We start from the raw sequence: 118,301 nt of genomic DNA, 5'->3' as shown, positions 1-118,301 counted from the left end.
CCCAGTTTTTTAGATATAAATGTATTAAATCTTGCATAAATACCAGATCTTTTACATAATTCGAGTGCAAATTTTTAAGATACTCCGTTAATCTTGAAACTGAATTTTGGATTGGTTTTACGATTCAAGAATATTTAAACATTAGTTTAGATCTTTGGTTTCGGCTGGAGGATCATACATCGACATAGTTTGCTTACTATATATTTCATCATATTGTAAGCAGTCCAGTGTAGTAAACGAGCCGTTCAAGTTTTAGTTGCTCTACCCTTGCTGGGATTAATTAAATTAGAGCCCTGTCGCGCAGCTTTTCCCCCTCTGCACCGATTGCCCAGCCATCGATGTATCGCTCAGATTTTCTTAACTCGCTTTTCCACCGATAGACGGCAATCGACAGACCTGAAAGGCTTCCCGTTTGGCCGACGCGTTGCGTGGCCAGCTAATAAATTAAGGCTAATTATGTTTTCAATTAGGCAACAATGGCCAATTTAATATTTTACCCGGCCGCCGTTCATCGTCGCCGTCATTGTTCCGCTTTCCCCTGATTGATGTGCGTCGCAATTTTTCGCGCGATTTGCAATTGCAAAAACACAATTGGTGGATCGGCAGTGGGGGGCTGCATCCCTTCTAATGGCAAATGCCTGTAAAGCTACCCTATTTCCACATCCCCTCTGTTCTCGTCTTTTTTTTTTGATATGCCGGCGGGCCTACAGGCTATAACCTATGGGCGGTATATCGGTCTTTGCTAGCCGACCTTTTGGGAGGCAAATTTAATGGAAATTCTCGACATTGCCGGGGCATCAAATCAATATGTCATGAGAAGGGCAGCCCTCATGCCGCCGATGCTGCGGCAACGGAAACAGTATCATGTTGATGTGTTGACGGTGTTGCCGCTTTATGAATGTGTGTGTGTGCGCTCGTGTGAGTGAATAACGCGTTATTGCGTATACGCAACGTTGTGCTTCCGACAAATGAGCAATCGCTTAGGTCTGCGATGGCGCTTTAATGAGCTTCCCTAAGGTAAATTGTATTATTTCATTGTTTTAGTATCGATTAAAAATAAATGTCCTTTGTAAATTAATGAACTTAAAGGTTACGGTTTGAAGTATGAGAATGGTTGATTTACATTTTATTAGAAAATAAATATTATTATAACAATTATGGCTAGCACTAAAACGGATAATTTAATAAATGACTGGCTTTATAACACTATATATTATATATATATTTTATGCTGTTTTGGCAGATTTTTAATTTGCTCACAAGGTTTTAAGGACCAAGTGGCAACAAAGCTTAAAATGCACTAAATAGATTTATTATTTGGCCCTGGGAACTTATTGCAGGGCATTGCCAACTGCAATAGCCCCAATTGTAGAGGCCAAAAATGTCAAATGGCGAGCAGGGAGATGGAGGACAAAAAAATGGTTAAAAAATTTGCCTCAGTCGCTGCATGTGTGCCTAAATCGTTGATTTACGATTCACGCCACACTGAGGAGCCGCTGGATGAGGACACCGACAATACAAGGGTGTGCGTGTGTGTGTGTGTGTAAGGATATGTAGGGATATGTGTGTGTGTCTGTGGTGAGGACACGCATGACAGACGCGCAGGCAGCCGTGCAAACCACTTTGGCGGCAATGCGTTGGCTTGTCCCCTGCCAACTTGCCCGCATTTTTGCTGCAGCGCATAATAAAAAATTTTAAAATTTATTACATGTCTCCAGCCAATATTTCACTTTGACATGCAGTGTCGCGAAATGAAGCTGTCCGATGCGGCTTGTCCCGGCTCGTCCTTTTTTGTCCTGGCACTCGGACCCATCCGCCTGGAGTAAATTTGCTTGCAATGAAGTGCGGAACTTGCTGCTTGGGCTGCCAATTAAAATTACCAGCCGTAGCGGTGCACTGGGGCTCCCATATTGAGCCATGCTCCACCGACCAATCAATATTTCCGGTCGCTTCTTTTAATTAATTCCATGCGTTTGACATGGAAAATGTAGCACTCCTTGGCTTCCATCGACAGGCGGGGCTATCTCGTATTAGCCCGTCTGGGCCGAAAGGCATCAGTCTTCGAGTGCGGGTTCACTGGAATTTTATGCGTGCGCAAATGAAAAGGAAATGTTATCATTTAATTTTATTTTCGCCATTGGCGCCATTGCATAATAACTGCGAGCGAGTGCAGAGCAGGAGGAACTGCTGCACTCACACAAAATGTATTTGATTTTTCCCATAAGATGATGAATTTTTCCATAAATCATGCCTGTGCTAAAATTTTGTGGAACTCATTTTCAAATGTAAAATGGCTTTTAAGGGAACAGGGCCTTTGCTATCCATTTCCTTGTGAAATTAGATTTTTATTTACCAACGTTGCCAGTTTTAGGAAATAAGCCTTAGCTTCTGTTCCTCAAAAAGATTTTTAACTTAGCAGTTCTGAAAATTCGTAAACCCTTGAAAGGTTCTGCGTAAGTAGAAAACTTTTGTATGGTCTTTTATACCATTTCTTTTGCTGAGTGTGGGAACAGGGGCGTACAGAGTGGCTCCGAATGAGGACAGAACAACGCTCCACTCCGCTTGGCTGCTTGGCAGGCTCACAGGACGAACATAAGTAGGTCCTGGGCAGCGCAAAAATGGCATCGCGTCCAAACATAATTAAAGACAAACAACTGCACGCAGCATCAGCAAGCCGCTCCCCCTTCCCATCCCCACCCCTGCCCCTTCCCCATCCCCCTGTCATGTTGTTGTTGCTGCTGACGGAGCCACGATAAACGCATGAAGGCAAATAAAGGCAATGGACGGATCGGAACACATAACTCACGCACACACATTTAGCCCAGGATACGTACATGGGCCTTTTATGCCGCACACTCGCACACACGCACACCGCACTCTTGACACTGCAACGCCAACATCCTTGGAAGCCTGCCACATGCGGCACACCCAACCCATCTCTCCTGCTCCAACATCCCATCCTGCACCTCCTGGCCATTCTCCACACACCTCCGAAAAATATGGCGAAATAAAAGCCAAAAACGAAAAATTCCGGGCCCAAAGTGTTGCGGCATATTTTTATGTAATTAATTTGCAGGAGGACGTGGGATGTGGGAAGAAGGAGCAGTTACCAGATTTAATTGGGAGTGACCGTAGTTCGTTGCGCAATGATTTCCCCATTAGTCCTGCAGGTGGGTCAGTTACCTGTAGCTACAGAAAAACCACGGGGAAATTTTAAAGCAGAGATTTTACTTTTTTTAATTTTTAAAAATATGGCAAAGGCTTTGTTTTACATTAAATGACTTTTACTTCATAAACTTTTCTTAAAATTTTTTAATAATTGACCCACAAAACATACGTTATAGATTTCGTACTTTAGTCATATTTAATTGTTATTTTTTTAAAAATTGCTTAATCAAAAAAATGTATATAATTTAAGAAGATAGCCTTTGAAGCAGCGACCTCGGCACCCCCTTTTTCCAGCTAACCCCTTCCCTCACCCCTTTTAATGGCATTGCGAATGTGTGACGATGTGGCCCGACTTTCCCCCTTCCCTCGCCCAAAGTGCATTCTTTTTCCTCATTGGACCAGCAGGGGCAACAATTTTGTACATCATTTTACTTTCATTATGGCTTAACCTTGCAGTTTGATAGCCGCCCCCCTTTGCGCCACCCATGTATAGAGCTTGAGTGTGTGCGGCGAAAGGAAAACACTGCGTGGAAAACTGGGCTGGGGCACAGGCATAGCCACTGTGGACTTCCGCTCGCTCGGGCAGCAAAACGAGCAGAAGTTGTTGTTCAATTTTCCATTTTTAGTTGCCAGCCGTTGCCGAAGGATGGGGGCTGGATGAAAGTCCTGGCGGAAAGGGGGTGGGGGTGGCATCGTAACGGTGGGCAAAAAAGAAGTGCTGAGGACCCAGCGCCGTGTAAGATAATGGCAAACATGAGGAGAATGAGCTGCGTGTGTGTGTGTGTGCTGAAAGCCATGCAAAAACTGTAAACAAACAGAATGCGGCTAAACACAAACACCTTTGAGAGACGCACACACACTCACTCACGCAGGCACAGACTTGGTGCAAGGGTGCACCGGCGAGTGTGTGGGTGAGTGTATTTATAAAAGTCAGGCACAGGTATAGGTGCACTGAAAAAAAAGATAACATAAAATATAAGGGATCCTACAAAAATATCTATAGGTTTGCAAGCAACATCCATATATTTAGAGTCTAGACGAATGACAGGATACTGGCATTTTATCCATTCAATCTAAGTTTTATTTACGAACTTCTGTTTTTCTTTTAAGATTTCTATGTCAAACAGTTTTTCTGACGTTTTTCGCCCGTTTAACATAGATTTCTTTTATAGTAATAATAGACTTGAAAACTATAGTACCTTATAAAGGATATCATATGTGTAAATCTAATATGAAACCTTTAAAATAAGATTTAAATCGCTTTATAAATTTTAAATATTTATGCATTTTTGGAGGTCAATATGAGCAGGTGTTTTTCACAGAAATAAGATAATGTGTTATATTTTCCTCTGTGTACTGGACCTCACACCCTTGGTTAGTAGAAAAACACTTTGCGCGCCCCCAATACACAACCCGAACTAGTTTTTGTTGTTCAACATCTGCCACGCCCCAAACGTTGAAAGTAAAAAATATCCTACCCTTTGCCTTCGTCCTGCTCGGCCGCACCCCCTCCCCCCAAACACTTTCCCCCCGCCCAAGCCATCAACTTGTGGAACTGTGCCAGAAAAACATAATTAATATGCAATTTTTTGTGTTTTTTTCCTGCTTTTACATTTCTTTTGCAAACATTTTGCTCCTGTTCTGTTTTATAGTTGGAAATTCCAAAGGATCGCCCGCCCCACTGGATTTTCTTTGATGCGTTTGTGTATTTGTGCTAGTGGCAGTGTGTGGGTGGAGTGTATTTCTGTTTGTGTTTATATTTATGGTACAATGCATTCAGCATAACTCAAACATGCTGAAAGGTTGGAGGGTTTTGGTTTGATTTTCAATCAATCCCTCCTGACATAAGTTGAGCTTGCACAATATGAACAAAAAATCAGAAAACTGAAGAAGAGTGGCGGAGAGTGAGTTTCCTGGCCAACAGGAATTCCATTTGAGATGTAATGAATTTTATTTTAATAACTATAGTGCTATGGCTGCCCCTTGAATGTCTATCTGCATATGGTTTTTATATTAAATTCCCCAAGAAAAGGATTGATTTATATAAAAATTGTCATACTTGGAGTGTGAAATATAATACTTTTTAGCTTTGAGTTAATAATCCATAATACAGACAGATAAAAATTGTTCGTTGCAGCTTTTCTATGGATACAGTTCATCTAATATTGATATTATTGATATCTTTCTATCTAGGTATATATGTATTGCCAATATGTTTTTAACAAAGGTTTTATTCTTTCAAGTACGATGCTTTAATCAATAATTTTTAAGCCATTGCGAACTCTTTGTGCCCCTCGGCATTGTTCGCGGCAAACATAAAAATCGCTGCATTCGCCAAGGCGCCGAACGCAAATTAAAGGCAAACATGAAGCGCTTTGTATGGACGCTGCTCCTGCTGTTGTTGTTCCTGTTGGAAAGGCAGGCTGCATAAGCGCTGCAAACACACGGAAAACCGAGTCAACAAGCGGCTGATGCTGCCGCTGCAGCTGCAGCAGGAAGTCCAACAGCAGCAGCAACAGCAACAGCACAACAGCAACATGAACAAACATTGGCGGTTGCACGTGCGGTCATGGAAGGATCCCAATACCAATACCAATACCAATGCCCACACGAATACCATTGCCAATGGCAGGACATCACGGAGAAGAACAAGATGCGCAAATAAAGCTGCAACAACAATTGCCGACTGACCTTTGCACGATGGGCGATTTCCAATACACAGCAGCAACAGCAACACCAACAGCCACATCAGTTGCACTTGCAGTTGAGGAGCAACTATAACCATAATTTATATTTTTTATTGATAAAGCCATAAATAGAGGACCGAAAATGCAAGTTCGAAATGCCATATGCACAGAATTCAACTCGTAGTTGCGTCTGTCGTACATAATCAAAAGATTAGAAACTGCTTTTGGCTGCTGACTGTGAAGTGACCAACTTGCTGGCCATAAAATGCGAACTAGCACCAGCAGCAGCAGCAGGGAAAGTGGAGCACTTGGACAGGCATCAAGAAAAATGCCAGAGGATGTGCCCAGGATCCCTTTGAGCTGGTGCGTCTGCCACAAACTGATGCAGCAATAAAATTTGAAACAATAAAGGACGCAGCCAAGGAGACGATGCCCGAAAGTTGCCAGAGCAGCAAGTGGAAATTGCCGAGTGAGGACGCCAATGGCAGCGCAGCTGAAGATGAAGATGAGCCAAGCTGCTGGGTTGCGACAGCAACTAAAGAACCAACAGCAGGGTGCCCAAAAGCAGCAGATCCTGCTTGTCTCCTTGCCACAGAAAATGCATACTCACTACAAAAAATAGCACCGGATTTTATACGACAGATTCTCTTTAAAATATAAATAATAACATTTTATCAGATGAAAATTAAAAAAAAATAATGAAGACTTTACAGGTATTATTTACCACAATAATATTAATTTATCATAATATTTTAGGTATCATTATAAAATATTTGACGAATGTTGCAATGAATATAAACATTGAGATATATACTATAGCTTAAAGCAATTAAATAATTTTTTCACAGCATTTTTAACTCTTAAAAATTAAAAAAAAAAGTTTTTTGTCGTGCTTTTGGATATGATACCAATACACGTGCAACGGCGCCACTTTTCCGTTTGCCATGAAATGCATTGCCAAATGTTGCATTTATTTTGTGAGTTTCCGCCTGCTGGCTGGACTCCTTCTGCTTCAGCTTTCCATTCTTACAATGAAAAAGACATCGCTAACATGCCTGTAGAAGCCAAGTGGCATTGGTTAAAGTTGCTCATGAGGGGGGCGACAATCCAAAGAGGCAACTAGACTTGATAAGCAGAACTCGAGAAAATGTTTCTGAAATCAAACAAATGAATAGTTATGTACTAGAGAGAAGAAGGCTACTTTGTACTGCCAAAAACCGAGCGAAATGCAATGAAAATTCCTGAGTTGACAATGCAGAAAGAAAATCAACAAATTGAAAGCGAACTGCGGAAAATTTATAGCGCCTGTTGAGAAAAGAGCGAAAACTCAACTAGCCTTCGCAGTTGTCCGTTTGTTCCAATCGCCAAAGACAATTGCTGGCCACGTGTACGACTGGCTAAGTAAATGTCTAGCAGGATTTTTGGCCAAGTTCAGCTGCGAAACTTGCGCAACATATTGTGCCAAAGTTATGGCGATAGAACCCAGCCACCATCCTCGAACTGAACCACCCATCCCGCCAAGGACTCTTCCCACAAGTTCATCAAACGCTGCGCCTTGACCCTGACGTTACAACTGCGACACTTGCAATCTGCCTTTGGATTGCTCACTCTATTTTACACAATGAAAAAATTTGGATATTCGATTCTAGATACCAAAGAAATCATGGTAATAATATAAAATCGAAATAAATTAAATTTACTACTTGTGAAGTATAATCAAGGTAGTGTCATAACATTGCTCGCTCAATTTTTCACAAAGAATAAATACAGATATTCACTATTTACGTCAAAGAAAATTTTTATAAAATCATGGAAGTTTTATTTTATTGTAATGAACATTATTTATTATTTTATATATGTCATTATTTGACTTACTTTATTTTCATGATGATACAATGTTTACAAAACATAAGTCTAAGAAGGAATCTTATAGTACAATCATACATTAGTACTTGTAACTATTGGTAGTTAAACTTTAAAATATAGTCTTATGAAATTTTATGTTTGGAAAGGCATTCTATATTTAATGATCTTATTGATTTTGTTTCCCAGTGCACTTTGAGTCGTGTAATCGCTTTCTGCACTTAATTTGCGTCGCCTTAGTTTCCCGCTGGGGCAGAGACAATTATAGTAAGTGGACGAAGTGCGTGTGGTTGGGTGGATAGCCGAGTCTAGCGACACCACCACCCACTCGTCCTTAAGTAGCCCACTTTGCCGAAATTCCAGGCGCTTGCTTAACCCTTCGCAGTCCACTGGGCCATCCTAAACCACATGTGCTTCGCCCAGCCAGCTTGGAAAACTTCTTGCCCCGGAAAAGCGGCTGTGTTGCTTGTCGTTGGGGAAAATAGGGGAAAATCAAACGGGCAGGAGGGTCGGAGTCTGGAGCTCTCACTAACTTAACTGGCAGCATCTGGACCAAATGACTTTGTTAAGAGTTTTCGTTGCGCAATTCTCCTTACCCTGCCTGCCTGCCAAACCCCCACCCCAAAAAGGACAATGGCAGCAGGATGACGAATAAAAGTGTCACTTTCTATGGCAATTTCATAATTGCATAAGTGTGGAAGTGGTCAAGTGTCTGGGCAATAGTTGTGCCCACCTCTGCCCACTGCCTTTTCCCTTTCCATCGGCCATAAATTTTTATTTAGTAGCGCACTTGCTAGACTTTGCCCAAAAGTTACTTACAAAGTGAAGTTTCAGCTGCAGCAGCACTGTGGCACTCACATGTGGGGACTCGACTCACTAACACATTCTGTGGTCAATGCCATAAATTTGCTGTCCTGCCTGTGTCAAGTGGAACCCCGCCCATTCCCCTGAACATCCTGCAGGATATATCCGCAAGTTTGGCCTCATCTTTCAAGCCGGCAAAGTGCTCGAAAGTTTGCATGCGAGGTGAGTTCCCAGATCCTTTCGCCTTCTCTTGTTTGGAAAAGTGGTCCACACTTATTATGGTTCTTCCTGGCATGGCTTTCAATTAACCCCAGGTATTTTTCTTTCATTTCGAAGGCCCACAATTAGGCAAATGGCAAACTGCAATCTCGGTATATCCACCAAATTCGATGTCAAACAGTTTGCCGCTCTTGCGTGGCGGTTGACATTAATTGATCCTTTTGGTCAGCGCTTATGAAATATTTCTGCTGCAGACGCAGGACCAAAATCCATTTCGGAATGCAAACACTGTTCAAAGTGTCCACCAAACACGAATAGCAAGGCAAATTGCAATTAACACTGCTTCTTCCCCGCACTTTTTTTTTGGATGGCCCAACTCCAAAAGTGTCTACTCATCGTCAAAGGACTTTGAGTCCTCGCGCTCGAGCGCCCGTCAACGCTGAAAGCGATAAGGCAATTAGAAAATACATCGCAACGCTGGTGCACCGAAAAAAACCAGAATAACCCCGTTCCGATCTAGCCCCTTAAAGCCCCCTCTTAACCCTCTGATGTCCTCAGATCAGACAGCGATGTTGGTGTCAATTATTTTGAATTTTTTCGGTCAATACAGGCAGACCTTTTGGGACGGTGAGGCGGCCGCTTAATGGGCCACTTCCACTGGCTGGAGATGGCTTGCTGCCACGCCCCCCAGACCGCCTGGCTGAGCGCCCACGCACAAGACACTTATAAAAATAATTTAGTTATTAAAAACTTCGGAGTCTCATCAAAAAATTTAACAAATATATTTTATAATTCTTTTTTTTATTATTTTTTATTCCAAAAAATAGTTTTGCTAAAATTAAGTAGATGTGTTTACAATTTTTTTACCAGTCTAACACCTTTTAATACATTTTCACATTTTTCAAGTCTGATTGTTGTCTATTACCTTAACTTAAATACCAATTATAAGACATCATTCCGACTTAGGTAATCTCTTTTTTTCGAGTGCACCTCACTGGTCATGGCCATGTTGGCCATTAAACTTTGCTCTTTCCTGCTGCTGCGGCTGCCGCTTTCTTCTTTCAAATGTTTATTTTATTTTTTTATGCCATTTGCCGTTTGTCTTTTCCCGGCTGGAAGTTGGTGTTTTGTTTTTGAGATGAATATGCAAATATTTTTCGGTGAAAGAAAAACAAAGGGGGGTGGCCATTTTGTGGCCAGGATGTGATGCCGCAGGATGCGCATCATTTCCGCTTAAAATGCAGCACACTTTGCCGTAAAAAGGTTTTTCCACGACACTCGCAGAGCGAAACAAAAAAAAAAGGAAAATAAGGAAAACGGAAAACCCCTCACATAATGACAACGAAGAGTGGGCAGAGAAGTGGGTGGAGTGGAGTTGCAGTTGGGGAGCCTGGAAGCTGCTTTTCGTAATGCCCTGCACTTGCTGCATTGACCATTTAAAATGCAGTGCATCATTAAGCGAAAAATCAATAGGATTGCAAAATATTTCAATTTAAATCGACATCTTCGAGCACTCGGCTCCACTCACGACCTGCGAGTGGTGCGCTTTTATGACCCCTACGGAATTGAAGTGCTGACCAAGCGGCACCTTCTGCCCAACTTTTTTGGCCCGGCCAAGAGCGGGGCTTCTGTTGTTCTTGTTGTTATGGCCGTTGGCGGGGCGAATTAAATGGACGCTTTGAATTTTTTACGATGCGCACTAAAAATCCAATTTAATGAACATTTAAGAGACACACTCGCTCTCCTTCGCAAGACATCGTAGTCGTCGTCGTCGTCGTCGTCCTCCAGCAGCATCGGCGGCACGTAAGCGGGCATTGCGATTACGTATACGTAATGTGAGCAGCCAGCCAGCCAGCGAGCCAGCAAAAAAAGGGCTGCCACAAGCATATCCTTTTTAATGTAATTGCTTTTTTAAGAAGTGCGGCGGTGGCTGCCGCTGCTCCTGATGATGATGCTGCCATCTAAGACATTCGCAGATACCCACAAAATCCCCCACACACAAGGTCGCGTAAATCACACCCACATGTCAGGGGGAAGTCGGAAAACAAATGAGGGGATTCCAACTGGGGAACCGACTGCAAAGTACCTGTCAAGATTTTTCACAGGGATTAAAAGTAAAGAAACATACAAGACTCATGTTGCTTTTATTCTCTGCTTCAATTGGCAAATCATTTTCTTCGAAATTATTAATAAAAAAAAAATGTATATAGATTGTATACAATTTTAAAGAATAACTGTCGAAAGCTACTGTGAAAAATTACTGATTGAAACTACTACTCAAACAAATGCTTATTTGGAAGCAAGTACCCGCTTCCACGCGAAAGAGGTACACAATCCCATCGCATGCTGGAGAGAAAAGCGGAAAAGTTTTGATAATGATAATGGAAATGAATTGCCGACCGGCGGGGTCACGGGGTGGGAAACGGCGATGCAATTGCCAGCAGTTAGCAGCTGTTGCCAGGGGAAATTTCTTGAAAACTCTCCCAGGGCGAATGGCCATCAAATGCCAACGCATGAGGATTTGAGGCAATGCTCTTGATGTGGCGCCCAATAATTATGAGCGGCAATCGGGCTCAATTATCAGCGCTTGCCACTCGCAATTAGTTGACACTGTGGCAGCTTGAGTTGCACCAGCTGCACGTGTGCAGCATTTGCCATTTGGCATTTAAAAAGTTGTGCACTTTAAGTGCGGTCAAATTATGTAGGCTAGGGCAAACTGCAAACCGCAAATGGTATTTACCCAGTTGCAGGTGACAAAGGGGGTGACTGGTGACAGAGGGGGTGGCGTGGGGCAACCTTCGAAAGTCAAAGGTCTCGACATAGGCCAGTCAATTAGCAGTTGCCTGGCTGCTATTTGCTGTCACTACCGTAACTAGAAGTCAGCTTCCCAAATGAGATAAAATAAAACCCGAAATTGCAATTTTCTCCGAGAATTGCAATGCCAAATGTGTGTGCATGTGCATCTCTAAATGTGAGGGCTTCACGTATTTACATGCAAATATGCAAAGCCTGCACTTAAAAAAACATAATGAAAGACTACCTACAAAATTAAGAGACCTATAAAAATAAATTTACTCTGATCTACAGCTACTTCGAAAGTTTTAATAGTTTTAAGAATATTTGTAATGGTTTTAAGGGTGAGTTTCTCGCAGTTCTAATTTTATTTCTTTCACTGTAGAGACATCTAACAGTTGTGTACCATTTACGGTTGTCAATGTGCTTGCTTAGCTGAAATTAAAGCTTAAGCCGATGCCCAGCTGACCCACTGTGGACTGAGGCCGAGTGAAAAGGTCGATCCCGTTTGTGGTCCTGTGTTTTTGGCCCTCGAGCTGATAACATCCCGTAATGACAGAGTAACAAGAAATATTGAAATGGGATTTCATTGGATATTTTTGCCTAATATTGATTGGCACCCCCAGTCAGTTCTGGAGACGCCTGCTTTAATGGAAAACCTCATGGCACATCTATACCCAGATAAGCAACTTTTCCGTTCCATTTTAATAGAAATTACAATTCCACTCCACTTAACCATTATCCATTGCACCCGACTCGCGTACCGCTTTATAATTTGCACAAAAGGCTCACACACACACGCTTACGCAAATCGATGGCTGTGAATATCCTGCCCCTTACCCTCTTTCCCTTTTGGCCACCCCTCATCACTCTGCAACAATGGCGAAATTAGCATGAGTTACTTTGTATATCCTTTGCGCAAATTTTGACACGTGCAGCCACCAATCCCGGAGTTGCCATTGATACAATACCCCACAGGACTCACTCCCCATTTGTTCGCCATGCCACCCATTTCATTCCATTACCAAGTCGGTTTGTATGTACACAGCTGCACTGAGAGAAATGAGAGCTAGCTTTCAACATTAAACCCTCTTCTTGGGACTAAATGTAGCATGTTAATACTAGGCACAACACTATACACTTCAAAAACATTGTATAAGACCTTATTAATATTTTAAAACTTAGAATTGATACTGAAATGGAATAGTTGAATCTTAAAACTTTTTATAGAATTGATATCGAAACAGAATAGACAATTAAAAAAACTATAAAATCATTCTAAAATATTTTCCGAATTCTTTTCTCTTAAATAAAAAAAATGCCTAGTTTCTTATATAAGTATTTCTTAGTAACAAATTTATTGTATTTAATTCTCTGCGAGTGCTCTTGGTGAGAAGACGTTAAGCAGTTGGTGAAGGAGCCAGGACTGACGCGCACAGACCACCGCATATCCTTGCGGTTCCCTCACCACTTCCCCCCCTTCATCCTCTACCACCCCCCTTATCCTTTCTCCCTCTGTGCCATCCATGTTTGTATGTACATTTTTGTGTAATTTAAAACTTCGTAATGTACACTTTTGCCTGAGGCATTTTACTTACAATACACATGTAAATATCGCACTCGCACGCACACACACATGGAAAGACCTATTTGGTGGCAGGTGGATAGGCTCTGCCACTTTCACCCCCTTACTGCCACTTTCTCCACCCATTCCAAGCCCACACTCTCTGTATGCAAAGTGTCAGCTAACCGTTAAGCTTTGCTTACCGAAAAATGAGAGACAGCCACGGCCAAAAGTAAACTGTACAGATTTCACCTCTTTATCAGGCAGCGCTTGTCAGTAAAAGCACTGACAGAAATGCGGGGTTAAGTAAAAGAGATTATTAAATGTAATATTTTAATTTTCGAATATTTTTTAAATAAATGGTTTTGCATGTTTACTTCTTATTCTCCTTCTTCTTATTGAATACGTTTTATCGATATACAATTAAATTATTTCCTTGTTGGCCTTCTTTTGAAAACAAACAAGGAAGAACGCTATAGTCGAGTACCTCGACTATCAGATACCCGTTACTCAGCTAAAGGGACCAAAGGGAAATGGAGATATGCAAGCAGCAAAGCGAGATTTAAATGCGCCACCTACCGGCGGAAGACAGATTTAAGCATTGTGGGCGTTAGGGTAGGCGTGGCAATTTTTTTTTTGGATCAATCGATAGGCATTGACGAGACCAATACATTTCAGTTAAAATTTTTAATCTAGCATAAAAATTGTGGGCGCCACAGGCTTGGGCGGTTTGTGGGCGTTAGAGTGGGCGTGGCATATTCGCATAACAAACTTGCGCTGCGTACAAGGCTACGGAATCTAAATCTGAAATCCCAATACTCTATCTTTGATAGTTTCCGAGATATCCGCGTTCATATTTACGATTTTTTGAAGTTTGTAGGCGGTTTGTGGGCGTTAAAGTGGGCGTGGCAAACTTTTTTTTGGGTCAATCGATAGGTATTGATGAGAACAATTCATTTCAGTTTAAATTTTTACTCTAGCATCAAATCTGTAGAAGCCACAGTTTTGGGCGGTTTGTGGGCGTTAGAGTGGGCGTGGCACTCTACTGAAACAAACTTGCGCTGCGTAAGAAGCTCAGGAATCTGCTCGCCAAATCTCAATAGCCTAGCTCTCATAGTTTCCAAGATCTCAGCGTTCATCCGGACAGACGGACAGACGGACAGACGGACAGACGGACAGACGGACAGACGGACAGACGGACAGACGGACAGACGGACATGGCTAGATCGACTCGGCTAGTGATCCTGATCAAGAATATATATACTTTATGGGGTCGGAAACGCTTCCTTCTGCCTGTTACATACTTTCCGACGAATCTAGTATACCCTTTTACTCTACGAGTAACGGGTATAAAAATTTCCGATAATTTAGTTTGTAAAAGTATATATTTAAATTTGCAAATTTAATATTTTCCCTTAATTTCTCACTGTTTATAGGCCGGCAGCTCCACCCATGGCGAAAAGCTTCTTCGCCACTTGCATGCTGGAAAAGTGTCAATTTCATCGACTGCGCCTCCGTGGCGCTTAGTCAAACACTGGCGGCGACATCGACACCAAGCAACACGACCCAAGGCAGACTCACACTGGTGGAGCAGACACAGATACTCACACAGATACACTCACTGTCAGGCTGACACCTACACTGTCTCAAACGCTGGCCCCACTGAAAGCTAAGTGACGGCAAATATTCAAATATGTTTTTGATGTGATTTGTTGCCTTTCCCACTCAATTTGCAGCGACACTTTTAGGCTGCTTTGTCCTCTCGCGTTCCAGTTGTTGTTCCCATTGTTGTTGTCAGCGGCAACACTCCAACCACCGCCCCACCCCGAACCACTCTGCCCCACCCCGAGCCACTCCGATCCACACCGCACCACCATTAGCGGCTGCTGCAACCACAGTGCGAGCAGCACTTTGAAATCGAAGACATTTGGCTGGCCTGCGGCTGTGCACTGCGAAAAATAATATTAAGAACTGTGTAACTTATAAAAGATTTCAGATTTTTGAAGAGAATATAACTTTTTATGATAGATTATAAATACAAATTATATTAATAAATAAATTATGTATATTTTAACATATCTAGTCCTTTGTATGGTCTTTTATTATATTTCTGATATTTAAGAAATGTAAAAAATATTTTTAAAAAAAATCCAGTCCCTTATTATTGTCTACTTACCGAAAATTAGCTATTAATGGATTGTTTTGACATTTTAAACCAAACTTTAAAATGTAATACTTACTTAACCTCAGTGTTTTTGCTGGCTTGTTGAATTTCACTTGCGCCAACCGTAAATTGCCGACAGGATATTTCGCGGTTTGCCCGTTTTTTATTATTATACGTACTCCTATTTTTATTCGCCCTCCATCGATGGTTCGGGATCTGGTTAGAGAGCCCTACCCCTCCTGTAACTGTTTATTTGGCCCCCTGCTCAAACACTTTTCCCATCTCCCCCGGCTGTCATTGGCTCGGCAGCCTTTTTATTTTGTGGTTTTTCCCCGATTTTTCGCCCGGTTTTGTTTTTCTGTTCTGTTCTGGTTTCAAAGTGTTTGTTTTCCTCAACTTTTTCGCAGAACAAGCTTTTGCCTGCTGGCTTTTAATTTGCACGCCACAATTGCCATGGCCACCCTGAAATGCAGCGGCCGCAATTAATTACAGCGCTGATATCATGGCACTGCCTTCGCCACTGCCGCAGCTGCGATAAAACTTTAGCAAATGTAATTTTAACAAAACCGCATCGCCGCCTGCTCAAGACAAGACAAGCAGCGCAAGGAGTGTAAGGATCACAAGGAGCACGGGGAGGGCCAAGACGGCCAGCCAGCGGATCCGGCGAAACCGCCGACCTCAGTGGAACATCTTGGCTAAATCAGCGCTAGTTAGTTTTAATTATAGCAATCGGGCTCATGCAATTTCCGGCCAAATGCAATTCGATGCGAGTCGATTCAAATGGGTATGGGAATGAGAATGGGATTGGATTGGGACTGCGGTTGGAATGGCGGCTCAAGCGATAAATGACTGGACGGAAGGATGGATGGACGGACTGATGGATTAATGCATGGCTGAATGGCTTAGTGGATGTCTACTCATGGAAAATCGCAGCCTGGCTATTGTTCGGGATGTGCAGCCCCCGAAATTTCATCAGCAATAATTCCTGATAAAGCCATTTATTGCCAATCTTATTGAGGGGATAAAATCTATTTGGCTTCTGAAGGCATTTTCTTTAAATTCAAATTTTAAAACTGTTATTTTTAAATATCTTGCCAGTCTTGCTGAAATAAATAAAAATATTATGGAACTAAAATGAATAATAGATCCCGTTAGTTCAGTGAGAATTTGTGTTGAAAAATATTTTTCAAATGGGGTACATTTACTAAATAAAAGAAATATCTTACAAAATTGTATCAAAAATCGCCATTAACCCCAAATTTCTAGAATTCAGGGCGAATACCTATTTAAGTGGATATGCTTTATTGACGATCCTCTGATCAGCTGGAAGTAATCACAGGTTTAAAATGCCACCATTCATATCAATTCACGTTTGACAGGCAGTATGAATTCCTTTGACACCTCAAGCTCTGATATTCCCGTGTGCGTGGTCAAATCACTCGGGTGAGTTGGCTTAAAGCACTACCGGCTAATGCACCTTTACAATGCTTTACGACCCGACTTAGGGATCTCCCAGGATCCAACGGCTAATGGCAGTCGCTTGTTGTTCGGCACTTGCAGTTTATGTATTTATTACCGGCATCTCACAGCTCGGCCAGCAAATCCTGTGCTAAAACAGGGGGGGCTGGGATCATATTTCCAGAGAAAGAGAGAGCTGGGCAATCCGTAATAATCGTAATACAGAAAGCACTTTCAGCTTTTAACTTATTATTAGCTTTATTTTACAGTTGTCAGCCGGAGCAACGCCCCCCAGGTATTTGCAAGGACTTGTTGTGTGTGTCCTAGTTAACCCCCCATCTAATACAGATACCTTTCGCTGAAGGTGTGTTTTGTGTTCTGGGTTTTGTGCGGGGTCACGCCCACTTTTTACTGCATTTAATTCTCCAGTGAAGTATTTAATTTTATGACACGAGATCCTTAGAGCAGGACGGAGAGACGGAGAGTGTGCGGCCCTTGGAGGACAACAAATATGAAATGACTGTCATTTCTTGCATTTAGGGGCACTTTGGGGAGTACTTGGCAGCATGTAACACCCAATACTAACACCCACACGCACACCTGGCCCGCACCTTTGTTGCCTGATGGCTGAGTTGCCTGTTGGCTGTTTTGCCCCGGCATCATTAGCGTTAACGTTGTGTAGCGTTATGTTATGTTATGCCATATTCCGTGGGATACGAGAGGGGGGTACTCAGTCTTACCCACTCGCAGCAGGGTTATCGCATAATTATGCAGCATATTAATGTATTCCTTCCCCGAAGTCACCCCTTTTTATTATCATTCATATGCAAAGTTTCACAACAATGTGGCAACCGCTTCAGCCTCCAACTCCTTTGCTTCCCCTTTCTTTCCAGTCCCTCATTAGCCGAACTTTCCACTCTACTCTGAGGTCCTGGATTGTTCCATTTCCTTGCCATAATTCGTTTCAGGCTCGTAAATTTATTTCAATAATTGCCGGCTGCTCGCGAGTTTCATTTCATGGAGGTGCAAATAATGTTACTTACTACCAGACACTCGCTTTCCCTTTTACCATTTAGCATTTACCATTTAGCCCCTCTACCCGAACAAAAATGTGTGAAAATATTAAAATAATAGTTGTAATTTATAACCAAATTGCCGGGAACATTAAAATGTTCAGCTACTGTTACTGCTACTGCTGGTGCCATTAAAAATGTTTGCTAATTAAGTTTTCGCTCTTTCAGCAGTTGGGGCACTAATGCGAACAAGCTCTTAAATAGTTTAGCATATATATCCCTCGAATATCTTGAGTCTGAGTCTGCAGAAAAAATGCTACACCCCTCTAATTTGCACTTAATTAAAACTCTGAAGAACAAGAGAGAAATATCCACTTTTCAAGGGGCACAAATAGAATTTCATTGCACTTGGCCGGCATCCAATCTCCTGGCAAGAGGAATGCCACGCCCCCTGGCTCGTCATAAAAATATATGTGGCACTCCTGCCAAAAGTAGCAAAGGCAGGACACTCCGATCGGATCGCATCCTGCTGAAAAACCAGGCAGGAAACGTAAATGAAACTAAAATCAATTTGGTGGCTGATGATAGCCATCACTTGGATTGAGATTAAAGAAACGTTCTCGGCACGGGCCAAAAACAATGAAATTTCATAAGCCAAATATTTGCCAAGAATGAAAAAAAAATGGAATAAAGTACACAAAAAAAGCCAACCCAAATCCCAATCCGCCGAAATCTATCTTTATTTGGCGGCGTGAAAACGAAAACCTGCAAAAACAAAACAACAAAAATTGCCATATTTACCCCGCAGCCGTCGAGATAATGCATAAAATTATGTAAATATTCCGAAATTATCATTTAATTTCTAAAATTGTTTATGTTTATGCACGGTAATAAGCAACCTACGAGACCGGCAGCCGGTTTGGTCCACCCCAAAAATACCACCCCGCCGACGCACTTTTGGCGCACTTCAACTTAATTAAAAATTACTTTACAGACGCCAAATACTTTTAATTATTTTGGGTTCAGCGGTCGAATGGAAAGCGAGCCACCAGCCACCGGCCACCCAGTGCCACCCCCCCTCCGGGGAAATGTTTTCCATCCATTTTACCACCCACCGCCCGTTTATGGCATCACCATTGTTGATTTTGCATAAAGTACCCGGAGCTGATGCGATGATGCCCCATGCAGCCCAATTAAAAGCGTTCGGAAAACGTTTCGAAATAAAAATAATAATTCGAGGGCTGCATTTCGGGTATCCTGTATCCTGTATTCTGTATCCTTTTGGCCCGCCGGCGAAACGGAATTTATGCAAACCGCGGGTGACGCGGCCCCAAAAACACACCCCTTCCTCCGCGGAACGCAATTGATGGCTGGCTTCATTGATTTTCCATTTGATTTTACTCATTCGTTTTTATGATTTGCCTGCGAATCGAAATGTTCTCGTGCCCAACTCGAATCGCGTTCGGTAATGGTTGATTGTGCGATAGGATCCCTGCTCTTTGCACTCTTTGTACTCGAAAAACCCCCGAAAGCCCCGAAAAAACACACTCCCCACTGTTTTTTGTGCGTTGGGTCACAGTGAGCCACGTGATTCGCATTATTTGCAATTTTGGGTTTTTACGCGGCCCTCATAAAGTGTGTGTTCGGTTGGATTGGTCTGGTATGGTATGGGGATGGTTCTGCTGTGTTTGCCATTCGATATTGTTTTTATTTAAACCACAGAATAGGAGGGCGCAGATCTGCAGATGGAATGAAGAATGAAAGGTTTTCATTTGCCTCTAATGTCCTCAGCACTCAAAAATCCTGTCTTATTGCATTTTCAGTTTGTGATATCTGGCTCTGCAATTTATATACTTGAAAGTGTATGAAATGCCAAGGGACTTTTGGGAAAATCTTGAGCAAGGTCTTGCCATTTAATTACACCTGAGAAAAAGATTAAAATCTATATTTTATTTGTGGCATCAGAAATCTCAAAAATATATGTCTTATCAAATAAATATTATTATAATCTAAGATATTATTTATGTTTATGTCAAAAATGGTTGTTTAGTTCGATAAGATTATGCCATTTCTTATATAAAACCTTCAAAGAATCTAGCCGAGTTTCTCAACTTACATTTCAGTTTCAATTATATTTCAAGTGTTCACGTGTCTTTTGTGCTAAATATAAGTACTATAAATATTTTTTCGAGTGAAAATTTGTGCAATTTCTAGATGAGATAGGGCACACACACGGCACATCCTCCAGCTGGTTTATCCGCTAAACTCCTGATTTATCTGCTATCCGCTGGCTCCACGCTCCACTTGTAATTGCGCTGAAAAAGGACGAGGGCTTTGTTCTATTTCTTTGCCAGTGCTTGACCATTTTCCTTGATTGCAATTGAATTGCATGCAATTTCCGTTGCTGCTCTCAGATATAATACAATTGATAAATACGTTGTCCCAGTGGCTGAGTGTTGAGCGTCTTTATGACTTGGCAGCTGTCTAACAATGAGTGCTGGGCCAGCTTAACCCCTTGCCGACCCAATGTCCAGTGTCCGATGTCCACTGGCCGTTGTCCCAAATGGAAAACACTTCACACCTAGCTGCCAAAGGAGAGTGAGAGAGGAAAAGCCTTTTCACCGAGCGACAGGGACTGAAAGCCTGGCACTCAACTGGCTGGCTGGCCAAAAATGTTGTGCGCTTTTAATTAAAAGTAATGTCATACAATTCCATTACACTCGGCCCGAAATGTGTGCGCTACACATTTACATATCCCGGCTAGCAAGGAGCCTTCTTCGTCCGTCCCTCTCTTTCACACCCTCGGACACCTTTGGCCGGGTGTCCTGCTCCATCTTTCAGGATATTCCGGGATATTCGAGGACTGCAGGACTCCGTCTCGGCTTTGTCATTTGTATTTGTTTTATTTCCCTGCCGGCAGCGCACTTCGAATGTGGAGCACTGGCAAAGTGACAACAAAAGTAAATTAATGTGCGTACATCTGGGCCCCGAACCCCTCTATATATCGTATACCGTATATCCTGTATATCCCTTTTCCCCAACTGCGTGCGTGTGTGTGGTTTTTACCTTTGCCTCTAGAGGTAATTTATTGCATTCAAACATAATGGAAAATATTTTTGCTACCCTTCCATTAGACCCGAGTCGAGTCCCCGACGATGACGAGGACAAGGCATTAGCATTAAGTTTATATCCACACATCAACTGTCCTGATGATAGAGCCTGATCACCTGGCATCCAGCTGGCATATTGGGTATATTAGTGGGGCCTCCCCAAATATAGACAAATTGCCCGGCCCATACGTTTTCATTTCGTTTGATGCGTTCCGTTGTTAGCCATTTGGAGAAGGCCAAGAGAGGGGGTGGGGGGTTTGTCCTGCTATCGATATCTTACTTAAAAACGAATTGACATTAATTGAAGGCATGCCAACGGCAAACAAAACTAAATAAATAACAACGACTGGCCAAGGAATGTGCGGCCAGGCATGTGGAATGCTGCATGTCCTGGCTGGTGTTCCTGCTTCGGATCGAGTGCACTGAAAAAATGTGATATAATTATTGAATAGTTTAAAAAAATAAAATAATAATTGCTTGATAGAATTAACCTATTTAAACATTATTAAAACCCAGGTACGAAATTAATAAATCAAGTGACTTACATTTTATAAACTATTATACTATTTATATTTTATAGATTACTTTCTAAATTATTAATAGGGTCACTCGGAGCATTGTTGGTTATTAGAACAAGCTTACGCTTCACTAAGAATATGTCGTTAAGACTTAAAAGCTCTAGCTTTACTGACTTCAGCCCTGAATAGACTTCTTTAATTTAAGAGATACTTATATATATATAGTTTTTTTTAACATTTCATGGGCGAAAGTACTCTTATTTCTTTGAAGCATCTCCACAATTTTTTCGAGTGCACCTGCACTGTGAGAGCGAGGGACCTCGTTGGCTTCGAGTAGATATTGTGGCGGCGGCCGACCAAGTTTTCAACATGGCAAATTCAATTGTCGTTTGATGCGGCGACAGCCCAGCCGCAGCAAACCGAAGTCAGCCACATCAAGGGGCTCCAGGGGCGTCGTGGAAGGGGGGATCCATGGGGGCATCCAGGGGCTCAGTGGAGCAGCATATTTGCGCCATGCCTCGGCATTCACCTGATGAATTTATCACAGCTGGGAATGAGGACTCTGCCGGGTAGCCGGAGCAGCAGCCAACACAACCACAACAGTTGTCGTTGTCTGCTAAATTGGTTTTCTTTTTGTCAATTGGGGATTTCGATTGTTGCAAGAGGCCAAAGCGACGACATTGCCGGGGGGAAGAATAAGAAAAAAGATGCCGGCATAAGTAGTAAGTAAAATAAAGAAGGAAGAGGAACGGCGCGGCGTCGCAAGATTCCGGAAGATTCCGTCACGACAGAGGCCCGCTGAGACAAACTGCCGGCAAGAAGTTAAGCGCACAAACATCAATGGGGTCAGCTAATGCTCCATCCCGTCCGATTTCCGATCCCTGCCGATGCCATCCCCATCTCAATTGAGTATTGATAAAGTCGAGGAAGGCCAGAGCTCGTTTTCACCCCCGGTTTTTCCAGCTTTTCCAGCTTTTCCAGCTTCTCCCCTTGTGGCCCCCTGGGCAATGAGTAAACAATGACATAATGACAAGTGGCGGAGAGTTTAAGTGATAAATAATTAATTGATTTTTGTTGCAACAAAAGCAAAGATAGCCAGGATGGCTCAGAGTCCAGTCTGGGCCAAAAGGAAAAGAAGTTCAAACCCAGGCAACGAGATAAGTTAAAAGGTAGATTAAGATAAATGGCGACTCCTTCTTCGGCTGTCGCAGCTGCCACGCCCCCTGCCGACCAGGCCGCCCATGCTGCCCCCTGTGTAGTTGTTGCTGTTATTTTTTAAACACGAATTTGCCGGCATTCCTCTTGTTTGTTCCTTCGCTTGTTTCGCATAATAAAACAACAGTGGGTTGGCCAAGAAGTAGGGGGAGGATAAGGAGGACATCCAGCCTCCTGGGGGCGTTTGGCCAGTTGTGTCCTTTTTATTGGCCCATCAGCGGCACTCGGGCCGGAAGTTGTGCTGTCTATTTCCGCCAGCGTTTGATTTCCGAATTGTTATTTTTATGAGCCAGCCCACTGTAACTCTACCTTTTCAAACGAAAGCTCGAACGGATTTAAGTGCTCTGCTGGTGGCAATAGCTTAACCATAGAAAATTCAACTGGGCCAGCGAAAAAAGCCATATCCGAATATCGATTTTAGCCACGCTGCTGAAATTGCTTTCAATCTACAGTTATCCTAATGTTAAATTATATACCGAATTGCCCATTAACCCACTTGTGCAGCTTGATTATAACCTTATAACTAATCTTTTGCACGTGTTTAATTTGGCATTGCATTTACCTATTTTCGGATTTCGGGTTCATGGTTAATTGATATTTAATGTTCTAATTAATAAGTGGATTAAATGGGCTTTGGGCTTCATTGAAAATATTAGGATAGGCTGCCCTCTTTTCTGTGTGTCAATTCTTTCAATGCATGTTTGCTTGACCTCTGGTATATTTATATTTTCATACCAGTCGATATATTGATTGTGGCGTAATCAGCGGATCTGGCGGGGAATATCGCTCGGCTACGCACTCAACGAGGTCCTTTCATACACTTACACTCGATGGCCACTCTGCGTATGCATAATGCCCGGTCCTAATGCCACTAAAAAGTCACTGATTGTTATCACAATGTCACCGGGCGTCCAAAAAACAAAAAGCAAAATCGAATATACAAAAAGCAAACACAAATAGGCAGCGTCGCTGGTGGCTTTTCATTAATTTTGGGCACGCAGGAGCGGCGGATAAGGGGGAGGGGGTTAGACCGGAAGGGGGCGGGAGGCGTGAGTACATATTCCTATTACAGCTCGAAAGTCCTCCCAAGCCAATGTTCTCATGTAATCCTGGCCAAAACCCACGCGTCTCCTGTGCCCCTGGGTGTGTGAGTACGCGACAGCCAGTGTGTGTGTGTGTGTTGGCCAAAGTCGGCTGAAGTGTGCTCCCAAGTGAATAATTTGTTATCAGCGCATAATCAACGAGACAGCCGCAATACACACTCACACACACTCAGACTCACACCCACAAAAAGGAAGGTCGACGGGGGGCAGTGGGTCACCGAAGGAAAGGTGAGGTCCTGACCATTTTACTTAACGCTGCCATATATTCGGGCCACTATATAACCACAGTTGCGGTGGGATTTCTAGGGATGTGACACCAATTTAAATTTAAACAAGGATTATTCCAAAATTATATGTTATATATTACAAAATATCAGCCTCCTTTAGCCTTCAGCTTGTAAATTAAAGTAAAGGGTATGTAGATAATTAGATAAATATTCCCAAATCAATTCTTATAGAGACTGTAAACAATATTTTATAATATCACATTTAAAAGTCAGATCAATAATATTAAGTGTCAAATACAATGTATTTACTAGAATTTAATTTATAAAATTGTTTATATAAAATAAAGTAATGTAATATAGAAGGATATTAAATTATTTAGAATTTCCGGTGGACCCACAATTGTGCACGAATGTTTGTGTGTGGAAAGGTTGCCGCCATCAAAATAATTACGATACAGGGCCCGACATGCATGTTGTTGCCGGACTGAGTGCGTTTGTGTGTAGCAATGCGTGTGCACAACAACAAAAAGTCATTTAGTTAAAAACCTGACTTTTTATTTGCGCCGCGGGTTGTCCCCCCAGAAAGCCAGAACCAGAACCCCTTAACCCCGGCCGGTCTCCCGCAGAACCCCTTAACCCACTGGGTCCCGTGGAGCCAGCCAGGCGTTGAACACTTCATCAACTCATCAGAGCGCGCCCTTTTTGCATGTCCTTAACCGTTTAACGGCGCCCGGCTCACCCACACCATCGCATCGTTTATAGCTGCGGTTGCTCCTCGTACACATGTATGTGTTTTTGTTTGTTTGTCTTGGCCCGACTCTCAACACACACACAAACAACACACATCAAACATAAAATACACAAAATTACTCTTATGAAAATTAATAAGTTAACTTTTTTTCTCTACGCTCGACTCATCCCCAGCACACTTTTTATTACGCTCATGTGTAAAAGTAATGCTGGTTGTACCTATAATATTCCGGGGAATATTTATATTTTCACTTTTTGTATTTTGTTGCTTTCCTTGCCTGTTTTGCTTCATTTGAACGCATTTGGCTGGCGTAATGAAAGTAATTGAAATTAAAAGTAAAGAAACGTGTTGCACGTAATACATGTAAATATCTGCGCGAGTGTGAGGTTGTGTTTCGCTGTATGTGTGTGCACTTTGCTGGCTGCTCCAAATTAATCCCTAAAGTAATTAGAAAAAAAATTCCAAATGAGTTCGAGTAGCACGAATGTTCGAGTGAGTTGGGATCGCAGAAAGGTTCGTGCCGAGTGCATATTTTGCGGGAGGTTTCACAATTTTAGCACCACGACAACCGCGAGATAATGCGGCAAATGGAGGAGCGCCCCGCAAAAGTGTGATTCTTAAAATATGTGTGTCACTCCAGGACGACTGGAATATCAAAGCAAGAACTTAATACTCCTTCAAGCTGTCAAAAAAAAATGTCAATTAAACATAATTAAATACATTCCCTTTGATTGAGGGTAAGGGTTTTGAAAAGGGATGATTCGGTTACATTTGAAAGGGTTAGTAAGTCATTAGTCAGGTTTCTTGTACAAAAAAAACGAAAAGGTGAATGTGTCTAACTTGAACTTTTATAAGACAAACTTTCTTTTATTTAAATGAAATGGGGCTGCAACACAGTTAAGCAATTAAAAGGTATTACATTTGGGGTAAATAGCTTGAACTTTTTCATTAGGGCTTTGAATTCAATTAGGAAAGTGTCTAAAAGTATGGTACGCATTTTTTTCACTGCCTACTTTTAGACACCATCATATTAAGATACTTAAAAGGGTTTAAAAATCAATTATCAAAATGCCACAATGTATTTTAAGCCAAATTCCGAGCATTTTAGACACCTTTATAAAAATATACTGTTTCTGACCTTGTCCTTGTTATTTAGTGTCTTAACATTTCATTTTTAGTAGTTAAAATAAATGCCTTGCAATGGTAAAAAGCGATGCAGTTCAAAGGGTCAGTGTGACCGCATGTTTCCGGCTTGTTTGTCCTGGCTGCAGGATGTTGGCTGCTGGCTCAACTGCCAGCGAAAGTTGCATTACGCCTGTCGCGAAATTTCTGTTTTGGCCAGTCTCCGAAATGTCAACGCTTCTGCGTGGCAGCTAAACTTTTTCTAGTCCCGTTAAAAAAAGTGGTATATGTGTGTATAAACACAGAGTTGCTGTTGAGACTGCCAGCGGAAGCGGAAACGTTTTGGCAGCGTGTGAAAAGCGGCCCAAAACAAAGTTACGACTGGGTTCTATGTCCATGCCCCATGCCAGGCTCATTACGATTCAATTTCGGGGCTGCAGGCGCGTCTTTAACCTCCCACCCACACTCAGGTCCACATGGGCACACCCGCTGTGACAAATAACCGAAGATTTTCATGGCATTTGGCAGTGTTTATCTGCTGCATTAGCACACGCACAATGCCAGTGGTCGAGATGGCAAAAGCCTGGCCCATGGATTCTGCTGCAACGCCGGCGAAATTCCGTTGCCATTCGGCGATGGCTCGCATATTCGCGCATCGACGTTGTTTAGCCTCTTGGCCCTGGTGGGTCAAGGCGGGGGCTAAAAGGGGAGGTTCCACGGGTTCCAGGGCTTCGAGGCTGTCTGTTGGTTTGTCGGCCGCTGGCTTCCGCACAACATTTATCAAATTCGAGGATGCCTGCTGCAACGTTACGCGCCAGTTCAAAGTCCAACATTAAGTTCCAGGTATTTGCAACTTTTCGACAAAGGATTTTTGGCTGCAATCGCGGCCATAAATTACGGTTATCCCCCCATTTACCCCCTTTTTGCCCAAACAGCAAAATGCTGTGTGTTACGGTGTGTCTACTTAGCGCATAATTAGCTGCATGAAGTTTGACGGAGGGGCGACGACGACGAAGCCGAGGTGGCCAAATTAGTGTTCGAGAGAAAAATGTCTGGGATGATAAATGTGGAAATAATGTTCCTGCTGGGGAATTAGCATTCTTGAGGACGAACCCCCATCACACCTCCCTTCAGCCAACCCACACTTTTCAGCTTGCCAAACCGAAGGAAACGAATAAATAAATCAAAAATCGTTAAGCAAATAAATAAAAGATCATTTAAGCAAATACAAATCAGAGAGGGCGAATTTGGTGAAAGGCAAGCGGAATAAAAAAAGGAAAATGTTGCGACCTTTTGTTGTTGTCATCTGTGTGTGTAAGAATAAGTGTGTGTGTGTGTTTTTGGGGGTATCTGTGTGCTTTCATCGCTCGCTTGTTTGCACTCGAAGGCATTAAAAAGTTTTTCTTGTGAATAAACGTGAATGAAGTCGTGTGAAATCAATTGTAAACAGGGTATCAATGCCAATCCAAACACACACATGTATGTTGGTGGCAAACAGTGGCGGGATAAAGAGGCGATAATCATAATCAGGTTGCCATCGAGGTGTGTGTGTTTTTTTGGCCAACTGGTACACCTGCCATTGGGTATTTACAGAATTTTCGCAGGGGCTCGAAATCTCCTCCGTGGAATGCAATTGCAAAGGGAATACCAATCCGAATACGAACCCGACAAACGAATAAATAATATGCATGCAACCATAATTTAAAAGACAAAGGCCATGGCCATTCGAAGGGGCAGTAGTGGCAGCGGTGGAAAAGATTCACTGCGACATACTAATATTGTAATCATAAATTTTCATAAACAATTTCGCTTGGCCTGCAGTCCGGACTCTTGCTTCCTCCTCGGGCTCTACGAATTCCGGCTTGTGTTTCCCGGAGACCACGACATTTATAATAATTAATTGTGCGCAAATATATGCCCGCAAATGGTCAGCGGAGGCAGACAGAAAGTCAGTTTCAGCTCCACTTCCAGTTCCGTCTAATGAAAGGTCCCTGCTCGGGCGCCACTAGCGCAGCCAGTGCAAACTGTGAGTTATTTGTGTCGCCCCAAAACGCACACACACACGTATATACATAAGGGAGGGGGGCAATAGAATTTACAGCCCTCGTTTTGGGGTCGCAACCCCGACGACCCGCGGTCAGCAAAGGTGCGACACATAAACTCAGACGGATGGGCAAGCCGAATAAAAAACGTAGCATACTGCTGTGCGTACGGGTGCTGCGGTGGGGGGAGGGGAGGGGGGCTTCGAGTGCGAGTGGGCTATCTACTGGTGGCCATCTTCATTCGGGTCCGCCGCACCAAGCAAAAGCCAACAAATTGCAACATTTATTCTGCAAGATGAATGGTCGCTTGACAATTTATATGTGTGGCCATAATTTTGGCCTGCCTTCCTGGGACTGGGGACTGAAAACCCATACCCCCTACCCCCACCCCCAAATGGAAGGGTGGGGGCTTTCCTTACGGCCGTCCGCTCATAATGGCCAAAAATTAAAAACCACCACAAGACGAAGCGACCGCTAGGGAAATGGCGATGTGTGAAATAAATTGCTAAATAAAATAAACGAGCAAACACACGGCGACAAATGAGCAAACCGCAAAGCGGGAGGAAGTTAAAAGGAAAATGGAAAATGGAAAATAGACAATGCCCAAGGAGCGACAGCCGAAAATAAATGCAATTAAAAGCGATAAAAATAAGCGAAAGTGACTTTAATGGTGCTGGGCATTTAGTAGACTGGCTATTAAGATAAACCTTGAAAAATGCTTTAAGGGATTCAGAATTCTTTAAAGATATATCATAAATTATGTAAGAAAGGCATGTATACGACTGACAATTTGGTCATTATACCCGTTACTCGTAGAGTAAAAGGGTATACTAGATTCGTCGGAAAGTATGTAACAGGCAGAAGGAAGCGTTTCCGACCCCATAAAGTATATATATTCTTGATCAGGATCACTAGCCGAGTCGATCTAGCCATGTCCGTCTGTCCGTCTGTCCGTCTGTCTGTCCGTCCGGATGAACGCTGAGATCTTGGAAACTATGAGAGCTAGGATATTGAGATTTGGCGTGCAGATTCCTGAGCTTCTTACGCAGCGCAAGTTTGTTTCAGTAGAGTGCCACGCCCACTCTAACGCCCACAAACCGCCCAAAACTGTGGCACTTACAGTTTTGATGCTAGAATAAAAATTTTAACTGAAATGTATTGTTCTCATCAATACCTATCGATTGACTCAAAAAAAAGTTTGCCACGCCCACTTTAACGCCCACAAACCGCCCACAAACTTCAAAAAATCGTAAGTATGAACGTGGATATCTCGGAAACTATCAAAGATAGAGAATCGGGATCTCAGATTTAGATTCTGTAGCTTTATACGCAGCGCAATTTTGTCACGCGAATATGCCACGCCCACTATAACGCCCACAAACCGCCCAAACCTGTGGCGTCCACAATTGTTATGCTAGATGAAAAATTTTAACTGAAATGTATTGATCTCGTCAATACCTATCGATTGATCCAAAAACAAATTTGCCACGCCCACTCTAACGCCCAGAACGCTTAAATCTGTCTACCGCCGGTAGGTGGCGTATTTAAATCTCGCTTTGCTGCTTGCATATTTCCATTTCCCTTTGGTCCCTTAAGCTGAGTAACGGGTATCTGATAGTCTAGGTACTCGACTATAGCGTTCTTCCTTGTTTAGTGTTTATTTTATTAAAACTAGGACGTCAAAAAAATCCATGGAGTCAATAAAATGATTTGTGTTTATTTTACTGCATACTTGTAGATACCTTTATAGGTGTTTTCAGAACCCTAGTGTCTTCCATTCAATACATTATTATTATTTTTCGTTGAATAATATTTTCTAGAGGGTGAAATCGAAAACGACTTTTAAACATTTACATTGGCTTGAGTTGATTTGTGACACACTTTTATATGCAAACTCTTTTACATATTTTTATCCGAAGGTAGTTTTCAAAGTCTGCATTCCTTTACTACAGAACACCGGCCTATCGATAATTATTAACAAACTCATTGCGAAATATTCCTTGGGGACTCTGCGTGGCAAAGTCGCACTTCCGCTGGCTCGCTTTTCCTTGCGGCTTTTTGGCCTTATTTATGCGTTTCCCGCTCCGTTTCATTATGCGCTGCTTTTCCAGCGCCGCGCCACTTGGACAGTTAATTTTGAATTGTCACCGAACACGTTAGCCTTAGGATCGCTGAGGAGTTCAGGAGGTCGAGGAGGTTGAGGAGGTTGAGGAGGTGGAAAAGTAGCTGGAGGAGTTCATTGTTATCGCCGTGTTATGCACATTCCCCGACAATTAACACGCGAGCCACTTGAGCAAACAGCGACGATGACGATGATGGCGACGACCAAGTGGCTGCATAAGCGATAAAACGTTCGATACACAATGTCCTGCCGCCGGTCGAGTCCTGGCTACTTACTCACCCAGAATTCTGGGGAATTATACGGGCGGCTTGGGGAGTGCGTGTGCGCCTGTCTGCCTCCGGTTTGATTTATTTGATTTTCGTTTTTTCCTTCTCGTATTTTTTCTTGTACGTTTAGGTTTTTATTTTTGTTTTTCCTGCTTTTGTTGGCCAAGCCAACCCTGTAAACCTGAACACCTGTTGTTGTCCTTAGCAGCTCCTTTGCGACATCATCCTGCGTGGCCCGGAATTTAATTGCCCTTTGTTGTCGCTTTCGTCGTTGTCGTTTGTACGGCTCATTTATTTACATTTTGTTAACATAAACAATGCGTAAAAGTTCGATGGCTTTGGTGGGCAGAGGGGGCGTGGTCAGGGGGCAGGCGCCTGGATAATTTTGATTGCCTGCGCTTTTTGGCCGCTTCGAATGTGCGTGCGTGTTGGCCTGTTAATAAGCTGGCCAACTATAGTATATACTGATGGCCTGGGCCGCGGGTCAGTCGGCAGCTCGCCTCGGAAATTGGCCATTGTGGTGCCTAATGCGTGTGCCTAAATGTGTAGATAATTTATGCGTGGCATGTAAATATTGACATGGCCCAGAGCCAGCTGACCCCATCTACCACCCTCCCCAATCTACCGCTCAGCGAAAGTCAATTAAAATTAATTTTCATTGAATGCCAAACGAGGCGGAGGTGGGACGCACTGAGGCGTGAATCCTGCAGCCCGTGGACTGCAAGACAAAAGAGCCGAAAAAGGAGATGCAAAAAGGAAAATTCGGAAAAATTTCTGGGTGAAAACATCTAGAAAATTGCGCAATTTCCTGCGCCTGCAGATACGAGTAGCACGAATTTATGCACAATACTCTCGTTCTCTCTCGCTCTCTCACGCTCGTCCTGGCACATTCATTAAAAGTCGAGTCCTGGCCAGTCCAGGACATTGGGGAATCGCAACCAAATTAGTTGCACAGCCAGTTATTATTACTGCAGAAGTGCCGAGCCGCTCAGACCGACTAAACCAAAAACGGAAACGAATCTGATTCTAATTCTGATTCCGAAACCGAGTTGAACATGGCCAGAGTTCGCTTTTTGGCCCTGGCCAATTTAAAGTTATTTGTAAATGCAACTAATTTGGCGTAGACAAAGGGGACTTCTTCTTCAGGCCTTAATTATCAGCTCGGTTCTGTTCCAGAGTCTGTGTCAACCCTTTGTTGTTGCTTTTCCCTCCGGTCCTCACCGGAAAAATGTACTTAATTAACATGCAACTGGATCATGGAGACTCAGTTTTGAGTTTCGTTTGAAAGGCGAGCGGCCAGCTGCCTCGCTTCCACTTTTGTTCCCGGTTCAGTTGGATCTGACAAGTATCGATGGAATTTTCATCTTGGCTGCGTGTCCAGTTGCCCTTTGTGCAAATGATAGCATTATGCTAACTAATAAGCTTCTGCCGTTTGCTCACCAATGGGATTGTAATTATAGCTCCGTTGGGCTTGATGAGCGCGACAATTTGACAGAGATGGTTGAATAAAGCTTAGAGTGTTCTTCATAACCCGTTGTCCTTATTATTCTTTATCCAAAGAGCCATTAAAATCACTGGAGTTTGGGAACTGTATTGTAAAGGTGACCAAAAGTATGCAAAAAAATATGTTCCGTGGTATGTCCTAAGGTCTTATTCCTAAACTCGACTTTTTGCTTTTAGACACCTGTGTAAATTATTGTAAAACTTAGGAGGATTAAATATACATTTTTAAGCACACAGTGAAAATATAATATATATATAAAAAAAAATTTTTCATACTTTTTTAGGGGCAGGAGAATTTTTTATGGCATACTTTTAGACACTTTTAAAAGTGTTTTTATTAAAAATTGTACCACCTTAAATATTTTAAGGCCCACAGTCCGAACCTTTTGAATACAAAGAAGCAACGATTTGGGATATTTTTAGGTGTGGATGTCAGAGGTTTCCCACACTTAAGCAGGGTGTGAGCTTGGACTTTGATTTGACGTGATTGGGGAGAATCGAATCTAATGTTGCCATAGTATCTGGGGATAGGACATGGCGCAAGCGTCGCTGTGACGCCGGCAGCGGTAACCACAACAAGCGGAGCAGGCGACGTCCTCGTTCCGTTTTGGTCCTTGCTGTCGTCGTCAATAAGTCAAAAGTTGGAATTTCATTATGCCAGCCCCGAAAGTAGGCAACGCATTTTGGCACACAAACAGCGAACGGAGGGTATCTGAAACTAAAACCAACTGCCGCGCCATTGGCTGATGTCCCGATGTCCTTACCCTCCACGGCCTACGCCCCTGATCCTTTGGCTCCCCTCCCTTTGCCATCGCAGCCCCTTGTGAGAGACAACATGCGCTGCAAATTTGTCATTTTGCCAAACGTCTAGCGATGTGAGTTAGTAACCGACGACATCGACGAGGACGAGTTTTAGGAGCCGCCCGACTCGGGTCGCAAAAAAAATGGGAAAAAAGCGGGGAACCGAGACCAACTACTAGAACGGGAGGCAAATAAAAATTGAATAGCGAGCGGAACAGCCTGACATTGGCGGGGGGCTTGTGGGTTCAGGGGTTGAGTTTGGGGTTTTGGGTTTCGGGAGGCTTTCATGTTGCTAGCGCAAGTAGAAAATTAAATTCTTGTTTCGCACGTCATTTAAATTCGACATTGTCAGTGTATCGCGGTACAGTGGTGGCACTGAAAGTTAGGGCCCATGATATAGTATGTCCTTAAATATAGCAAGAATAGTAAGAAATATTTTTAAATTATTTTCAATCTATTATAAAGATTTACTGTACGAAACTGTGTGATTCTCGTACTATTGCATACTCTTAGACACCTTAACAAATGTTCTAACAAGATCTACCGAAATTTGTATAATATGGGAATGCGTTCATAAAGAAAAAGGTTCTTTTTCGAATTTCGTTTCTTAGATTTTATTCATGGCTTCACTGTACTTGTGTATCTATGCCTGCCTCCGTATTGTGGCCGCGGATAAGACATCGACAGCTGCGGCGGTGGCAATGCGTTTAATTTCATTTGCGGCACTCGCTGCCTGGCAACCGCAGCTTCAGCCAGCGGTGGAGAAGAAGTCGAAGCAGCCGCCAATCGAGTCCGCTTGATTTGACTCGACTGGGGCCGAGATAGCCCCCTCCATTTGCAGTTGTTATTGAGACGGCGACAAGGCCGAGCTTCTTCGAGCCATCAGAACAAATGCAATCAGGCATAAGCTCGGCACAAACAAGTTGTGTGTCCTAGGCAGGGGGTATAATGATCTACAGTTGCCACCTAATGCCGACTGAAATGGCGTTAAGGGTTTAAGTGGGGACGACACGCCAACCTTGAGGACACCGCCCGTGGCGCAGAAAAGTATGCGACACTTTCAGCGGGAATCGAATGATGCCACGTTTTTCGCAGTTGGCAGTCGCAGTCGTCGTCGTCGTCGTTGGCCAAAGACAACAATTATCCGGTGGAGAAGTCGGGGCGGGTTTTCCAAGGGGTTGTGGTTCGCTTGGTCACTGGCAATGAAGTCGCAAAGTCGTAAAAATTATTTTGTGACAAATCGTCCGCGTACGTGAGCCTCATTTAAATGCGTGAGTCCCAAAATGTTATTAACAATTCAACGGGCCATCGCCATCCCAACCCCCGCATGGCAAAGAAATGGCTCTGGGCGGGGTTCAAAGGCCAAGCCCAATTCGAAACCGCTGAAAAGTGCGCATCAACTATTTCAACTATTTTGCCACGCACATGTCCTCGAAGCTAGCCCCTATCCAAAGTTTTACACGGGTATAAATAATTATATACAACAAATTGTTTATTTAAATACATAAATTACTTTAAATATTGTAGTGGTGCCACAAGAATCATAAACATTTTTATCTTATTTATAAAAGTGTGTAAAAGTATGCAGCAATATATATTGAACCCTTAATTTCGATTCCGAAAGGTGACCATATTATTTTCATTGCATATTTTTTGACACCTTGATACGTGGTTTCAATGAACAATGGCTAAAAATATATTGTTGCATATTTTTAGACACATTTAACATGATTTAAAAATCGTTGCGGCTTTGTGTAATATTGTACTTATTTTTGAATTTGAACAATTTCATTGGTTTTTTTTCGCATGCATCCTAACATATGCTATATCGATGATTGATTTCTTTCACATTTTTCGCACTGTGCACCAGCCCCAACCCTCGCACATTGGGAATGCTAACAACAACGTGACATGGCTGAAGAAAAGGGCAAGTGGGATGAACTGGATTGGGTTCAGTCACTCGGCGAGTGATGTAATATGTAATATGCGACTATGACGAGGACTTGCTTAGCACTCGCTAAGCTGTCGCCTGCATGTGCCGCCGTGCATGTGTTATGAGGAGCCACTGTATGTTCCCCAGTACCCCAGTGCGGGGAACGTTTTAAAATAGTGAAACGGCGCTCTCCGCTGCCATAAGCGGCAAATTGCGTGCCATGGAAAATTGTGCGTGAAATGTAAAATACACCCAAAGACTCGGACAGTTGCCCCCCTTTTTTTCTGCCCCATAATGGTGGCATTGCATTGCGTGTTCTGGTCGGATCGGGAGTTACCCCATTCTATGCCTAAGTCATAACGGTTTGGGGTGCGTTTCCCTCCATTTCCCTACCCATTTTCCCTACCATTTTCCGTGCTTCCATGTATCAGTGCACTTTGGCTCCGAGTTGCAGGCCGTCCTTTTAAGTAAATTAAGCATAAAAACGCAAAGTGGACGCCATTATGTCGCAGTGCGTCGGCATCGTTGTTGCTTTTTCAGCCCCGTTTTCCGTGTCAGCGTGAAAACGAGCTCGAGAATGAAAACTCCGTCGACTCGGCTGACATTTCAACGTTTTTCGCTTTTGCCACTTTCTAATTTATTTATGGAATACGCACACACACACCCAGGAATCGCCCCTATATGTACTAGCATATTCATACTTCATTTCTTCCTTTAATTGCAGTTGAAGTGCGTGTAACAGTGCACTCGGCATTTATGAATATTGCTGCTATTAGGTTATTGTCGTTGGGAATTCGCAAAGGAGACTAATATTTCTGTTGATTTATGCTAAAGGAAAGCTATCGTAAAGCTTCGTATATGAGACTTTAATTTTTATGATAAGTAATTGGATAATAAAAAAAATAATTGCAAATGAGACATACTGTTTCTGATGCTTTGAGATTGTTTCTATTGCCTGGTTAATAAATAAAAACACAATTTTGGTAGCAAGATTTTTCTTAACCGACCTTTCAACAGGAAAAGAGTCCTCAACTATTTTAACAAGTAATTTGCATACCAATAGACAAGCAGTAAAACTCACAAGTTTCACCAACTTTAATGGACTTTGAATAAAATTAAACCAATTTCGCTGGCATATTTTCGCCTGGTAAACCATCCATGGCAGGGACGTAAATAGACATGATTTCATAAACTATTTGAATTTAATGGTCTTTTCGTTTCACAGTCTCCAGAAATTGATTACTGCCCTCACTCAATAAAAAGTTGACTGATCCCCTTGGTCGACGAGGGCTGTGCCGGTCGTAAAATTGTCCATAAACTTTTTTCCACTTGTTTGGCAATTGTCTCGATGCTCGTTTAATTTTTCAACACGACTCGTTTTCCATATCGTGGCAAATGACTATTAGGCGATGTAACGAGTGCCAGTGCCCCGTTGTCCTGGCAAACAGTGCGTAACGCAAAGGAAGTTTGTCGTTTTACCAGAAACGAAAGGACGAAGAGGAGCCGAGCAGGAAGTTGACGACGCATTGATTAGCGCGTGCCATTTGGCTATCATAAATGTCATAAATTGATTGTCGTAAAGAAATGTCAACGAGGAAGTTTATTTGTTTTACGACAAAGAGAGATGGGCCAACGAAACGTTTTACAGTCGGTAAAACTGATATACAATTTCTCCCGGGGCCCATTTGCGTAATGAGTAAGTGACTTTTGCCCATAAAAAGGGTTTCTTATGCCCTGTTAAGGACTTGGCGCGCCTACGTCGCGTATACGCAATTTAATGGCCGCAAATATTGAACACAAAAATGGGGAATGATTGACGCTCGACAAAAGGTTCGAGCTTTCGACGTTTTCAAATAGTCACGCTAATTGCGGAACATGTGGGTGTGGCTTTAGGGCCGATTGTTTTTTGGGGGCGGAAGAGCGTGTTTCGTGCCGGCAATGCGACATTGCTGTCATGTTAAATTCATGACACTTTGTGACTGGGCTCGTAATTGATTAACTTTGATTTGAAATTGTTTTCGACTGGCCAAAGTTCACTTGCATGCCAAATCCGCATAGTTATCCGCATGTAAATACATGGTAAACAAGTCAACAATCTGTTTACGAAAAAAAAACGGAAAACCCAAATTAAATCCTTGGCCACAACAACACACAGCTCCTGGGGTCAAAATGGAAATTTGCGCTTGCATTTCAAAATACGTAATTTCGCACATGGCTAGACAATTTGTAGTTGTGTTCTTGTATTTCGGTTTTTTACTCTACGGGCTAAATAAAACATTAATCCATAAATATTTCATGCTGCCTCTCCTTTCACATGGCGAAATGTCTTGGGGCTGAGCAATGGGAATGCTTTTCGGCAGAGCACAAAACTTCTTAGCCAAATGCGTTTTATTAATCAATGTGTGTGTGTGTGTTTGTGCTTGTGCTTGTGCCACTCGACTGCACCCATACACCTACATGCGAGTGCTTACATATTCATAAATGCATAAATTGAAGGTAAATTCGCAAGGAAAACATTTCGCATCACTTTATATTAAAACTTTTCCTCCGCCTTTCTCCTTTTCTCTTTCTCCGTGTGTGTGTGTATTTTTCTTATGGCCATCTGCAATAGCTCTGCTTTCTCTCCATCTCTCTATCTCTTTCTCTTTCTCTGTTGTTTGCTTTTAATTTTCGAATTTTGAAATAATGCCTGTAGTTATTTGCTTAAGTGTGCGTATAAAAATCAAGTATACGCACTGATAACGTACCATTTTAGCACAATTCTCGGCAGAACAAAGGTCGAGAGTGGAAATATCTCGGTAGCTGCAGCTGCAGATGCAAAAATACCTGCCTCGATGGCAGATGCATGGGTGTGGATTAACGAGTCTACGAATGTGGGTTGATTTCAGCTTCCAAATAAGAACTGGCCCCCCTTTACAGCAGCCCCTGGACTCCGACTGGCTTACAATGATATCACACACACCGCCTGCATCTGCATCGTTTTTAACGAGCACAAACATCGGGCTCTGCTGTTGCCATTTAATTAATTAACAATGCATCCAGAATTTATCGAAAGAAATTTTGGCAAAATGCAGCTACGAAAATGCACCAATTAAACGAAGATAGCTTGGTAAATAAAGCCCACAAAAACCGACCAATTAGTGCCTGCCATTCGAACGAAAGTCAATCTCCGTTGGCTGAATAACTGAATCATTCCTCTATGGCAAGCCGGATAGCTCCTGCGAAAGAATGCGCAACTAACTAATCTAATTAGGAGAACAACAAACATCGTAGACAGTCGGAGTCTGTGTGCTATATCTTTGTACATATGATATTCGAGGGTCTCGTAAAATCAATTTTATGACATTGCATAAAAATGTTGAATGGCATTAATGAGCAAAAATTAGACATTAGATGGGAAAAGGGCAGATAAAGCAACCACCACTCAAGTATTCAATGACCGCAATTGACATTTATGTGGAAGAGCGGTCTGCGACCAAGGATAATCGAAATAAAATGCAATTAATTGAATTTATCGCTGCAGTTAGGGGCACTAAGCTTGAGCCCATTCCAGGAAAATATACAGAAACAATCTAAAAATAGAAGAAGAAATTTCAGTCGTTGTTTAAGGGTAGAGAAAAGAGAGTTTACTTGAGAGAAAACATATTTCAGGGACTAAAATTTGGTTTAAAATATTTTTAATTTAAAATTGTATTTTTTTATTTTGCAATGGAAGTGCATCTGCTTTGACATGGCAGTTATTTTCACAGTTCAACGACAAATTTATGAGCTTTAAATTACACATGTCCCTTTGTCATAAATCATAATGCAGGGACAGTTATGAATTTGGCCGGATAAAGAAGCTGGGGAATATTCACAGCCCGTACATCTACGTATTGGCTGCATGGCAAGTGTTTTGGATGCACCGACCAACATTGCGACTCCGAATCCGAATCCGAGTCCCTGGCCCATTCCTGTTCCTATTCCCGGCCACATCCCTATCATTCGTATTCCTATTCCTATTCCTGTTGCAATCCCAAATCGAGTCGCCGGCCTTTGTGCATTGCCACTGACCATTCATCCGGCTCGTTCACTTGCACGTCGTCGTATTCATTCCTTTTGCCACGGTTGCACATTGTCACCGGAAGTGGCACACAACCGCACAGCACACTAGCACACTTGCACAATCGCACACCACTGTGCCCAGTACCAATACTAGGAGCATTTCCATTTCCATTCCCATTCCCAGTGCGAGTGTCATTTAGCCGTTGACATGGCAGCCAACCAACTTCCTTCGACTTTGGCCAGCTGCCGCTTGCCTATCCCACACAGTGGAAAATATAACCCTTTGGTCAGCGATTAGGAATTTATTTAGAGTTATTTAGGAAAAATTACTGTAATTATTTTGAGTTTCCAGAAACCACTTATTATTTATCGGAAAATGTATTCAACTCAAAGTCACGATATACATTTTAAAACATTCGAATAATTTTTTAAAAGTTAGAAACTCTGTTGGCTGTTAAACTGAATGTAGGGATGGCTGTTACGATCGTTCCAATTTGTAAATAAATTCAATAAAGCTACGATATGATTTTTTCACCGTGCAGCCGCTTCCCTGCTGTCCTGCTCCACTTTTCCCATTGCCATTGCAAATTCTATGCAGTTTCTTATTCTGTTTATATGGCAGGCGGCATTGGCATGCAACGCATGCGTGTGGCACATGCCACACATGTCGTGTCCAGCTCCAGGAGCTCCTCCTGCGACTGCTGCTGCTCCTGTTCCTCCTTTCCAGCTGCATGTTGTTGAGTTTCATGAAGTGTTTGCGGCTTTGTCGGACAACAGCGACATCTCCCCCACGACATCAACGTAAACTGATGGGGGAATGGGCTGGGTGCTGTTGAGAGCGATTCAAGTTTTTCGAGAAACCGAAAAAGTCAGATGATCATCATCATTAGAGATATACGGTGTGCCCAGGGTCGGGCTGGTTTTTATGCCACTACGACGCATTACGGCCATAATCCCAACGGGGAGGCAGCGAACACGGTCACCGGGGACCATTAAAGTGCTGCAAGGTCCCTCATAAAATGCATAACTAAAGCGCAGTCTTAGACTTCACATTCATAGGTGCACAATGGTGTTGACTCAGTGCCCCCTTCTCCTTCTCCTCGGAAACCCCTTTTCCATCTCTTGGCCTTTATTAGACGTCACGTTTTTGTTGTTGTATCTGTAGTTTTGTGGCTTTGCGGTTGGGTGATAAATTTCATTGTCTTCGCTGCTGCTGCTACCGCTATATGATCCCCGTTTTTTTCCCATTCATCTGCGTCCTTCAAGTCATATCAGCAGGAGCTATCCAAGTGAGCGACTTGAGGCCCCTCGGAACGGCATCATCAGCCAGGTCAGGATTTGGCATTTGCACACAGAAAAAAATCGGGTATCCTTCGGGTACTGCACTTCTAGATTCCAGAACTTAAATTATTAGATCCCGATATAGTCGTGGGATACCTCTTTGAATTTGTGGTTGAATTTCCTATTATTCTTCATTCAAATATATATCTTTTAACAGGATGAAAATGGATAAAAAACATTTTCATGTTCGATTTTTCTGGCTTTCAGTATGGGAACCCAAAACTGCACTTCTAGATTCCATAACTTCGGTAATTGGATCTCGATTTAGACGTGGGATACCTCTATGGATTTGTGGTTGAATTCACTATTATTCTACACTTAAATATATATTTTTTAAGAGGGTCACATTTTTAACCCATTTTCATGTTCGTTTTGCCGTAATTCCATTAGCTTTCAGTATGGGAACCCAAAACTGCACTTCTAGATTCCATAACTTCGGTAATAGGATCCCGATTTAGACGTGGGATACCTCTACGGATTTGTGGTTGAATTCACTATTATTCTACACTTAAATATATATTTTTTAAGAGGGTCACATTTTTAACACATTTTCATGTTCGATTTTGCCGTAATTCCATTAGCTTTCAGTATCGGAACCCAAAACTGTACTTCTTGATTCCATAACTTCGGTAATTGGATCCCGATTTAGACGTGGAATGTTATTTAAACTATAAAAACTGAAATATTATTTTTAGGACATACTAGAAGTATTTAATTCTTGTACCAGTAATAGTTTCCTCTGTGTAGCTTCATTCATGTGTGCCATCGGTCGGATCCAACAAATGACACAAAACTGCCAAACCAAATCACTATGAATGTCGCTTGAGTTTCGTCATTCGGACCAAAGTTGTTTCCCCTCGATCTCCCCGCCCCCTGCCTCCACCACCCCCTGATTCCCACTCGCCCTCACCCCTCACCCCCTCCCCCCAACCCGCTTGGGGCTAACGAATTTTGACAGGTGCCATTATTAGTTCAGCACTCTGACATTTTTTGCGGTGGCTCCGCTCTGGTTTCTGTCTTTTTTCGGTTTGGTTTTCGGTTGGGTTTGGCTTTGTTTTTCGCCCGTGCGTTCTAGAGTTTTATGGCCATAAGAGTTTTACTCCTCAGATGGATGACAGCAATAAAAGTACCCACAGACACGGGGACCTTGATGCGGCCCATGCCGTTTTATCACACGAACACACATTGCTCATACGCAACGGTGGCCACAGGCTTCCGCTTTCCTTTGGCCTCACTGGGTGCACTAATTAAACTTGTGCTCGCCTCTTATTATGGCTGCATTGCATGGCATCGGTTAATGTGAGTTACACGACACGGCACTCGCCGCACACCTTTCGCCCGCCCACCTTTCACCTGCCCCCTGCTTTCACCTGTTTTTATGTGGCGGTCGCATTGTCTCCCAGGTGAAAATGCTCTGCGGCGAGGGCGTTAAGCATTTATGTGAGCGCGCGTCTAATTAAAATAAGTTCGCATGGCAATGGCACTTCAAAGTCTAAATTGTCCTTATGGCTTACTTCGCTCCAGCTGCGCAGGACCCAAGGCGCTGCGGACCATTCGAGTCAGATATATGTAATTATAATATTTTTTATTAGCTCATCTGATAAGGCGGCAACGGGAAAATAACATAAATTCCACCGCCATTGCCTCTGCGTGTGTCCTTCGGGTTGAGGAGGTTTGATTTGCCTTGGGTCTGTAAAAAGAGCACTTCTATGAAAAGAAGGAGTGGATGTTGCCTATCCTATGCTCTAACTTGAAATATTTTTTCAAAAACATTTTAAGTTCTGTTAGATTTTAATTAAATTAAAATATAAACCTTACTAACATTAGAAATATGTGCTTTTACATAAGATTGTTTATAAAAATAAGCTAGCAATGGTATTATTTCCACACTTGCTTTATTTTTCCCAGTTCTAAATAATCATTTCATTTTTAGAGTGTGCCAAAGTTTCAGTTTATTTATTTGTTTTTATTTGCAGGTCACACTGTTTGTTATAAATTCTAATATACTAAGTATAAATACGTTGCAGGTAACACAGCAGCGGGAGCCACAATGAGACCACGCCCCCTTTTCCCATTCCGGACAGAAGGGCGGAGAGGGGCGGCAACAACAAGGTCCTGGACAGAGGATACACCTGCCGCTTTTTATCCTTGTGGCTGTCCGAAAATCCTCGTTTCGGTGTTCCCCCTGAGTTGATAATATAAATGGAAAAACGAAAGGTCGACATTTATTATGAGGCTTTATCAGCAGAGGACATTTGTTCTGTTTTGTGTTATGAGCCGAGGATATTCGGCTACTTGTAACGTTGCAGGTCATTGGTGGGCAGGACCTGATTTCTCTGCGAAATTCGTTTGCTTCATTATGTCCGCCGAATTGTGGTTGTCCGAGGACACAGGACACGTGTTTTCCTTGGGGTGGCATCTGTATTAGTTAGCAGTCATAAGCGTGCGGTAATATGCCAAAAAAATACCATCTGACGGGGGGCCGGGATACTTTTACGAGGTGCTTTGTATGTTAATGATTTCGTGTATTGGAAACTTTTTGCAAGTGACCCAATTAAAGGCCGGAGGCATACTTTTCGGGACCAGGATAGGTTGTCAGTGCATGTGAGAAGAGACAAAACACAAATGCATATCTGCTGTCGAGTGGAATTGTCGCCTGCCAGCTGCATTGTTGCTCCCGTCCTGTTCGTCCTGTTGAGTGTCTAATCTGCTGCACGAGGATAGAGGGATATATATATCCTATGCTGTGGAGATGTGGATCTGTGGATATGGAGCCACTCAGCTGGCAGTGAGCTCTGCATGCGGCCACACAGCCCGATATGCCGTGCGGAATCGTGCTGAGCGTAAAAATCCTCAGTGCCCTGCTATTTGCGCATTTCCGGTTTCCGTCGCACAGCTGCACGTCCTGTTAAGTCCGACCCCCTTCTACCCCTGCCCCCAAGCATCCGGCTGCAGCTGCTGCTGATACATTCTTTATATTCTGCAAATATCCTGTTATGCAGAAAATGCTTCTTGCTGCCGTGTCGTCTTAGTGGAGGCGACAGGCTTTCAGCCATGGGAATTATTAACTAAACATGCCGTCGAGAGCCGTGGAAGGCTAAGCTGTGGCATTTCGAAAACGAGGTTATGGGATATATGAACACTATGTTCGTCCATTTGCCTGGATTCTTACGTGTTGCAGTAGGTAAGGTTGTAGAACTACAAATTCGTTTTTATACATCAGAAAAATAAATGGACTACAAAACATTTTTTAAGGTACGTGAAGTCACTTTAAGCCACAATAACTTAAAATTCTAAATAGCTTGATTCAGTTAATAATAATACTAACTAATTGTCCTATTTTATATCCCTTTGGTGAGATGCCACCCCTTATCAAATATTATTTCCACATTAAAGCCATTAAATAGGAAAAGTCATGCCAAAATACAGCTGTGACTGTCTCGTCTAAATATATCCCTGGAAATTTACTTATCCGTATGTACACAGCATTTCCTAGTCAAACAATCTATTTTTTCGTATGCTCCCTTCCAGAAGCAAAGTTAAAATAAGCAATGGCTTGGATTTCACTTTTTATGCTTCTTTATTTTTTTAGGCAAAGGAAAACGGGGCCAACATGTGCACGCCTGCGAAAAAAACAGAAAAAAGACGAGGGTTGCGTATGACACAGTGAAATCAAAGTCAAATGTAAGTAAATAAAACATATTGTTTCTCTTATAGGAAGACATTTTCCAAAATTACGCCGATTTGCAATGCAAATCAAACAAAGCGCCATTACTTTGCTCACACACACACACAAAGACATAGGGGAGAAAGTGAAAGTAACGCATATGTTGCTTAAAAATGCAGCCATCATGGGATCCTTCAGAGCGTGTGTGTGTGCGTGCTTGTACGCTTGAAATCTTTGTGATAATAGACACACCCACACGCACACAATAAATATAAATGGGGATTCGTATCCGTGTGCGAGTCTGCTGGTTTTAACCTGCGGCAAAAATGTGAAACAAGAGCCAGCAGTCGCGACAGCAAAAAAAACAAAAAAAGAATTGGCGAAAAAATATGTTTTAAACATTTTTCCCCCGCTTTGCATTTTCCGCCACCAGTCCTTTCCGCTGCCACTTTCCCTTCAGCGTTTTGTCGCTGCTCTGTATCTGTAAATTTTTGATTTGTTATTGTTGCACGTGTTGTCCTTTGCTTTTGTTATGCCAATCCATCCTTGGCGGCCCGACTGCGCGGCAGGTGGCCCGGATCTCCGTGTGCCCCATCCGGGACATAAATGTTTTTAACGAACTCACCTGTGGGGCATACGCATAAGTATCAGAACGTCTTCTTCATGTCACCTGTGCAAATGGAGGGCAGGGCGCTCCTCAAAAATGAAAATATACAAGCGAGATGAAAAACAACAGCAGATAGCGATGGCCAAAGGCCCCGAGGGAAATGAGCAACCAGCCAGGGAAACTGCCATATGCAGAGATCATAAAGTAAACGAATAACATAATGTAAAATCATCCTTCCTGATTTTTATGGGTGTGCACAATTTAAGGTTAGACAATGTAAGTAGTGATGAATTTTAACTGACATAATTTAATGACAGCGAAAATTAAGTTAAAAGGTTTTTTACAAGTGATATAAAATTATATATGTTTGCAGGTTTAAAATTGTAAAACAATATGAAAATATAACTAAGCCCATTATAATTTATTATTTACTGTTTATTTAACTTTAATTTAATTTTAATAACATAATGCAAATCTGCTTTGTGGGTATACACAATTTATGGATAGACAATGTAAACAGTGATAAATTACAGCTGATACCCAAAATTAATTAATGATTAATGAAAAAAAATGTTTTTGAGGGATTAAAATTGTAAAATAATATGAAACATATTACATAGCCCTTTACTTATTTAACTTTTAGTTTCCATAACCAAAAGAATCCATACTGGAAAAGGTCTCAGAAATAAGAACACATCGGGATGTTTTATTTTTACAAAATTTTTTTGTTCGTTTTTATTTGTTTTCTTTCAATATATTTATGTATACATAATATAATTTGTGTTGTTTATTCGGTATATTTACTTATTTTCATCATTTCTATGTTGCAGTTGTTCTTTGTTTTTACTTCCCGCCTCACTTGTTTGTTATTACACTCCTGTTTTTGTGTTATTTTGTGTTTTTATTATTTAATTTTTTTGTTTTTGCTGTCACCTAAGTATAATTTTTCTATGCATTCCGCCTCTTATGGCAACCCAGCGTCTAGCTCTAAAACCACTTCCCCACTGGTCGGGGTCACCAGCCCGCCTTCGAGAGCATTTCGATGAGATGGTAGCCGGTGACCTCCACGCTCGCTGACATTGTTGTATAATATTTCGCTTGCATTTCGCTGCTGGGTCATTCGGGTTGATTTGGCGCGTTGGTATACAAATACGCAACCAAATTATCCTGGTTTTTATTTGTTTGTTTTTCAACTATAAATATTTTTCCTTTGAATTTCTTGTTATGCTTAATTTGATTAACTCTTTTAATATTCGTTACGTTGTTTCACTTGTGTGTGTGTGTGTGTTTTCTTATGCAAATGCCGATTTTATGTGTGTATGTCTGTGTGACTTGTGATGCCGTATTTAAATTGTATATATATTTCTGTTTTAGTGTATATTTAATACTTAGCTTATGCATTAGGTTTCCAATTTTCGGCTTTGTTCTTGCTGTTTGTTTTTTGTTTTTTGTTTTTGTTTTGGTTTGGTTGTTTTCTTATGTTCTCGGCCTTTATATTCCGCTACAATGTTTTCGATTTTTTCATCCTGTTTGCCTTTCGCCTTTGTGTTTTCTAGTCCTTGTCCTAAAACACACTCAAACATGCTTAAATTTCTACAAAATATTTGCAATACTGCAGTCGATATCTATACTTTGTTTACTTTAGTTATTTGCTATTTACTTATCATATTTTACGTCTGTATATATATATGTGTGTATATATATATATTGTTCGTATAATATCGATATCTATGTCTGTGTCTGTTTCTGTATCTGTATCTGTAGTTGTATTTGTATATGTATCTGTATCTGTATCTGTATCTGTATCTGTATCTGTGTGAGTTCTGTCCTCGTGTCGAATGCCATCCAAAACTTTTTTGGTTTTAGCTTTTGTTTTTCCTTTGATGTTTGTTTTGTTAGCAGCTTTTGGTTGTTTGCTCATCGTTTGATTTTTTCTACATTTGCATTTGATTTGTTTACAATCTTAGTGTAATTTTAATTGCATAACATGCCCTTCAATCCGTCTGGTTTATTGCACAAAAATATCCCGGGGTTGTCGGCTCTGATTATTCAGAATTTGAATTTGAATTTGATTTGGTTCCACCGGTTCTCGTGGCTAGTACTTTAAATATAATATTCTGTTCTGCCTGTAAATCAGATACTCCCTTAATATCCCTAACTGGTGTGTAATTAAACTTACTCGGAAACACACTCAGAAATCGGATAAATAGTATGCACTGCCATTCCACGTTGAAGGGTCTGCCTGCATGTAAATATATATACTTGTTTGTAGCTTAGATAATACTTTTATTTGATTGATTTTCGGTTTCGCCTTGCTGCAATCGGATCTCGTTAAAATTTGTTTTTCCCTCGCTCGGTTTAGTTTAATTTACGCTATGTGCCTCCACATGCATCGCCTGTTTTTCGCGTTGCGTGTGGTAAATTTAGCTAACTGCTCCTGTTTCAGCACTCCAGTTAATTACACTTCGAATTGACTAATTGGTAATTGTAGTTTATGGTTAATAACTGCAATCGTTTCAGTGTGTAGTTGGGCTTTGAATCCAAACCGAATTAGTAACTCAAAGCGAAGGACTCGGAATTGAATTATGCTCGACTAATGGTGGAAATGGGCTATGATCGGAACAGAACCTGAGTCGATGAATAATAATAATAATCATCATCATCATCCGGCAATATAGTGCAGCTACATGGTTTTATTTTGGGAAAATCCCTCTACCAGGATTAGTCCTTCTCTGCGGTATATGCGACGTGGGCTTCCATGTGTATAAATACTTTGTATATGTTCATATATATATATAGACGTATATAAATGACTTAGCACATTTTATAGTTACACAACATAAATACATACAGTTACAGCTGTTATTCATATATTTTTAATGTTTTCTTTTTCCATAATTGTATATTATTTAGTTCGTCGTCTTCGTCAGCTTGTTTTATGTTCTTTACCTTCCACAGTTAATTCTTATTTAGTTTCCAACTCTTCACTATTTCTACGTGCCAACTACCCATTTTAACTCTTTACTGATATGTAGCGCAAACATTAACAAACAAACCGATAATATTTTTTTTTCGTTTTTTCTGTCTTAACTATAAACTTTTTCGCTTATAAATGGTTTTCTCTTTTCTGTTTTCCTAGCCAAATTTTTGTTTTCTGCAAAACGGTCTTTTAAGATTATATTATTTTTTTTTCGTTTGGTCAACAACATTTCAAATTTTTGTTCTCGCATTTTTTTTTCACTTCAACAAAATTTCTAGAAAATAAAATAACAACAAAAAATGCATTTGTCAGCTTCACTTCACTTGCATTAATCCGGCCCAATCCCGCCCACTTTAAAATCACATCTACATCTAAATCGCATGCCATGCGTCACGTAGTTTCTCTAAATTCTAGTGCTAAAAACATTTAAATATACAGTACGACTGCCCCTAAAGACTACATGTCCTGCTGATCCACAGATCCTTGGCTAAAATCCCCTGACCCTTCTTATCGTACTGAGTGAGCGCATCCTACAAACATATATGGATATATTCGTAATACATATACGTGTTCCGGCGTGGGTATTATCGATAGACATTTACTGGTGCTGGGGGCCACACCCGAGTAACTAAATGCTCTGATACGTTAGCTGCGAAAAATTCCACTAAAAAATGACATAACAAATTCCACGCTGCCAATTCGCTGGGGATTGGGGCGTGTCAAATGCAAATCAAGCCTCGTCCTTTCGTCCTTTGCAGCTTAATTGTCCGATACGCACGAGTATATATGCGAATGCGATTGCGATTGCGATTACGTTACGTATGCGTATTGCTATTCCTAGTACTTGGGATTTGTTTGCTTGTTGTTGCTGCTCTTGTCATCGTTTTAATTGGTTTTCATTTTGAACATCTATTTGTGATTTATCATCCAACGCATACAACACACTAAACAATAAATATCATTTACCATACGTTGCTCGCATTTAGTTTTTCTTCTCCATATGTGAACACCGTGTGAGTGTGATTGTGTGTGTTTGTTTGTGGTGTGAGTGTGGGTGTTCTCTATACGGCCTGTATATATATGTTATATAAGCATGTTTGTTTAATGCATATGCTGTATACTCTATGTACTTATCAACCAACTCTAAGTCTAGGCTTTACCACTTTACATTTATATACTCTACACTTTTAGTTGTATTTACCATATGACTATTTTTATGTTTCACATTCATGTACTACCATCTGAAATTCTCGACCCCTATCGTAGGTGTGTGTCATGTTGTCTATAAGTTGATTAATGCTTGCCTCTTGGGTATCGTTATCGTTATCGTTATCGTGTCCTGTGTCCTGCGAAACTGTCTGTCTCTGTTTTCGGGCTGCAAGTGTGTTTATTGGCTTATATGATTAGGCGATAATATCTACTTTATTACGGCTATGCTCGATTAGCTAATATCAATTAATATCATTCGATGGCATACTTTGATTGTTTTCAATATACTTTACTTGTGTAGGGGAGTTCGGCTCTCTCTCTCTCTGTCTTTCTATACCATATATATGTTATTAGCTACTTGGATATTCTGTTTGGTTATCGGTTCGGTTTCGGTTTGGTTTGGTTTAGTTTGGTTTGACTTGGTTTGCTTTGGGTTTCCTTATCGCTTTCGTTTGGCCTAAACAACAGAGAACTAACACAACAAATTAGCAGCTAACCATTCCTCTTCTGGCAACTGAAATAAGACCATAAACGTAACATGTACAAACATGGGTTAATACTGGCGTGTTAAAGAGTTAGTTGTTGGAGGGAGTTTGAAACATTTTTGCGGCTGCTTTGTACATGGGCTCTCGTGAAGCGCTTGTTGAAAGTGAAGCGAAAGTCGTAATGGATTAGGAGTTAAGAGTCGGATTTCAAGCAAATTATCAGCTGGGCTGGCTGGACTTTCCTGGACTTTCGTACGATTACTATATATTCAGATACTTCGAACTGCGAGTGCTGGTGAGACCGTGTGAGTGTGCGTGTGTAGGAACCTGTCTTTCGATTGCTGATCGATCACAAATCGGTGTGAGTGCGTGAACTTTCAGTTGCATTCTATATAGGAAATGGTAGCAGGACATGACGAGCTAGTTGGCCAATCAACTGCACTTGGCCCGATAACTGGCAGTTGTTTCTAAGCAGTATCATCTATCATAGTTATAGGCACTAGTGCTAAGTGTGGGTGGTAGAGTGAAAGTACTATTCTTAGACATTTTTAACCATTTAACTTCCACCTTCTACTCAATTGCGAGAGTTAGATGGTTAAAAAGATATACTTTCACTCGTTCAGTGAAAGTAGTGTGTGTGTGCTAAGCTAGAACCAAACTGCGCACAAAAGTAGGCAATACAAAATGATGCGGGTCCTGCTGTGAGATGAAAAGGATAATGTGGGGTTAAGGGCGGTTTACATACACACAGACGCACAAATATTTACTTGCATACATGTGAGCCTGTTCGTGTGCGCGTAATTTATTTTAACGCATTTTTAATTATGTTTATTTTAATTTAATGCCGCGACTGTGTTTAATTTAGGCCGCTAGAACCCACTCGAATTACGTTCTCCTTCGACCAGATTTTATGCCCCTTTTTTATTTACGCTCCTGCTTCCTTCTTCAATTAATAATTGTTATTATTATTTTATATACGCGCCGTGCTTCAACACATTTACATAAAGCATTAAAATATGTGGTGTGAGATGTGTGTGTGTGATGGTGTAAGCAACTAGGGTTAAAAATATGTTCGTTTTCTTTGCCTTTTTTGCATATACATAATAATTGTTTGCTTCCCCCGATGCTTATTCAACGGGCGTTGACAGATAATTATGCTCTAGCTTTATATGTATATAGATATATACTTTTGTGGGTGTGGATTTTGGATTTCGGATTTTGCATTCGCGCTTGCTTTTGTTTCTGGGGTGCAGCTCTCTAAAATCGCCAAACTTCAAGTTGCCATCAATTGTTTGCAATTTGTGTGTTCTGCGCTTCGCATTTTATTTACAGCTCAGTTTGGTTTTGTTTCTGTTCAGAAAATTGCAGCTGTACTTAAAAATTTTGCTTTGGTTTTCGGTTTTTGGCTTTTGGCGTTTACTGTGCCTGCAAGAGTAAAGGATAAACCTTAAAAAATAATATGGGTGTTAGTAAGAATTGGAAAAAAGTAGTAGACGGAATAAAAGTAATTGTAATGCAAAAGCGTGACTTGGTTCTTTTTTCACAACACAGATATTTTAGATGCAATAATAAATTCTATGGTCATTGTTCTCCAAACCGGATGGGCTTGAATAATGTGAGCTCTCGAGATAAACAAATAAAGTGAACAAACTAATTGGCAAATATATTACACTTAAAATGCCGAATTTATGGCAAGATTATTAAGCAATACATGCATATAAATGTAACGTATTTTACAAAAGGCCCAAACAAAGAAAAAAAACCGGTCTAAGCCAATATTTATTAGCCAAATGTTTATTTTAATATTCAATATATTTTGTGTTCAATTGTTTTAGACCCTCTCCCTCTCTTCGGTATAATGTTATTTAATCAAAAACATGCATGCATATTGACAGATTACAATTGTCTCTGTCTACATTCGATATTCAAATGCAAAAGAATAATATTAGCAGGCAAAGGCATTCGAATGGCGATGGAATATTTTGATAGCAGCCAGAAATATGTACGCATATCGAGTGCACACACAGCTGCCGAGCAAACAACCCATCGCACACCCTAATGAACCGAACGAATCGAATTCAATCGAATCGAATCGAGCGCACTACAACGGAATCCAAAATACATTCAGAACTTTCAACAAACGTAGTAGAGATGCACGAAAAATGTTTCAATGTGTCGGGCAATGTGTGTATCTGTATCTGTGTGGCAGTGTATCCGTACGCGTACTCGAGTGGGTGGCACCTACCTGTGGGCTCACTTGGAACTGCTGTATCGGATAGGCCACCACGCCGGCGGCCTGCGGAATGGCGGTGCCGGCCACGCCCGTTGCCAGCTGCTGGGCAGGTGAGATCTGCGCCTGGGTGACGCCTTGCCAGGTGGCTGGAATCTGCACTCCCATGCTGCAAGGAGAGGCCAAAGTTTCCAAATATGAGTATATGCTGAGGGAAAATTGTTAGGATACAAATTTGTAGTCTAAAAAATTATTATTCACATTTTAGCAGCACAAACATCTGGCATTTTCCAATGATCCTAAAAATGCTAATAACTCTTGCATAAGGACTATACCAAAAAAATATTTTAAATGAGATCCTATAAGTTTGTTTAAAAATAAATTTTAAATTTAACATATCATTAACCTAACGAATCAGGAATTATAACAAAGATCACAGATCATTTTAATTACATTTTCCAATAAAGAACTGGAACTATTTGTTTGAGTGTACAATTGCTGCTGCTGCATTACAGCATTCCCTGATCCGCCCATTGAAAGTCCTCGGAGCGTGGTGTGCGCCACAATTATCACGGGCAGTCGCCGGATGGCAAAGGGACTCGAAACCAGAAGGGATGCCAGTTTGGGGAGCGGAAAACAAAATTTACGCGACTGCGATGCAAATAGCACGTTATGTTGACAGCCCGACGGACGCGGAAATGTATTTCATACGGCCGCAGACCGAGGACGGTGCAAATGAAAAACTTTCGCAATTAGCAAATGAATTCACCCATCCGTCATGCTGTCGTTGTTGGTGTCGTCTCTGTTGTTGTTACTCCCGATCCCCGGTGGCGGTTCAATCATTGCACAAAGTACACAGACGGAACGGGTAGTGTTGGATGGGAATTCAGACACAGAACAAAAATAGTTTCAATTTAAAATTGAAACTATTTATAAAAGACTAGAGAGCTAAGAGACATAATTATTTAAAGAAAATGTTTATAATTGTAAAAGCTAAACAAAAATACATAGTAAAATGAAAACATAAATTATAATAAATCACTTAATGACTTTCAAATCTAGATTCAACCCATACTTTTCTCTTTGTGCAGACTGGCGTAATTCTGGTCACCCGTGGGGCTTTTGCTGTCCAGGCGAATCAGCTAATAAAATTATTGTGTGCCAATCCAATGACAATGGATGACCTAACCCCTTACCCTTGCCTTAACCCCCACTTAACCGCCACTCACCCCATGTATCCCTGCTGATAGCCGCCGTACTGGCCAAAGTGATAGCCCTGGATGCCCTGCAGGAACTGGTTCTGCACAGCGGCTGCACTGGCCGCCGCCGGGGTCACAGCGGCCGCCGTGGCCGAAGAGGCCGGATAGGTGGGCGTGGGCGAGTACCAGCAGCCCGTGGCGGCCAGCTGCTGTCCGTAGGCGGCGGCGGCGGCGGCCGCGCCCACTCCGTACGGGAAGCCGGCGGCAGCGGCGGCGGCACTGTTCAGCGCCTGGGTGGCGATGGTCTGCGCGTTGTTGGGGTCACCACTCTCCTTGCCCCACGAACACTTCACCGGCTGGGCGTTGATCTCCGTGTTGTGCACACCCACGATGGCGTGGGTGGCGGCCTCCTTGGTGGAGAAGCTGTTGGAAGAATAGGGCAAATTATATTTTAACACCAAGTATGTATATTTTAAAAAAATTATATAAAGTACAAATTTAAAAAATGTAAAGTCCAAATCTCTACAAATTATGTAAAATGTAATTGTAAATAATTTATTTTGTACGTTTTATAATCGTATAGTTAGAAATTCCTAAAGAGCTTAACGGAGATTATTAAGAATCCATTTTCAGAAATAAACAATTGGATATCTTAAAATGAAATTAATATTATTATTAATAATATTATTATATTTACAAAATACTATTAAGGTACCTAAAACTTTCATATTTTTTCGTTCTTATTTTCGCTGCATACTTTTAGACACCTTTTGAAATGATTTACAACTTATAAAGATAATTGGTGAAAATCGATTATGTCTAAGAGCGTGGTTTCTTTGTTATCTTAACCAAACTCACCGCACGAAGGCGTATCCCTTGTCCTTGAAGACGCGGATCTCCTGTATCGCGCCGTAGGGGGCGAAGGTCTTCTGGAGGACCTCCTCGCTGAGGGCGGTGAGGGCGCTGTTGACGCCGCCCACGTAAACGGTGCAATTGGAGGGACTGCTCTGATTGTAGACCTCGTCGAAGGTCAACGGCTTGATGTTCTCTGCGGTGGAAAAAATGGGGAATATATGTTACCCAATATATGTGTGCTTGATGGATCTGGTTTTAATGTTGCCGCCTCGAACGACAATTTATGGAAGGCTGTTTTTCTGTTCGACTCGCGTTTTTATTCGCCAGCTGCATGATTAATATGCAAATTAATTAACGGATTTACCCGCAACAACGGCAGCAACAACAACGCAACGAGAGCAGCCTCGGCAACGTTTTGGTAATTAAAATAACCGCATGCACTTAGTCAATATGCTTGTGTGTGTGCGGTTCCTACTCGTGTAAACGTGTGTCTGTGTGAGTGAGTGGGCTGGAGTGGGCGGGGCTGCAACACCATTTACCGCTGCTTTCTTGTTGTTGCCGTTGCATATTTAAAATTGTTGCGGTTGTTATTGCATTTTTTATTATACGTATTTTGTGGATATACATTTTTCGTATGCCGTTTTATTGTCGCCATGCTTTTTGCACTCACTGTACAGGGCGTACACTACGCTCCACATATATAGTAATGGTCTGAAACAACCCCACATTGTCGTTGTCGTTGTCGTTGCCCTGATTGTTGTTCGGTATACGCCATGAATGCACGTATTTGTATGCAAAAGCAACACTAATTACTTCCTTTGAGGTTAAAACTAAATTTGCACTTTTAAAAATAATGTCAGCTTCGCGTGTTTATGTCTTTGTTTAGTTTTTTGGGTAGTATTTCCACAGCCACGCATTGTATGCCAGGGATTATAGCCCTAATGACAGTTGCATAGATATAGATCGATGTGGCGGGCGATATGGATGTGGATATCGGGCCAGGAGAGAACTTTGTAGGTCCAAGCCTACTTAACATGGCCTGTTAATGGCTGCCAACTCCTGGCCATTACCTCCTTTTCCGCCCATCAAAATGCCAATGCAGGATGTCTGGATTTCTGTGTGTGCGACTGGTTTTTGTTCCGCCTTCGACTGCGCAGCAAACATGCCAAAGAAAACACAAAAATATGGCTCAATGACATGCAACAGGATTGCTGCACACACACGCCACGAAACAACAACAATCACAGTTCCGCTTTTCCTGGCGAGGGTGCAGCCGAAAAACTGGGAAAACTAACAAGCTCGCAAATACTTTTGAAAGCTTTTGCCACAAATGTATGCGCTTTGGCCACGCACACTCACGCAAATAAGGACTGCGGCACCCGGAAAAACTAGATTTACTATACAAAAATTTAAATTTCATTTTTAAGAACAAAGCTTCCTAATTTTCCTGGCTTAGCTCTAAATTAATGGTATTAGTTCTTGCCATAAAATGGAGTCTTTATCCTTAAAACAAGAAATAAAATATTTAAGAAATATGTATAGTTAGTTGATTTGTATAGTTTATTGCGAATGTCGTTTATTTTATGTATTATGCACAGTAAAAAAGTTTTAAAAAATTTAGAACTGATTTTTATAGGACTATTTTTCTGAGTGCACTCCTATAAGGACTAACCGAAGAAAACATAGCATACCTTGCAGCGCCATGTTTCACTAATTTGCACTTTGGCTTTGTGTTTGTGTGCGCCTTCACTTCGCCCCGTATTATTTCCACTTTTTGTTTTCTCTAATTTCTTTTTTACGCTTTTAAATAGGTGTAATTAAATTTTGAAAATGCAACCAACGAGCCTCGCATATTCACACACGCCCTACGTGCTTGGGAGCCTTGGCGTTTTGGGTTAACTTGGCCAAGTTTCATGTCCGCAGCAAATTAAAGCACTTTCGGCCCAGTATGGCCATAATTATCGCACATTTTTGTCTACGACAAACCATGTGCATTCCCATTTCCCCGTTTTCATTCCAGCAGGAACGGGGGCAGACACAAATAATTGGAGTCTGGTCAGCCCGAGGGCCATTATGGGGCCAAACAGCAAACGCCGCCGGCGCAACGGCAGGTGCTCCCATTTTTGCCGGCGATTTGAAATTTTAATGAGCAATTATAGGCATGTAAAACTAAATCATGAAATAATCACCAAATCATTAACATAAATAATTCACATTTTTACACGCAGCAAAAACAACACGAGCCTTGAGGACGTGGCCAACACTTGAGTAAATTCAAAAGTAATTAATATGCATGGAAATGCTTTTTCAACAGGGGCGTGTTCTATGGGCGTGGCAATGTGCTAACAAGAACGCTGGTTGCCTAATCGATATCTTGAGTTTCCAGAAATTTGTACAGAATTATCTTGAAAAATTGCAGTAAACTTTAAAATAAATTTTTTACTTCTTACAAATCCTTTTCATGTTTTTATTTTTACAAGCTATTTAAGGAAAATCCTTGGTCGAAACTAAGCTCATATTTAACTTCTTTCAACCCTCATCATATTTTCTTTACCTTTACCCTAAGGAATCTACATTTTCCTAGAACCTGAACGCAGTGAGGCATTTAAACTTTTACTTAATTGTGCGCAGCTCTGCATAAAATGTTGATTTATTGCGTCAACTGGCAACTGCCATGTAACGAGTTCACGTAACTCCAACTTTTGCAAATATTTTCCCAGCAAGTTGGCCAATAAACCACCCACACAGCCGGGTCAAAAGTCAAATAGTTTCGGCAAAGAAATTTGTCATACAGCAGCGTTGTCGTCTTTTGTGCGGCGCTGTTGTCGGCATATTGTTTCTGGTTAATTAAGTTATTACCATAATGAGGTTGCAGGTATTTCGGGTCTTATTTATGGGCATGCACTGTGGACTAGAGTCGGTGGGTCTTGTTTGACAAAGGTAAAAACTTTGCAGGAACTTTCCCTTTTTACTTGGGGAGAATGGGCCATAAAAAAGGGCCGCGGCAAATGCGTTTGTTATAAACCCCTTGCGATGAGGAAGGGGTACGAAAAACTCTTAGCTGGGGACGAAATTGCAAAGCGTCGCCAAAATTGTCACAACTGTAAAATGCGCAATTGCGCCGGATCGTAAATCTTGTCGCAACAATGGGGCAGACACATGAGTGGCCCACTAAACGCGGACGGACGTGAAATGTGCAGCCTGCTTAAAACATAAAAATGCCGGGGCCAACTCGATGGGATTGCCAAAAGAATCGAGCAAAGTGGCTGCGTAAAACATGAAGTAATGCGAATGCCAAATGCGAAATGAGTTGAGTGCTACAAATCGTAAAGTTTCGCCAGCACTCGCTAGGAGGGCCGTAAAACCTATACTCATTTTCCAGCCCCTGCATATGTGAGCGGGACATAAAAACCCTTTAGCGATTGTATTGTATTCTATGGCACAGAATGCCGACTCAGCCTATCCAGGCGATCAAAAAATCAAAATTATTTCGCTGTCAAATTGCTAATAATAACTTGTATTACAACTACCCCTCGGTAATTCTACTTTTCCCTTATAGAAGAGCACACACAGAATAGAAGAGCAGACAAAACCGTGACACAGTCAAATAAACAATGAGACCAATAAAAATACGCTTAAGCTTTCATAGGCGTTTTTTATGACAACAATATAAATGCAAAGGGAGAATATTATATTCAGGAAAGTCCCTTTCCCCATCCCCTACGTTTTTCCGAACCCTTCAACAGTTTTCGGGCCTTTGCACGATAAATTCCACCTTGACTCCAACTATTTTCTCCAAATATTCGTTGTATAACCCTGTTTGTGGGGGTGTGTGAGTGTGTTTGGGCCCTTTATGATAATAGTTTCGTGTTGGCAAAATTTATTTATCTGATTCGCTCCGGCTCTATTGGATGTGTGTCTGTGTGTCTAACAAATAAAAATTATGTTAAAACATGCAAATATGCGTTAAGTTTTGATTTATGAAAGACAAACGATGGGGAAACCCTGCTCGTGTTTGTCCGCTGTTAATAATGATTACGCCCCGGACTAAGTACAGTGGTCGGCATAAGTATTTTGACAAAATAAAAGTTAAGTATACTCATAACTTGAATTTACTTCTTGTAAACTATAGGCATCAATGGAAAGGTAATTTCAATGCCGTTTGAATGATACAATACATTTCTTTACCCATTCAGTACTTATTGAAAAGGACGAATTTGTGTAAATCAACTTTGAAATTTAAAAAAAAAACTTTTTTCCTCGTCTTGAAAACTTAAATTTTTTGATGCAAAAAGTTTCTTCAAACAAAAATAATAGTAACTGCAAAAAGAATTTTTCAAATATCATTTTGCTTATATTTTTTATGATTTTTTGAAAATGCTTAAAAACAGGCATTTGAGCCATATTTTTGTCTTTTTCATACAAATTTTTTCCGACATTGTCACCTTCAAAAAATCATAAAAAATATAAGCAAAATGATATTTGAAAAATTCTTTTTGCAGTTACTATTATTTTTGTTTGAAGAAACTTTTTGCATCAAAAAATTTAAGTTTTCAAGACGAGGAAAAAAGTTTTTTTTTTAAATTTCAAAGTTGATTTACACAAATTCGTCCTTTTCAATAAGTACTGAATGGGTAAAGAAATGTATTGTATCATTCAAACGGCATTGAAATTACCTTTCCATTGATGCCTATAGTTTACAAGAAGTAAATTCAAGTTATGAGTATACTTAACTTTTATTTTGTCAAAATACTTATGCCGACCACTGTATATAGTTACGTTTGGGGTCGTCGGCTGTCTGTGCGGTTGACAACGATCCGTGGCCATAAATTGGGGGGCGTGTCGCAGGGCCCAAATGAAAATTGATTTGCCGGTCCTAATTGAATGGTTCTAGACGGGGTTTTCTTTTTGGGTTATTTTTTCCTGTGCTAATTGAAAAAGTTTAAACCAAATTGGGTACAGCCCATTACGGAAATTAAGCGCGTGCGGTTAAGAAAGGACAAAAATATTAAGAAAACATAATCTGGCAGAAAATTTGTGCGACGTTTATAAATAGCGAGCGGTTTTCCTGAATCCCCCACCCCCACTTTTCCACCCCGAAGATTTTCCAGCTTCACTTTTGGCCCTGGCATTGTGCCTGTGTCGGTCTACCTTTGGCATTCATTGCCATAATTTCCTGTAATAAGAACGACGCGTCGTCTGGGTCTCAGTTCGGGTTTGGGTTCGGGGTTCGAGTCCGGGATCGAGTCCGGGTCCCCAAGTCCGCCGTAGTCGAAAGTCCGGAGTGTACGCACACCGGAAACTTCGTTGGCCTGCCGACTGGGGTGACACTCATGATTTCCTTACCTTTACTCGCCGGCGGTTTCCGTGTGGCCCAATTCGTGCGAATTGAACGGGAGCCAAGCCACTGGCCATTCATGGCCGTAATGGCGCTCTCGGCTTCCTGCGGGGCGATAATGAAGACAGAGAGACGGTCAGAAGCAGAAAAGGAGTCAGGGGACACGGTGGAAAAAATCAGTTAAGTGAATCTTTAAATAACTTTAAAATGATACAAGTAAATCAGTTGATTTTCCCTGAATAACAATACAATGCATTTAAAATCCATAGTACTTAAAGACAAAACTTTTCTACAAATCCTGGGATAATCAACAGAAATGTATCACATATTAAAATCGTTAGACACAAATGTTTGCTAAAGAAATCCATAGAAATCTGAAAGCTCTTAAAAAGGTGCTCAAAAAAATGAAATTAGGTAATGATACAAATATTTCATGCCTACTTTTAGACACCATTAAAGATGATCCCAAAATCTTAGTGATTTCTGTGGCAATATTGTATGGTTTAAAAACTCAAAAAATAATAACTTATTTTAAAATATAAGTATTTCTAACTTTTTGGAATTTTTTTCACCGTGCACAGCACCGAAATCAAAATAAAGAGCCTGCGCACGACTGCATAAATATGCACTTAAATATGCTAATGCCAAAGGCGGTTCTTACCGATTTCTTGATGAAGGACACAAAGCCATAGCCCTTCGACTTCAAGGTTTGTGGATCGCGTACCACGCGACAGTCGCTGCAAGAAAAAAAGAAACACGAAATGTAAACATTAAAGTCCCGAACAGAGTTCACCAAGTCTTAAATATTACTGTGGACCTCCTGCCACCGAACGGAAGTGCTGGCAAACTTTAAAATTTATGCAAATTCCTAATAAAGACATCTCTCTCGAGGACTTCGTCGGACAGCCCGACGTGTTCAAATATTTCCGTTCAAGTACAAAATACAAATATATTCAGTCTGTGTTTGCCGTCGTGGGCGTGGCCCCTTGTAATTCGGAAATTAGAAATCTGACCTCATGCTGGAAACTTTTTATTTATCTTGCAGTTTGTGAAAGGGAGGATTTGGGCTGACAAGGAGTCAGGAAGCCGGGAAGTCCAGTCAACTCATCTTATCTGAGGGCTTTAAGATAACGATAAAGTTTTTGATGAATTTCTCTTTTCCGACCCGTGATTTTTCTACCCCCTCCCAAAATCGAACTACGCTCATTACAGTTACAGGGGGGCAAAAGGACCTGCTCGTTTTGGTCACTTACACTAGTGACCCGGCACTTGTGCCAATTGGCCAACTTCCGACTCGGGGGCCCCAAATTGATTTCCCCCAGCGGCTGTACGACTTCTCATTTGGACAATTGGGGCCTCGACACCGCACTAAAGCGGGCTGCCAGGAAACTTTGGCAATTACCCCCGGTCCGGCAGTTTACTTTTCATTTATGAAGCATAAACCACAGCGGCGGCGGCGGCGGCGAAGTTGGCGACGCTGGACGGCAACTTTTTTTTATGATTATTATAAGTAAAATGCCGAGAGAACCCGTCGGGGTTTTTGGCCCAGGCTTTGGCGTTGGCCTCTGGACTTATTAAATATTCACACGCGCCTCGCATTTAACAAAACGAAACAAAATGCGCTGGGACTCCGGCTCCCACGAAAAACATAATGCCAAAACCAGGCAACAATGCCCGAAAGAAAAACCAGAAAAAACAAAGCCAGCCCAGCCCAGCCAAGAAAAAAAGGGCAAACAACGCCAGGCACGCATAAAAGTTTTGACAGCCGGGAAGGGGACATCTTGATCCCTGGGAGCCGCACGACCGAATCCCGCCGACTTTGTGCGTTAAGCGTTTTGACATGTCGGCTAGCAAATCGACTCGGGTCCCAAAGAAAACCCAAAGAAATAAAGTTCTTTAAGCCGGTCCCATACCACTCCCCCTACTCTCCTCTCCTCACGAAATCTTGGAAGATAATCAGCTGGCTACGTGGGCTGAGTTTTCGGGGAGTATCGGCGATAATGATGTCAGTGATAGCCATCCCAAAAGGTGCCAAACGATTGTTCAATAGGCCTAAAATCCGTAGCCATCGATACGGTTGTCAACGGGCACTGATGGGTAAGGTGTCGGTACTCCTTCCTGACACATATTTAATTCATAAATATTTATTCTATTTATATCTTTGGTAGACAAAAATCATTTCTTTAAGTTACACACTTTTCCTTTAATCTTTTATACGTAATTTTAAGCCGCATTTGATCCAAGACATGACCAATTCATTAGCGAATCCGGGGCACCCTTTAACCCAATCAAGGCCAGAGTCATTAGAATGATTTTGGAATTATTAAAATTTAAATTGGCCATCGGCAGTGAGATGAGCAGAGCAGATTCGCTGATAGACTGGCTGACTGGATCCTTCGTTTCGCGGTTCAAACAAGAGGCAAATCTGAAAATCAAATACTTTGGCGTAATTTTTGATAAGCCGCCGCAGGGCCTCCTTTTGTGGGTGGATAGGGATGAGGAAGAGGTCCTCCCAGGAGACGGACTAACATTTTGACTCGAAACTTTGCGATTAAACAGAAGTTAATTAAGCCAAGTTTTTGATGCTGTCGTTGCCATGGGACAGGCGGTGGGTGGTGGCTGACTGGGCGGTAAGTGGTTGTGGGCGGGCTAGTGACTTTGCCTTTTCATGCCGAAAAATAGCAACTTAAATATTTGAATGCCCCATCTTGTTGCCTCGCCTTTCCAGGCGACACTTACAGACAGCGAAAAGAGTTCGGCCAAAGTGGCATTTGCATAAATTCATTTTTTGCCGCTCGGTTATGAATTTTTTATGGAGTACGGAGTGCACGAGCCTCCTCCACACGCGCCTGCCAATAATCAGAGAATGTGTGACAGGAAAATTGTCACAAAAAAAAAGGAAAGGGGAAAATACGAAATAAAAGCTGCAAAATACGGGGAAATGGGAGAAAGGCAGTTCCAAGTTAACTGGCAAATGGAAAATTTGCATTTTAATACTTACGAGATTTCGCCGAATGGTGTGAATGCTTCGCGCAATTGCTGAGTTTCAATTTCTGAGCTCAAGTCGCCGACAAAGATGTGGAATTGTTCTGCAAAAAAAGAAGTGGGAAGAGAGTGCCAAGTTGAGTATCGGGTTTTCTCGCAGATTTTCACAGATTTTCAGAGACTTTTCCGGGAAAGGGTTGATGCCGCTGGCGCATCGTGAATCGCACAAAATATGCGCCAGATAAAAACGCAAATCAAAAGAGAATCCCAAGTCATGCGCTTTTATTTTGCAATTTATTGCCAGCGCTGACGCTGTGCTTTAATGCATATTCATAAAAAAAGTGAAAAAAGAAAAAGCACGGAAAAACCAAAGGAGGGGATATTTCTCATATATAATTTTATGCTGCATAAGCAGAGATAAGTTAATTGAAATCACAAAGGAGCCGCGCAGATTGATGGGCTCAAATAGAGTGGGTGGCTGGGCGGAAACGATGACAAAACTTGCCGGGTCTCTGGCGAACCCACTCGGTATTAGTTTTTCAGAAACGTCGCGAAAAACTTTGCCAACTGCGCGTCTCCTTTGTGCCCCTTAACCGCCACCGCCCCCTGAAGAACGTCCCCATTAATACTAATTAACCCATTCATCTAAGTAAACTTTCCACGCTCGAATCTTCTGGCCCCATCATCAGGCCAAACATCGTGTACACATGCACAAACTCAAAGCCATTCGCTGTCATGCAGGCTGCACAAACACAAGTGCACTGGGTGGTGATGTTCCCAGACACCCAACCACCCATGAAGTCAACCTCTGCCCCACTAAACACTCTAAAAATATATGGAACTTTCAAAAATATTCTATCATAAGTCTTTGTGAAAGGAAGAAATTCTTTCTGCTAATATTATTTTATCTTTTTCATAATTTTATAGGATTTTTTTTAAAGTATTATGCAATTATTGTTTAAATCTACATATGTGATAAGTAATTTTTAATACATTAATACTGTAAACTAGACATTGAGCTATGGGCTTTAATAATTAATAAATGTTTTTCCTGCATTTCCTGGCAGTTAACAGTTTGTAATTTATATACTAAAATACATTTTAAAGTGTACACCTCTACAATAAGAAACTCACATGCAAAGCAAACACACCCACACTTGCACGAATCGCAATCATTTATTATTATTTTTGTGTGCTTTGTCTCTTTGGCACAGAAAAAAGTCTCAAATGCGGAGGAAAGGAGGCGAACGTGGGTTGGGTAGGTGAGGGGTAAGTCCTAGTGGGGTGGTTTTTGGGTGGCTTAGGTGGTTCTGTTCTGGCGGTGCTCGTCGTTGTCCTTCGCGCGCTCTTGTGTCAGCTCAGTTCGGTTGAGCCCAGCTCAGCGCTCAGCGCCGAAACCCGCTGCCAAGACTTAGCAAAGGCAAAGGCAAAGGCAAAGCCAGCCCAGCGACGCACGTGGGGTGGTAATGGGTTAAGGGCCAATGCAACGGCGCCTTTTTTCGGGGGTCAACCCAGCCCCCAGCCCCCAAAACCCAAGAACCCCCTTAGCCCAACACAAACGCAAGCACACAGTGAGTTCTTACCCTAAATAATTAGCACTATTCAGCTGGGGCCCACTGACGACGTCGTCGTCGACGACGACAACATTCGAGGCTGACAACGCCGATGGGCGTGGCCCAGACCCGAAAACCCCACCACCACCCACTACCCACCTCCCGCCCAATGGCCTTGTCTGCTGCACGTGCAGAAATTAACATTTCCGGTAATTTTGCGAAAATGAAAAGCAAAGCGAAAAATTAACGGCAACGTCGTCGTCGCGGCCGCAGCGAAGGCAAAATGCGAAATGCGGAAAGCTTTTGTGTTAAATAAATATTAAAAGGAATTTCCCAGAGCCAGCGGAACTGATGGAGAAATGGAGAAAGGCGAGGGGTTGGGTTGATGAAGGGGAGGGGCAGCGGGTGCTGGGCGGGCTGAGTAAGTAGATTCGTTCTGACTGCGGCCTGTTGGCCTTTTAAAAACACAAACCAAACGAGTAAATCTCTGCGTGTTCACGTGTACAAATATACGAAGGGGCACACTGGAAAAAATTACTGTTAGGCATAATAAAAATATTTAATTTGGTGGAGAACCAAATAGACTAGTGAGAAAAACCCAAACAAAATATTTTGTAAGATTTATAAAAGTTTATAGAAATAATTATTAAATCAATTAAATTAAATCAAATTCTTCAAAATTTAAATTTAATTAACACGATTTTTTTATCAAAGCCCCATCGTAATTTTTTATGTCTATTTGGAAATATATACATATATAGTAAATTATAATATATAATATCTAAATATAATTTGTCAAAGAAAGTTCTGTAACTTAAGAACCGTCAACAGTTTTCACTCAGTGCATGCGCTTGTGTGTGCGTGGCCACTTTTTATTTAATTGGAAATTGCGTATACGCCAGCGTTAATGAGCCCATTGTAATCGCAGTGGCGGAGCCGAGCGCGGCTTAGTACTTTGAGGCGGCTTGACTCGGCTCGAGTAGTTGGGTAGTTGGGGTTATTGTAAATCAATCGTTGAGGTTCGCTCGGGTTATTGCTTTCGCCCCTTAGCACACTTGGTTCTCAAAGGTAAGAGGTAAATGGTAAAAAAATGGAGAATATCCAGGCACGCAACTTGCACGTAATACTCGGCCGTATCCCTGAGATATGTACATTCGCTTTGCGAGACAGACAAACGAGGCAGCCACTAATTGCAGTCAAAGGCCGCTTTAAATTTGCACTGAGCCGAGGGCTCGATTGGCAGCCACGCCCCCCATTTGGCAGCCGCCTTCGGTGTCAGCATGTCAAGCGCGATGGCAGCTTTTCATTTTCATTTCTTTTGCCCGCTTCCGCTTCCGCCGCTCGTATTGCCCGTGTCGGCTCGTTTGCTGATTAAAACGGTGCGTATGTAATGAGTTAATTAAGTTTTTGCCATCGTTACAGTCGCCCATTGTCGTTGTGTTGTCGCTGTCGCTGTCTTTCACACACTCACACACAGCGACTCACACACACGTGCCCATAAATTAATCATAAATCCTTGCTAGCTGCACGGCAGTTACAAGTGTTTTGTATATTTGCCGAGGACGCACCTGTCCCTTTCCGCTCGCCTGGCTTCCTGCCTTTTCAGTCTTTTAGCCTTTCTGTCTTTCTGGGCGAAAAGCGTTAACAACGTCGTGAGCCAGGTGAGTGAGCCAGGTGATTTGGCTGGCGGGGATTGCGAGTCGCCTTTGGACTAAGTGTGTCAGCAGTGCCTCCTGCCACGCCCCCTTGTACCATTTGATTAAAGACGGAAGCTACTCAGGGCGTACACAAGTGTCCATGTGTGTGTGGTGTTCAAACACTGTGGGAAAATAGGCTTGGATTTATATTTCACAAGTAATTCATTCTTTTCAACGCGAATTCTTTGTTTTTTGGCGTACGTGAGTACTTTTTTCCCCCAAAATAACTTAATTTAATATTATCTCGTTTATAAATAACGCAAAATAAACTATTTCTTCGTTAAGATGTAGTTGTTTTATTTTCTTTAATTATATTATAATTTAAAAATATAAAAAATATATTTTGATATGTTCCCTAATATTTTATTTACTGCATTATATAAACTATGGTTAGGACTATGTTTTAAATTTATCGTTTTTTTAAAATCCCTTTAATTCTTTAAGAATTTTAATGGCACTGCCTGCATATTTTTTTCCCAGTGCACAACTATCCACTTTTACGCCTTGTCCTGCCTTGCTCGGGCTGCTCCTGTTCTGTTGGCTTTAGTTGTTGTAAATTTTATGTTATCCGCTTTCATTGTTTGTATGCCTTTATTTATGTTACCCACTGCCTGCTGCCTTGGTTTACTGATTTGCCGTTGTTATTTATGCGTTTGTGCTAAACCTTATTTCCTGTTTGTCTTACATAAGCTGCAGCGCTTAATTACACGCAACCCCATCGAGGACACGATTCCGGACTTGGGCAGGATGTGGCTGATCTGCCCCCTGGGAGTTGCTAGCCCACGGCCTTGCCAAGATGTATGTGTCCCTTTCCAGTGGCATCGATCGGTGGACATGGACGTGGACCCTAATGTTTTATTGACCAACCCCGGGCCCGGCAATCTCATTTGGCAATTCACTTTGTAAGCGACCACACGGCGTATGCGTAATGGCAATTATGAACTCGCCCCAACTAAGTGGGCAGTGCATTAAAGCTAAAAGCGTTTAGCCGGCGCGGCGGTCGAAAAACCACCAGCTGACCGACTACACACTGATACCATATTCCCGCTGTGACAGTGAAAGCCCCAAACAAGCAAAACAATTTGACGCCAACAACCGCAAAACGTGCTGGCCGCCCCAGCATCCAATCCGCATTCAGATATATGGACATGGACCCAACCCAGGAAACCGATAAACCCGAGGAACCCAGGAACCCGCCCACAGCTTAACCCAAAAATTGATGAATATGTAAGCAAATACAGGGGACCAACACGCAGCAGGGTACCCTTACTATACATATACAAAAAAAAAGGATCAAAGTCCTGAGGCGCGTTAATTTTCCCAGACGTCAGCAGGAAAAGTTACGGCTGCCCCATCTCCGAACCGTAAATATGAACCAAAGCCCACAAATTATATTGAAATGTTAATAATCCAGTTGCTTAGACGTGCTGTGCCATCCCGGGATGTCCGAAAAGGACAACTCAACTGTGAAAGGATATTTACATGGAGATTTGTATGCCGCTGACTTATGACTTTGATCAAGGCCTGCCGGCCGCAAAACCCCCCCAAAACCCAATCAATGGGGTCCCCGCCTCGAGAGTCACTTATGCCCACAATTTGGCACTGCGGTTATCTGGGGGCTATACATTTGTATGAATGGTTAGCAAATCTTTAAATTAAATTTGCTTGGGGCAAATCAGGGCGCATTATAAAGTATAATGTGCTTTTAATTTCATTCATTTGCATGAAATGCGAGGGAAGAAAGCAGGCAATGGACCCTGGCCTGCTGCTAAGTGGAACTAAAAAATCTAATTAGCGTTCGCCGCTGCACGAGTCGACTTAAAGCAAACTTTGCGCTTTAATTTCATCTTGATTACGTCCACGAACTGCAGCTGCGATGCCTCTTTATGCAGCAAACTGTGAACTCTTAACTGGAAAATGCCAGCTGAAAACTCAAAAGCCAATCAACTTGACTCGCTAATGAAACGGCAGTCACTTTAAGGAATTCAAACTACCGACCCGGTGTCTCGTTGTCGCCATTAGACGCCGCCTTGCCGATGATAATGCTGATTTTTAATGCTGATTACCGCAAGCTGCCAGGCCGCAATCCTTTGCCACCTTTTTTCCCACCCCCTTGGCTTTTGGCCCCCGAGTCTTAGATAACCGAGCTGCCGGAGTCAGCATCATTTCCGCAAGTGTGCGTGGCATTTAAGTTGCCACTTAAATGAGCCCCAGTCGTTGGTATTGTGTAGGTGCACGGAGAAAATTACAAAAAGTACTATTCCAGATACAAAATGAATTAAGAGAACATTAGCATCCTGAAAAGCATTTATAAAAGGAATTTTACTGCATAAAAATTGCAAAATCTTTCTTCTCTTAAGTGGTGAATCTAAGAAAGTTCCTTTGCTTCAATTTTATTTGTTTTATAACCTTTTATTTATAACCTTTATCTAAAATTGTTGCAGACTTAAAAATTTATTAACCCATAAAATTTAATTATAATCCTTAAAACTATTTTTTTACGGAAAATAATAAAGGGGTATCCTGAAAGTACCAACTATTATTTCCTGTAATGAAATTAAAGTTATTGTGTTTCAAAGGTAAAAAGAAAGAAACATATATTAGAATCATATATAAAAATTGTTTTAGTTATATATACATTTTTCTCTGTGTAGCTCTGATGCCAACAACCTTGTGGGGCAAAGGGAGTGGGTGGTTTGGGATTGGGTGGTGCAACCTCATCAAGGCGTCGCGTCGCGCAGATCAAATGAAAATTTCATTGTGTTGTGACTCGCTTTCCCTGTCTTTGTGTCTGTGTTGGTGGTCGGGGGGTTGGGAAATTGTGCGCGGAAATTCGCTACCTTTTCATGTTTTTGCGCCTGGCTTTGAAAACTTTTGGGAGCAGTGCACTACTCCCGTATTGTTGTTTGTGCTGCCACCGGCGACGTCTTCTGCCTTCGTCTAACGTGTAAAACAATGACTCATTAAGACTCATCTAAATTCTAATGAGATTCAGTAACTATTAAAAACAAAACATGACAGAAGCAAAGGCAAACGCAAATGCGGCAAAAGGGTTGCTGCCCCCGGGGCAATCCAACTGAACCCAACCCAACCCCAGTAATCAACATCCCCGGCAGTTCTCGACTCTTATCAGGACCTGGGCTCAAGTCCTTTTTAGTGCTGACTCGACGAGTCCTCGACTTTAAGGGCCGACCAAACTTAAATCATTTGTATGCGAGTCACCCGCCCGGCCTTTAAGCAAATGTCAATAATTTGATTTAAATGTGGCAGGGTCCCACATTCCGCTCGCAGATCGCGTGCAAAATTCGCATTTAAATGCCAGTAGCCTACACTGCCTACTACGGGTATTTTCCGATTTTCCAACTTCATGGGGTTGACAATCGTGTGAAGCGACAATGCAGCACATTGGCAGTTGGCAAACCGGAGAAGACAACGAATTTGCGTAGCTGGAATCGAAAAAAGGCAGGACAGGCCAAGAAATGCAGCAAGGCTGAGGCTCTGAGTGCCGAGAACATGTTGCCTTATAAATTAGAAATCTCGCACACAGAGCCACTGCGAAGGAGAAATGGAAATTGCGTGTGTTCCGGCCTACGAACAACAAAAGCAGCACTGGCCGAAACAAAACAAACTTGGCTTAAGGAATCTAGAAAGTGCACTGGGGGAAAATGAGGTAGATTGCTGGAATTTTCTAGATTCTTTAGTAATAGTAATTTATATTGTTAGAAGTCATATTACAAAGCTAGTATTTATTATATAGTTCATAATCGGAGATCATATCGCAACCCATATAAAAACCATATTCCTGAAAACCTTTCCTTATTATTATGATTTTAAATAATGAAAGTAGATCTTAGGAGAATCGTTCTGTTCCTATTCCGTTTCTAATATATATAGGAATTCCTTTAATAGCGCATCTCTCTCTTTGAATTTCAAAATTCCTCTACCCTTTTTAAAATCCCCATATCGAAGACATATTCCCCAACATAAAACAAATTTTTTGCCTGTGCTCTTTGGGTGGCCATGTGTTTGCATTGGGTTCGGGTTAGTTATATCGCAACGCACACAAACGCACTGCAGAGTTATAGACAACATCCCCGCCAGCAACCCCCGATGAACATTTAACGCTGCTGTAAGCGTTTGTCAAAGGGGGAGGCATACGTATGGTTTTGGGCATGGGGTTGGGATGGAAACAAGCACCAGCCCCCGGAAAATGTATCTGTCGTCGTCGTTGGTAGCACATGTTAGAGGTAAACGCGTCGCAGGTGAAGGTGGACCACCCCCTGTGTGCCAATCTGCATATTTGTCGGGCGCCACGAAATGTAAAGCAAGTAAAAACCTGGGTCAAATTGCGGTTACCGTTTTTATTTTCCGCCGGTTTTCCCTCTCTTTTCCGCTTACACTGTCTCTGTCTCTTTCACCTGGCCAGTTTCACTAGTAGTTGTTGTTTTTATTGTGGGTGTATATATATGGTAGGTGTTGATATATCCACACTTACGGGGCCTTTCCCTTTATATCGCCGTGTCACTCGTTATAGTACAGTAATAGTGATACTCCATTTTTACCCAGATCCTACATGACTCGTACATTTGGGTTAGGATAGGATAGGATACGATTCGGGTTCGTTGGGCGTTGGAGTGTTAATTGTAAATGTTTGTGGTTCTTTTTTTAGTGGAAAAACTGGCAAGTGACTTCATTTAGTTTCGCACGTTTTCAGTTAATTAATTTGGTTGAAAAGACAAAGGAAAGGTGTTGAAGTGGGTGCAAAGTGAGGTCATTTCGAGGGGTGGCCATATAAGATAATTAGTTTATTTAAGGCATTCATACATATTTTTTTAAAGCATGTGATATCTATATATCATATCTAAAAGAAATAAAAGTTTAAGTCTGGCTCCAATCCAAGGTGTGTTGGGGGGTTATCCCCATTTTCCTGTAGCAAACAATAAAAATGGCCAAAAAGCGAGAACGCACAAAAAGGCGAACATGAAATTCAAAACTCGTCGCTGAATGAAATGTTGAAATTGCACAACCCGCGTCTAGCATTTGGCTAACACATACATGCAAAAGCGGCCGGCAAGCTGACCGTTACCCCCTTTCAACCTACCCCTCAACAGTTTTACCAACCTTGTTACCTTTTTTTTGGACAGCTGTGCAGCTGCTGCACTTTATTTCAGTCACTTGCTTTCCATTTTTTTCCGAAACTCTCGTTCTTTTTTTGTTGGCCACGAGTGGCTTGTTTTTGCCATGTTACCCCCACTTTTTTTCTCTGTGTATATGTGTGTGTTTGGACGCTTTCTGTGGAGCTCGCTTTTGTGTGCAAGTGCGGTCATTTAATTTCGATTTGTGTTTTAGATTGTTTTGAGTTGCATTTGTTGATTTTTGCCATTTAAATAGAAATTTTTATTTTGTACACGTTCCCGTGGCCGTGGCCCCCAGTTTTGGATTTGGATTTGGGTTTTTGGGCTTGGGGTTTGGATGGCCGGCTGCAGCCGTCGCCAGTTGGCCAGTTTTTTGTGCCGACGTTGTTTTGGCCCGACTTTTTTCTCTCGTTTTTTTTTTTATTAACGCATGTCCATGGGGCATTGGCAACGCCAGCGAGCGCCGGGCAAATTGGATTTCTTTTTTCGGACATTTGAAACTGACGAGCGCCGACCGGGGACCACGGATGTGCGGCATCAGCAGGGACCTAACTCAAAATATATGCAGCTCCCGTGCTGTCGCGGCCCCCAAAAAAGAGACCACCCAACCACCCAGAACCACCGTTTCTATTAGCTACGCGCATTCATAAGAGCGGAAATTTAATCTATGCCACAGTCGCGTTCATTTGCCCACTTCTACATTTTTTTTCCCCATTTTTCGATTTTTCTCTTCATGTTTCGCTTTTGTCAATTTAAAGCTGCCGGCAAATGCTATCAACTCGCAATGTTCGTTAAATATTTAAATTGGCGCAGAACTAATGAAATAAAACCAATGCGGGAGCGATGTCAGAGCGATACCCAAGTGGCTTCTGTTGGTTAAATTTGTGCCGGCTGCTTGGTTCGTTGGTTTGCGCTCGTTTGGTTTAGATGGTCTTTAATGTCCCCGGGGAGTCAGTGGGTTAAGGGTTGGAATTTAAAACGCCCACATATTCCAGTCAGGAATGGGTCATGTCACGTTGGCTAATAAGGGGGGTTACTTTATAAAACCAGTAACGATCATAAAATGAGATAAATATACAAATCGTATAAATTATGTATTAATACATTCAATGAATATTAAAGTAAATGTAATATTTTTGATACCAAATATGTGCTTGTAATAGCGAAATTTATTGTGCAATTTACATTATATAAAAACTTGTTAGCTGCTTACAGCTAAATTTATGCCTTAACATTTTATTAAAGGTTTAAAAAGCACTAAATGATCTCTTAAAGTTTTGACTGCTTAATGACAGCCCTAATCTGTATTTTCTTTTTGCAGTGTAAGTGGAAGGGCTTCAAAGCTCTGCATTCAGCTCACGTAGCATCTTGCTTTAAATGCTTAAATAGAAGCAAAGCCAGCCGAAAATCAACAATAACAAACGAGCCACAATCCAGGAGGCACACTCGCACACGCAGGCCAAAAATTGGCATAAATAAGTAAAAGCGGCAACAGCGCCAAAGTCAACGTCAAATTCGCCATATTGCGCATATGGTGTGTATCAGTGTGCCAGTGTGTGTGTGTGGCAGTCCTTTCCTTACGTGTGTGTGGGGGTCCTGTTTGTGTATTTACTCAACTGCTGTACCCAAAGCGCACTTGAGTGTGTATCATCATCAACATCAGCTGCTCTTCAGCCACCACCCAGACCAGAAGCCAGCCAGACCAGCAGCAAAAACCCGGACCAAGTTGAAGTTGCCGACTCCGCCGGCAGCACTAAAGATACAAAGCTGCAGATACAGCCAGAAGAGTCCTGCCCACAGGATCCTAGGCACCCGCCACCCGCCACCCTCCATTTTCTCCATTCTGTGGCCACTACAGTGACAGTATCTTTGGATGCTTAACAACATTACAAGCTGACTTATGAAAAAGGGAATGGGAATGGGAATGGCGATGGCGAGTCCCCTGCAATTTGACTTGACTTTTACGTATCGTCAAGTACTTTTCTGGTTTTGCCCACTCGGGGGACATTTGTCAGTCGAGAGACGAATTTAATTTCTGCCATTTTCCGAGCGATGTCTGCTCCTCAGATATGAATTGCAATGAAAGTCATACTCGACATGTATGTATGACTAGACGAGACAGATTCCACAAGCCAGTTGTTGCGAAATGCGGGTCGGTCTAGTCCGGCAAACTCGTTTTTAATATGTGCAGATAGCCAGCAGTGGCCAGTGGGCGTACGCAGTGTATGCGTAATTTTATTACAACTGCAGTAGCAGAAGCTACGAATGAAACTATTTTCTAGCCCTCTTTTGTGGGCGTGCGGCTGTGGCCTCCCCTCACTGAATTCATTTCGCATTTAAATTGCTGTTCAGAGAGCAATTAGCCGAAATTATTGCTGCTACGTGTGCATCGTCACTTGGCATGGCCAAATTAGTGGAGCCCGGGCCACCATGGCGAATGCTTAATGCGAACCCAAAAGGGAGGCCACGGCTAAACAAAGAAAAAAAAACAGAAACTGCTGATTTGCGGTTTGCCAATACCCAAACGATGCGAGTTCCACAACCACAACGAAATTCCCAATAATTTACCAAGGCCCAGACGACCGCAAAAAAGAAAGCCCGAGAAGATGGCAGAATTATGCCAAAACAAATCAAGCAAATGAAAATATCACAGCCACAAAATCAGGGAAAGACACACGCAGTGCTGCTCAGTGGGTGGGATTGGAAATGGGTGCTTTGTGGGTGGTGGGGGTGCCGCAAATGCTGTGCTTAATAGGCATCAGCTGGGTATTAAGTTGTTGTTTTTTGTCATCGTCTTCGCCGCTTCTTGGCAGCATGACAACCTTTTTTTTATGCGACTGGCAGGCAAGGAAGTAAGTCCCGAAGTCCTGAATCTCAGCCGTTTTGACAGGCGTTTGCCCTCGCCCTCCGAATCCAACAAACAATTTGCGGAATGCCATTAGGTGACGCCTATTGCTGAAATTATCTCTGGCTTCTAGGGGTTTTTTTCCCTTTTGTGTGGCCAAATTTCAATCACCTCGTCTTTTGTTAACCTCGCAGACCTGGCCAAATAGGTAATAACAAGTTTGGGGTGCGGTGCACAAAGGCATAAAGCCAAAGAAAAGTATTGCCTACTTTTGTGGGCACACACAATGTTAATGGGTTTTCTTGTGAGCGCAGAAAAGGGTTAATAGAATGAAATAAAATTCATCAATTTCGCATAAGCCCTGGGATTGTTTACAAATCATTCAGGCTGCTACTTATTCAACACCCCAGACCAAATTGCATTAAAACTTTGATGTCTGCCACGGGAAAAAAAAGGGGAATACAAGGGCAAAGCCGAAAGAAAAAATTAAAAATTAATAGCAACTGGCGAGTGCCAATGGAAACCACAATGCAGCGGACAGAAACAAAAAAAAAAATGAACAACAACTGCGCAACAAAAAACTAAACTAACTAACTAAAAAACTATTGAGTGCTGGCGTCCCAACACTTCACTTTTCCACCCCTTCCACCCTCGATTTCTGCAACTAACAAAAATTTCTAATTTAAAAGTTTTACGCCCAACCGCCGACGACGAGCGACGAGTGGGGCAAAAACAAAAAGTGGGTGGGAAATATGGCCAGCCGAAGCTGGAAAATAGAAAATAGCAACAAAGCCATAGACACACAGACACATAGACGGCAGACGGCAAATAAAAACGCAACACACAGACACATACGAGCAGATAATGCAATTCCCGCCCAGGAAGAAGAAAGTGGCTAGCTGCAATTTTGTTGCTGCCGACTTCGTCCTGGCTTTGTCCTCGTCATCGCTTCGTCCTCGTAGGCGTTGTGTTGTTCTTGCCCACATCGTTAGCAATGCTCATCGGCAACATTTCGTCAGCTTCCGCTGGTGGGTGGTGCTGGGTGGTTGGGTGGTGCTGGGTGGTTGGGTGGCTCCCGGCGGGTTAAGGTGGGGGCGGTGGGTCAGCGGAACAGCCAGTGAGTTTGCGGCGGTTGGAGGAGCGCGTCATGCGCGTTGGCCATCCTGCGTGGGCTGCACCAGCAATCGCAATCGCAAAGGCAAAGGCGACCGCCTCCTGTCACTCGCTCCTCCTCCTTCCAGCCACTATTTTTATATGCTGGCCCAGTCTTTGTGGCACTCGCCCCCGGGGGTTTTAGCCGGATTCGGTGGTGATATGGTGGTGGTGGTGGTGGCGTTGGTTCAGGGCGAGCGTTTGTCATTGTGCATTACTTTTAGCATGCATCGCGGCGCGTTCTGTGATGCAACAATGTTGCCCGGCCATTGTTGTAATTTGCTTGTTGTTGTCCGGTTCGTTGGCTTCAGCTCTGGCCGCTTACACGGAGAAAAATCAGGGGGAAGTACAAAATTGTACATTTAATAAGAATTTTTAAGCCTAAAGAAAAATCAGGGGGAAGTACAAAATTGTACATTTAATAAGAAGGTAAGCCTAAGGTATCTTTTCGTCGGCTGAATATCCATAAAAAAAATAATTCAGAAGGTAATGTTTATTTCTCACAACAAAAATATTACAATTATTTTAATTTATAAGTCCTTATACAAAAATATTTATCCAAAGATGGGCTTTATAAAAATATATATATTCAAATACTTAGCCATATCTTTAAATATATTTACCTCCTTAATAGGTATTTTAAAAACTTTTCGAATTCGGGTTCGAAGTTTCCAAAAAATACTTTCAGTGAACCCATTTTTTTTACTCCTCCAGAAATTTTACGATGATTTTCATTTTCATATTCGAATCGTGTGCTCGTGCGGTATGGGGATAGCTTGCAAATCGAATTATATCTGCTGCCACAATGTAGACAGCGGACAAGGCCGCATTACAATGCCTGCAGTCCTGCATCTCGTCCTTTTTTTCATTTTTTGCCCTCTGCCCTTTGGCCTTTGCCGCCCTTTGACCAACACTCTGCTTTAAGGCTTGCGGTCCTTTTGAGCCGGGGCTCTAGAATTACCTTACTCTTGAAATTGGCTGCCAAAAAAGCCATACTTTTATGACCCTGTGTACGAGGCTTCATATTTCATTTTTTATACTCGCTTTTTAATATGTATTTTGTCGTGCATAATGTTGACATTGTGACGCACTAATAAACATAATTTGCTCATAAAATACGTTTTATTGCGCTTGCCTCGTATCAGTTTGGATCCAGGGATCCATGGTGTTTGTGCAGCTCGAGTGAGTTAATGTCGATGAGCGATGGTTAATGGCTGGATAGGCCGAAGAGATGGCGATAGACGAGACAGGTATAAAACCCAAATTGGGTGTTTGAAATGAAGGACCTTTGGGGGGTTCATTGACCCGCCTTTTGACCATGTCAATTGCCACCGTCTCCTCTTACATAATTAATTGCCAGTTCACAAGGGGGAATGTTTTTACTCTGCTCTGCTTAAAATCACATTTTCCCATTTCCCCACCCAGAAACATTTTTAAATATTTATTAGCAACAGCTTACAAGCTTCATCCTGTTTTCCCCGAGCTTTCATCGTTCGCCGGCGTTAAGTAATTTCGTTATTTGCCAAACATGCGAACGACCGACCGGTTTGGGGCCACAAATCCCGACGAGCTACGCCTTTTGATGCCATTATCTTACTCAGCAGCCTTGTCATCTCATAAAGGATGCCTATTATAAATTAATTTTTGCCAGCCGTGGCTTTTCCTTGCCATCCTTATCGCCTTTATCACTCTGGAGAGGGCCCGCACCTAAATACCGAGCATACCAAGCATGTGTGCACCCGACTATATGACTATATAATTTTTTGATTTAACGCAGAAGCCGCTACTGATGCTCATGCTGTCGCAACTTCTCAAAAAAACACCCTCATGCTTTTATTTTCGTTGCCCTGCCTGGCGAAAGTTGAAAGTTGTGCTGGTGCTTTCCCGCTTTTCCTCCCGCCTTCCCGGCTTTTCCACATGTGTGACATTGATGCCTGCTCGCGCTGTGTGAGCTGTTTTATTGTTATCATTAAAGCGTGCCACCTCACACGATTTGGCCCCTCGTTCGACATGTTGTCTTTGTCTTGGCCCTGGGATGCCACCAATGAAGCCCGCATCCTCGAGGCGGCCTCAACAAGTTTGACATGGCACTGGGTGGGATTTGGGAGCCGAGATCCCATTATGATTAAAAATTGCTCTGCCAGGGCTTATCTTTTGCGGCTGGCTGCAATCATTAATGAAGCAGAAAGTGATTGCCCAGGGCCATGATTAATTGGTGGCTAAAATACGGAACAGTAAGGGAGTGGGAGGGGGAAAAATCAAGGGAAGAGCTCCCTGCTTTTCGGGTGTTAACTGCATTCCATTCATCAACGCTTGCCAACCGCAACGAGCAGCTGGTTACTGGGGTTGGGGCTAGGAGAAAAGCGGCAGCAGATGCATTGGAAATTCAAATAAAATTTACCACAGTTTCTCGTAACTTTGTCAACGATGCGCAACATGACGCTGATGTCTGCCAGACATCTTGAGTGGGGGAAGGGCGGGGAGGAAAGGCGGAAAAGTCGGGGGAAAAGTGGAAAAAGACCAAGACCTGCCAGCGAATTGCAATTTGCAATTTTATGGCAGCGCTGCTGGAAACAGAAGCAGTAGGACACTGGGAAAAAAGCGGATCTATTCAAAAATAATATAATAAGTATAATTATTTTTAATTTTTGTTGTTTTAATAATCTGTTGAAATCGACAATAAATATTTTATAAGCTAAACTGTCGGTTAAACACATAATAATTAAGTTTAAGATATTTATTTTTAGGTTTTCCAAATGTTGAATATACAATATGTTCAATAATCATTTTTTTGACATAATATTTCAAGTACAAAGAAATATATCTAAAATAAAAGAAAAATATTCTAAGTATGTTCCCGTTTATAATAAACTGAGCCATTAATTAAAATGGTATTTTTAAAAATACAGATAATTTTTTACAGTGCAGCAGAAGCCGCCGCAGTACAAAACAAACCAATTTAAATTTTCAGCGGAGTCGGTGGATCGGCGGTTGGTGTTAGTTTGGATGCAAAAACACAGTTAACAGAAAGGGAGAGCGATGGGGAAAAGCGTGGAAAATCAGGAAAAGCGGGACAGACAGAGCAGGCGAAAAGCGCAACAAAGCGTAGCTGACAAAATCAAACCGGCAGGGCCAGCAAAACAAAACGCTGCAAAAAGAACGAGCTGAAATATTCGCAATGACAATTGAAAGTCGGAATTGGAAGTGAGATGGGGTGAAAGGGTGAATGGGCGAAAGGGGGGTGGTGGGTCAAGGTGGTGTTGGGTCATGGGTGGTTGGGGAAAGGACGACCCATTCGGTGGTTGCTGTGGACTGGCCAAACACTCAATCAATAAATTATGCTGCCACGAAATATACAAATCAGCGGACGGGGAAGTGTCGCGGATGCCACAAAAGTCAGGGGAGCGTGGAGGTGCAGTGGGTGCTGGGTGGTGGGTGATGCTGGGGTGGCTCTCAGGGGGTGGTGCTGCTTGTTTGGCTGGTCACGCGGCAGCTGGAGAACAAAAGGCCAGGACAGGCCACGACCCAAGAGCAGCGAGTAGCGAGCGACCCAAGCGGCGCACAGACGGATGTGGCTTTGTGGCTTTTTGTGCGGTTGCTGCCTCTGCTGCTGCCTGAACTCTGCCGCAGTCGACGCCAGGCACCGCAGCTGCTGTTAGTCATTCGAGGAGGATCCTGTTGACGATGGTCATGGCCGGAGGATGACCAAGATAGCACCATCGCATGGCCAGCACAAGCAGCAGCCAAAGCAAACAGGGCAGTGGTTGGAGGTATTTCGAAAGGGGTATGGAAGGTGGTATTTGGTCCTTATCCAAAATTAATTAATTTAATGAAATCTAATTCCGTATTTCAAAATATATTGTAGTACAACAATATTAGGGTAATTTACTGGAAATTATTAAAACTTTGGAAGACAATTAAATTAGCTAGAACATTCACAGAAAATTTCCATAAAAATTTAAGGAAGTTTATTACATTGAAATAGGTTCCTTAAATTAAGAAATATTACAGTTTACTTCAAAGAAAGTTCTCTAGATTATTTTTTACATTTAAATTAAATTGGTTGTTATACTCTTAAATGAATAAAAATGACCTAAAATGTTGGCTTTCCAGATAAAAGTACTTTAAAAGCTGGTAAAATTCCCCTGGAAATTTCAGCTTGATTTGAACCAACCTTTGGTTTCCGGAGTCCCCCTGGGAAAGCCCCTTTAAGCCACCCGGCTGACATTGTCAAATGCGTTGACTGCTGCATTGTGCCCGGTGCCACGGACATGGCCTGTTTCTGCGTCCAGTTCCTGTGGCTGCAACAGCCTCCAAACAGGCGCCAAAGACAAAGGCAAAGGCGCCCTGCAACCCGACTGGCAAAATGGCTGCCCAGCTGCTGACCCCCTGACAACCCCCTGCTGACCCCCTGCCTGACCTCCACCCCAGTCCAGGCGGACCTTAAAGCCGCTGCCAGACGGAACGGCTCAGTGGCATCGATTTTTCCACAGGAAGAGGACCAGACATTTGCATGTGAGTCTGGCTGACATTTAAAATGCTGTATATGTGCACACGTATAAAACATTGATCATGATTGACGATTGTGAAAGTGGATGTGTATGCTGTGTGCCCGCAGGATAACAAGCACAATGCTGGCACCCTATGTCCAAGTGCATGTGCGTGCTATGATGCCCCGCCAAATATTTTTATCTGCGACCGCAGCGCATCTGGGGGGAAGTATTCACGTTTTATGTCCTTTTTAGCCGACACAAACGAGAGGCAACGGTCACTAGGATACGGTGTGAAAATAAAGATATAAGGGGTCCTTGAAAAGTTCTGACAATCAAGGAATGGATAATTCAGTCTATGAACAATTAAACAAACAAAATGAAAATCAATCTAATCCTAGTTGTTCCAGCCTAGATGACACAGTTGTAACACTATATTTTGCCTCAAGGCAACTTGATCGATTTTTGTAATCGTCCTTTCATTTGCACCCATCACGCACACCAACGCACCTGGCTGGACCACAGGACCACAGGAGGTCCTGTCCCGCCTCCACCCCCACCTGGCCTTGTCCAGTCAAGCGGTCCATTGTCCCCGCAGTGACTGTCATGAAGTCCAACAAAGCGGAAGCTGTAGGAATTTACCAACGTTTAAACTTTAATGCCTGCTACAACAGTTTTTATTCCTTGGTCCTTTTCTCTAGCCGTCCTTGTTGCATGTGTGTCTGTGTGTGGGCTTGAGATTTTTTTCCATCCAGCCAGGATGTCTCTCTTTTTACGCCCCGTTTTCCCCTTTATCCCTCTGCCCGCTCCAATTGAACCTAATCCGGCTGCTAAAGTATTAGCTACGTAGTTGTATGCTCATCCCGGCTGTCCAAACTGCCTTATGCTGCTTTTGTTGTTTGCTGGCATTTAGCAAAAAAACAAAAACAAAAGAAGGCCGAGAAAGGAGCCGAGGAGAAAAGCGGGGAAAATCAGGCGGAATGCCAGGGCGTCCTCTGGACAGAAGTGACGTTTGTAAAAAGTTTTCCCTCAGTCCAAAAAGGGGTTGAGAAGTGGAGGAGCGGAACTGGAGGAGGAACTGCAGCGTCCACTTAATAACAAGGCATCAGCCGCTGGACGTCACTTGGCATACTAATCCATAGCCCACTTGCGCCTCCTACAGAATTAAGTGACCAGCCCGTGAGGGGAGTGTCCCATTCTTTAGTATACTGGATGCCATATATTGTATTGTATATGCTGTCACACGGGGAAAAAAATAATCTGAGCATATGCACAAGTACTCTGCAGCATACAGTCCATGATAACATATTTCTTTGTGTCAACCACCTAAAACCCTACATGATTTCTTCAACATAATAAGACCGCGAATTCTTTAGAGCAAGAGGGAAATGATAATATAATTCTTAGTTTTAACTATAGAAAGCTATGCATGAATTCTCAAAAAAAATGCGAAAGCGAATTTTTCAGAATATTACATACATTTCAAATTGATTGATAAAGAGTCTTAATTTTTCCCAGTGCATTCTTCGGGAACTCTTTGCTGCATTCCTGCACCTGCCTTGCAGCCAGACAAAGTCGCTGCCAAAGTGGACAGTCAATGGACAGCAGGGCAAAGACATTAATGACAGCCAACATCAATGAGTGTCGGGTGGCGGTGAAAAATTAATACAAAACGACGTTGACAACCGGGGAAACAAAGGATACCCCAACTCCAGGAATCCCAACTGGCAGGCAGGTGATGCTCCGATGGCTTGACTCGGCGTCAAACATGGCGTATGATTGATTTTCCAGTCGTAAACTATGGCTGAGCTGTGAACCAGTGTCCTGAAGGAGGGGGCCGTCCAGATAAAGCGGCAAATAAGCTTCAATAATAATAAAAGTTATAAATCTTTTGCATGGTCTGCGGAGGACAAGGCGAAGTCCTTCCAAAAGGACAACGACGACATGCTGCAACGGGGCGATAATAACAATTTATTGCAAACACACACTCACATGCGAGCTGGGAAAATGCCGCGAGACACGATTGCAACAACAAATGGCGAGGACAAAGCGCAAAAAGCGAGCATAAAAACCGCACAATAATAAAAATGAACAATGACAGGTTAATAGCAAATAAATGAAAGCCCATAAGGAGAGAGCCGGAGACCTCGAAGGAACGGAAAAGCGGAAAAGCGGGAAAACACCAGCCAGACAAAGGAGATGCCGATGCCGATGCCTCCGGTCCAGACTGCCAGCCAGCCAGCCAGCCGACAAACTATCCCCTTGGCCTAGGCACAATTGATATATAGTTTTCAATTTTAAAAACCATTGAGCAGCATCGTCGAGGCATTCTGGCAGAAAAAATGCCCAAGATATACGTAGCACGCTGCTGGCATATTTAAAACATAATAACTGCAGGGAGGACCGGGGGAAGGATAAACGTTGGAGGATAGACGACGGACCAGCCAAGGATAATGGCGGCAAACGTACTTAACGGCCACAATAATGACGATAATGGGCGATGAGTTAGCGGCGAGCAGGTTGACAAAATGCACTCGGCATGCAATGCACACTGCCTGCCAATAATAATCGTCATCATCATCATCATTATCATTAGGGAGGAGCAGGAGGAGCTTTCGAAGGACTTTCGACATTCGCACACGAATCGGTCTTTGTGTATGCTTATGGAAGCGGAAAATGCATTAACTCAGCAGCAGACGCCGAACTAAATTTATTTTCACCATTTTCAGGGGTGCTTTTTCCCCACGAACCGCAGCTCTGAATTCATCAGCCTAATTACAGGGCTCTTAATGGCTTCTCTAGCGGAATTTATAGAGTTTCCCAATATATTCAAGGTCTTTTTCTGTAAATTCCCTAATTTCAACTGCAGTTATATATAAATTTATGTTGCCATTCGGTAAACATTTAATATGCTTATTTAAACTATGGCCATAAAATAAATATGCAAATCGGGGTAGAGCCTGGACAAATAAAAACAATATATATAATTTCCATTATGAGAGCAGCTAAATGGTCTTCAAAATCAGCCATAATCTGCCAGCTCTACGCGCTCAATTTTATTTCACTTTATTTTATTTATTTTATAATTTAAATATGCCATATTTAATATATGATAGGTGTCGCAAGCCGCCTGCAAGCGGATTAAATTCGACCCGCCACATTTTATTAAATTTTCGATTGGCCAACGAAGCGCCAAAGTGACAAAGAGGAAAATCGATCACCTGTTTAAAGTTGGCCCACCCAAGACCCGAAAAAAAGCGAGAAGGTGGGCGGACAACAATGGCGGGGGCTACTTGGCAGCTGTGCCAACGCATCAGTCAACGTCCTTAGTGTCCTTAACAAAGGACGACATTTGCCGGTTGCGACACTCAGACAAAAAGGGGAGCCACTTTATAAGCCAAATTCAACGCTGCCTTTGTCTGTTTGCTCACAACTTTCAACTCTCAACTAGCGCATTCTTGTGTCGTTCGCTTTTGGCAATTTGTTTCTGCATCTTACAACGAATTCAATTGAGAATTTCAGCAGACACTCGGCAAATTTAAAAACAAATTTGCCGCAAAGCAACGGCAGCAAACTTGGCGAAAGTAGAAACTTTTCTTTCCACAGCTCCACAGTTCTCCAGTTCGATTTTCAATTCCCTGTCTTGGAAAAGCTGGTCAAGTGTGGACGTGCGTTTAAATGTTACGTATACGCCGCGTTGTCCGCTGCACTTTACTGCCTCGTCTTGTCTTGCGCTTTTCACTCGAACTCTGAGTCTAAGGGAAAAAGAGGAAAAAACAACAGCAGACAGACTGAAGGGCCACGCCCCCTTTCCCTGGTATTTACTCTTCCGCCCACGCCGTCTGTTTGCTTTTCCTACGAGTATGGTATGGTATGTTTGTTTGCCTTTCGTTTAGTCAGAATGCCAACTATGACAAAATCGTTGAATCAGGGAGTCGAAATCAAAATCGAATCGAGTCGATTGACTGAGCCAATGCCAGTGTGGAAATTGTCAATAATTTCAAATTGATTTCTATTTGATTTAGCAGGGAGCAACAAGGGCAGACACCTTTGCACATATAATTGTGATACGGATAGGATCGGATAGGTGTCTGTGTGCTTCCGTACTTTTCTTTATTTTTAGAGGCTAAGTGAAAACGTAAACTTTGACAAACACGCGGGCCTCGTTCTGAGGCCAAGTAACATTAGACAGCTATTAGAGGCTTGGCCGACTTTTACGACGAAACCATAAAAAGCATTACTTGAACTGCTCGAGCTGGTCGTAAAACTCGTGAAATTTGTAAGGACCTGCGACTCGGACTGGGACTGAACTGGGACTAAGAATACATAGGCCATAGGCGTAGGCAGGCAATAAAAGCCAATCGATAAGTGCCCAAAGTGTTGGAGGTCCTCGTAAACAAATAGGCTGGGCCCACACCTCGATGGGGACCGTCGTCGTTCATCCATCAGGGAATCGTCAAAGGAGTTCCCCTGTTTCGGGGAACGAATTTATTAGCCAGCCCATCAACATATCGATTATGACAATTACGCACAGGAAGCACTAATGTGGGTATTAGCTTAGGAATTTGATGGGAGAGGTTTTTAAAAGTCGAAGGGCTAGGGAAATAATATTTTCATGAACATAAATGATTGATTTTATATGCAGTGATCTCTGACCCCGTGTTTCTGGAACCCTGTTAGCCTCGTCTGTCTATAAAGTAGGTTTCTTTCAGTGCAAAAATCATTAAAAATAACATTTGTTATGGGAACTTTTAAGTATTTAAGCCACCAGTTAGAAAGGCAGAATATATAGATATTTATATTGTTTATAAATATAGCTAGGTCATTAATTATATCTCATTTAATTGTTCAGTTGCTCGGAAGCCACATTATGCCTTGGTATAATTTATCAAAAATTATATCTCAATAGCAAGATTAATTAAGATATAATGATCCTTTACAATGAATATAATTTCTAGTTGGGATTAAAAGGAAATGTTATTCAGAGGGAGTCAAAATCTTTCTCCTTGAAGGATATATATATTATGTAACTACATATAGATTTCTAAATTCTTAAGGAAAATAAATAAATCTCTACATGGAATGAAAAAGTCTTTTAGAAGAATTTAAGATTTTTCTTCTTGAAGAGTAGACTTTTTTTAAAGATATATAAGTAAAATATGCATGGAGATAAAAATTCTTATAGAGGGAGTCAAGATTATTCTCCATGAAGATAATATGTTTTTGATAACTATATATAGTTCTCTGGTTCTTGGGCTTACCCTGCTTGGGCGAGATGCAGAGCACCTGCTGCTGCGGCGACTGCTGCTGCGAGTGGATCTGGTACTGCTGCTGCTGCTGCACCACCACAGCCTGCTGCTGGGCGGCGCAGACGGCGGCGGCCACCGCCTGCTGCTGCTGATGGTGGGCGGCTGCGGCGGCAGCGGCGGCTGCTGCGGCGGCCTGCTGCTGCGACTGCTGCTGCTGATGCGGCGACTGCGACTGGGGGTGCTGCTGCTGCTGCTGTTGCTGCTGCTGCTGCGTGGTGACAATGGTCATCTGCTGCGGCTGCTGCTTGCCGTTGGGGGCCTGCTGCAACTGCGCCTGCTGCTGCTGCTGCTGTTGCTGCTGCGGGGGGGCGGGTGCCTGTTGCTGCTGCTGCTGCAGGTGCGTCTGGTGGATGGCCAGCAGCTTTGTCTCGTAGGGCTTTCCGTGGGCGGCGCTGAGCGTCATCTGGGCGGTGGCTGGCATCATCAGCGTGGGCATGGCCAACATTTTACGGCTGGCGGGGTGCAGTGGTGCAGTGGTGGCTCCGGGGGCGGTGGTGCTGCTGCTGCTGTTGCGGTGCGCAATTTGCACGTTCTGCGGTTGGACGCAGCTCGCTTTGATGCTTAATGAAGTGCCTGCCGCCTTGCAGTTGATGATATAAATAAATTGTGTTATAATTTGGCTAGGTTTTTGGTTTTTTTTATATATTTGGTTTTTTATTTTTTGGTTTTTGAATGGCCGCCTTTTTGTGTGAAACCGCACAGTTGCTGCTGCTGCTTGTTGTTTGGTCAAACGATTTGATGCATTAAATAATTTCTACAATTTTGCTAATTTGGAAAATGCTGCCTTTTTTGTGGTTTTCCTTGCCGTTTGTTCCGCTGCGTGTTGTTTGTGGTTCGTTTGTTTTTTTAGTTTTCATAAAAAATTTCCTCTTCGCTTGACCTTCACTTATCACAGACCAATGAAATTTGTTTTCGAAAAGTTCATTTGGTTTTTGAATTATGTTCCCAGACAGAATCCCCAGCACTCAAGGCAAGTGGATTCCTTTTGGTTATCTCTTTCTATGGAAATATTAAAACACAAATTGTTGTTTAAGCTCGACAATAAACATATACCACAAGCTGAAAATCATGAGTATAAACAAACAAAACAAGGATAATTAACTTTCGTTGGCTGCCCTGCTAGTGTGATCAAAGTGCTTCGAACCATAAGAAGAGTAAATAAAACTGACGACTTGGCTCGGTTTTATGGATACCACGCACAACCATTATCATATATCAAGACTAAGCCATTCACACATCATTTGAAAAATTAAATTTAATATTTTACGATTTGTGTGCTCGCTGGCATACGCATACAAAGCGCAGAAACATGAGCCAACAAAAAATAAAAAGTTATGCGCGTAACGCAATGTCTAAGTGCCAAAAGCAGAAACAGACAGCTCAGCCAGCTCAGCGGCAAAAAATTATAACAATAATAATAAAAGCAGCGGAATACAAGTGCCAAAAAAAAAATACCACGCACAAGAAACCGAGCTGGGGCTTTATTTTTACGACAGACCCTGAAAGATGCGGCCGTGCTTTTGCTGTGGAAGCATGCTGTGGACCCGGAGTCCTTTCTTTCCTGACACCCTGTACGCCCCAAGTGTTGGCAAGTGTCAGGATCAGACGCTTCCGGTTTTTATATCTCGCCCACGGAGACGGACGGACAGACAAATGCTATGTATAAATATAAATATAAACTTATATTTTTATGTTTATTTCGAGAGCCCAGGACACACGGAAGCACTCGCGGGCAAAAAAAGAGACGGAAAAAAAGAAACCAGGACGAGTGCAGGGGCCACACCAAAAATACAAAATACATACGGCACCCAGCATTCCCTTTTTGCACGATAAAGTGTATGTGTGTTTGCCGGAGGACGAGAGTATGAATCACACACAGCTGCAGTGTCCTTTTTATATAGGAAGAACCCAGTCGGCAGGCAGCATTTATTGGCTGCTCGTTGTCGGTTTATGTGGCCCACAAGCCGAAGTGCCAGACGCCCGTAGTTGTACATAATGTGGATATGGCCAAAAACACAACAGGCACAACAAAATACATGCACGCAAAAAGCGTTGTGGCTCTGGCTATGTAAATATGGCCAAAATCGATGCTTGCCTGGGTGACAACGGAGCCAAGGAACCCGAAAAGGGTTAAGCGTTATCAAAAAATTCGCCACTCAAATCGATTTTCTAGAAAAATCTTAGAAATGATTTTTTAGAAAAATTCTAAAATCTCAAATAAAACCATAATACATTCAAATTGCAATACACACATCATTCTATACGAAACACTTGACAAGTTTATGCAACGAAAGTCTTTTTGAAAACTCAGTAACACTTTTTTACCAAATAAAAAAAAACGTTTTCGAAACACTTAAGCAGTCAGCACTAAAATGAAGAAAACAACTTAAGAAACTTGTTTGAAATAAATATATAACTTGTTTATAAATATTTTTTTTTTGTATTTCTTTCTCCAAGTTTTTAATATTTATTTTTTTTTTATAATATATTTTTTATCATCATTCAGTTCTTGGTTAGTTTTTCGTTTGTTCGGCTTTCGTTTATTTCACTTCGTCGATTTCTGGTTTTCCTTTTTTTCGTTTTTTCTTACTTTTCGGTTTTTATTTTGAATTCTCTTTAGCGAGCAGTTGGCTTTCGGTTTGCTTTTGGTTGGTTGGTTGGTTTGTTTGTGAAATTATAATAACAACTTAACAACAATGTAACGAATATCCTTTCTTAACGAGGACACAATTCAAACTGAAAGCGAAGCGCCTTCGTCCGCCTCACAAATAGTCAACACATCGTACCGCTCCGGTCGTTAACCGTTATTCTGCCGGCGTCGCTGCCGCTCCGAAATCCTTTCATCCTTGCCGACTGACTAGCAGTCGTGTTGGCCATAAGGAAAACTCCCGAACGATAACCGAAGTCCTGGCAGGAAAATTTCTCTCTCAGGCATGCGCATGTGGAATCTCGAAAAGGTTGCTGTCCTGGCTGTGGGTTTTTCCAGGATTTTCTTTATATTTTTCCTTTGGAACATTTCCCTACATTTACCAGATATTATGGCATATCTTACTGTTATACGAAAGGCTTTAACTTGTTCTGTTAATCCGCCCCATCATTTTTCTTAGCAAGGTTTGATTCTAACAGCGGTTTTGAATTACAGATTAGCGCCTTCTTACCCATTATGCAAAAGACCCCGAGTCGTGAGTGGAGTGTTCTTAAACGCTTTACACTAGGCAAACAAACAAAGGCCCATACCACGCACACACACTGGCCCACATGCTATTGTTTATGCGCTCGAGAGCCAATAATCCACTTTTGTTTTGTTATCACTCCCCGTACACTCTAAACCACCCGATCAGCCACCCATTCACCCACCCAGAGCCACCCAAACCACCCGCAGCACTCAGCTCGTTGCGGCTGCTTTTGCCCTTGCCCGCCACCACTTAATTTCTACTTGATTTGTCGTTTAAGAAAACTAATTGTCTGCCTTTTGTTGAGCGTGAAAACAATGGAAAACATTTTAGCAACTGTTACTCTGCGCCGAAAGCGTATTAGACGCAGACCTCCAAAGACGTTGGGCCCAAAGACGTCTGGGCAGCATTTTGCGGCCATGTGGAGGGAAAAGTGGCCAAGATGGGTCTGAGTCGCTCAAATGGCTCTGGTTTTTGGTCAGGCAAAGGGGGAAGAGGTGGCAGCTCTTCAAGGTCACTTCAGACGACTTTCCAAGCTCAAAGTTCCATAAGTCGAACATCCGCTTAAATAAATTCTAAGACTAAAATTCATTTAATTCCCACGGCTTCTGTTTTTATTAACTATCCTAAGAGGATACTTCTATCATATAAATATTTTCATTATCTTAAGAGGTTTTGAAAGGCATTTAATAGTATAATATTAAAATAATAAATTAACTGAGTCGAATGCTAGTTTTGAAGCCTTAAAGACCACTGGTCAAGTTAAGCAAGTTCAACTGTAGTTTGGAGATGAGAGGCCAAAGCGACAATCTTCTATCTGTATCTCAAAGCGGCCTCCTGATCGATTTCCCGCAAAGCGGAAACGGATACGGATACCCATAACAATCTCACATGGCGGAATAACGAGGCAAACTCTGCGTTGCATATTCATGGGGCAGGCACAAACACAAACACTCGTTGCAGGACGAAATGACGTCGATGGTGTAACAGATATCGTTTACGTTGCATGCAACGACGGCAGGGCAAGACCTTCAGCAAAGAGAAGAGAACCTTGTCGCACGCATAATTATAGTCCCTAAATGTTCCCTAAATTAAGGGTTTAATGATGAAAAGCATATAAAATACTTTGAAATGTACTCAACTAATATTAATTTACAAATATATAATTTTCATTTGTTTCAATATTTTTAAAGCTTAGATATATATCTTACACTAGATGATTATTAAGATCCTTTAAGATTAAGATAAAGATTCAATAGTAAGATGGAATCCTTTAAAAATCCTACAAAATAATTCAATTTGCTTAAACTCTGCTTACTCTATAACATGATTAGCATTGACCTATTACAGAATTTCGGCCTCTGTTGGTGGCTGCCTAAATATCTTTGTATCTGCTGCATTATGCAAATGACCAACTTTTCCGTGACGACAATGATGAAAAAGCAAAAGCAACATGAGCAGCAGAAAGTAAAACAGCAACGGCGATAGCAACTCGGCGACACATTATCCTGCGACTAAATATGTAAAAACAACAAACAGCAACTGCACACACACACACCTTCGCAGGACTCACGTGAGCGATTAAAATCTGAAGGAAAGTATTTCAGTTTTACTTTTTCCCCCCCATTTTTTTCCTTTTTTAGGGCTGCAGCCGAGGGTTGCTGATGTGCAAATGAGTTCAGTTGGAAGGGTTGCTGGCTGTGCCAGTGGCAGCGGCGTGTAATTGGAGGCGAGTGTCGTGTAAAATGTAAAACTTGCGCCGTAAATAAATCAAAACTTTCTGACTGAACAAACATTCAGGTGAGCGAAAAAATGCAACAGCAACGGCGAATGGCAACGGCAACGGCAACTGCAACAGCAACAGCAGCGCCACCGGCAACATCAGCGGCCCAGCAGCAACATTTTCATATTGACAAGTGTGCCGAAGAGGGAAAGCGTGGAAAGTGGAAGGTGGCTGGGGGAGGGGGACTGGGAAATGGGTGGGCGGAAGGGTGGGCTAGGAAAACTCAAGCAGCGGGCAAAAACAAGGCTGCTGCTGCCGGGGTTATTTACACTAAAAATTGGAACAGCTGCAAAGCGAAGCACTTACAGCTGCTGCCGCGGGGTTTTCAAAGGAAGGGAAAGTCGAGGAGACGAAAGCCAGCTGATGCAAATTTGCCTTAAATTGCAGACCCCTTAATGCCAGTCTTCATTTAAAAATATCATTTAAATTTACCTAGGATTTGCAGAATTTTATTAATATATTTTATTGGAAGCCAGCTTTAAGTACCCGGATTATCTAAAAGTTGTTTGCTTTTATTGGCAATTTGCATTTTCAAGTTGGTATTTAGGGATAATAGGAAAAAAATATAATCTGAAAATTTATCCTTGATTTTCAGACCTCTAATGTTTATCTATGATTTATTGATAGCTGGCTTCATGTATCCCAATTATTTAAGCATTAGTTATTATTTTAATGTTAAGCATTTCACTTTTAACTTACTATTTCAAGCCAACAAAAAATGTATTAATTATACATATTGATATTGTTAACCAACATCAACAATGCCCCACATTTCCCTCCCAAAAAAGAGTTAACACGACCTTGCACGACAGCCCAGAGAATCTCTAGCCCATAAATCCCCCTATATTGATTTATTACATAAAATGCTAAACACCAACCACACAAGGTTCCGCCTTACAGAAAGTTTCGTCTTGATTTATACATTCATTATTCTATCATATTTAAGGGCGGAACGCACAAATGAAATGTAAATGGCGCTCTGGCAGCGGATTAATACGGTTGCTCAACACAACGACTAAATAAAGTGAATTTAAGTTGGGGCCAAAAAGTTTTCGGCCGCAATCCCGACTCAAGGTGGTCAGGCCAAGGCGTCTTTCACATTTGAATAGTTGTCATAAAATGATAAAAATATTAATATAAATAAACGGGGGAGAGATTCCGAGACCATTTGCCAGTGCTACGGCCTTTGTTTGCCGGCAGCTCAGAGGAAAGTTTTTGATATCATCTTTAGCGAAACATCCGGGAAAGTTTGGGGGAGAAAGGGCAGGAACTCTCGCATAAGTTGACAATTTTTTGTAGCTTTGACTCGGCTTTCCCCCTGTTTTTTTTTTTTGTTTTGGCTTGCCTATTTACCGCCCTGGCTATTTGTTTGTGTATGTATATTTTTGGGCCACAAACTTTTGCACCCAGCTGCCTTAGAGCCCGTCTCATAATTGATGGTCAGCGTTTAACTTAATTGTATGTGGGAATCTGAGCTGCCGGTGGCATGGTGGCAGGGGCATGCTGATTGTGTCAAGATTTCATTTCAATTTGCGCCGCGATAAGGCTGCGAGACATAAAAGTAAATTGAAACGCCTGACAGTGGCTCTGACAACGGAGCCGGGGACCAGTGGACCACTGGACCGAAGGACTGAAGGACTCTAGGACCGAAAGGACCAACCAATGGACCGCCGGAACAGTCGGTTGGCAGGATATCAGGATAGCCAGGTGCTACTGCTCCCGACCATCATTGCTGGACGTCAGAAGCTCGTCACGCACGTGCAGGTGGAGCAGTTTCAAAAATTTTTAATTGAATTTGCCACTGGACAGGGAAAGGGACTCTTTTACACGGCCAAAAAAAATGTGACAATTTTGGCTCTCAGCTGTTATCTCATTTGTCAATCACACGTTAAGGTTATTGTCTGTTGGACATATTTATGAAATGATCCAATGCCTTACCAGTGGCATATTTGTTACAAGATATCATTGATTAAATTGAAATGATTTCAGAAGAAAATTTTTAAATAATCTTGTATAATCTATGCTACAATTTAAAATATATTTTAATAAGACGTTAGGTATTACAAAAAATTAGTATTAGGTAAAATATATAATTTTTAATGAGATTAGAAATACCATAATTAGTTTAGGATGTATATTTTTTAAGTCCCAATTTATTTTGTAATTTAAATAAAAATATATTTATTTTCTTCCAGTGCAACACTCGTACTCACTGTGCAGTGGCGGCATGTACTCCATTTCCTCGTCAGAGTCCTCCATGTCCTGTCCGCCTCTTTCGGTCCTTGCTGCCCTTGGGGGCGTGGCAAAGGAGTTGGTACGCAGCGCCATTTCCATGGCACGCAGGGCGGGCAGGTTCCTGGGCAATTTGCCATTCTGCAACGGAGAGGCGACCGATGGACCATTAAAATTAGACAATAAATAGATAAAGATGAAAATAAAAACACGTGCCAGGTCGTTCCAATTTCGAGGGAGACAGTGCCCTAATTGAGGCATTCAACTTGATTACGACCGAGAGAGCTGAGGACGAATGGCTAACGGGAGACTAATGCCAAGGCCGACAAATGTCCTCTGAAGTGGCGTGCAAATCATGAAAAAGGATTACACGTACTAAAACCTGGAATGGAAACAAATTCCCATCCCCCGCTCTGCAGGACCTCGTCCTGTGGGTTAAGTTAAGTTTTGTTTTTCTCCTTGGGTTTTCCTCTCATTTCGGTGACTAAAAAGCAACGATGTGACGACAACAATAACAACCAGGGGGAGCAGCGGCCAGAAATCCAATTTCAGCAAGTAGCACGACATAAATTTGTTTTCTCCACACCAACACAGCACAACACAACATACGCACACACACACATGGATGGGGTTGTCCTGGCTGCTGGCCATGTCCTGCAAATGAATTCTGTTAATGCAGACATTACTCGAGCATATTAAAAGTCCGAATGTCCATTCCGCACAGAATTTTATAGCAGGCGACCGCACCAAAGGGGGGTGTCCAAAAACCCAAGCCCGGCTACAAATAGGCACATTTGTTCCACCCCAAGCACCACAAAATCCAACCCCCTGGAACCCCATGGCAGCCCAGGATCAGGACTGCAGCCAATGGCCAATGTAGTTAGCCAGCCAGCCATATACGCATATTTGTTTACCTTGCCACGACAATTGCGGTAGACAGTTTTCCCCAGTTTTCCGGCCGAGCCCCTGCCGGACATTTAGTTTATTTGATGTTGCCAAATGAAAATTGTGACATAAAAGGGACTAAGAACATAATTAACTAGTGTCCAAATGTGCAAATCCAAACGCATAAAAAGTGAGCAAACAACTCTGGCGAAAATACAACTCGGGGAAAAAGGAGGAAAAAAGCAGGAAAAACCCGAGGAAAAACTAGAGCAAACGATGCAACCGAATTTTCGGGGTGCCACCGAATGACACTTAAAGGATTTGCCTGGGCGAACCTTGAATATGCTCGGCGTTATGGGAATGCCGAATACGGAATACTGAAGCTGTAGAGAGGGATCCTTGTAGCTTCGGTATCCTGGATTCTGGGCCCATTCTGGCCATCAGAGCGCACATTATTTGATGTCCCCGGGTCCACTTTTAGCAGCCACGTGTCGGCCACAAAGGGTCATGATTAGTTTGCTTAATAAAGAACATGGAATAGAGCCGATAAATATGAAAAAAGGTTTAGGCACTTTAAAAAAAAGAATTGAAACATATTAAAATATCTACTATATTTTGGAACTTGTAAGTACTACATTTTGAACTTAACTAATTATTGGTCTTTAATATTTTTCTTCTTTTCAACATAAGGTCTTTATAAATGTTAAGGCAAATAATAAAGAAACAGATATAACATTTTGTACATTTGATTTTATAATCTTTTGAAACTTAAAAGGAAAAGGGCCATCTTTTATCCCTAAATAAATATCCTAAAATATCGTATATATCAATGCCGTAGGAAATCCGAAAATATAACAAAATTTCTTTTTGTGTACCAACTGCTTCACACTCTGAAAAGTGGGGGTGGCGAATAATGCGCCGCTAAATGGCACTGAAGTTATTTTGTATTTATGAATATGCCGCTCGTATTACTATTTACAATTCGGAGTGGGGGACTGCCAGGAGGGGATAATATTTGAAATTAATGATTTCGAGTGGCGTTTCGAAACTCGGATGGGTGGACATTTGCCAAAGATGAATGAAGACAAATGATGGGGTAGCATTTATAGCATTAGCATCAACTTTCAATCCCCCGCAGCCTTCGATTTAGAAAGCGGGGGGTCGTGGGCTCGGGGATTACGTAGATTTCGTGGCCCAATTTCTGGGGGAGAGCAAATTAAATAACCGTCAAACCGTCAAAGGAAATCTGCGAAACAAAGCGTTTTGCGATTTAGCCCCAGACCAAGAAATTACAAAATTGCCCGTCCCCATCGTGTACATATTTTGTACATTTCTTTCTGTTTTTATGTTGTCGCTGCGCCTTCGTTTTGTTTCGTTTCGTTTGGCCTTATTTGCTCATTTTTGAGTATTTGATTTCATTTCTTTCATTTGTGTGTTTGCCAGTACAGTGCGAGTATGGTATAGTGTACAGATTTTAATAAAACAAATTCAGCGGACGACGGCCTGCGGCGAACATGGCAGGCGAAATTAAATTATTTCATATCCCCACTCCCCGATTTGCCAACCGGAGATGAAAGTAAGAGAAAGTCGCTGGCTGGACGCAAACATTTTATCATTTGTTGTTGCCGCTGACAGGACTATACATATACTACATGAGGATTGGAGGGCTGGAGCGGCGGCAGTTGACAGGCTGCCTTCCTGTAAAGACCGAGAAAACGGAGCCAGATTGTTTGTTATTTAATGACCAGCAGACATATTAAATATGCTACGTTTGATTTTTGCGAAAATGCCTACATGATAATTGAGCTCAAGCTGCTGAAGTCTGAAAGCAAAAACTGCTGGTTTAAAAACTTTTAACAACTGGCATTTGTTCTTGATTTACACAACTTAAGCAGCTTACACTTTTTAAAACAAATAAATCAAACATACAGAAAAATGTTAGGCAAAAGAAAACAGATTTAAAAAGTATTGTTTTCTTACAATACATTTTTAATCCCTTGTTTTGGCTGAAATAATAAAAATATTATTCATTTCTAAATTTGTTGTGTTTTTGCAAGTTAGTTAATATTGTGATGTCATGTTCATCAAAGAATACATTTTTTACCGATTGTTAAGTAAAATGTCTTTCAAGTTAAGGCTTAAACATTAAACAAAAAGTTAGGAATAGAACCTTGGCTCAAACTGCCCCTCTTTCCTGTTTTGATTTTCCCATTGCGTGTCGTCGTTAAAGTGGCACCTGCCTACACTGTATGTTTTGTGTGCAACACTTCCGCTTCCTGGTGCATTTCTTCGGCCTAATGGACGTTGATGGATGACGCGTCCAGCGACAGGTGAAAGTATATGCTGTAATGCATATTTATGAGGCCGGCAGCTGGCTCTCCGGAGACCGCAGCGGATCGGATTGAATTGGATGGGATCGGTCGTTTCGGTTCGGGTCGGGTCAAGTCGCATAATTAGCAGCGCGCCGAGGTATGAAATGCAATTTATACGACCCCAGTTTCCGGGGGCAATCGGCGATCTAATGCCATGCAATTTTCTGCAGTCGCCGTTCCAGTTGCCGTTGCAGTTTCTGGCCTGCTTTGACAGTGGCCGTTTGCCATTTCGGTATGCGGAATGGGCCAGCAGGCAAACCGGGCCATAAATTAGGCCCCACATCACTCAGACTGCGGCTATGGGATGGGATGAGATGGGGATGAGGATGGGGATGATGACGGGGATGGGGATGGCTATGGCTATGGAGATTGGGCTGAGGATGGAGATGAAACTGCAGCCGGAGCCAAACACAAAAGCATGCCAAAGGCATCAATCGGCAAGAGTGCAGTGCAGTAGATACTCGCCGAATGCAGCTGCCTACCATGCACAGAAAAATATTAGTTAATTAAACCTCCATATATGACTATAAAGTCCATTTCTTTTATAAACCTATTTAAGTTAGTGTTTTTTAAAAGAGCTTTAGCGAGACTCAATGCTCTTAGCTTTGAACAATTTCTAGGTTAAATAACATTTATTATTTCACAGTATGGAGAATTTAAATAAATTCGGACTTATAAATACAATTAGATTAAATTTATATTTTCTGCTATAATTTTATTTTTTCAGTGCACTGGCAGCCGTTTCCGGAAGGACATGCAACATTGCATATTGCGACCACACGTCGTATGAGCAATGCCAAATGTGCCGAAGCACGGCAGACGAGCCGGATCCAAAGCCGTATCGGGGCTATATAGCTATAGCCGTATAGCCCAAGACTGCGTTGAGGCGCACGGAGCGTACTATCGCTCATAATTTCCAGTTCGCATATGCCAGCCTGCGGCGGTCCCGGCAAACAAACAAAGATATAGGAACGACGTTTGAGGACTGCCAGCTTTTTGGGGCAGCATCTCAGCTCCACTTTGCATATCCTGCCATGGGTTGCACTGCTTCTGTTGGGAAAGGACCTCCGCTGTTTTATACGATCATAAAACTTTCAAATGCCATTTCTTATAGGCATTTAAATAGATTTATTAGCTGTGCACTCAAAACAAAATAAATAAAAACTCCATTAAATGGAGTAATACAAATCTTAAATAGATGATTCTACTGAATATAACTTTAAATACCCTCTAATATAATGTGGAACCTAATAGATCCTGACGTGTAATACTGGTGATGCTTGTTTTCCTTCAAAATCAATATATTTCAACCAATTTTATAATGGTAAGCATATAAAATAGCTCATTAATACATTAAATTAAAGCCAAAACCACTGGCTGGGTAAAATGCAATTAATGAATGCACCGAATACCGTGCACATCCCTCACACTTAGCATTACAATCACCGAGTTTATTGCTTGTGAATTTCGATAACTCATGGCATATCCTTTTCTGAGTGCAGGACTTAACTCCTGCCGGCCGAGTGGGCTCATTTATCTTCTTATCGGTTGCCAGGCCCGAAAGTGCATTGCGGAGCCTTCGAGTCCTTGGACTGGCCAGAGCACCAGAACACCAGCACAGTTGTTAATGTTGTGTATTTGCCGTTTGAGTGGCCACCGGGGATGCATCTGATCCGTGCACCTGGCTATCGAGTCCCGGAGTCTCAGCCCAGGGAGCGGGAATAAATCAAACTGCTGGCCGACCACTTAAGCGGGCCCAGTGCAGTGGGCCAATTATCACAGAAAGTTGTCCATGCCGCTGGCTTGTCGGACATTAATTTTCAGCCACAAATATTTGCACACAGCCTCGGCGTTTCCCAGGAAGTTCCGGGCATTTGGAAACCGGGGGAGTTACGGACTTTCGGTTACCCAATTGGGAGTGCAGACGACGTGCTGCCATTGTAAACGGGGCCAAAACGGCTTAAGCGACGACAGCAACTACAACGGCGACTGCCATTTAATCGAAGCCAACTAATTGCCCCGTAATTGACAGTTTGACTGTTTGGTAATTTGTTTTTGCATGTTGTGCTGTCAAAAAGTTTTCCTTTTTTCCGCCTCACACCATGATCACGTTTTCCAGCTGAGCGAACGCCAAAAAGCAACGGACTATGGTCCGCTCAAAAACAGCAGCTAAAACCAGCTAACTGGCATAATGCCAAAAGTTTGATATAACAATTGTGTTTGCCATATTCTTCATTGTAGTTGTTTCCTCATTAGCTGGGTTATTATAGTTGAAACAGAAATATAAATGTAAAATAATTAACAATATGTACATTTTGATTGATTTGATAATGATAAATTTAATAATAATAATAGTAATAATAATAATAATAATAAATATGATAATAAATTTAGAAATTAATGCAAAACTTCCAGGACCCAGTGCTTAATTTCCACTAAGCCCTATATTCATTAACAATTGCCCAACTCATTGAACTACTTTAATACTTAAGCCCAGTGAAATCAGACCCCATAGAGCAGCACTCACCCCACCTGCACATCGGCAATGAAACCCAATATTCAGCGCCTAATTTATGTAAAAGGCAAATAAATCAATTAATGTCAAACAACCTGTAAGAGCCAGCCCAAAAAAGATATGCAGACTCGGCATCGTTTTTTGGGGGCTGGAGGTACTGGCCATTCTTCCCCTATTGAAATAATAATAATTAGAGACCGACTGACATTTTGGGTCGGAGGCAAATATAATTAATTACGCACCGCAGAGAGCAGGCAAATACAATACAAATTTATAGAGGCCTAGTAAGCAGAATCCGGGAGGGGGCTTGGAGTCTATCAAAGGCTCGTGCCAAGAGCCAATTCAATAGTTGGCCAAAGAAAACTTTGCCACTTGGACCAGAATTTTGAAATGTTTTGCTGCAAAGGAACACACACACTCTACACACAAATAATGAGTTAGATGAGGGGGATTGAATACCAGGATATAGCCACAGCAACAACAACTGCAAACAGGGGCCAAAAACAATTCCAATCAATTATACGGCCAATTAAATGCCGAAAAGCAAAGGAAATGCGAAGAAATATAATGGACAGTCTGTGAAACTGAGGCCCAAACAGACAGGGGCTCGTTCGTGGCTGCAATTTATTTTAGGTTGTACTATGGGCCGTTCTCTTTTTTTATTTTTATTGAAAATAAAGATGCCCGAGCACGTTGCAAAAGACAAACAAAAGATAACATCGTAACGAACCCTCTGCAAGGATACACCGAGTTGACCAACTGGCTGACAGACAGCCGCTTTGTCAAAGTCACCACATACACTAATTTAATGAAGAAATACCACCTGGGAGTGGTGGTGCTCTAACGTGTTCACTCGAACATCTTCGGAGAAGCCTGTTATCGTTAGTTACGGCCACCAACGACATGCAAATTAATTGACCAACAAAATGCATCGAAATGAAACAAACAACTCACATGCCCCAGTCATTAGACGAAATTTAAAGTCCCAGCTGCAAAGCCTTCCGTGTCTGCATTCTAATTTAACAAGGCTCGCATTCATTTCCACTCCTCGATGGTCAGGTAATTTTCTGGCAAATATTTGCCATTAAATAAATTTCAGTCTAAGCTGGAGAAGAATTTCCGAAAATATTTAACAAACACTGAGCTGAGACAGACATCGATAGTTGTTCTATTATATGTGCGTGCACTGGGAATACAAATGGGGTATTATATTTTAGAAAATAATAATGGGACTTACAACAATAAAAAAATGCTGTAAAGAAATTCTGATAAAAGTTTATTCCAAATTTTAAATAATTTATATAAAAACAATGTTATTATAACATTGAAACAAAGATAATAAACGAAATAAAATTATTATAATTATATGGTTATTGTGATTATTAATTTTTTATTTTTTATCACTAATCATTTTTCTTCATTATGAAAGAATATACTTACATAATTTCGTAGCTTCATCTACATTACTTTTTAAATTAATCAGAAAATCAAAGTTAAGTTATATTTTATTAAATGGTACACAAAATAAAATACAATTGATATTGATCAGTCCTGATTTAGTATGTCCTTGCTGTCGGTGTAAGGACATGCCGGCCTATTCATTACTACAGGCAAATTTGCGACAACAACTCCTAAGGTCATTATTGTCTTACCCGGGCAATGAAACTAAATTACGATTCAGGCTGAGTGGTTGCTAAACTTTAATTTGAGCAATGCCCGGGTATTTCAATTACGATTACATGTGAGCCGGAATCATGGACTGTGGAGCATATGAATCAACGCCTTCGGTGCAAATTGCTTACTTAACCAAAATGATTGATTCAATAAGCTGCGAATGCATTTCAGTGATTTTCTCACTTGCAATGCGAATTATGTCTTACGATGAAAATTCTCCGGATGTCACCTTAATTGTCCGATGGAAATCAGTGTGTTTGGAAATGTGGGAAATGCGTTTGGTAACACATAAACTGAGACTATTTGATGGGAAATTCTCCACAAAGTTGCCTGCCTGAATGCCTCTTAATTTGACAGCCGCGGCGGTTTGGCTTGGCTTGGCATTGTTGTTACGTTTACGTGATGTCTATCCTTGTTTTATTTTTTATTTTATTTTTTTTTGCCACGCCCCCCTTGGACCTGGGCCCGCCCTCGTCCTTGCCCGTCCGACTTCTTGGTACACATTCGGTAAAACATTTTCTTTGTGTCAGTCGAGGTTGCATTTTATTGTGTTACCAGCGAGTTTGGACTTAGCCCTGCGCCACTCCCTTGTTTCGAATGCAGTTGCTTTGGGATTTGGCCTGACAGCCAGTTGGAAATTGCAACTGTCAATTGCATTTAATTCGCCCTGTTCCTGCTCCTGGCGGTTTGACCTTAGCGCGAAAGAGTTACACACACACAGGGGCTAAGGAAAAAGGGATGGGAAAACTGAATTTACGGTAAATTAAATTAGGGGCTGGCAAGGGCTTAAGCGCTCTTCTCGAGTAGCAGCCTGTATCAAGTATACGCCGCATGGGCCGCCATTGAAAGTGAAGCTGCTGACGGCGTTTACACTTTCAAAGGATGCGTCCCATGTCGAGTGTCGCGCAAAATAAACCGTTTGGCAGCGAAAAAAGCTTTTGGGCGGCTGCTTTTGAAATTTGGCGCCCTCGCACACACAGCGAGAAACAAAGAAGCACTTGATGGGCGCACTCACACACACAGGACACTGGCACACGCACCAATACACAGGCATTGTGGTAAAAGCTTTCAAGTGCCAACAGCAACAACAAGAAAGGAGAGGCTGCTCCTGATGCCCGCGTCCTTGTTATCTGCTCCGCAATGATTAACCCATTTTTTGCAGAGCCATTCGTATTTTTTTATACCTTTTCACACCATTCAGGAACGTATTTTTTACGGCACCTGACTTCTCTTTTTTATTTGCTTTACTTTGAATAGGACACTTTTCCAGAAAAGAATTTTTTTCCGAATTCCTATTACAACGTTCAGTGATAATTTATTCTACCTTTCTTGATCAAAATATTTTTCACGGGTCAATTTTAAGAACAATAATTCTGAATTATTTTAAAAATGAAAAATTTATTGCTAAAAATGTTATAAGCTGCGAGATTTTTACTTTTTTGCTTCAGTGCCTTTATGAAATGGTGGAAGAAGAATACTAATTATTAAAGATTTTCTTCCAAATCATTTAAATTTGGCTTATAAGGATTACTTCGTAAGAAATGATTTCTTAGCTTAAATCTTTATTTTAGTTAGAATATATAGACAAAAATTGAAAGCTCTAGAATAAATTTTATAGAATTATATCTATAGAATTTCGTTGATTTAATTGTTTTTACTTATGTAACCCTTCAACTTCTTATAGTCCTTAATGGGTTAATCGCCTTCTAGTAAGCCAGTGCGCGACACACTCGCACACACACGCGCGCTGAAGGACGAAGGACGAAGGACGAAGGAGTCAGCACGAAGGACGAGGCGGACACTCACACAATCAGATGCGGTGAGATTCACTCAACAGCAGTGGCTGGCACTTTTGGGGCGCCATCTCGCGGCCAGTCAGCCAGCAGATTGAATTAACAGAGCTGCGTGGTCGAGGACCCAAGATTTCGATGGTGAGATCGCCGGAATTGAGGGTGTGCCATGTGCCATATCCTCTGGAGAGCAATGAAGCGCATTTACAGGCACTGTGAGAGGCGAGAAAGTCACCACATTCTGTTAATGCCACACAGCTATGGCACACAGCGAGTGAAAACCATTGGCCCTAAGGCCAAGTTCTGATTTGGATTTGCGCTTTTGGGTGCGTTTTTTCAGCGGGTTTCCTCGGGGTCCTCTTCCTTTTCGCTCGTCCTGTCTTGCGCTTGTCCAATTTGCCAGTTTGGCTGTTGTGGCTGTCAACCGTTTCCTTCGACTTTCCTTCTCCGCCTGCCTGTCACTCGCTGGCCACAAGGCAGTCCTTTGATATCGCATCCTTTGGCGCAGCTATCAAATTTCTTCTACTTAAGCGGCAACAAGGACACGCCCGACTTTACTCCCCTTTCTCCTGGCCTTTCCACTGCCTTTATTTCGTTTTGTTTCAGTTTCATTTTGCCACTGCTAAGAGCGAAATAATGACAGCCTCGCTTTGGTATCCTCAACTTTTTGCTTGGATTTCTTCCAATGAAGACAACGCATTCTGGCAGTCCTCGAAATATGTTGCCCACTTTGTGTGTCTGCTTTTTGCTGGCCCCGTTAACGCGGCATATGAAATATGGATTCACTTACGTATCACTCGCGACCCTTCGGGGCCATTAAGTCACCACTGTTCCCATCGTCAGCCAAAGGATTCCCTTTTTGGAGTCCCTCTTATGCACCCCACTACTTTATTCTTTTTGTATGCACTTCTGTACCCTTTTAAAGGAACTTCCATAGTGTGTGTCTCTTTTAACAGCATGCGAAAATTCCCTTAATAAATTTAAATTTAACAATCGACCCACGAACTGTAAACTTTTAACATATAATTAAACATGTTGTTCTTTGGTAATTAGTTTTTGTGTTTAAAATATAAAATCTGTTCTATTAAGACATATCAAAACCGTAATCTTTTCCATTTATAAGAGCTGAAAAGCAGGCATTTGGTCGCATCTTAATTTCCGGAGAATAATTGTCGGCTTACCGAAAACCTCTTAGAAAAATCCTATACAAAACCGTCCACGATAAAAACCATTCATTTAGCATTAATTGTTTTTGGCAACATTTCTATTTATGATGTAAGTACTTAGTAACACTTCCCCACTGCATCGTTTCCAGGGAGCTGAATTAAGCAAGAGATTTCGACAGCCCAAATAAACAATGTGAAATAGCTCATAGCTTAGCAAAATAAGAAGAAAAAACCATGAAAACAAGTAAGCTCCAACAACGAAATCCGCTTTGAAATATTCCGCAAGTGCATATGGAATATGAGCAGAACAATTATTAGATGGAAACCAACTGTTTTTCCAGAATAATGCCGGGGGCGGGGTCAAGGGGATGGCCAAAGACAACCAGACGATTCCCGGGCTTCAAGTATTTTCGAATGCACAACAGATCCGAGGAAACTTTCTAGTGCAGGGGCCCAAAAACCAAAATCATTGTGGCCAAAAAACACAGAAAGAAATCGAAGTGTTCCGGCTTGAAAAGTTATAATTTTCTCTAAACTTCCGTTGTTACAGGGAGCTCCAAAAAAATACCTGTGGTTTTAAAATCACTTGTAAAGCGGACCAAATTTATGCAGTGAAAAATGAATGGAATTTTTCGTAATTAATTCATCAAACCTTTTAGACACTTTTTTAAGCATTCGCATACATTACATATTTCCGTTCTAGACTTAAAGGAATTCCTTAACAGTGTTAAGTTAACACTATTAACCAAATACAAAGTAAAATATTAAAATAAGATTCTATGTAGTTATACGTATTGTTTGACTAATAGAAAGTTATCACTAAGCTTAAAGACATTTTTTCAAGTGCCCACCCATACTCCTTCATACATTCACACATGTTCTATATTTACCCACACATGCCTGGGTGAGAGTACATTATAACTGTGGGCTAGTGCAAACATTAAAGGCAGCACATAAAATGCTTTCTTTGTGCATGATAGCGCGCTCAGTTTTTCCAGAAGCAGAGGAAGGAAATGCAAAAACAAATGAAAGCGAATGCCGGCGGATGGAGAGCAGGGGAAAGACTGGGGAAAGTGAGGAAAAGGTATTGTTAAGTTGCAGGAAGACCACAACAAACCCACACATACTCAAAAGCACTCTCACATGAGTATTTTCTGGATGTATTAGATATGGACAAGCGGACGGACAGACGGACTGTCGAAAAAAAGGCATTTCATAAAAGATTTAACATTCAAATGTGCAGATGGAGTCCAGAGTCCTCTGAGTGCGAGTGTGCTCCTCGTAAATAAAACTACTTAAGCACATGTGAATGAACAGCATTAAGGATGCAGGACTATGATGTGCATTTTGCTTATGTTTATTTCGCATGTAAAATATATTTCACTTGAAGAAACAAGGAGGAAAATGAGATGCCACACAGAGTTGTCATCAGAAATGAGAAATGTAAACTGCTGACGGCAATCTTATATACTTTCCCGTTGTAATCCAGAGCGACAGAGTGACCACTCGGCTTTTCCCACCAACGAATCTTTGACATCGCGTTTTCCCCTATTTTTTTTTTACCAGCTTTCTGCTGTTTCAGATTCTTAATCAGGACAAACTTATCCGCTATGCAGGAGCATCAACAGCAAGGCTATCAAATAAACGAATCCTCGAAGTAGAGGAGCTGAGGAGGCGAACCGACAGCAGACACTATCTGCTTGTCCTTGCAGGCGGCGGCCCCACCTGAAATCCGAAATCTGAAATCTGCCGGCAGGAACGTAATTTAAACAGCACGTTTTGCATGTCGCTGGCCAGGACTCAGCCCGCCGTGAAGGGCCGAAGACCAATCCTCAAGTCCAGCTCAGCTTTTTGCCCACCGCTGCACAGAGAAAAATTAAATCAATTACATTGAAATTACACTTTTTTTAGCTGATCTCAAGCTTTAACTCCTGGCAAAGGTCATAAGAAGTTAACAAATTCCGTACTTATAAATCCTATTATTTTACGATCATTGATCCCATGAAAATTCCTTTCTGTGTGTTTATCTGCTGGCTGTTTCTCTTGTTGTCCTGCGCTTCCTTACTCATATTAAATGCAAAAGTCATTGAGCGCAGGACAACATTGAGGCAGCAGGGGGTTCGGGGTCTTAAAAAGTGGCAAGGTGGGGTAAAAGTGGCAGAGGTAGCGGCCATGGCAACAAAAACAACTAGTTTATTTCCACATCCTTGGACATGAGTTTGCTGTAAAATTTCGTGTTGATGATCTTACTAGGTTATGCATTAGTTTTTCGTGCTCGCCGTAAGCCCGCCTTAACCCTCCATAACCCTCCGTAGCTCCTTCCCCATATCTGCGCTTTCACTTCCGCTCGTTCCGATTTGCATTTCGACCCCCAAAACCCCCTTGTAGCTTTGATTTTTTGTGTCCTGTCGCTGCGCTAAATCTCACCAACAACATGCATGCAGATTCTACGGGAAGAGCTCCTCCGATGTTGCTTGTCTTTTATGTTTATGTAAATTGAAGTTTGGCAGCAGCAGCAGCACACCCATAAATATTAAGTATACGTGGCATTGTCCCTGCCTCTGTTGTGCTTCGCAAATTGCAACATTTTAGTAGCCCAGGAGGATTTGCAGCCATTGACTAAGTGCTGCTGATGTACTACAAATATTCTCCGTTAACAGCCAGCCACCTTGGATCGATGTGGAACATATCACACAGATATCTTTGCCCTGATTCGGCTTACATTTTAGATGAATCAATGAGAATATCTACAATACTCAAGAGAATATAAAATTAGCTTACCCATTGTCCGCATATTTTTAGAATTTAAGGCTCAACGAGGTAAGGCATTCTCTATTCTGACTTTATTAAGCACAACGACGGCTAAAATACTGTTTTTTTGCGAAAAATAGAAAGTCGAACTTGGGAAAAAAAAATCTTATTTTTAGCGATCTTTCGATCATAGTTTAACCAAATCAAGCGACTGTTTTGAACAGCTTGCAACCTAAGCTAACGATCCCAATCACTTTAAGGAAAATTAAATTTTTGACCAATTTTGGCATTTTTTTAAGGGGTTCATGTTTTTTTGCAAGAAATGTCCAAAATTTAAAGTTTCTAGGTTTTGTTGAAAATGGATGGTAATTTAAATTACCAGCTCATCGAGGTATGGCATTCCTAATTCTGACTTTATGTAGCCCAATGGCGGCAAAAATACTGGTTTTTCTTGGGTGAAAAATAGGAAATCTGATTTTGGACTAAAATCTTCATATTTTTCGCGGTTTTTAAATCGTAGTTTAGCCAAATCAAGGCGTACAGCTAAAAGTTCGACTGTTTTGAGCAGCTTGTAACCTATGCTAACGATCCCAATCCCTTTCAGGCCAATTCAAGTCTTGACCAATTTTCACATTTTTTGAGGAGTTACATCATGTTTTTTTTGCAAGAAACGGCCAAAAATTAAAGTTTTTAGGTTTTAATGCCAATGGATTGGAATTTAAATTACGAGCCTAACGAGGTATGTCATTCCCTATTCTGACATTTTTAGGCAAAATGACGCCCGAAATACTTTTTTTTAATCTAAAAATCCACAGTCGCATTTTTGACAAAAACTGCCTCCTTTTTAAAGTTTTTCAGTCGTAATTTGGTCAATCCGGGGCGAACAGCTAAAAGCTAGCATCATAGGACAACGATCCCCATCACATTTGGGGAATTTTGTATCTTAAACCATTTTCGCATATTTTATAAGGGGCTACTTTAGGTATAATTAAAATAAAATTGTAAGTGTACATACCCGCTGGTAAACACCGACAGCCGATGCGGCCGCGCATTTAAGGCTCTGAACATTGTGGGTGGCCGGCAGCGGGGGCGTGGCAGGTGCCCTGTTGGGCAGGGGGCAGGTGACAGGTGGTTGAGGCATCAGCGGTGAAGATGGTGGCAGCGGTGGTGGCTGCAACAGCGACTGAAAGTGGGTGAGCAGCGGCGGTGGCTGTGGCGGCGGTGGAACGCTTTTGGCCTGAAACATGCACTTGCCATCCTCCGCCGGCGGCAAAGGAGGTTGCACTTGAAAACGTTGCTGTTGCTGCGGATGTTCCTGTTGCATGGGCAACATGAAGGGCACCAAGATCATCGACTGAGCAGGTGAATTGTTGCTGCAGGGTTGCATGTTGCTGCTGTAGCCATTGCAATGAGAATGGCAATGTTGCATGGGGAGAAGCGACGGCTCTGGCCCCATATTGCTGACGTAGGTACTGGATGTTGTTGTTGTTGGTGGCATGAGGCAGTTGCCATAGGAAAAGTTTTGAATAGAAGATGTTGCTGGTGCTGGTAACTGTTGCAACTGCTGCGTTGTTGTTGTCTGCTGTAGGGTTGTGATGCAGCTGACTTGCTGATGCTGCTGCTGGCTCTGTGGATTTTGGTAGAGTGGTGGTGGCGGCTGTTGGTGCCGCAGTCGCGGTACAGGCAAATGCTCGTAGTCCTGCTTGCAGCAACGGCAGTCCTGGCAGCAGCCATTGCTGCAACTGCCGCAGCAATTGTTGTTCCCTGAGGCTGGCATCGCATATGGCTGACTGGCGGAACGGGCATCGGAGGAGTAGCTCAGCAGCTTGGGCGCCTTGCCCGGCGGCTGCCAGTGCAGCGAGCAGGGCAGGATGCCAACGAATCCCAGTCCCCCAGAGGGACTGGCCGAATGTCCGGTCGACAGGTTCGCTATCTTGGCGAAAACAGATCGCTTAGCTCTGTTTAGCTGAAAATACAAAACAGAAATTAGGTAGCTTTTCAAACAAATTCATTGTCACGGTAACCTAAGGAACAAGGCTCTACAGCTCCACAACATGTTATGAAATTAATTCATTTTATTTCCATTTCTATAAGTTATTATTATTTTGTATAAAAATAAATTGGTAGTGCTATAAATTGCTAAAAACTATACTATGCCTTAGCTATGTGAAAGCCTGGCAGACTGCTTCAATACGAGTCAAAATACCTTTACTTTTACATAGCAAGTAATAGAAAAATAAAATAAGCAGCTATCTACAAAAAGTCAGAAGTGGGCTTAAAATACCAAATCATGTATTTTTTATAAGTCAGGCAATTTTCAGGCTTCTTGTTATCATTCCTTTGGACTCGATATTTTTGCTTGCTTTGGCTTCCCATAAATTATGAGTTATTTTCGGTACGCTTGATTAAAATGTACGCCTTATTAAAACGTTTTCTTTTTTTCGTGCAAAAACAAGGTAAAGATGCCTGACTCTTCGTAAAAGTATCTTGTTTTGGGTGAGATTTTGGCGCTTCGTCGGCCGATTCGCCCTCAATGGGCGGGAGGCTTTCAGAAATCACTCAAAGTTTGTCAAGAACGAGAAAACCAATTTTTCAGCTGAGTGCATTTTAATTTCGTATACGCCCAGTGTTCGCCTGTTGAGTCCTGCAGCAAGGAGACTGGAACATGGAGACTGGAGACCAAAGACCGAACCGAATGCCTAACCCCAACTGCGTGTGGAATGGAAAAGTTTGCTTTTCATTGCAACACGCTTGAAATGGCAACTTGGACAAACAGCACGGGCTGGAGCAACAATAACACGAGGAAAAACCGAAAAACTCGAAGGAAAATGCAAGAAAAATTGGCTGGGCCTGTTCCCCATTTTCCTTCTGGCTCCTTCTCATTTCTTTTCCCTTTTCCCCTTTCCTGGCCAATTTGCATGGCTCTGTCCACAGTCCATTGTTGACTCCGGCTGCCTATTCCTTCTTGAAGCGTACTGAAACGCATTTTGGCCAAAAACGAGTCCTTGCACAGGCCAAACAATAGAATATTAGATGTGACAAAACAGGTGCACGTGTCCAGCCAATGTAGCAACTGCCTTGGGCCAAATTCCTTGGCTCAGAGATGTGCCAGCCAGTTGGCCATGGTTAATTGTCAGACTGCCTGCCGGCCAGAAAGCCTCATTTTACAACATACGTGCGGAATCAATCAGGATCAGAAGTCAATCGGGTACTTGACAGAAGGACTTCCAAAATTGCAGTCCAGGCATGAATACAGGGATAATTTGAGAAGTTTGGCAATCAATCAATGGCTGTGAACAGATTGGAAACAGTTTTTAATGATCTAATAAAAGGGGTTGGGATTCATAAGTCCTTTTCAACATTTCCCCAATAGAATTACAAAAGCAAAGAAGTATTCCATAAACCATACACCACATATAAGTTTCTTTGAATATTCAAAAAACACTAACCAAGTGTTATTAAAACAACCGCAACAACTTCGAAACGACCCACAGATTATGCCCTTAAAACAGCACTTGAATCTGCAAGATTCACCTCCCCGTTTTTCCAACGGAACAGAAACAAAATATCTGGAAAACAAATTTCCATAATTCCATAAATACTTGGCCCGCATAATGAAAAATATTTGCACAACTCAAGATCAAAAGTTTTAGTGGCAGAGCAGGAATAGTTTAGTTTCTTGAATTTTTGACAGGCAAGACAGCAACAACTTTCTGACTCTTGCCGGCGATTAAGATGCCGGCAAACGGAAAGTTTGCATTTTGGCCAACACAATTTTGCTAGCTGCAATCGTGTTCAATTTGTGTGCACAATATCTGGAGGAAAAAGAGATACGCGTGTGTGCGAAACATGTGCAACTTTTGTGGCTCTCGGGGCTTAATTACAAAAACCGGAAAAAACCGGGGCTTAGTCCTGCAACATAATCACTGGGCAAGGACACACAGAACAACCGACCGACCGCCGGGGTCCTTTGAAAGTATGTTTTGTGGCCCTGTGAGATACAAAGCTGGAAAGTACAAAGAAACTTACAAAAAGAATTTGGTAGCATCAAAGCAAAAATTTTTAATGAATTTCTTGCCGGGCAGCAGGGCAGCCGGGTGGGCCTGCAAAACGCACCACACGCAAATGCAAAAGGCGCAAAAAGGACCTGGTCCCGTGAGCCCCCTCCCCCGCCCGCGCATTCGTATCCTGGGTGCGGGAATGCAGGGTCAAAGGTCCGGCCAGCACCACTTCATCTTCCCTTTTGGCCGCTGGCTCGGCAATCGTGCTGCTCGTCGGTGGCCTTAATTAAATTTAAATATTTTATCACCGAAAAATTGCCAGGCGGCAGCAAGTGCGCAGCAACAACAACAACACAAGGAGCAACGGCAGGACATGAAAAGGGTGCAAAAGTGTGTGTTGGTGTGTATTGGTGTGTGCCTGAGTGCAGACAGCCGAAAATACTGATGTGGGTGTATTTTTCATTATTTGCCCAGCGCTGCAACTTTTTTTTGGTTTTTTTACCCCCACGCTCACGTCCCTTGCCATCGCCACACTTCATATTCAATTGTGTTGAATAATTGCCATACGGTTTTTTGACCAACGGTTTTTGACACTTTCCTAAAAGGACACACGCGCCCTCAAGTGCCCCGCCCACAAACACACCATCACACACACACACACAACTGGAGAGCCGCCCCCATGCCACATTCGAAGTTTGGTTTTCCCTTTTTGTCCCAACGACCGAAAAGTGAGCAAAACACTCGACCAACTGAAAGGGGGAGGGGAACTCCAAGGACCTCTGGACACGGACACACACACACACAAACACAACACCAACAACAAGCAGGGGAACAACAACAATTATAAGGGAACTCTGGGAACAAAAACAAAACATGCCAAAAGCGTTTTTTGAAATATCTTTGTAAATATTTAAAATGTTCTGTACATGCGGGTGCTTCAATCAAACCGAATCGCCAACGGCGGGGGCAGCGATGAAAGGGGAGGGGGGAGGTCCTGGAAAAGGTCCTGCGACCGGGGACCAAGGCTATTGTGCGCCAAACCCAACCCCGGGACAAGTTTTAAATAGTTTTTGTTGGCAAATGTCAAAATGCAATTTGATATTCATAAATTAATGAAGCGCCATTGCAACAAAAAACCTCTCCTGGATTATAAAGTTTTTACATAAATTATGTGGGCGTGCTTTTGCGGAAAGGGTTGTGATTTAAATCTGGCATTTAAATGTGTAATCCCCGGCTGATTATAAATGCATTAGAATGAAACTAAAAATTAGAAATTCTCTTCGAATTCCATTGAAATACCGTTTGGATTTGGTCATAGCAAGGTTAATGCTGAACTATGTATGTAAGTAAAATACATTTCCTTTGTAGGATTTTAAAAATAGTTTATTTTTAATACATTTTTGGGAGACTTTTTCAAATATTTTATAAACTCTATATTTAAATCATAATTAAATGCCTTTTAAGTGGTTAAACAAGTAGGTTCACATAATTTCTTCAAATTTTCCACAACAATATAATATTATATTATTTGAGTCAAAAAAAGGAATAAAAACAAATACATATGGCCCGCTAAAAAGTACTAACATTCAAGTTCAAAATTTTTTTTATTTCCATAAAAAATGCATTTTTAATATGTCACAGATTCGTTCTAATATTGAGAATAGACATTTGTTTTACTTTCTTTTATTCATTTTCATGATCAAAAACTTAGTCAGAATGAAACAAATTTTGAAAAGAAGTTCGTCTAATGGATTCTGTTAATTTGTTAAGTGTTGATTAAAATGTGTTATGTGGAAATCAATGCTGACAACAATTTGAAGGAGAAAATAATACAAGTCACTATTTTATTCATGTTCGAATAGTCGTCGTAAAAAAAATCTTAAGCTTAATTTAATGAATGTTTTATAGTAATACATAAATATATTTATAAAATTTAAAGAGAAAATTAAAAAAATATACAAATTGATTTTAATACTTTCAGGGCACAGAATGCTAAACAAAACGTCAAATACACCTTAATGATTTTTGCATTTATCCGACATTTATCCGACTTAAGGATCTGTTTTCTTGTACACATGCGCACCTTATTGAGCTGTTGTTGTCCTTTGCGGCAAAACAAAAAAATTGTAAACAAGGTCAGGACACGTAGGCCAAAACCCGTAGCACAACAAAGAGAGCGGGCCGAAAAAGGTCCTTCTACTCACCCACTCTCTCCCTCTCTCACTGGCCGAAGTGCAGTGCTCACTCACACACTGGCACAGGTCCTGGCAGGACACCGCCCGAATGGCCCACTTTTGGATGGGTTGTATCGAATTTTTTTTCACTTCCGCACAACAAAACTCGCGACTCGGAGAGGCAGGAAAACAAAACAGGACGAGCACGGGCAAGAACACACAGAGAGGAGGCGAGCACGTGGCAGCCGGGAAAACCGGGAAATCAGGATAGCCTGCTCAAGATTTCAACGATTAGTTCTCAGCGAAAAGCAGCGCCTCGTGTCGACGAATTGACACTGAAGAGCCAAGTTGCCAAGTAGCCAAAGTCGGCGTCCAGCAGTTTCAGTAGCGTTTGAAGTGGCAGCGCTGCACCACCACCAAAAAAACCAAAAAAAAAAAAACAGAAAAGCGAGCCACAGCACACACACACACTCACAGACACGTGTGCCACCAATACAGGACACGCAAGGCGAGCCAACCCAAGCAACGGAATAAAGGCGAACGGCCCTTCTCTGTGGTTGACATTATCGCATGCAACTAAATCACACGCACACACCGACACTCACACAGCTGCAGGTGCACCCACCCCTCGTCCTTTTTGCACCGCCCTTCGTGCGCTCATTCGCTCGGGCAACGTGGCGTATGGGTAACAATGGAGAGCACTAATACACTGCCATCTGCCTTAGCGCCATTTATGGCATTTGATATGCTAATTTGCACATATTCATAGAGAGCGAGAGCTGAAGAGAGAGAGGGAGCGAGAGAGAGCGAGGAAGGACATCCACCACCAGGACAAAAAGGTGCGAGCATAACCATCTGCCGGCTCATCTCCTTCGTCCTGTCCTGCCGCCTTCCTGCTGGCCAAGTGGCTCACCAGTTTCTCTGTTTTGATGGCTCTTCAGTTGTGAGACCCGCGTTTTGGGTCCTGAGTGGCAGCAGGTTAGCTGCCTGATGAGCTGCACTTGGCCTTATGGACACACTTGGAGATTTCATTAATTATTTTGCCTTACAAATAGTGCACCCAACATTTATATCTCTTTTTATCAAAATGTATACACAACCTAATATCTGATCATGTTATGATCTTAGAAATCGATGAATCGATAAATTCTGAAATTTATTTTACAAGACCGTAGTCTGTCTTTTCAACATAATATATAGGATTGTCATAAACTTACATAAAAAGAAAAAAAGTTTAAATGTTATTATATTCATGATCAATAAGAAGCCACAATTAAACAATTTCAAATTTATTGAACAAACTCTTCCAAACATATTAAAAGTTTTTCATCAAAAATAGTTTAGCGATCAACAAAAAAAGGATAGTATTGAACTAAAACTCAATGTCTTGGTCACTGAAGCTAGTTTCAATTTTTCTATATAAACTTTCAAAATTTGACTTTTTAATGATTAATTAAAAATAAAATCTCAAATATTAAAAGTTATATTTTCCAGTCCAAAACTATCTTGCATCTTCTTTAAGCTGTAGCGCATTTTCCGAGTTCGTTGAAGTCCTTTGGCTCCAGCCACCACCGAAGAGCAGTGTCGTTCTTTCGTGCGCTCTCCCAGCTCTCTGCAAGCTGCAAGGATTCTCACCAATACCAGTGCAGCAGCAGCCCAGTGGAAATGCATGTACGACACAGAGGCGGAGTCTGAATGCTGGCCATGTAAAAGCGGCAAAGGCTTATGTATCCAAAGGGGAGGTGCCATTGAAAGCATATACATAGTCGCTAGAGAGAAGAAGTTTTCCTCAGAAAAGACAAAATGGCGGTCAGTTTTCGTGTAGATTTGTTCAAGAAAGATCATTTCCGGTTAAAAACCCCTGGGTGAAACGACGCCTCTGCGCTTTGTTTACGAGTTGTTTTGGGGGGAAGAGCTCAATACAACAACAGGCTGCGATACAAGTCACGAAGCGTCGCTCACCGAGAGCGAAAGTTGCTGCTCCTTGTATCGCTATTTTCCTCGGCTCGCTCTCGGCAGCAAAAACTGCGATACAAGCCAGCAACAACAGGGGTTTTTCGGCTTCGGGAATGAGCAAGTGGCATCCTGTTGAGCCTGGCCCGAAGAATCAGCTGACAGGACTCGGCAAACGCACCTGACACCGGCATCGACATCCCCTGGTCATCCGACCGGCGTCCAGTTTGACACTTCTCTGACATTATCTATCGCTGGTCAGGGGCACATGTGACATTATCTGACGTTGCCCCAAAAACTTTGTCATCCAACCCATGAATATTACTCCTCTTTTATCGGTGGCAGACAGCCTCATCCTCATCCTCCTGCTCCTCCTCCATCACCTTCTTCTGTCTTCTTCACAAATTATGCAAATTTCAGATTTCCAAAGTAAACATTTACTTTACTTTTCAGCGCAGACAGCGTGCCCCGGCGGCGCTTAAACCTCCGACTTGCAATCTCCATCGCTCCTTTTGGCCATTTGACATTTGTTAAGTTTTCTTATCGCGCGCTTTCATTAGCGGCCGTCGTCTGCTTCGTCCAGGGACCTTCTAATTGTCTTGCAAATTAGTCCGCCAGTGACTGAAAAAAATTCGACCCCAAAAAAATACGAGACGGGGAATCCCAGAATCCCGCCACTCGCTTTATTTGCCCATCGAGAGGCTACGGGTATGGGTAGCATGTGGCATCTGCTTGAAGGAAATGAAAAGTAAACAAAGCCGCCGTGCAACATTTGACGGCATGTATGAGGGGCCAACCCCCGTAATTTTTGAATGGCGATTTCCGTTGAGCACGAGGACGTGCTTCTGTCGAGGATTAGCCCCCAGACACGGCAGCTGCCGAGCGTCACCCGGTCCGGCGGAAACGCACAACAGACACTCAACCCATCCCGCCGTGTTTTTATAGACTTTTTCACTTAATCCCCCATAGAACCATAATACAGACCTAACAATCGATTAACTGCCAGCTGGAAGGCTTTAAACTGGCTTTAACCAAAGTCTGGCGGCATGATGTACGACCAGAAGTTAGTCTTGAATATTTCATGAGGTGTGCACTTAAAGAGGTCTCTACCTTTTATCACAGCGCAGTCTTAACAGTAATAAAAAGGTTCACAAAATATTAAAAATATAATATTACCTTAAACAGAAAATAATGTCGAAGAATTTTATTTAAATTTGAAAAATCTTTTTTAAAAGCCAAGAAAGTTAAAATTAATTTAAGGGACATTATACAAAAATTAAAAATCTTTCAAATTTTAATTTTAATTTTAATCTTTCAAATTTCTTTGGAATTTCTAAATCCAAATTACAGAACCAAAATTGATTGTAAAAAGTCAAGAAAATTCAAAATAATTTTAAAGCTTATGAAAAGTAAAGTATTTTACATCTTACAACAATATACCATTAAGTTTAAGAACGCAGCTCTTCAAAACAGAAGTAGGTCTATACACTTTCGTTGCAACCCATAATAAAGTCAATGTGCTGTCACTGACATAATTTTCAGATACTTAAAAGCATCACCGCCCTCTGCCTTAAGCCGAAAATGTCTGTTAATTTGGGGACTCCAATATTTCATTTATTGCTCGGAGCCCAAGACAAAATGTTTCCCGCTCTAATTGAAAAATTATGGTGCCATAAAATATGTAAGCTTCATAAAGTGTATGTTCGCGAATTTAATTGGCTGCAAAAGTTTGCAAGTACTTTTAACTCTCGTCGAGTTTAGTACAATTTTAAATAGTTGTGTTTATGCCCGTCGTTTTTGAAGGCGGCAGAGAAGTTAGAGAGACATCTACAAATCGCCAAGAATAAACAAAACTTCTTTATACATTTTCGCATAATGAAATCCCCCAGCGAGGGGGGCTCCAGCAAAACATTCTGCAAAATTACCCTTAAAACAAAAATGCATTATTGTCATCTAAAATGCAAGCATGCATTATCCTGTCACAGGTCCTTTGAGAGTTGGCTTTTTGCGTTGCTCGCCTGGCTGCTCGAGCTCCAGCTTCAGCTTCAGTTTCTTTTGCTCCTGCAGCAACGTTTATTATCAGCCCCGAATCCCCATTCCCCTTCCAGGCAAGCCCAGACAATAGTACAGTCCGTGTCCTTCATAAGCCAGTGAGCTGGGATCAATTTGCCAGCAGCCAGAAACCTTTTTAGTTGCGCATGCAAATATGACAAACACACAGAGTACATGTATATAGCCCGGAATGGAATAGCCCTTCCCAATCCCAATCCAAATCTCCTCCCAGAGCACTCCGATCTAATCCACTCCTTGGCCCTTCGGCCATCTGTGTCTCGTGCTAATGCTGCATTCTTGGGGGAAATTATCGCTGTCGTAGGGCCGAGAGACTCCGGCTGCAGTTGGCCAAAAATTTGAATTTGCCAAATTACATATTGAAATATTATTGCAGTGAGCCCCGGAAAATTCGCATGCCGCTTCCCGGCAAAGTGCGAATTTGACAATTTTTCCTCTATTTTTTTTCGACCTCAGTTCTCGAAATTGCTTTCAAATTATTTTGTCAGCTGCGGAAACGTGGTGGCGACTGGCCTCCAGTTCGAGTTGAACTTCGTTTCCGGCCCGCAGTCGTCACTTGCGAGCAATTTGCGGCCAAGGCGAGTGGAAATTGAACACAGATTATTATTGCTTATTTCTGCATGCGTTGCAGGTTCGACGCTCGCCGGATTACAGTCATAAAAGCCGGGCGAGGGAAATCATACGGTTACGGCTAAGGCGGCGACTCCGGGCGGGGAACCCGCTCTAATGAAAGCCCGTGCTCATGGGTAAACCAAATAATAACCGAGGCAATGGTTAGGTAAACCACGGCGGCAGCTTTGACTGCTGAATATGAGACTTCTAGAGGGCCGAGAAACACCCTGCATAACAATACCTACATAAGAAAAAACTAAAAGTTCTTTGACGAATACATAGATAGGTGTATAAAAATTAGAAACATTATCTTATGAACTCTATGATCATTTCACTAGATAAATATTCTATTCATCCCTGTCCATAAAGAATAATTTTCATTACTTCAAATAAAAGTTGAATATTTTTCTAAAATATTTGGATTTAGTTCAACATTCTTTTACAACAAGAATATTTTCCATTATCTTAAAAGTCTTTATAACAGAAGGCTTGTATTCAAATAATTAATAATTATATCAATATATAAAATAATCTGTAAAATCAATGAATAAAAACTGTAATTTAGTAACGTTCCTTGGGGGAAAATAATGTTAGAGCGAGTAATCCACCAAAGATATCCCCTACAAAAAAGGGGTATTCGAACGCCAATGCTTAGAGCGAAACTGAAACCACAGCCGCAAATTGAAAGACAATAAATGTGCGCAGTCATATGGAAAATTGTGATATTCACACAATTTAATTAACATGAATAAATATTGTTACAGGCGGTTGGCCCACCGATCCCGCCCAGACTTGTACAGCAACAATGGGAGTAGGAGTAGGCAATCCGGGCAGCCAGCTAACGAGCGGCCAGCATGGCGTATGAGTAACGGCGGGCCTTTGATTGTCTGCATGCAAAAGAAACAACAAAATTTGTGTGGGCAAACAAATCGAAAGACACGCCAAACTCCGGGGAAAAGCGACAAAACAAAAGGCTCGACAGACGGAAAACATCATAAATCCCCGAAAATCTCACTGTGTTATTGTTCGAAAGCCGAGCTCATCAGCGGTTGGCAGATTTGGCCAGGATTTGCAGTCGCACGTCTGCTCACACTGTCAGCCACTTGAATTGCCAACCGGAATGAAGTGGTGGCTAATCAGAGCATTTTCCAGGAGTTAAGCGACAAATGTCGGGACATTGTCACGCCACGCACTTTGAGGGCTCTTCATTAGCCGGTTGACACAGATTTTCCACACACAAAATAATTTAAGCCTATAGAATATAAAAAAAACACGGTCTGTTTTATAGAAAATTAAACTTTTATTAATTTATCACTTTATTACTAAGTCTTTTGAATTAAGAAAATTGTGCAATTTGCAGCAATGTGCAAATTTGATTTTGTTATTATTTTAATAATATTTAACATTTGCATGTAATAAGTCTCAATTTAAAATGAATGTAGTGAAACTCAATAAATAAAATAGTTTTAATCAATTTTAAAATAATGTCTGCCACATACAATTTTAAATATTTAACCTTAGGATAATGTTCAGGCTATCATTAAGATAAACTTAAAATGCTCCCAATAACACTATGCATTAATTAAAAATGTTAAAAACATCCATAATTTTATAACTCTTTGCATTAATCTAAAAGATCCTAGATATGATCTTATAATTTTTTTGAGTGCTCAGATTGATAAGTTTGGGTTTTGTCTTCCGGATTTGAATTGAAATCACAGCTTGACTTGTCTGCGACACGGCTTTATTAGGGTCTCGCTTTCGGGGTCGCCTTTTGTTTTTGCTTCGTCACCTCTGACCGCATGACTGACATAATTCCGGTAGATTAAGTGGAAATGTCAGAATTTGTTTCGTCCATTTACCACTTTGCTTTCATTATGCTAATCAAAGAAGAGCTTGAAATGAATAAACCGAAAATTAATACGCATTTTGCCAAACAATTTCATTAGCAAAAATTTCAATTAGTTGCACGATTGAATCGACAGGATTTCAACAACTTTTCATTTGCTCTGTGTGAGTGTGTATTAAAATCAATTGTAAAATCAGTAAAAAGTAAACTCGAACTGGCGGCGCAAAGTTTCGCGATTCACGATTGAAATCTTTTACGGCCAGAAATTATGAGAACATTTTCCATTTCTTGGGGCGCGGGAAGCAACAGAGCGTGACAGAAAAGTAAAGCAAACTTTTCGCTTACAGTTTCATGAGCACGGGGCAACAATCGCTTCACTTCAGTGGCGAAGACGTCGAATTGCCAGCAGCACCACCCTTGTAGCAACACCACCACCCCCAAACCACTAAAAACCACCAGCGGTGGCAGCAATTCGCATAACAATAACAATATCTTGACTGCAAACATTTCAATACCAAGATTCAGCCACGTTCCAATTGTCGGGACCAGCCAAAGTATAGATAGATGGATGAGATCTGTGCACCGCTAGAAAGGATTCTCGGTTGCCCACTTTGATTTTGAAAAGCAGGAAGAAAGTCTTACGGGATTTTGACTTCCTAAATAACAATTGTATAATAACTTAGATGTGATATCTTAAAAAAAGTCCACAAAGTTTTGAAATGATTATAAATACAAAATACTGACAGTCTATAAATTTAAAAATTATATTTAAACTATAAAAATAATTAATTAAAAATCAAAATATTGTTATTTATTTGATATAAGGTAAAACCGATGTTGTGATCAATATTTTAGCAAATAGTTTATAGAAAAGATAATAGAAAGTACTTTAACTATATTGTGGATGTTTTCGGTGCAAAATGAGAAGGGTTTTCCGGGGATGTTGGAGCAACCGGTTGGCTTTGGCCGCAAGTCAAGTGTTGCGGGCGTGGGTCCAGGAACAACACTCCTCGGAAAAAAAGTCAATTGTTCAAGTTAAAGTGAAACTTTCTCAAGAAGTTTTCCCAGACGCAGCCGCCTTTCTTTTCGTGCCTTTATCTGTGCTGAAGTGGGGATCTGGGATCTGGAATTGGAGGTCTGGGGCGGGGAGAACGCTTGAATGGTTGCCATTGACACGTTAACTTTGCAATTGCCGAAGCCCCCGGGATTCCCGATTGCCGCCCCCCCAATAATCTCGTGTCTGCCGCTAAACGCAGTTTTTCCGCTTATTTTGCCAGCTGTGCGTCCTGTGTAGACAGTTCCTTTCGCTGCGTGCCTTATCTCCGCCAGTCGCCGTGTCCTGCAGCCTTAAACATGGCTGGACAAATTATCCTTTAAAATTCAAGCGAATGTCGACAGTCCCCCAACCATTTTTTTGGTCACCATCCCTGGCAAAATGCACGACACACTCATATTTCAAATGTAAAGTTCATGTTTATATTTTGGCTAATGTTTTTTCTACTCGGGTGTGCTGGACAAAATGGAAAAAAAGCACAGTAGCCAAGAAAAAAGGAGAACAAACCACTTTTGAGTTTGACACCAGCTGGTGCCTGCCTGCGGTCGTCCTGGGGGCGTGGTGCCCCTTCTACGCCCCTGATCGCCACCACCCCTGGCAGTCCCTTGCCCCTCGGGCGATCCATGGCTGCCGCTTGCTGCCTGAAGTGGCCGTAAAAGCTTTCAGCATTAATAGCTTGA

The 118,301-nt window shown here is 42.0% G+C and overlaps 1 protein-coding gene across 5 annotated transcripts; it reads right to left on the bottom strand.

The window, feature by feature from the left end:
• Window positions 1-47,267: 47,267 nt before the first annotated feature.
• Window positions 47,268-110,320, bottom strand: LOC119548884 (oligouridylate-binding protein 1C). Of its 5 annotated transcripts, none has more exons than XM_037856533.1 (10): window positions 110,114-110,320; window positions 104,924-105,874; window positions 90,737-90,896; window positions 61,403-61,490; window positions 59,063-59,138; window positions 58,410-58,506; window positions 53,067-53,256; window positions 52,239-52,631; window positions 51,025-51,178; window positions 47,268-48,808 (listed from the first exon to the last, which is right to left on the bottom strand). In XM_037856533.1, the coding sequence occupies exons 2-10, from the start codon at window positions 105,683-105,685 to the stop codon at window positions 48,767-48,769; spliced, it is 1,962 nt and encodes a 653-aa protein (XP_037712461.1). In that variant the 5' UTR covers window positions 105,686-105,874; window positions 110,114-110,320; the 3' UTR covers window positions 47,268-48,766. The 5 variants fall into 5 exon arrangements, with proteins under 5 accessions (XP_037712461.1, XP_037712471.1, XP_037712450.1 ...); XM_037856543.1 differs by having other exon boundaries at window positions 47,268-50,225; window positions 110,114-110,319; XM_037856522.1 differs by lacking the exon at window positions 110,114-110,320 and having other exon boundaries at window positions 47,268-50,204; window positions 104,924-105,832.
• Between the last annotated feature and the right edge of the window lie 7,981 nt (window positions 110,321-118,301).

Source organism: Drosophila subpulchrella, chromosome 3R (assembly GCF_014743375.2).
Source record: "Drosophila subpulchrella strain 33 F10 #4 breed RU33 chromosome 3R, RU_Dsub_v1.1 Primary Assembly, whole genome shotgun sequence".
Classification (NCBI taxonomy): Eukaryota; Metazoa; Arthropoda; class Insecta; order Diptera; family Drosophilidae; genus Drosophila; species Drosophila subpulchrella.
The sequence above is the reverse complement of the archived record's forward strand: the minus strand, read 5'-3'. Positions and strand labels throughout refer to the sequence as shown.

What these genes read in the sequence shown, in the direction of transcription:
- LOC119548884 (XM_037856533.1), bottom strand. Translation starts at nt 105,685, where the DNA reads ATGCCAGCCTCAGGGAACAACAATTGCTGCGGCAGTTGCAGCAATGGC. An exon ending in GTACATGCCGCCACTGCACA is followed by an intron (nt 61,491 to 90,736) that starts GTGAGTACGAGT and finishes CTTTTTTTGCAG; the next exon opens with AACAATTCCACATCTTTGTC. An exon ending in TGTCCTTCATCAAGAAATCG is followed by an intron (nt 58,507 to 59,062) that starts GTAAGAACCGCC and finishes ATCGCCCCGCAG; the next exon opens with GAAGCCGAGAGCGCCATTAC.